This window comes from Crotalus tigris, unplaced genomic scaffold (assembly GCF_016545835.1).
Source record: "Crotalus tigris isolate CLP2741 ecotype Arizona unplaced genomic scaffold, ASM1654583v1 scf7180000018301.7375997, whole genome shotgun sequence".
Taxonomy (NCBI): domain Eukaryota; kingdom Metazoa; phylum Chordata; class Lepidosauria; order Squamata; family Viperidae; genus Crotalus; species Crotalus tigris.
This window is the reverse complement of record NW_024096931.1, coordinates 3160181-3301757: the sequence shown is the minus strand read 5'-3', so window position 1 is coordinate 3301757 and position 141577 is coordinate 3160181. Positions and strand designations below refer to the sequence as shown.

The following is a 141577-nucleotide window of genomic DNA, read 5'->3' as shown; positions in this document are numbered from 1 at the left end:
CTGACTAAGGGGACAACTCAAAGGGCAACATTAAGTTATCAGCTCTTGCATGGACTTGTGGCTACACCTGGCTGAGAGCTTTGCAGTTTGCAGTTCTCTCTCATCTTGACTTACTGGGCTGAAGTGGTTCTGATGCTAAAACATATGAAGAACCATATTCTTCTTTGTTATTGTTGTTGTTGTTAATTGCGAAGTCGTATCTGACCCATCGTGACCCCATGGACAACGTTCCTCCAGGTCTTCCTGTCCTCTACCATCTTCTGGAGTCCATTTAAGCTCACACCTACTGCTTCAGTGACTCCATCCAGCCATCTCATTCTCTGTTGTCCCATTCTTCTATTGCCCTCAATCTTTCCCAGCATCAGGCTCTTCTCCAGGGAGTCCTTCCTTCCCATTAGGTGGCCAAAGTATTTGAGTTTCAACTTCAGGATCTGGCCCTCTAAAGAGCAGTCGGGGTTGATCTCTTCTAGGACTCACCAATTTGAACGCCTTGCAGTCCAAGGGACTCGCAGGAGTCTTCTCCAGCACCATAGTTCAAAGGCCTCAATTCTTTGGCGCTCAGCCTTTCTTATGGTCCAACTTTCACCATTGGACTGTGGCAAGTATCAAGGTTGGCATCTTGCTGGCTAACGACCTGCAGTGCCAGCACACACAAAAAACTATAGCATTAGGTAGCAGAGAATTAGAAACCCAGTGCATATCTATTTCTGAATAGGTTTTATGCACAAAAGAATAGTACTTGCACTTTTTCTCTGCATGATATTCTCATTTCCAGAGAATAAAAAGATACTGTAATAGCGATATAATGTCTAAGAGACTTTGAGGGAATTTAGCAGAGGTCTTTTTTGATAAAGCCGAAGTGTCTGTGTTTTGATGGGGAAATATCCATTCAAATCTCCAAGGATCGGGAATCCCAACCTTAAAGAGAACAGTTCAAAGTTCAAAAGAAATATAATAAAGAAGGCAGTAAATAGATTGTTGGGTGAAGTAAACTTTAATTAAAGCGGAAAGTTCAGCTCGGCTGGCTTTCATCGGTCACTATCTCTGTAAAACTATAAATGGGTTTTAGAGCAAGGTGTAAATTGTAAAGATTTTATAACCTCTTGGGGTTGCTCTCTTTGGAACAGTCCCCGGGAGAAAATTGGTCTTCTGCCAGGTTACAGATAACAGATAACAATAGTCAAGGACTATTTTTTCCTATGGTAAAATAAAGGGGAAACTTGAAAAAATATCCCCATCAAAGAAAGCCCACTGATTTATAATGAGCTGCCAGCTTGAATCGCCGGGATTTTTTTCTTATCATTCATTGGGCCATTCCTTAATATAATACACATTCCAGCTGAGAACTGAGCTGACAGAACCAAAGCAACAAAAAGAACCTTGAAGGTTGAATATTAAGCTCCATGAAAATGGGAACTCAAAAGATAAGATCTCAGAATATTCTCCTGCTATTCTTCTCTATCCTCCTTCTCTGCCTTATAAAGCCCTAATAAGGCCACAATTGGAATATCGCATCCAGTTTGGGTCACCACCATATGAAAAAGGTGTTGAGACTCTGGAAAGAGGACAGCGAAGTGCAACAAAGATGATTAAGGGCCTGGAGACTCAAACATTAAAAAGAACGGTTGCGGGAATTGGGAATGTTTGGTCTAGTGAAAAGAAGGACTCGGGATGACATGTGCCAGTGTTTGAGGGGCTGCCACAAAGAAGACGTCTAGTCTGGTGAAAAGAAGGACCAGGGGCAACATGACAGCAGTGTTCCAATATTTGAAGGGCTGATGCAAAGAAGAGGGAGGTCAGCCTGTTTTCCAAAGTACCAGAAGGCAGGACAAAAAGCAATTAATGGAAACTAAACAAGGAAAGAAGCAATCCAGAACTAAGGAGAAATTTCCTGACAGTGAGAATAATTAATCAGTGGAACAGCCTGCCTCCAGAAGCAGTAAATGCTCCAACACTGGAAGTTTTTAAGAAGAGACTGGACAGCCATTTGTCTGAAATGGTGTAGGGTTTCCTGCCTGAGCAGTGGGTTGGACTAGATGACCTCCAAAATCCCTTTCAACTCTGTTATTCTGTTATTCTGAATGGCTTGCTTCCAAAACTTGTGGATGCTCCAACTAATGTGGAATATGAACAATCACTAGAATCATGATGTGTCTGCATAATTACTGGAATAGTGCTGTGTTAGTAGTATGTGACTAACCTAATGCGCATTGCACTTGGATACAACGTATGTAGCAAACTCTCCATTGTATACCCGTGAGAAACGAACCTAATGTATTACAATGAGTATTTCAATGTGTATGCCTTTGTTCCTGAGAAAAGGAAAGTATAAAACTGAAGTCTGAACCCGCCCTGGGGTTCAGAATTGCTGGTTGCTATTGCTTCTGAACCTGCGCAATAAATCTCTCTGCTAAAACCCTCTAGAATTTCGTTTTCCACAAGACAACATTAGACGTTTTTAAGAAGAGATTAGACAACAAATTGTCTGAAATGGTATAGATTCTCCTATTTGAGTGGGGGATTACTTTAGAAGACCAATCCAACTCTATTATTCTGTATTCCTCCTCCTCTCCTCATAATTGTTGAGCACTAGGTTTTTCAGGGACTTGCAAAGCTTGCTGCCTCTCTAAGCATCTTCCGAGCAGGCCATGGATGTTATTTGTCTTCCCCAAATTAGATTTCATCCTCATGCAATGCATATGGAGAAACAATTGCAGCAATAAAAGAGTGATTATGCAGACCCTTCTTTGCCGTTACTGGCACAGCCAATTTCAAAGTGCTCAGGAAGATGTGCCTGCTTTGCGGTGTAATGCCATTTGGTTCCTCGGCACTTCCTATGCGTTTGAGACAATATCACCTTTTAAATATTTGAGGAGAACAGTTGCCTGGGAAGAGCAAGGCAATCCTTCACCAATCAGATGGCGGCGTCCGTGGCTTGCTGTCATCAGCAAAATTATGAAAAGCTTCTAGGCTCTCTGGTGACACTCAAAGTTCAGTGCAAAAAGCTTGTGTTGGCTCTCTTCCTACAGAGAAAGAACTAGAATTCTAACTATGCAAAAAACATGTCCTAAGCAGGTCTTTTCCCAGTAATATTTTACAGTCAAATATAAGACCAAAGCAAAAAATAATTTTCCCTGCCTTCCCAAATCCCAATACTTAATAATTTATGTCATGCTTCTGAAGGTGTTAGGTCTGCTGCATAGATGGAATGAGTCAATGGGCATAATTGTCATTCAGGGAAGAGGAGGAGAAGGGGGGAAGAAAGGAAGGAAGGAAGGAAGGAAGGAAGGAAGGAAGGAAGGAAGGAAGGAAGGAAGGAAGGAAGGAAGGAAGGAAGGAAGGAAGGAAGGAAGGTGAGCAGAGATGGTAACTATATGACCAATAAAAACAAGTATACTTAGCTAAAATAAAATTAAAATAAAATAAAATAAAATTACAAAGTCTTGTAATTGCCTCACAGATCCAAAATCTATGTAAGGTTTTGTAGCACCATCACTGTGTTCATTTTTATTCCTCTTCTAGAAAATAGATAAAATAGATATTATTATTATTATTATGGATCATCGCACAGTCAGCCAGATGTTCAGACTGGATTTGGCATTTTGTCTACCTATCGAGTCCTTACCCAGAACCTGGGATAGGCAGATGTGGATGTTTGATGGTATTACAGATATCGTCACAGGATGGAAGCAGTTCCTAGTAAGGCTGCCTTTTGCAATTGACTAATAGCGAATTTGTCAATGCCAATGGTGTTCAAGTGGTGCTCTAGTTGTTTTGGGATTGCACCCAAGGAGCCTATTACTATTGGTACTACCCTTGCTTGCTTTTGCCACAGTCTTTCTATTTCTATTTGTAGGTCTTTGTATTTTGTTATCCTCTCCATTTCTTTCTCGTCTATTCTGCTGTCTCCAGGCACTGCAACGTCCACTATCCAGACTTTTTTGTCTTTCTTATCGACAATTGTTGTTGTTGTTGTTGTTGTTGTTATTATTATTATTATTATTATTATTATTATTATCTGGAACACAGACAAAGCTGCACTGAAATTCCTTTCGTGTATAGCAAGAGTTTTTCAGATTGTTGTTGTTATTATTGTTATGCCTCTCCCAGAGGACACTTTCAAACAAAGATAATATAAAATAAAATAAAAATGAGCAATGTACCGTACACAAAATGAAAAAGAACAAAAAACATTATTCAACAAGGAAATACGCATAAATAGCAAACGTGGCTGTTCCACGGAGAGTTCCCTCCTTGCTCTTTCTCAGCGGCCTCACAGTGCCTCACAGCTGCAATTCCAGGGGATTAAGAGATATTAGGAAAGCATGAATTTGGGGTGATTCACTCGCAAGGATTCGTGTTTCATTGTTGGTTCAGTGCCATTCTGAATTTTGGGAAGGAATCTGAAATCAAAGTATTGTCACTCCTAACGCTCGATTGTTGTAAATTAGTGTTTCTCAACTTTGGCCACTTGAAAATGTCTAGACTTCAACACCCACGCTGGCTGAGGAATTCTGGGAGTTGAGGTCCCTACATCTTGAAGCTGCCCAGGGTTGAAAAACAGTGCCGTAAATACTTTACACAGCACTATTGTTTGCTTAATGTCACCCTCCAAGTTTAGGAGAACATCTGGTTTGTTCCATTTTGTGACCAGTTCTTTTTATGCTGTAGCTACAAACCTCCAGCTTCGTTTCCTCTTCTTATATCACTAATATGCCGCCTCCAGTAGACAGCGTCCCGCAAGCAAGATTAATAGTCCTGCAGCTTTGAAACGGCTGTGCCAAGCGTGACTCAATGAGCATTTCTTATCTTGGCTATCAGCAGCATGGTTATTTAAAAAAAAACAGGCATGGCCGCAATCAGGAGAAAAATGAATTTTTGAGGAAACAGAGCCATGACATAAAACTGGAAGGGACGTGGGAGGTCCTTTAGTCCAACCCTTTGCTCAAGGCAGGAGATCTTATACCATCCCGGTCAAATGATTTTCCAGTCTATTTTTGAAAACCTCCAATGATGGAGCACCCACAACTTCTAAAAACAAGCTGCTCCATTGATTTATTGTTCTCACTGCCAGGAAATTTCTCCTTAATTCTAGATTGGATCTGTCTTTGATCTTCCATCCATTACTTCTTGCCCTGCATTGGAGAATAGGTCGATCCCTCTTCTCTGTGACAGACCCAAAATCTGGGACAGCAAAAGGCAATTGTTACATTCTCAGAACATGCCCTGTTCAAACCATCTTATCAGGGTTTGACACCACGGTCTGTTGAGACAGAATAATAACAGGGTTGGAACAGACCTCCAAGATCTTCTAGACCAGTGGTTCTCAACCTGTGGGTTGGGGTCGAACGACCATTTCACGGGGGTCGCCAAACAACACAGTCCGCCATTTTTTTCCCCTTTTCCTTAGCTGTGCTACTCCCTTTTATTCTATTGGCTTTTGAAAGCCAATAGAATAGACTCTCTTGAATAGAGTCTAATTCTATTGGCTTTCAAAAGCCAATAGGAATTGTCCAAGCTGTCTCTGCCCTGCTGAGCCTGCCAAAAGTCCCATTCTGCAAACGGTGCTGCAGCAGTTGAGTAGTCCTTGACTTACGACCGGTTGAGTAGTCCTCGACTTACGACCGGTTGGGGGTCGCGGCATTAAAAAGGTTGAGAACCACTAGTCTAGACCAATCCCCTACTCAAGATGGAAACCCTATACCATTTCAGACAAATGTTGTCCAATTAAAAACCACCGGTGATAGAGCACCCACAACTTCTGGAAGCAAGCCATTCCACTGGCTAATTGTTCTCACTGTAATGTAAGCTAAGTTTCCAGGTCAGAGAAGTCAGTCAGATAGACACTAAACTGCCAGATAGCTTCAGAGTTGTGAAGCTCAAATCAGAGTCGGAGAAAGCATGCCGGTTTATTTATTTATTTTCAAATTTATATAGCCACCATCTACTCAGGGAAGGGAGCTTGCAAGCAATGAAACTCAATATAAAAGCAACAAAAGGAACAATGCAATTTTAAAAAAAGACAAAATATTAAAGCATATTAAAAATTCATTATAAAAAGCCTAAAATTCATAAGCGAGGCAACAATAAAACACTCTTAACAATATCTCTCAATATAACTGCTGTACTGGCTCCTTCTTGGTCGCCATGCCTGTTGGCCGAACCGCATTTGCAGGATCTTTTGAAAAAGCCAGCAAGTATAAATTAATCTCTGGGGGATAATAGCAATAGCATTTAGACCAGTGGTTCTCAACCTTTTTAATGCCGCGACCCCCAACTGGTCGTAAGTCGAGGACTACTCAACCGGTCGTAAGTCGAGGACTACTCAACTGGTGCAGCTCCATTTGCAGAATGGGACTTTTGGCGGGCTCAGCAGGGCAGAGACAGCCTGGACAATTCCTATTGGCTTTTGAAAGCCAATAGAATTAGACTCTATTCAAAAGCCAATAGAATAAAAGGGAGTAGCACAGCTAAGGAAAAGGGGGGAAAAATGGCGGACTGCATTGTTTGGTGACCCCCGTGAAATGGTTGTTCGACCCCAAATGGGGTCCTGACCCACAGGTTGAGAACCACTGATTTAGACTTATATACTGCCCTGTAACATTTCACAGCATTCTCTGGGCAGCTTAGAATGTAAGCATTATTTGCATATTGCCCCCAGCAAGCTGAGTCCTCATTTTACCCACCTCGGAAGGATGGAAGGCTGAGTCAACCTTGAGCCAGTCAGGATCGAACTTCTGACTGTGGGCAGAGTCAGCCTACAATGTTGCATTGTAACCACTGGGAAGGAAGGAAGGAAGGAAGGAAGGAAGGAAGGAAGGAAGGAAGGAAGGAAGGAAGGAAGGAAGGAAGGAAGGAAGGAAGGAAGGAAGGAAGGAAGGAATAGCACTTAGACTTATATGCTGTTCCACTGTGCTTTTACAGCCCTGTCTAAGCGGTTTACAGAGTCAGCCTGTTGCCCCCAACAATCTGGGTCCTCATTTTATTGACCTCAGAAGGACAGAAAGCTGAGTCAACCTTGAGCTGGTCAGGATTGAACTCCTGGCAGTAGGCAGAGTTTGCCTGTAATACTGTATTTTAACCACGTCACCACCAGGGCTCCCTTGATAGATATTAATTGATTGATTAGTCTCACAAGCATATCAAAAATATAAAACAAAATAAAATATAGGATATTAATCCTGGGTAAAGTAGATAAAAAGAAAATCCAGTAATAAAATATATATATCTTGAATATAAAAAAAATCAACATTCAGGTAAATGCATCCCTTTCAACCCTCTGATTCTGTGTTCTACGAATAAACTTATTCTTCATTCATTTAGCTAGGCCCCTTTTAAACTGAGGCATCCCTGCATTCTGCGGTCCAAAGTTTAACGAGGTTCTGTGTCAAGAAATGTCTCTTTTATCTTTTCTGAATCTTGTACAGTTCACAATGACTCCAACTGTGCTGCGATGAATGGGTTGCACTATCCGCTTTCTTCAGGTCGTGCGTCATTTCGTACAATTCGATCGTTGTGTTCCTTTCTCTTATCGGCCTTTTCTAAGTGGAAAAAAGGCTAAAGCAGCACAACCTTTTCTCAGAGAATTGTTCTCGTTTGTTGACACTGCCTTTCCCTGGACCGTTTCTTACACAATAGGCTATATTTTCACTTCCTTTTCCAAAGTGTTTTTGTTTTGTTTTGTTTTGTTTTACATTACCAAACACAAGCTAAACACATATAATAATTCTCCCATTCTCTATTGAGAGAATATTACTGAATGATGTCACTAAAACTCCTGTTAATGCAGTTCTCAGAAGCTCTAAAGCAGGGGTCCCCAACCCTCAGGCTACAGCCCCTTGGGAATTGAGGCTCCATTTGTGCAATTCTGCCGACTGCCAGCAGTTCAATCCTGACCAGCTCAAGATTGACTCGACCTTCCATCCTTCCAAGGTCAGTAAAATGAGGACCCAGATTGTTGGGGGCAATAGGCTGACACTGTAAACCATTCAGAGAGGGCTGTAATGTACTGTGAAGCGGTACGTAAGTCTACGTGCTATTGCTAATGCTACCGTTAGTACCAGTCAACTTAATGGTCCTTCACAACTCAAATGTAATTGGCAATTTGATTGGAAGATGCAAGGGAGGGTACAGAAAAAATCCATTAGACTGAAGAAGTAACACCAATTTTATTTCAGGGAATAGTTACACATCTTGAAAGGTTAAAGAAAACATGTGGCATAAAAATGTACAAAAGGCAATTAGGAACGCTTATATAATATATAAATAGAGAGCAAACCCCACTCCCTTCTTGCACTGATGATGTTACCTAGTTGGGTAATGAAACGTCTGCAAGAAAACAACCAAGCTCAGAGAGCACCACAATTTTGATTCCTTCTGCAGGGAGTAAGAAGAGAAGGTTCATGCAAGCATCACCTTATTTCTCCATTAAGCTTACAATATTCAGTGATTTTTATGATCAATTTTTATTTTTATTATTAAATGTATATGCCACCCATCTGACTATCAAGTGACCCTGAGCGGCTTACGATATCATAAAAAGCAATGTTAACAATTAAAAATTAGAGATATTAAAAGATTAAGTATTAAAATTAAAACATTTACATGAACAATAAACCAGACACAATGATCTGAGCATGGAACCTCTTTCCACTTGGAAAAAAAATGGAATGAGAAGACGCAGCAAGGGCAGGACACACAAAGGTATTGATTCCTAGATGATAGATTATAATTTACGAAGAGAATCACATTCTTGCCTGAGGACTGGAATCCTATTAGAATTCTACTTTAGCCTGCTTTTTCCAGCGCGGACATCAAGCTCAAGAAGTTAATTCCATCTTTTGGGATCTTTTTCTCTGCACAGCTTTTTCTTCCGAGCTATTCAGTTCTCATTCTTGCCACTAGATGTCAGGAAAGACCGGAGTTTTCCCACGCAAACTTTAATTCCTCGGAAACTAAGCAGGAAAATCCACATTGCCACTTTTCTTTATAGCACTTCAGGGTGTCTTTCTTTCAGGGTTACTTCTTGGAAGGAAATCCCAGAACGTTCGCACACATGCACATTACTCCTCTCAAGAGGAGAGGTTGGTGACGAACTGAAGAATAGAATCTGCCAAAACTGCAGATGGCAACATGAACCTGAATGAAAGAAATTAAAGAAAAGAACCTACCCAGTTTGGTTTCTGTTTAGAAACTGTTTCTGGATTTTACCCTCAAAAGAGAGAGGGGAAAAAATAAAACTTTGATTTTAGGTTTTGATGATTAAATTAACTCTATTGTTACAGAACTGGCTGGCGCTTGCTAAATATGTACAACAAAAAGTTACGGTTGCAATTGTATTTTGTACTTTACTGCATTGGAAAAAAGTTGGAAGCCATTGCTTTTTCCCTTCCCTCCTTACCTTTCCCTTCTATTCCTTATTATCTTTGTTATCATTTGTATTCTATATTACAGTGGTGGCGAACCTATGGCACGCGTGCCAGAGGTGGCACTCAAAGCCCTCTCTGTTGGCACGCGCGCCACCGCTGCCAGCAGTAGGTCCATCAGGCCACCACCACTGCCCGGAGCAGGAGCCCCGCCCAGCACAAAGGTGGTGGTCGATTGGCAGACCGGAAGAAAAGGGAGGGGGCAGTATTTTACATGTGCGTGTGCACGCAGGGGGCCGTGAGTATGCACGCGCTGCAAATGAGGCGGGGCTAGTGCCTGCATGATACTCACTAGCCCTGCCCCATTCTTGCTTGGTGCAGCGCCTTGTATCTGCACCCCGCAGAGGTGCAGAGGACTTTTCTTTCCACACAAGATCTGCATATCGCACAAATACAGCCTACAAGTAGTCCTTGACTTGAAACCATTTGTTTAGTGACCATTCAAGGTAACTACGGCATTGAGAAAAGGTGATTTGTGACTCTTTTCACACTAGCAACCATGGCTGTATCCCACTGGTCATATGATCCAAATTCTGGCGCTTGGCAACTGGCATGTATTTATGACAGGTGCAATGTCCTGAGGTCATGAGGGTCACCATTTGTAACTTTCCCAGCTGGCTTCCAATAAGCAGTGGGGGAAGCCAGATTTGCCCACAATTGTGTGATTCACCAAACAAATGCAGTGATTCATTTAATAAAAAAAAAAGTTGTAGAATGGGATGCAACTCACGTAACAACCATCTTGCCTGGCAATGGAAATTAACTGTGGTCATAAGTCAAGGACTACCTGTATATATCTATCTGACCTAATTCAGTTTGTGCACTGAATACTGCCAATATTTTTCTATATTTCTTTCTAGCAGTGCAGAAACAACTACGGAATTTGTCCAGAATCTAAACTCCCAATAATCTCAGCATCTCAGATTTTTGTTTCATTTTCTGTCCTTTAAAATTGAAGGAAGGAAGAAAAGAAAGAAACCTCTAGCCCTTAGGAAAAAACTATCTACTGAAGCCTCAGAAGTTCTAGAATGGTCGACGGGCATGATTTTCAGAATGTAAGGGCGAAAGGCTGATTCTTCTTTTAACCCTCATCTGCCACTCTAGCTGGCAACACCAAAGTTACAGTGAATAATTTTAAAAGGGGGGAAGGATAAATGAGACAAAAATAAAGATATCCTATGAATTTGTTCAAGGAAGCATTGCTTTCCTATGTATTTGAAGACGCAGACTTTTTCTTTGCTTATTTTATATGCACTTGCAGCTCTGCGCAAATCCTTTGGGGGATTCTGATCGTAGTTTTGGCTTAAAATCCTCAGCTACTAGAAGCAGTGGCAAAAGCCCCTGGAGCATGACTTCAACTTAGCTCAAAGCAGTGACGAGAAACAGACAGAGGCCAGGGATGGAAGGAGCAGTAAAGAGGACCATCTCCGACTCCCTCAAATGAAATTGTCCCACCGTCGTTTCTGGCCCACCATCTTGGCCATGAGAACGAATGCCAACCCAGTGAGAAGTTCAGAAGCGATGGAGACCCAGGCAAAGGCCAAAGACCAGCCAAACTGGATGTTGAGATTTTCCAAGAGATTCTTCCTCCCCAGAAAAGATGCAACCTCCTTGAAGATGGCCGCGGAATAAGCAATGTAGATGCTGACCCCAAGGAGGGTAGCGAGAGCTAAAAAAAGGACACAAACAGAGTCAGAGGCATCCACATTCAGAACACTCTCCATAAGGGTCTAGGACAGTGGTTCTCAACCTATGTGCCTCTTCATTTCAACTTGTTATTAGAGTAAGAGGGGGGGAGAGGTGTTGCTTTAGAATGGGTTAGATGAAGAAACGAAACCTCTGCAATTCTGCTTAAGACCATGAGAGCCTGAAACCTTTCCAAGGACACTACAGCAGGTGTGGAGAGGAAGCAGACGGTTCCCATAACAAATTGGAAATTTGTTTACATAGACTATGTGAGAGAGTGAGAATGTGGCTGGAGAAATTACTGTTTAATTCTATCAACTGGTATCTGGGAACCTCAGTTTTGCTTCAACATTACCATGCTGTGTATTCAATAAACAGTAAGATTTTTGGAAACTGAATTAATTTGGAGTTTTTATTTGGATTCTTGAGCCAGATGATGACACATACCTCCTAGAAGAAAGAGCACCCCGGTGAACAGCAGAAGGCAGAAGGCTTGCGTGAAGATGCTAAGGATACCCGCCATTCCTCCAAAGACTATGAAGATGAGGCTTAGAGGCAACAGGATCACAAATGCCCCATGCAGGTCTGGAAGGAGAGAGAGGCAATCACTCACTTCTGGAGTCACTTCCCATTGCAATCCAGCCATAATACATTTAGCTGCAAATGGCACAATTTCTTCTCTTTTGCCCTTGATTCATTTTCTTTGTATTCCCCCTTGTCTGAATATTTCAACTGAAAAGCTTTGGGAAAAGCAGCTCAATTTGATTGGTAAAATTCCATACCCAGGATTGTAGAAGTAACATGGCTTCCTTACATCAAAATCCAATGGTTTATGCTGATAAAAATGTAGCCAAGACAAAGTCATGGCTCAGTGAAAATTGGAGGGGGAAGGCAGGGACACATTAGGGGCTCAGAGAAAACTTGACTAAGAATGGCATGAATCTGTTCAGAAAAGACTTTTGGGATTCACAAAACACTGAATGAAATCAGAGACTTTGTATTGGATTCACACATGTTAAATCGAATTGAACTTAATTGGGGTTGGTTGGTTAGTTGATGAGTTGGGTTTTGGGCTGTATATTGCATGAATCAAGATTGTTGAATCAATAAGCCCAGAATCCAGATGGCCCAGCTGAAGCTCACTGTTTAAACACAGCCATTATCACACAGAATGCAGAGTAGAATGATTTCTTGGTTTTTTATTTGAAAGCCAGGAAAGTCTAGAGTAGTCTGACTGCCAGCAGTTGCTAGTTTGTTTAGTTCACGCTGCCGCACTATCCAGGGTGCACCAGGAGGAGACGAACTAGCTTCACACAAACATGGAGTCTACTGGGACTCTCTGTATAAATGGGGCATAGTATCCTCCCCTCAGTGTAACCGTGGGGTCCCATGTCAAACTGTGGATCACACTGTGACCAGCTGTAAGTTGAGAGCATATACTGGTCCAATATCTGATTTTCTTGATATAAATGACACTGCGCTTCAATAGTTAGATGGCCAAGACATTGATATTCAAACATAGATCTTTTTAACATTTATACTAATCTAGTTGAAATGTTAATTTACATTGCTAGTCCATGTATGATATGCCATAGGCTAAATAAATGCACTTATAGTACACTTGACAAGGGGCTAGGGTGGCTGCCTCTTTCATTGGGTATGCATTGGTGTTGCAGACGTGCCCACATGAACTAATCCACTGATTTGGGAAACTCAGCTAATGCTCCAGAGGGGGTAGCAGCAAAGTCATCTGTGCTTCTCACAACAGGACTTTAACAACCAGCCAATTACAGGAAGAGCCTTTTCCGCAATTGCAGCCCAAATCTCAGGAGTGCAAGGCTTTTGGGCTCAAATACTGTTTAATTTCAAGATGCTAGATTGCATATCTGCACAAACAAATAAAAAGCAAAGTACGATCCCAAATCCTCTGGCTGGGTCTTTCCATCTGAGTAAACACGGGGCTGCATTTAGCCAAGCACCTTGGACAGCAGCTGCTTTTGTTTGCAAGTTCTCCTTGCTGCACCGAGATAATCATTAACCACTAATGGATAAGCTGACATTCCTGGAAGCTTTCTCCAGTGTCCTAGGAGCCCTCAACATGGTGGCTTTTATTGTTGGCTTTGTTCCCATGCAATTGCTTTTCCATTTGTCTTCTCTGACCCATCACCCCAAGGCCATTGTCCTACCAGCTGCCCAAACAGAAGGTTGCCAGGTGCCTCTCCGTAGCTTTGGGCTTCTCTTAGATGTGGTCTTCCAAGAGTGATCAGGACTTATGCTTCCAATTGCTTTATTTCCTTCTGTAACAGCCCCATCGCAGGTAGGGCAACCTACAGCAGTTCCTACTTACCTCTGAACGGGAATGAAAGGCAGCTGATGCATTCAGAATAACAGAGTTAAAGGGAACCTTGGAGTTCTTCTAGTACAATCTCCTGCTCAAGCAGGAAATCCTACACCATTTCAGACAAACGGTTGTCCAATCTCTTCTTAAAAACTTCCAATGTTGCGAGCATCCACAGCTTCTGGTGGGAAGCTATTCCCTCCAGGTTAATTGTTCTGTCAGGAAATTTCTCCTTAGTTCTAGGTTGCTTCTCTCCTTGATTAGTTTCCATCTGTTGCTTCTTGACCCCCCTCTTCTTTAGATATTAGATATCATGTCACCCTTGTCCTTCTTTTCATTAAACCAGACATACATTTTCCCAAAGACACAGAAAGTACCACTGGAGAAGGAGGAAGACACAGTCCTATTTGTGTCATGTTGAAAGAAGTACCCGGATGTTCTTCACACGTATAATCGCCCTTGTTTTTCAATGGGTTAGCCACAAAGCCCAGAAAAATACCTAATGTTCATTTATTTACAGGAAAGGAAGGGAGAGTTTTATTGTGATAAGAACAGCAAACTGATTCATGTTGGACCCCTTTTACAATTCATGTTGTACCCCTTTTATAGCATGTCTACAAGCACAAGATGTTGCCCAGAGTGTACTTATCTATCTATCTCTGTCCTGCCTGCTTTCAAATTTTATACGCTCACAATAAAACAAATGAAAGTTGTCTGGCTATAAAGCAAAGACTTTCACCAACTGATTAATGGTTGGCCTACCAAAGTAGTCATCTTGAGACTATATAACCTGCTCTTTTGGGCTGTTTGGGGAGAATGTCTATCATCTGCTTTCTGACTTTTCAAAAGACTATTTACCAGAATGATGTCACAGCTTAGGGAAAATTGAATGTGCTGTTATATAGAAGAGAAATCCCTTAGAGGCTAGTCTCTCATTTATATTTTGAAGGTTTCTACCTGAGAATTAAAAGCTGCCTTGTTAATTAAGCAGTTGAAGAATTTTCCCCCACAATTTTGAGTGGACTCGGGTTTCATAACGAATAAATTTTATAACCACGTTGTTCTTATTCAATAGAAATTGCTGATCATCATCATCAGCCAAATTCCCTTTTTTAAAATTGACTTCCAGTGGACATATTTCCATGGAGAGCAGAGACAATGACTGTAGCAAAGACTAAAAAACCAATGACTAGACTGGTTCTTCAAAGTCTCTCTGGATAAGAGAGAGGCTAAGAGATTTCCCAGATTTGCTCCAGACAAGTCCTTATAAGGAGTCCACAGGGCAGCAGTCTCTGCAGATTTGAATGGCAGGAAACAAAGGAATCAACCATTAAGCTCAGAACCAGTGGTGGGATTCAGCCATTTCTCACCAGTTCAGCAGAAGCGATAGCTAATTTTTTGTTGCCCAGGCCCAGAATGGACTTCCGGAAGCAGCATCCACACAGAGAACCGGTTGTTCCCATATTTGAATCCCACCACTGCTCAGAACCATGGAAATACCTTTAAAAGGATGCTAATGGAAGCTGACTATTTATTTTGGTTAGTTTGGAAGTTTCCTACTTAAACTGTCGTAAGGCTGTTCAAAATCTTTGGAACTTATAGAAAAAATAAAATACAAGTTTAAGAACGTAAACAATCAATATTATTTATTTATTTCACAGATAAAGGTATTATTTATTTATTTATTATGCATTAAAAATAAATAAATTTATTATTAAACAAACGTCAGAAAGACAAATAAGCTTGGGAACCAGGAAAGTTATAAACTAATTAAGGGACCAGATAACATGGAAATATTGAAACTTTTACTGTAAGAATTTGGAACTAACTATATAAAATAAATGCCTTTTGTTGGAACTAGAATTATTTGGTTTGTTGTAAATCATAACAGATTAGAAATCCCATGATTAAAATTGGACATCAGAGGGGAGTAAGATTCAAGAACAAGAAAAAAAAACCCCTGCCTTTGGTTTTGATTGGGATTTACAAACTGACGTGAAACATATAACATTTGAAATATTAAAGGAGATCTTCCAAAAAAGGGGGCCAAAAATCAGTAGCACAACATCAACAGTTGTGCTACTGGAATGGTTGCTGGACTTGGGTATGTCTAGTTTAACAAAGAGAAGGATGAGGAGGGACATGATAGCAGCGTTCCAATATCTCAGGGGCTGCCACAAAGAAGAGGGAGTCAAGCTACTTTCCCAAGCCCCTGAAGGCAGGACAAGAAGCAACGGATGGAAACTAATCAAGGAAGAAGCAACCTAGAACTAAAGAGAAACTTCCTGACAGTTAGAACAATTAACCAGTGGAACAACCTGCCTCCAGAAGCGGTGAATGCTCCAACACTGGAAGTTTTTAAGAAGAAACTGGATAGCCATTTGTCCGAAATGGTATAGGGTTACCTGCCTGAGTAGGGGATTGGACTTGATGATCTCCAAGGTCCCTTCCAACTTTATTATTATCATTATTATTATCAAGTAAGGATGTCTGCTTCTATGGGCAGACTACGTTGAAAGGATGTTAACGAAGAAATAGATGTGAAATGAATCTTGCTTGATGCAGAAATAGTGCAATCAGAATTATATTTTTTTTAAAAAGTGTAATTCACCTTCCACAAGTGTGAATCATTATTGCTGCACTTCAAGGCACTCAGATAACAGCTTTATTTCAAGAGCTGTATTGTTTGCCAATTAGCTTCCAAGTGCAATATAAGGTGCTGATTGCCGCCATTAAACCCTTTGTCTGTTCCAGACTTTTTTCCTGAGGGACTGCCTTCTTCTCTTCATCTGACCATCCAATCAGATTAAACGGGATCATCTCCTTCCAGGTTTCTCGCGTGAGACTTCCACCCAACAGAGCCTTGGAAGTGAGTGTCCTCAGTGGCTATTATATTTATATATAAAAAGGAACAGGCTTCTATTACATAATCATGGCAGCCATTTTGACTTTTTGGATCCCCGCTCATGGAGATCTTTCTTAGAGTTTTCTAACAAGTCTCAAACTGAGCAGCTTCTGCCTTCAAAAGAACTCTAAGTATTCTTCCCAGTAAATAAAACACTGGCGTTGGAGGGCAGAGTTGATAGACAGTGCTGATTTCCCTGTATGGCAATTGCTATCAGAAAATACAACTTAGAAGCTACTTACACAGGACATTCTTACGTGAGGTGGTCATGTTTGCTGTCTTAGATTTGAATGGGTTGACCATAGGGAGGCAAGTCCTGTTAACTGCAAGAAAACGGGAAACCATCAGACATCTGCTCAAAGTACGGTTTCAGTCAACAATTTCCCATAGATTAATCAACTTAACCTTCGAGTTGATTAGCCTGGCAATTAAAACAGAAGCCATGAAATGTAGCCCCAGCCACCCAAATGTTCTCTACCTCATTATTAGAAGTGTTAGCATGTCGTGTGGATGTGTATTGTCCAAAGTTCTTGCATTCGGCCACGGCATTTATAAAAGAACCTAGCTGTAATAGTTTGAGAAATGGCATAGTTGAACTTTTGCTGATTTGAACAAGAACTATAGGGTTGGGTTGGCCTGATCAGCTTATAGCGATTAGCCCATTTTCTGATATTTCACAGTCTACTGAACCATAAATAAACATGGTGATGGAAAGTGTTCAAAGGTGACTGTTTATATTGTACTAGTAAGACCACACTTGGAACACTTGAGTCCAGTTTTGGTCACCATGTTTATGTTTATTTATTGATTAGCCCTTGGGCCATATCAAAGTACAAAGTTCCAGAAACCAATTATTACTAAAATTTGATAAAAGCAATTTAAAATGAAATGGGAATAAAATAAAATGAAATTGGAATAGAATACAATAATTTAAAATATAGATAAAATATGACAAGATTCTATATGATAAAATATGATAAGATGATTAGGGGACTGGAGGCTAAAACATATAAGGAACGGCTGCTGGAATTGGGTATGTCTAGTTTAATGAAGAGAAGGATGAGGGGGGACATGATAGCAGTGTTCCAATATCTCAGGGGCTGCCACAAAGAAGAGGGAGTCAAGCTATTCTCCAAGTCGCCTGAGGATAGGACAAGAAGCAACGGGTGGAAACTAACCAAAGAGAGAAGCAACTTAGAACTAAGGAGAAACTTCCTGACAGTTAGAACAATTAACCAAGGGAACAACCTGCCTCCAGAAGTGGTGAATACTCCAACCCTGGAAGTTTTTAAGAAGAGACTGGATAGTCATTTGTCTGAAATGGTATAGGGTTTCCTGCCTGAGCAGGGGGTTGGACTCGATGACTCCAAGCTCCCTTCCAACTTTTTTATTGTTGTTGTTGTTGTTATTATTAGTATTAGTATTAGTATTATTTCGGTGTCACCCCTGCAAATCTACCCCAATCAGTCCCACATATGCAGACCTCAACTGAACCATTTTTGCTTAAATACTGTGCTGCGTTAAATGTTATTTTCAGATACTGGCTGGACAAAAAGTAAGTTGTTTTGATATGGGGATCCCAACGGGTTGTTCACCATGATACAAAAAGAAATACTGAGACTATAAAAAGTGCAGAGAAGAGCAACAAAGATGATAAGGAGTCTGGAGGCTAAACTGTACAGTGAACTGTCCCAAAGATGCTTTTTCACAAGGCAATTGGACTTACTTGTTTTTCCTTTGAAGATGTTTCTCTTCTCATCCAAGAAGCTTCTTCAGCTCTTCAGCTGAAGTCCAGTTGCCTTGTGAAAAAGCATCTTTGGGACAACTATGATCTGAATGACTGAAAATCTCCATAGATGTATATGATGAACTGTTAAAGGAGCTAGGTACATGTAGTCTAATGAAGAGAGGGATCAGGGGGGACATGATAACTGTATTCCAGTATTTGAAGGGCTGTCACAGAGAACAGGGGCTTAATCTATTCCCCAAAGCCCCTGAAGGCAGGACAAGGAGCAATGGATGGAAACTAATTAAAGAGAGAACCAACCTAGAACTAAGAAGAAATTTCCTGACAGTGAGAACAATTAATCAGTGAAATAGCTTGCCTCCAGAAGTTGTGGGTAGTCCATCACTGGATGTTCTCAAGAAAAGATTGAACAACCATTTGGGGGGATGTTATAAAGACTCCTGATTTGGGCAGGGGGTTGAACTAGAAGACCTCCAAGATCCCTTTCAGCCCTATGACTCTATGTTCTATGTTCCTACAACAAATCTAGTCATATGGACCATTTATTGTTCCGTCTTTTCAGTTTTAGTACACTATGTTATTTCAATACAGTAATAGTGCTATAATGTACTTAATATTCTATTATTGAGGTGCTGTAGAATATTGAACATAATGGATATTCTATCATTATTCATTACAGTTTTGGGTATTAATGTTTTCAAGCATTATGATGATTTCTAAATGACATACTTCGATTTAACAGACATTAAAAGAAAATAACTCTCCTTTCTCTAAAGGTAAAACTGAACTTTGCTGTGTTAAACACCTTTGAACATTTCAAAATTGGAATGCTCCTTGTCTGTACAATAATGGTAAAAATAATTCATGAAATGTACAGTATTTGCTGCCCATCCAGAGACTCTGGGCAGTTATATAACCCATTCGTATAAAATATAAGTGTTCATTTTTCTCATTCACAGTTGCTCAAAATGTCTCAGTTGAAACTTAGAAGACATGGCCTTTCAAAATCCTCAACTGAATATGTGAAGAAAATGGATCTCTGAATTCTTGCAGGGAAAATACACAGTCCTCTTTAAGTGGTGGTAGCTGCAAACAGATGCTTGGAAGAAATTTCTACCTTTAATCTCCTCTAAGGATTTGCAGAGGGTTACACAATAAAAGACAAGACATATACACACATTTCCGGGCCACCTTGTCATTAAACAGGCACCCATTCATTTTCTCTCTCCCCCAGGACAAATTCTCCAAAATTCTCTTCTCCTTCCAAATAACTTCCATGCTAACTTCTCTTTCATCAGACTAAATCATAACAGTACAGCGCGATTTTTGTTAACTAAGCCTTGACAGTATTAGAAAAGCCATGAGTTCAGATGAATCTTTTTTGAAATGAAACTATAGTCATGGAACCTGGTAACTGTTAGGCTAAAGAAGGGAATGAAATAGCGGGTTAGAAGCTTGTGTAAGTTCAGGAGAATTTACACGTTTGTGTCCTCCTGTGACAAAATGACACCGGAAGCTTTTAAAGCTTTCTCCTTATCGGAATACAAAAATTTTCTCCTTTCACATTAAAGGTATCCATTAACCACATTGTTGGACCACTTGGGAGTCTAGCCTTGGGAAAGGGTCATAGCCAATTAAATATGCTGGTTACTTGCAACCCCCCCAACACCAACTTGCCAGGAAACCCTGGATGTACTTACATTGGCAGGTCCTCCAAAGTCCTCTATGGGACTTCAAACTACCTGTATGGTTGGTTAACTTCTCCAATCCTGAAGCATCTATTTGATACCAAAAGTCTGTGGCCAGGGCAGCCACCAGGAAGGTGAAACTTAAAACACCTGCCAAGACTGCAAACACAGAAACACCATTCAGTGTAACTTTCATGGTGAGGGGTTGCTATCTGCGTTGACCCTTGAGACTGGATGATGTTCTCCACTGCTCCTTAAGAGTAAGTGAACAAAATTGCTGTGGATATGTCTTGCGAGCCCACCTTCTGGAGTTCCTCTGGATGTCCAGTGTTCCTGTCTGCAGCGTTTCCTTAGTTTTATCAGTGTGTAATCCTATTGATAGTTCGATCATCTGCTAGTAGGTGTAGTCGTGGATGTAAACTGAATTCTGCCCCTTTTTCTTTATTTACTCTTCCCTTTGTGGTAGCTGATGCCCAGTTACTTTGGGAAAAGGGGAGGGTGTTGACTAGCACCGTCCCTCACATTTCATCCAGTTGTCATGTGATTAAGTAAATACGTAAGATACTCAGTGCTAACATTTCCTCTTATTTTGTTGAAATGCCAAACAAGCTCCCTCGTAGACATCAGGTCTTCTATTTTCCCCAGGCGTAGTGACATTGAAGGAAACGCAGAGGAGAGCAGCAATTCCCAGAACCATGGACAGCTCCTTAGGAGCGAATCGTGTGGGTCTTTGGATGGTAAAAGAGCAGGTCTTCCCCCAGAAAATCCTTGCTTTTAACTCTAGGAGGCATTTAGAGAACCCAATAATTGTCCTCCCCCATACATTCTTCACCATACACGCTCAAGAGAATCTTTGGGGTAAGTCTTATAACTATCCACTTGTGTCCTGAAAAAGCCAACCCCATACACTTTGTGCATTCCAAGAAGTGGTATGCAACTCCAATTCTCTAAAGCAGTGGTTCTCAACCTGTGGGTCGGGACCCCATTTGGGGTCGAACGACCATTTCATGGGGGTCACCAAACAACGCAATCCGCCATTTTTTTCCCCTTTTCCTTAGCTGTGCTACTCCCTTTTAGTCTATTGGCTTTTGAAAGCCAATAGAATAGACTCTCTTGAATAGAGTCTAATTCTATTGGCTTTCAAAAGCCAATAGGAATTGTCCAGGCTGTCTCTGCCCTGTTGAGCCCGCCAAAAGCCCCATTCTGCAAACGGTGCTCCACCAGTTGAGTAGTCCTCGACTTACGACCGATTGGGGGTCGCGGCATTAAAAAGGTTGAGAACCACTACTCTAAAGAGAAAAATAGAAACAGTGGGTGCTGATGAGCAAGTCTTTAGAGTTCAATTAGCTTCACTAAAAGGTCAATAGATTCAAGCTGCTTCTATTGACTTCATCATCTTGAGCTAAGGAGATCCATTCTCATCTGCTGTTAAATCAGGATTGCTTCCTGATCTTTTGTTCTATTTTCTCTCTTCTTTTATGGTAGAACATACTGAAAGGTGGTTGAGCTTCTGAGGTACGGTAAATCTTTTGTGACTATGTATACAATTTGGTTGGTAGGAGGAAGCTTAATCTGGTGGAATGTTAGAGTAGCCATCTACTTTAATTCCTTGTAATATATGAAGCAAAAAAAAAAAAAACCCTTTCTGAATGGTCCAGAGTTAAAGATAGGTGTTGTGCTTGTTGTAAGTTGTAAGGAGGAAAAAAATCTACTAACTGATATCGTTTTGGAACGCTTTTCTAATTTATTACCTAAAAATGATATTTGCATGGAGTTTATAAGTTATCAACATTTCAGAGTTCTATTTCCACATATCCTGAGAACAAAGAATTGGCCAATCTGTGAGATTTAGATTCTGAGCAACCAATTTCCAGCACTTTCTCATTTTGTAAAATATGATTTATTCTTCCCACCCAACACCTTACAGGAAAACTATTCCTGATGTTACTTTTATGCTTCGCTGTAAAAGGTTCTGTTGGACTTACCCTTTCAGATTTCAAGAACCAGAATCCACAATGAAGAGAAGCATAAACACATTTTGAAGCTATATGATGTTCACTGCATTGAATAAACCATAGCTCCATTTTGGATCCTGACAAATTGGCAGCTGCTTATTTATATTCACTATTTCTATACCACCACAGCTACACATCTCCAGGTGATTCACAATAGAATCATAAAATAATAACTACAACAAACATAAATATTTTAATAATTTTCTTCGTTAGACTAGATACCGTATATCAGGTTTCCTCAGTCATTCATCATATGGTTAGCCTCCAGATCCCTTATCATTTTTCCTGGTCTTCTCTGCACTTTTTCTAGGATCTCAACATCTTTTCTGAATCATGGTGACCAGAACTGGATGCAATGTTCAACAACAGCAATCAAAATTTCATCCATGCAACCCTGTTAACAAGGGTTCTAAGAGATAAGCACTGAATTTGCAATAGTGATAGTAACAAGTGTTACAAGTCACTTTAAGAAAAAGGAGCTACTTGTGAAAAATACCCCCACAACAAGAAAACTCTACTATGTAGAAAAGAAAAATAACCACTGAAAGAAAGAAAGAGAGAGAGAGAGAGAGAGAGAGAGAAAGAAAGAAAGAAAGAAAGAAAGAAAGAAAGAAAGAAAGAAAGAAAGAAAGAAAGAAAGAAAGAAAGAAAGAAAGAAAGCAAGCAGAGTATTCACAGTTGAGTAACCAGGTAGATTAAATGTAACCGTGCTCCATGTTCTTGAGATTGGTGGTCTTTATTAGTGAAACTAATACTGGTAGCCCTCAACCTGGGACTGTTTAAAGTTATGACTTATAATCAAGTTTCAAGATTTCAATATCACACACACACACACACACACACACACACACACACACACACACGTCATATTATTGCATTTTACATGCTTAGTAACCAGACTGCATTTATGGCCATTTGCAATGGCCTTCAGAGTCATATGACCATGATTTATGATAGGTTTGCTAGGAACGTAGTTTCTGGCAAAATCTGACCTAAACCAAACTATGGGTACACTTAACAACTGCCACAAGGTCATAAAAATGGGTCCAACTACATGGTGATCCACTTTATGACTGTCACAACTTACGACTGCAATTGCCAGGCTCAATTACATCCAAAGTTGAGGACCAGTTGTAAACTAGCTGAATCCAGAGGTTCTAGATCAGGGGTGTCAAATTTGCAACATCACATGACATGTCGCAATGTATCACAACTTTTTTTCCATTGCTGGCAATGGGGTGGTCGCAGTTTCAGCATGATGCATCCGGCCTGCGGGCCAACAGTTTGACACCCCTGTTCTAGATGCTGTACAACAGAGTATAAAGGAGAATATAAAATGAATATTGCAAGCAACAAATAAATTAATCATCAGAGATCTTGCACAAAAATCAGGTTTTATCTGTTCTCAAATACCAGGGGGGTATATAACCATGGAAGGGGATAGCAGATTCTGACGAGATCCACTGATTGCCAGTAGGGCTTTATCAAATGGTTTTGTAACATTGAAGATTACAAGAGAAGACATTACAAAAAAGCAATTAAAAAAAACAGCCAGCACAAGTACAATTTATCTCAAGATAAGAAGAAAATTAAATACAATCAGTCGGTACAATATTCTAGCACTCTAAGCAAATAGAAAAAAGCATAGATAATGATATTGCACAGAACACACGAGGAAGGAAGGTGAAATAGAGATACAGCTTAATAAAAGAATGGAAAATGAGAAGATCAGGATGATAGGTTTACAAAAGAGATGAGAACATCTGAGCACAGGGCAGAATCAGACCAAGGCCTCTTTTTATCCAATCTCTTGGTTCCACAGAAGATAACAATTCTGAAAATAGAACAGGGGTGGGCAATTAATTCCCAAGAGGCCACATGCAACACTGGAAGTGTTATGGGCTGAATCAATAGGACTGCTGCCGTCACAAACCAAACAAAAGTGTGGGATGTGGCCCATAGACCATTGAATGCCCAGGTCTGATATAGAATTATAGGACTGGAAGAGGCCTCAGAGATCTTCTAGTCCAACCACCTACTTAAAGCATGAGACTTACACCAGCCCAGTCAAATGTCTATCCAGTCTATTTTTGAAAACCTCCAGGGATGGAGCACCCACAACTCCAGGAGACAAGCTATTCCACTGATTACCTGTTCTCACAGGTAAATAAGGAAATTTCTCCTTATTTCTAGATTTGATCTCACTTTAATGATGCTCCACCTGTTACTTCTTGTCCTGCTCTCTTGTACTTTGGAAAATAAATCCATCCCGTTCTCTGGGATAGCCCCTCAAGTACTAGAAGACAGTTATCATGTCTCCCCCATCAGACTAAATCATTTTCAAATCATAAGAGATGCCCCTTGTAGGCAGAATATATTACCCAGATATAAAACTTTAATATTTTTTCTGATATCTAATACATGTTTCACCCCTCAAAATATGTTTATATTCCCATCTGCTGCAGAATATGGAGTATTTCTTTTTTTAAAAAAAAAGGTCTTGCAACTTTGCAAAAACCAACACATCTCCAGCACCTGCTTTTGTGAGCCACCGTGCACCTCATCATTTGAGGAAATAAGCTAATAAATAGAATGGTGTCCTATTAAATACATTAATTTTTAAGATTCCCTAGAACTTTTTGGTTATTTTTCAGGATTCCTTCTGCAGGCCAGGACAAAGAAGTCTATGTGGTTAGTTTAGAGCAGATTAAACTACAGTGCAATTGACTAACTTCTGTATGTTGCATGGTCTGTTTCCTCTGCTATGTGAATAAGACTAGCTGGGCATATTCAGTATATTATAGCTGAGCTAGCCATGGAATTATGTATCGTGAAAAGTTTTAATAAAATAACAAAGTTGTAAGGAACCTTGAAGGTCTTCTAGTCCAGTGGTTCTTAACCTGGGTGATATCGCCCCCCAGGGGGCGATTTCGTTTTTCAGGGGGGCGAAGGAACGAAAAGGGGGCGAAATGGGGGCGATGGAGCGAGAAATTTTGGGGACACTTTTGAGACTTTTTCGTACAGTGAATTGCTGTATATCTGTCATACAAAAACATCAGATCGCTCGCTATTAGTGGATTGAATTGTGTTTTCAAATGTTGCTCCAGCTAGCTTCAGTACAGAACACCGTACATATGTGAATACGCATTGTTTATCTTCATGTGTGTTGTGCAGCAGCCTCTACCCTTTTTATATTTCTTTTTGCATCTTAAATTTCACTTGTAATTCAATCATTAAATGTTACTGTTTTTTCTTTTCGGGCATTTCACTTTCTTGCAATTGAATTTTGTTTTCAGTGGTCATTACATTTAAGCGTCTTGAATAAATAAGATAATAATGAAATATATGTATCACGAAGTTTGGGAATAAAGTGACAGGTGGCATCAAAATTTTTCACACAGTTGAGATATGGGGAAAAGATTGGAAATAAATTATTTGCATCGCTATGTCCTGATGACAGTTTTAAAGAAAACAAAACAAGTGTTTGCATAAATTGAAGAATTATTTCCTATGGTGTGATTGAGAGGTTATGTTGGGGGAGGGAGGCGATGACAACTTCATCATTGGCTCAAGGAGGGCGATTTGTTCAAAAAGGTTAAGAACCACTGTTCTAGTCCAGTGTTTCCCAAACTTGACACGCTGGCTGTGGAATTCTGGGAATTGAAGTCCACATGCCTTAAAATTGTCAAGTTTGGGAAACACTGTTCTAGTCCAACCTCCTGCTCAAACATAGGAGACCCTAAGGACAAATGGCTGCCTAGTCTCTTCTTTAAAAAAAAACCTCCAGTGTTGGAGCATCACAACTTCTGACATATTGGACTTTTAATTGCAGCTAATGTAAACTGCCACAGCAATTTAAATCCCTGAAATATCAAAAAAGGAAAATAGAGATCCTAAGTGCCGCCATTTTGTTCAAGGGGGGGGGAGAACATTCCCCTCCAGTCTAGCGCGTAGGTTGCCATAGCAACCCTAAAGCGCGGGAGGAGGACGATCCTTTCAGGGCGGAGTACAACTGCCCCGCCCTCTATGGTACCCTCGTCAACGATTGGTCAGTTCGCGCGAGGGCGGGACGCTACACGAGGCTTGAGCCGGAAGTCGGAAACAGGAAGCAGCTGGGGGAGCGTCCACGAAACAAAAATGGTGCCTGTGCGTCTCGCGTCTCCGCAGCGCGGGAGGAGGTGAGTGGAGACAGAGCGGAAAGGGAGTTCGCGAGCCGTTTGTTCCGCTCCCTCCACGCGCAGAAGTGCTGCGCTGGACTGCGGGAAGCACCCGGGAGGAGGGGAAGTAGTTGTCAAGAGTGCCTCTGCGCGCTTGCAGAGTGCCAGGCGCCCCTTCTCGTTGGGACTGAAAGGTGGAAAGGCAGGGAAAGAAAGTGGAATTCCGGGAGAACTCTTAAGAGACGCGAAGTAAGCATGAATTTGTATCAAAAGCCACGTTGGTTTAACTGTCCACCAAAGCAGTAACAATAACGGAGTTGAAAGGGACCTTTGGAGGTCATCTAGTCCAACCCCCTAATCAAGCAGGAGACCCTATACCATTTCAGACAAGTGGCTGTCCAGTCTCTTCTTGGAAACCTCCAGTGATGGAGCACCCACGATTTCTGAAGGCCAGCTGTTCCGCTGGTTGATTGTTCTCCGTGTAGGAAAGCTTCTCCTTAATTCTGGGTTGCTTCTCTCCTTGATCAGTTTCCATTTGTATAGCCCTGTGACCTTGTTGGGTTTCCTGCAAGAACTGCAGGAGTTGGATAAAACTAGTCTAGAGAAAAGAAGGACTAACGGGGACATGATAGCAGTGTTCCACTATTTGAAAGGCTGCCAATAGGAAGAGGGGGTCAACTTATTTTCCAAAGCATCAGAAAGCAAGACAAGAAACAATGGATGGAAACTAATTAAGGAGAGAAGCAATCTGGAATTAAAGAGAAATTTCCTGACAGAACAATTCACCAGTGGAACCGCTGGCCTTCAGAAGTTGTGGGTGCGTCATCACTAGAGGCTTTTAAGAAGAAACTGGATAGCCATTTATCGGAAATAGTATAGGTCTCCTGTGGGAGCAAGAGGTTGGGCTAGATGACCTCCAAGGTCCCTTGGAAATGTTGTGTTCAACTCTATTACTGTTACTGCCCTCCTTGTGTGGCGTTTCTCCCCCCCCCCCCCGCAGGTTGATGTAGAAGCGCACTACCTGATTCCCTGTACCTCATGTTGCTCCAGGTTCATCTGCCCTCTTTCATCATTGTGTTTGGCACTCATCTAAAAGAGTGTCTCTGCCCATGTGCAGATTTCTTTCTAGCTCCCCATCATATGTGAGTACATATTTGCCAAGAAAATGAGACATTTTACAATGGAGAGAAAAGCCATGGTTCTGTTATGCAAGGCTAATCTTACCCATTTATAAATGTACTTGGGAAAGACTGCATTGTAGAAATGTACTTCCAGAACAGGCTTAATTTGATTATTGAATTAACTCTGGGGTAATCTAGCAAGGCATACATCAGGGGTCTTTAAACTTGGCCTTTTTTATGATTTGTGGACTTCAGCTCCCAGAATTTCTCAGCCAGGCACGCTGGCTGAGGAATTCTGGGAGTTGAAGTCCACAAGTCATAAAAGAGCCAAGTTTGAAGACCCCTGGCATACATTGATGGAATGTATTGCAAATGGTAAGCCACAAAAACAAGGCACTGTTAAAATTTAGCTTTTGTGTGTTATATGCTTGTAGTTACTAAGTTTGTGGTTTGGTTTAGTGTTAGACTTGAGGTTATTTAAATTAAAATCTTATGCCCTAACTTGCTATAGTTGTTAGGCTGCTTTGTCTTGGGCATTGTGTAGTAAAGCTTTAAGTTATGTTCAACCTAGCAGTGGTCATTGTTGTTATAGTCTACCAATACTTGAAAGTAACATGTTACTTTCTAGTTACAAATAGTTATATTGTAAATATCTACTTCAAAACATGCATTTGGGATGCTTATATTAGAAGGAATCTTATTTTTAATCATTGTGTAAAATTTTTCCTAATATTTGATTAACTTTCTGATGCAGAAAGTAATAAAATATTTTGCTCTTCAAGTGTGAATAATAGCCCTTAAGTGTCTAAGTATGGGAAGAGAACTCAGAAATTAATAAGTTATCTTCATGTGTTTAGTCAAACTTAAAGCTGTTACTACAATTATTAGTCTTAAAAACTTCCTCTAAAGGAAAAGTGTTGTTTACATATCTAATGGAACACTGCATGAAAAGTAAGGGCCAATAAGAATCCAAGGTAAATAAAATGGATTAATAGTTGTATTCATGTAAATTTAATAGACTTCAAAAAGGACTTCAAAGGATATTTTGTGTACTGTGCTCCTTCCTAATCTATGTAGAAACTAGGGGCCGTATTACACGCTTCTTCATACACAATACCATTTCTTCTACAGCAAGACTGGCTTTGAAGTATGGCACACAAATTTTATTAATAGCATGAATAAAATAGCTAGAAATCAGTTTTAGTTTTAGTTTTTTTAACCATGCAGGCTGAATCCTATCTGCTGTTAAATAAGTTCTGCTGAACTCTTCGGAGTCTTCTCCCAGGTAAATAAGTAGAGGATTGCAATCTGAACTATGTACTTTCCACACAAGGCTGTATTACTTTGTGGAATGTATACACAAGAGTGCTGCCGTACCTTCAAAATAATATAAAGATGTGTGAATCACGGATAGGCCTCGACTTAAACCATTTGTTTAATGACCATTTGAAGTTACAGTGGCACTGAAAAATATGACACTTGACTGTTTTTCATGCTTACAACCATTGCAACATCAAGCTGATGGGATGCACACATGTTGGATTTTATAGGCAGATGTGAAATATTTCAACCTTTTTTTCTGTCAATAGGATGTTGCTTTTTGTAATTATAGATGATCCAGTCCCCAGCACATCTAAGTTGGAGAAGGTGAGAGAGGCTATGGATGAAACAATATTTCGAAGCGATACAGTACTTTCTGATATTCACCTCCACACTGCAAACAGAAGGCATTTTATGGTGAGACTGAATGCTGTTGGCCAGCCAGGTAATATAACAGTTAATGCCACCCATCAAGAGTGGATGCTGTTGATTGAGAGAAAGAGTGACTGAACTCACAGAGCTTGCACTGCTGTTGTGTAGTGCTGTGCTTTTGACTTACTCATATTGTGCAAACCCAACTAGCGACAGTTCTCAGCCATGGCTTATGGTTTAGTGTGTGTGCTTAAGAGAGGATTCAATAAGGTTAGATCCCACAGGCTGGACCTCCTTTAGGCCCCGTCGGCCAAGCAGTGCCATTTGGCGGGGCCGCGGAGGAGGGCCTTCTCTGTGATGGCGCCCACGCTTTGGAACCAGCTCCCCCCGGAGATTAGGACCGCTCCCACCCTGTTGGTCTTCCGTAAGCTACTTAAGACCTGGCTTTTCCGGCAGGCCTGGGGTTTATAAAACCTGACCCCTGGATGACTGTCTTTGCATTGTTTGTTTTGTTATGTTTTATGTGTTTTTTATTGTTAGCCGCCCAGAGTCCTTCGGGAGTGGGGCGGCTTATAAATTTTAAAAATAAAATAAATAAATAAATAAATAAATAAGGAAGAAAAGGAGAAACAAGAGGGGAACATACTAATAAAATGCATCCAAGTAAGAAAGGGGCCATGAAGGGTAGAACATTTAAGTACAAAGAAAGAGACTTCAGAGGGAGGACAGCACATGGATGGGCTTGATGGAACAGAAATGGAGTACTTCTGCGAAGCCCAAGAGAGAAGATATTTCCCTATATCTGATTTGAAACCCTCAGAATGTCTGTTGCTTGGAATAGTTGCAGAACATGAGAGGATAAGAACAAGAGCAGAAGATGATAGAAGTGAAGAAACCCGAATCGCTCAATACAGGAATTTTAAACCTCCACGTACATAATTAAGAGTTCAGTTTCACGTAGTTTCCAAAACATATGCAAGCCCCGTTAAATGAATGGATGTGTCCCGAATCACTGTAAAATAAAAATCTAGGGAAAGCAGTCCCTCTAACTTTAGCAAGTCCAATTCTCCTTTTAAGTTTCTTTAAATGTGCAGGTCGTCTGCTTGCAAAGTAATTTATCACCTGAAATTGTTGCCTCTTAGTCTTTCTCTCGCAGTTCAGACTCCTTTTGGACGATAACCAGGGGGACCCTGAGAAGGAAGGCCCAAAAGCATCCCTTGGCTGCCAGAGCAGAAGTGAGGAAGAATTAATTGCAGAGGGCAGAGCTGGTGCTGAAGATTCTCCAGACAGTCCCGAACAGGAAGGTGACTCCTGCGGAGGAATTAAAGCTTTGTTGGATGAAGATGGGGACCTGCAGGTGGTCAGGAAAGCGCCGTTCCCTCCTACAGGAGATGAGGATCATACAAGGACTAAGGCCTGTCCCATCATCTTGACTAAGGGTGGAGATGTCTTGGAAGAACAGGAGCAGGACAGCAACAGTTGCAATGTTGTTAAAATAGGTCAGTAACGTCATAATATTCATTTCTCATACAAGCAGTGCTCAGCTTACAGCCAATTGCTTAGCAACCATTCAAGGTTACAACAGATCTCCCAGGGCTACTTATGACTTGGATTCCAAGTTCTGACAATGGAGGGAGGGTAACCATGTGATCCCGTTTGTACACTTGGCAGCTGACCTGCATTTACAGTCCTAGTAACGTCCCACAGTCACATGACCACAATTTACAACATTTACAATATGGCTGGCTGGGGAATTGAATTTACAATATGGCTGGCTGGGAGTTGAAGTGCATGCATCTTAAAAGTTGCACAGTTATGGCAAAAATTTCAGCTTATTTGAAAGATCAATCACAAGAGAAATCTTTTTTGGTGTGGAAAAGATGGGTGAATTTTATACAGCACAAATATGAGATTAAAAAGTATTATTTAGCTTTTGAATAATTTATGTTTAAGGTAATGATTAGAACTATTGTTTTGTTTTGTTTTTATATATTGGAGTTAAAGTATTTAAAAATTTGTCTTTTTTTGAATGTATTTATAATTGTTTGATGTTTATTTAAGTTGTAAGGGTTTTTTTTTAGTTTTTATCAACCCTGTATTCAGCTCTGGGAAGGAGGGGGGAGGGTATGGGGGGAAGGGGGTGGGTGGGGGAGGGGGATTATTTTATTGTAAAACTGTAAAAATTTTCAATAAAAAAAAAGTTGCACAGTTGAGAAACACTGCTGTACAGGGTTGGTTTTTCACTTTTGGGCAGAAGAAGATCTGTAATTTTTTTTTTTTTATTACGATGGTGAACAGGAATTAAAAGTTCATACCTTAATTCTCTGATAGGATGTGAATTATACAGTTTTCAAACCGTATCTCAAGAAAGGAAATATTTTCCACTCCCGTTTTTTCATGTTCCTAGTTTCTGAGCTTTAGGGCAAAAGCAGTTTTGAGAAGAATACGTTTTGGGAGGGGGCAATAATGAATTTGGCGTAATGAAAAAGATTCTTTGTCTGTTTTGCTGTTCCAGAGCACACCATGGCGACGCCTTTAGAAGATGTTGGGAAGCAGGTAAGAAGCAGGCTTGTTGTCCATTTCCTATCCTTTTCAGTCCGCACCTCATGTGATCATTCTTCCCGGTTTCAAAGGTCTGGCGAGGAGCTTTTCTGCTTGCTGATTACATCCTCTCGAAGCAAGATCTGTTCAAGGGCTGCACCGTGCTGGAGCTTGGGGCAGGAATCGGGTTTGTCAGCATCATCGCGGCAAAAGCTGCCAAGACCATTTATTGCACAGGTATTTCTTTAGTTCAGCTCTTTGGGGGGTTTGGAAATCATAATATTGTGATATTTAAAAACAACACTTCCAAAAGGGGTCTCATGTTTTCAAAATGCCTCCCATCGTCCCTGATTTACAGTCGTTTATTTAGTGACCACAACGGTGCTAAAAAAAATGACTCTTTTTTATTATTATTGAAAATTTTTACAGTTTTACAATAAAATACTCCCCCCCCTCCCACCCCCTCAGCACCCACCCCCCTCCTTCCCAGAGCTGAATACAGGGTTAGAGAAAACAAGAAAAAACATACAACTTAAAGGAACATCAAGCAATTAAAAATACATTCAAAAACAAAGTTTTAAATACTTTAACTCCAATAGATAAAAACAAAACAAAAGTTCTAATCTTTACCTTTAAACATAGATTATTGAAAAGCTAAATAATACTTTCTAATCTCATATTTATTCTGTATAAAATTCACCCATCTTTTCCACACCAAAATATATTTCTCTTGCGATTGATCTTTCAGATAAGCCGAAATTTTTGCCATTTCAGATAAATAAGAAACTTTAAAAAAACCATTCTTCTAAAGTAGGCAAAGAATCCTTCTTCCAATATTGCCCTATCAGCAACCTTGCCGCTGTAATTAAATTCAACATTAAAATAATTAAAAAAATGACTGTCTTATGACTGTCACAGCATCCTTGCTGTCACAGTGTCACTATTTGGATACTCGGCAATCAGCATGTATTTGTGACACTTGCAGCATCCCAGGGTCACGTTACCGGCATTCGCAAGCTTCCTAGCCAGCTTCCAATGAGCGAAGGCAATTGGGGGAACCGGATTTGCTTAATGACCCCAACGAAAAGGTCGTAAAATCAGGCCTGACTCACTAAACGGCCACATTGCTTAGCTGTGGAAGTTCCAGTTCCAATTGTGGCCGTAGGTTGAAGACTTACTTGTGAATTAACTCGGCATGAAACTACTAGATATTTATCCTGCCTCTTATTTATTGAAACACACATATATTGGTCAACTCAAGATGGCAAATGTACATAATACCTCTGTCTCTTTATTTTCACCAAAACAACAACCCTGTGAGGTGAGTTGGGTTGAGAGAGGGACTGGCCCAAAGTCACCCAACCAGCTTTCATGCCTAAGGCGGGACTAGAATTCACCGTCTCCTGGTGATCGGCCCAAAGTCATCTAGCTGGTTTTCATGCCTAAGACAGGACTACAATTCACCGTCTCCTGGTGATTGGCCCAAAATCATCCAGCTGGTTTTCATGCCTAAGACAGGACTAGAATTCACCATCTCCTGGTGATTGGCCCAAAGTCACCCAACCAGCTTTCATGCCTAAGGCAGGACTAGAATTCACCATCTCCTGGTGATTGGCCCAAAATCATCCAGCTGGTTTTCATGCCTAAGGCGGGACTAGAATTCACCGTCTCCTGGTGATCGGCCCAAAGTCATCTAGCTGGTTTTCATGCCTAAGACAGGACTACAATTCACCGTCTCCTGGTGATTGGCCCAAAATCATCCAGCTGGTTTTCATGCCTAAGACAGGACTAGAATTCACCATCTCCTGGTGATTGGCCCAAAGTCACCCAACCAGCTTTCATGCCTAAGGCAGGACTAGAATTCACCATCTCCTGGTGATTGGCCCAAAATCATCCAGCTGGTTTTCAGGCCTAAGGCGGGACTAGAATTCACCGTCTCCTGGTGATTGGCCCAAAGTCACCCAACCAGCTTTCATGCCTAAGGCGGGACTAGAATTCACCGTCTCCTGGTGATTGGCCCAAAGTCATCCAGCTGGTTTTCATGCCTAAGGCGGGACTAGAATTCACCATCTCCTGGCTTCTAGGCCAACACCTTTCCCAAACTGGCTCTTTGGGATTCTGACATCTCTCGTCTTTTTTGTTTTTAAAGATGTTGGTGAAGACCTACTGAGCATGTGTGAACGAAATGTAGCCTTAAACAAGCACATCACTGAGCCAACAGGTAAAAGATGAGTAAGTTCCATTGAATATAAGTGTGGGGGGGAGGGGTCTGATCCTGAACAAATCCGCGTGAGATTGTGTTGAAATGTGCTTTCAAAATTGTTTCATGTTTTCATGTTCAGCAACTAAAACAAACATCAAATTTGAGATGCATTGAGTCAAACAGTGGTTATGTTTGATTGGTTCCGGGACGTGCGATGAGTACCCAACAGATTTTTCCCGTAAGAAATAATATAGCGAGGCATAAGGCAGCCGACAACGACATGTTCTGGCTTGTGCGTCAAGTACCGAACAAATGATGAGTACTGGGATAAAATCTTTCCTGTCAAATTTGATGAGTTTCAAAGGAGTTGAATACCAGGGTATCACTGCATGTACTTCATATACTTGCTTCCGGTATATTTTATGACTTACAATCTTGAGTGCTGCCTCTGGACAAGTGGCTAATATGTTTTATCATTTTAATCTGGATATAAGAAGTTCTATAGAAGAACAAGAAATTTTGAACAAAAAATGATTAGTCTCGCCTGTCTATCCTTCAATTCTCATGGTTCCAATGGATATCTAAAAAAGTATTTGTGTACTAGGTTTTCTTCTCCTCTTATTGAAGAAAAATACACTGCATTCCTCTAACTAGTACATGATCTGCAAAAGTGGTGGCTGGCTCAAGAATTCTGGGAGTTGAAATCCACGAGTCATAAAAGAGCCCCGGTTGCCTACCCCTGCTCTAAACAATTGCAGCTGGGTACACTTCAAGGTCAATTCTAGATAAAGTTTTGGTGGGCTGTAAAGTGGGGAGGAGAGCCTGTGTTTTAGATTGATTGGTGAATGTGATTTATGACAGCCTTTATGGGTGGGAATTGAAACTTGTTACATTGTATCAGGGGAGAGGGAATTTTAGTTTTGGGTTCAACTATGTAAGTGCCGATACTTTGTTTCCTGAATAAAATGTTATTTAAGGAAGAAATCTTTGCCTTTTAGTTCTTTTAATTGAATTTAATTTTAATTTTAATGAATTTAATTAATTCATCTATCGGAACCATGACATTAACCCAAGACACATTGCAACGGCATTGCCACTATATTCTTGTTTATTTTATGAATTGCTTGTATCCAGTGGTGGGATTCAGCCAGTTCGTGCCGGTTCGGTAGAACCAGTAGCTAAATTTTGTTGAGTTCGGAGAACCGGCCGAACCCATGCTGCTTCTGGAAGTCCGTTCTAGGCTTCGGAGGCCTGGAGGAGATCTGCCAGGCCTAGAACGGCCGCCGGAAGTGCATTGATGTCACTTCTGGAAGTCCGTTCTAGGCCTGGTGGAGGCCTCCAAGGCCTAGAATGGCCCGCTGGAAGTGCGTTGATGTCACTTCCGGAAGTCTGTTCTAGACTTCGGAAGCCTCCAGGCCTAGAACAGCCCATAGGAAGTGCATTGATGTCACTTCCGGAAGTCTGTTCTAGACCTCGGAGGCCTCCAGGCCTAGAACAGCCTACAGGAAGTGCGCTGATGTCTTCCGGAAGAAGCCTCCAGGCCTAGAACAGCCCATAGGAAGTGCATTGATGTCACTTCCGGAAGTCTGTTCTAGACCTCGGAGGCCTCCAGGCCTAGAACAGCCTACAGGAAGTGCGCTGATGTCATTTCCGGAAGTCCATTCTAGGCCTCCGAGGCCCAGGCCTGCATCCACGCAGAGAACCGGATGTTAAGGTATTTGAATCCCACTACTGCTTGTATCCTAATAGTCTTCCTTTCTTGCCACTTATTATTTTGCGGATTTTTTAGGAAGTGAAATTAGAGTTAAAAAGCTGGATTGGCAGCAAGATGATTTCTGCACTGGTACGTAAGCCTTCTCTATGAGGTTTGATGTTTCCTTTCCAATCTCTAAAACTCAGGATTTTATCTGAGACGACGAAACTAAAGGCTTTGCCTCTGAGCATGTGCAAAATACATTTTTGCATTTCATTGAGTAAACCATAGTGTTGCTTGGCTTAATGGGGGGGGGGTCAAAGGCACGAAGAACATAATGTAGAATTCAGCTTGTTACAGACAACCGAAAGCGTCATTTAAAGAAGAGAATGGCTATCCCATTTTTTTTTCTTTTTATTGAGATGGACAAAAGATGCCTCCTTTTAAAATCTAAAATTTGCTTGAATTTCTTCATGCCATGAAGAGCCCTGGCACTTCAAATAAATGAGGTGCAAAGCAGAACAGATTTTAAATGGAAGTGTCAGTGTATGAGTGATGAAAGAAAAAGAGACGAAATATTAGCCTGTTCCCAGCTGTGGCTGGGAACACGCTAAAAGAGGGGTCTGTTGGGCTAAACCAAAACTTCACAGAGAGGGGTGGGTTCTTCTATAAAACCCATGTGTAACAGACTCAGTCTTGAGATGGTCAGATGGTAAAAACAGAATTATGAAATGAAAATCAGCCTTAATCCCTGAGCGAGTGTTGAAGTTGCTGTTATTCGTTTAGCAACTGTGGCAAAAAAAAAAAACAGTACAATGGAGCAAAATTCACTTAACAAATGCCTTGCTTAGCAACAGACACTTTGGGCTCAATTGTAGTCGTAAGCTGAGGACTACATGTATATATCAAGGCATAAAATAACCCCAAAACTAGCTGCCTAGATGTGTTCTTCCTATCAATACCTTTTTCCTTGCACAGCATGGAATTTGCATTGTAGGCCTGCAGATAGAACCTGACTCAGTTCTCAGTTCCCCGTGGAAAATTTGAGATATGCAGTAAATAATTATTTTTATATATATATATTTTCGTTTTGCTGTAGATCCTGAAGATTGCTTCAGCTGGTCCGAAAAAGAGATTGCTGAGCTGCATGATCTCACCACTGTGATACTGGCTGCTGATGGTATGGAAACAGGTTTGGAAATGGATTGAGGCTATAAAACACGAGTATGGGTTGTATAAACAGAGGCATAGAATCAAGATCACACAAAGTATTAGTACCGCTTTATAAAACCCTAGTGAGACCACACCGCACTGAATTTTGATCACCATATCACAAAAAAGATGTTGAGAGTTTGGAAAAACATTCAGAGAAGAGCAACTAAGATGATCAAAGGCCTAGAGACTAAAACATACAAAGAACGGCTGCAGGACTTGGGTTTGGCTAGTCTAAAGAAAAGAAGAAACAGGGGAGACATGATAGCAGTATTCCAGTATTTGAGAGGTTGCCACAAAAAGGGGGTCACATTATTCTCCCAAGCACCAGAGGGCAGGACGAGAAACAATGGTTGGAAACTGACCAAAGAGAGAAGCAACCTGGAATTAAGGAGAAACTTCCTGAAAATGAGGACAATTAACCAGTGGAACAGCTTGCCACCAGAAATCGTGAGCACTCCATCCCTGGAGATTTTTAATAAGAGGCTAGACAATCACTTGTCTGAGATGGTATAGGTTCTCCTGCTTGAGTGGGGGGCTGGACTAGAAGACCTCCAAGGTCCCTTCCAACTCTATTCTAATCAGTCTTAATGAGATTGGAATGTCAGAATCAGGTTGATTCAGGGAAAGGTGATTGAAGTGACGGTTCCTTCAGGTAAAGATGTGCACAAACCTTTCAGTTCTTAGACTTGGCTCCCAATCAATTTGACAAAACCCAGTTTCATTCTGTGCTTCCGATTGGTTCAGAAATTTGAATTATTGGAGGAATAGCTACGAAATCACACTCACATATTTGTGCAGCTGTGATACGAACGTATATTTTTTAAAAAATGTTTGTTTAGTCATCTCAAAAAGTATAAAAGTATCAATTAAAATGAGGCATACTGTACAACATTAAATTTAAAATACAAAACACAACATTAAAATATGTAGAAGTTAAACAGATCTTGCCCAGTACGTTTTTTTTAATGAAGTTTGTTTCAAATGTTTCAAAAATTTTTATTAATTTATCAAAATATAAAATACAGAAATACAAAGAAAAAATGAAACAATGGGGAAATAAGGGAGGAAAAGGAGAAGAGACAAAGGTGGGGGGAGAAAAAAAGCTTTGACTTCTGATTGCTTTTGGTGCAGTAAAATAAGATAACATGGAATCATTGTTTAAAAAAATAACCCATTTTGTGATCACAAAAAACTAATGAGAGAAATGATGAAAAAGCAGATACCATTCTAAAGTAAGTAAACTATAACTGGAACCACTTTTCAGATGACAATGTTGAAATTAAACAAAAATTTAATGTAGTGGTGAGAAAGGCTCATATTAGTTCTAGGAAGATGGGTGGAAACTGATCAAGGAGAGAAGCAACCTAGAACTAAGGAGAAACTTCCTGACAGTTAGAACAATTAACCAGTGGAACAACCTGCCTCCAGAAGCGGTGAATGCTCTGACACTGAAAGTTTTTAAGAGACTGGACAGCCATTTGTCTAAAATGGTGTAGGGTTTCCTGCCTGAGCAGGGGGTTGGACTAGATGACCTCCAAGGTCCCTTCCAACTTTACTACTACTACTACTACTACTACTACTACTACTACTACTACTACTACTACTACTACTATTATTATTAGATAACATCACTGCCTGGAGTGATTTTATTATTCAGTAATGGAAATTATTAATTGCCATTTGGAGTGTTCCTTATAAAAGAGTCCTTGGAGAAAATAGGAGCAGAGCTGAGAATCTTTCTGTTTGTTAAACAAATGTATTTTATTTATTTATTTACAAATAATTCAAAACCCCAAACCCAACGACGCTTTTTTGGGTTTTTTTTTTCTTTGAAATGTTTCGCTTCTCGTCCAGGAAGCTTTTTCTGTTCTGAACTGAAGTTTGGAACTTGAAGAAGCTTCTTGGATGAGAAGCGAAATATTTTCAAAGGGAAAAAAAAACGAGAAAGTCCAGTTGCCTTTTGGGGAAAAAAATGAACCTTTGGGACAACCATGAGCTGAACGATTGAAAATCTCCCTAGACATCGAGAGAGCGAACTTTTCCACCACCCCTTCCTCCTCTTCTTCCTGCGTAAAAGACTCCCAGGGAAATTTAAAAAACCGAGTGTGTAGCTACACTGCAGATCAGTGTGTGAGTGTTGCCATGCCCGTCTCTTGCAATTGCAAAATGTCCTTTTCCTGACGACCGCAGTTCACCCAGAGTTCCAGTTAGTAAAATGTGAAATTAACTGCTTGTATTATCCTGTAATGCAGTGCATCCTGAACAGTGATTGATTGTATAAATCAGCTTTAAGATGGGAATTGTAATGCTTCTGGGTAGCCTTGAAAACCTTCACCATTTTATCTTTCATATTGCAGTATTTTATGACGATGACCTAACGGATGCTTTTTTCAAAACGCTGTCCCGAATCGCTAGCAACCTGAGGAATGATTGCACCATCATCTTCTCTACGGAAAAGAGGTTGGTGATGTGTTTTAAGTGGAAAACGCCCCATAAGATAAACAGGGTGTCTTGTGTGTCACAAACCAAGCAAAAACACAGCTTGCAACTATGGCAGTATTTGCTTCCCTTGAGTTTCCAGCACAATCGATGTACAAAACTATCAACCAGTTATTTAGACAATTTTATTTTCTAGATCAATTTAGAAAGGGCCTTTAGTGTACAGATAGTCCTCAATTTAGACCCACAATTGAGACCAGAATCTGCATTGCTAAACAAGCTGCTTGTTAAGATCACACCCAGTGTTGCAATTTGTTTGCCACAGTTAAATGAAGCAGAGTCCTTAAGACAATCCTTCTTTAAACCATTGACTTGTTTAATGGAAGCTGGCTTGGAAGGTCACAAATGGTGATCACATGATCCCCCAGGATGCTGCAACTATTGATAAGTGCAGGCTGGTTGCCAAAAAACCAAAATTTTGATCATGTGGACTCTGAGGTTACTTAGGTCAGGGGTCCCCAACCCCCAGCCTGTGGACCAGTAGCGGGCCGGGGCATGCCAGCAACCAGCCCCATCCATGGGATGCAGGCAGCACACAAAACCACACATCCTCCAGTCCATGGGAAAACCTCCCCCCCCCCCGGAACCGGTCCCTGGTGCCCAAAAGGTTGGGGATCTCTGACTTAGGTGATTGTAAGTGCAAGCCCCAGTCCTACGTCACTTCTTTCGGTGCTGTGCTTTGAATGGTTACTAAACAAATAGTTGTAAGTTGAGGACTATCTGTATTCTGGCATGACTGCTCCTGTGCTCTGAGCATGTTGTAAATTCTACAAAAAGAGTTACTTTTTTCTCCTCCTTCCCTTTGACTCCATTGTCTTGCTTTTATCTCATTCTAATTTTTGAAGCCGAATAAAACTGACAGTGTTCTCATTCTAGGGGTTTGACATGAAAAAAATTCCATACAACAATAGTCACTAACAACACAGAATTTTCTCTTTTGGCAGCGTTATCTGAGTTACAGGCAATTTGCTGGTTCTAGGTAAACACCAGCATTTGCTGTCGGGTTGATTCATCTTCTGAAGCCCTTTGCTGTCATGCTATGGCAGTGTTTCTCAACCTTGACAATTTTAAGGCATGTGGACTTCAACTCCCAGAATTCCACAGCCAGCATTGCTGGCTGTGGAATTCTGGGAGTTGAAGTCCACATGCCTTAAAATTGTCAAGGTTGAGAAACACTGTGCTATGGGAAGATGCAGCCACATTTGGAAAAATATCCTTTTGAAATTGTTCTGAGACACTTTGTTGGATGTGTTTGACCAGGTTCAACTTCACTTTAAGACAGATGGACGTTGTGTGTGAAGCCTATAATCAATTCCGAAGTACTTTGGATGAGCTGCTGAAAACCAGCGAGGGCAGGATGAAATACAGCATTCAGCCTATAGAACTGTCTTTCCCACAGCATATTGTTTACGAGCGAGTTCCACAACTGGTGGGTATCAGTTACTTATCTGGTGTAATTATACCAATGATAGAAAGTCAGGATGGTAGAACAAGCACCAGAAGGCAGGACAAGAAGCAACAGATGGAAACTAACCAAGGCGAGACGCAACCTAGAACGAAGGAAAAAAATTCCTAGCAGTGAGAACAATCAGTCAGTGGAACAAATTGCCTTTGGAAGTTGTGGACAACCGTTTATCAGAAATAGTCTAGGTCTCCTGCGGAAGCAGAGGGTTGGAGTAGATGACCTCCAAGGTCCCTTTCAACTCTGTTACTGTTTCTGAGTTCCCCTCAGCTTTTTCCTAACTGACCATTCATCTGCCTTGCTAATTCCCTTTTCTGTTTTGTGCTGAGTATCCAAAATCCTTTTTTTAATTATTATTTTAGAAGAAAGCAGATATTCTGTAGGCACGCTAGGAGGTGCCCGAGGACCATTAGTGCTCACCACGACCAAAACCCAGTCTACCATTTCTTATTCTGTGCGGGTTGTCATATGTCCGATTAATGAAACACTTCAAAGAACTTTCAGGCATTGTTTAACCTAAAAAGCCTTTATTAGCGTAAGGGAGTGTCAGCACGGCATGGAGAATGCCAAGATCTGAATTTCCCTTCCTTTGCACATAACATTCCAGGCAATTTCCCTCCCCTATTTTGGGGTCATGATTCACATCTTCCAATTAACTTGGAGGGCAAAGATTCACTTCCGTTCTCTTCCGGGCTTTTCTCTCCTCTCCCCTTCTCTGAATTAACTCTAAAAGTACCAGACAGTTCTGCATATTTTGTCAAAGCAGAATATTCAATATTAGCAGCGTTGACACGCCTACTGTTGTACTTCAGCCCCCTAACAAATGGCAGTGTAGTAGTGGGGGAGTTTCCTCCTGCTTTCCCAACCTCATAAATAATGGTAGAGTCCTGAATTGTATGAGGGCCCTAAAGACTGTTGAATATCTTTCCTTTGGTAGGAGCTGTGGAAGCTTAGTGCTCAGAAGATCCCCGATGGATCCCGTCCTCAGCCCCCAGGAGACTGAAGGAGAACGCAGAGGCTTCTCTCAATGTCAGCTGACGTATATGACCTAAAGGAGTTTCTGAATGAAACAAGGAAGCAGATAGAATTCAGGTCCCTGTCGAAAACAGATTAAATATTTACGTGGCCATTACTGTAATATGTTGGTTGTGATTTGCAAGTGGTATCAGCCTTTATGGGATTGCTGTAGAATAGTGTTTGTTGTGGGAATGCAAAAGATCGGCAGGTCAGAAAAGTGTATTCTCGGAGGGCGTTGCTGTTCAGGCTTCCAGATGTGACTCAAACCTAGCCTAGCCCATCAGGGATTACCCTTGGCAAGTTTCTGGTCAAGCGAATTTAGTCTCCAAAAGCTTTGGGGCTGAATAAACTTGTCTTGTTATTAAGACATTAACAGCCCTGGTGGCGCAGTGTTTAGAATGCATTATTACAGGCTAACTCTGCCCACAGCGAGGAGTTTGATCCTGACCGGCTCCAGGTTGACTCAACCTTCCATTCTTTCGTGGTTGGTAAAATGAGGACCCGGATTGCTGGGGGCAATAAGCTGACTCTGTAAACCACTTAGAGGGGGCTGTAAAGCAGTATGAAGAGGTATATAAGTCTAAGGGCTATTGCTATTGCCCTTCCTTCCTTCCTTCCTTCCTTCCTTCCTTCCTTCCTTCCTTCCTTCCTTCCTTCCTTCCCAGTGGTTAGAATGCAGTATTAACAGGCTAACTCTGCCCACAGCCAGGAGTTTGATCCTGACCGGCTCGAAGTTGACTCAGCCTTCCATCCTTTTGTGGTCGCTAAAATGAGGACCCAGATTGTTGGGGGCAATAAGCTGACTCTGTAAACCACTTAGAGGGGGCTGTAAAGCAGTATGAAGCGGTATATAAGTCTAAGGGCTATTGCTATTGCCCTTCCTTCCTTCCCTCCTTCCTTCCTTCCCTTCCCTTCCCTTCCTTCCTTCCTTCCTTCCTTCCTTCCTTCCTTCCTTCCTTCCTTCCTTCCTTCCTTCCTTCCTTCCTTCCTTCCTTCTCCTTCATTCTTCCTGGCAAGAAGCAGAATAAGCCACATGCTTAGAATAAGCACGATTCCTTGGCTAGCTGGGCTCTTCGCCACAATCTCTCTGCTGTCAGATCACCAAGCCTCAACTCCAGTGTTAAGGCAAGAACATCCACAGAAGCAAATTCATAGAAGAAGTAAAATATCACATAGAAGAAGAAAAATACTTTTGAGGCACTCATAGAAGCATTTCTACCGATGCTTGAAAAAGTTGGCGATGACCTGCTCTTACAATATTTAATCACCTCCTAATTTTTTTCATACAGAGTATATCTGTACAGGAAATACTTCCAGGGATTTTTGTGACTGTTAAATTTTCAACAACGTCCTTACAGCAGTATTTCTCTACCCTTCGAATATTTCTTCACTATAGTGTAGAAGTCTCAAAGATGCTTTTTCAAGAGGCCACTGGACTTTCTTATTTTTCTCTGAAGACATTTCGCTTCTCATCCAAGAAGCTTCTTCGCTTCTGACTGGACGGTGGAGAATGGAAGGATTGATGCCCCTTGCCGACAGCTGGTCCTTTGCATTCTTTTAGAGAGTCACTGAGGCTGCAGGATGTTTTCTGCCCCATGTTCCTTTACTGTTGAATGAGTCTGTGGGGAATGAGTCTGTGTTGTCTGCATCTCAAACTGAAGTGCAAATGGTTTCCTGTAGTCTACCGCATTTTCCGGTGTATAAGACGACTCGGCGTATAAGACGACCCCCGACTTTGGAGACAATTTGCATGGTTAGTCGTCTTAAACGCCGGAAATTACGGTATTTTCTGGCGTATAAGACGACTCGGTGTATAAGACGACCCCTGACTTCGGAGACGATTTGCATGGTTTAACAAGTCGTCTTATACGCCGGAAAATACGGTAATTTTTTACAGTATTGTTGTTAATTGCGAAGTCGTGTCCGACCCATCGCGATCCCATGGACAACGTTCCTCCAGGTTTTCCTGTCCTCTACCATTTTCTGGAGTCCATTTAAGTTCACACCTACTGCTTCAGTGACTCCATCCAGCCATCTCATTCTCTGTCGTCCCTTTCTTCTCTTGCCCTCCATCTTTCCCAGCATTAGGCCCTTCTCCAGTGAGTCCTTCCTTCTCATTAGGTGGCCAAAGTACTTGAGTTTCAACTTCAGGATCTGGCCTTCCAAAGAGCAGTCGGGGTTGATCTCTTCTAGGACTGACCGGTTTGAACGCCTTGCAGTCCAAGGGACTCGCAGGAGTCTTCTCCAGCCCCAGAGTTCAAAGGCCTCCATTCTTTGGCGCTCAGCCTTTCTTATGGTCCAACTTTCACATCCATACATTGCAACTGGGAAAACCATGGCCTGGACTATACGCACTTTTGTTGGCAGGGTGATGTCTCTGCTTTTTAGTATGCTGTCTAGATTTGCCATAGCTTTCCTCCCCAGGAACAAGCATCTTTTAATTTCTTGGCTGCAGTCCCCATCCAAGAAATTAAAAGACGCTTGCTCCTGGGGAGGAAAGCTATGGCAAATCTAGACAGCAGAAGCCGCAAAAAAACTGCTCAGAGAAATGAACATATCTTGCCACTAGGTGTCGCTATGACTTGGTGATGACTTTATTTGAATACAGTAGTGGCCAAAATTGCGGAAACCTTTTGGGAAAAGTGTATTTTTGAGATTTGTTGGCTAATAACACCACTTTTTTGGGGGGGTGGGAGTAGTACCATAAAATTATATATCAATGGAAAGATAATTTAATCAGGATTGTAATGCAACAAAGTTTGTTCAATTATCTGTACTGTATTCTATGCAAGGTTATAGCCAAATAACCAGAAAAAGGAAGTACAACTTGTGTAGGTTGATATCAGGTAGCTTTACTTCATTTGATTGTAGCCAATGAGCATGAGTGTTTAGAGAGCCAATCGGGTGTCCTCTTGTTTTGGCAATGAGCCAATCAGATCACAGTAGGATTCAGTTATTGATGTCCTGTATTGAAGCTGAGAGGAGGACATGTGTCAGTGTGTTCTGGGATCGCTATCAAGTTGGTTGGGATTTTTTTGTGTGTGTTCTTTCATTGAGTGAGCTTGTAAAATGTAATAAAATTAAAGTCATGCTGCAAAGAGTTGACTGGTCACCCAGAAAGCGATGTAAAATAGTATTATTAAGTGAACAAGGCTACAGTTATAAAGAAATGAGAAGAAAAATGGGTGGAAACTTAACCAAAGGTGGCATTTCTACTGTACACTTTTCCCCAAAAGGTTTCCATAATTTTGGCCACTACTGTAAACAGACAACTTCCACCCAGGTAACCCCTGGATTCTACAGTTCACCCTTACCTTTTTATCAGTATCTTAACATTTTTCCACTTATTTTTCCCTTCATCAGTAAAAGTTCTGTGTATTTGTTTGCTCGTAATTGTGCACCATCGAATGGAACTTATCATTCCCTCTTTCTCACATCAAGTATTGACCTTTGTGAGAGCAAGGGATATGATATCTAATTTCAATAAAATTGCTAATAGAGCTATGCAAATGAGGCTTGGTTAAATTTGGAAAGTCTTGTAAAGGCCTTCTGTTCATCTCTTTTTTTTTTTCTTTCCCTTGATCGAGCGTTGAGGGGGTTGGGCTGGATGCCCTCTAAGGTCCTCTCTAGTTGTCATGATTCTGTGGTTCCTTAGGGGGAAAGGTCTTATTTTCAAGAACTACTGTGGTTCCAAATCTGAAGAGTCCAGGACATCCTCTTCCCCTTGAATTGCCCCATTGTGTTCAAGAGGATTGCCAGTGTACCCCAATTTATGACCTTTGGCCGTAGTTGTTAAGTAAATCACACAGTCCTTAAACTAATCTGGCTTCCCCCATGGACTTTGCTTGTTCAGAAGCCGGCTGGGAAGGTTACAAATGGTGATTACCTGGGCCCGAGACCTGTACCATCACAGATACAAGCCAATTGCCAAGCACCCGAATTTTGAATACGCGATCGTGGGGATGCTGCGGTCTCGTCTTAAGTCATAAGTCATTTTATCAGCGCCGTTGTAATTATAAGCAGTCACTAAATGAAAAATTGTAAGACAAGGACTATCTAAAGGGAGAAGGTGGGGTGGAGGAGGGCTTGCAGAAATTCAAAGACCAGGCCAGAGAATTTAAGAAGAGGTTGTCATTTTGTCATTTGTTGTTGTTAATTGCGAAGTCATGTCCGACCCATCACGACCCCATGGACAACGTTCCTCCAGGCCTTCCTGTCCTCTGCCATCTTCTGGAGTCCATTTAAGCTCCCACCTACTGCTTCAGTGACTCCATCCAGCCATCTCATTCTCTGTCGTCCCCTTCTTCTATTGTCCTCAATCTTTCCCAGCATTAGGCTCTTCTCCAGTGAGTCCTTCCTTCTCATTAGGTGGCCAAAGTACTTGAGTTTCAGCTTCAGGATATGGCCTTCTAAAGAGCAGTCAGGGTTGATCTCCTCTAGGACTGACCGGTTTGAGTCCAGGGGACTCGCAGGAGTCTTCTCCAGCACCATAGTTCAAAGGCCTCCATCCTTTGGCGCTCAGCCTTTCTTATGGTCCAACTTTCGCAGCCATACATTACAACTGGGAAAACCATGGCCTTGACTATACATATTTTTGTTGGCAGGGTGATGTCCCTGCTTTTTAGTATGCTGTCTAGATTTGCCATAGCTTTCCTCCCCAGGAACAAATGTCTTTTAATTTCTTGGCTGCAGTCCCCATCTGAGGTGATCTTGGAGCCCAGGAAAATAAAATCTGTCACTACCTCCATTTCTTCCCCATCTATTTGCCAGGAATTGAGAGGGCCGGATGCCATGATTTTGGTTTTCTTACTGTTGAATATCAAGCCAACTTTTGCACTCTCCTCCTTCACCCGCATCAAGAGGCTCCTTAATTCCTCTTCACTTTCTGCCATTAGAGTGGTATCATCTGCATATCTTAGGTTGTTGATATTTCTCCCGGCAATCTTAATTCCAACTTTTGATTCATCTAGCCCTGCCTTTCTCATGATGTGCTCTGCATATAAGTTAAATAGACAGGGCGACAGTATATAGCCTGGCCGGATTCCTATCTCAGTGGTGGCGAACCTATGGCACGTGTGCCAGAGGCGGTACTCAGAGCCCTCTCTGTTGGCACGTGCGCCACCGCTGCCAGCAGCAAGTCCATCATGCCGCCACTGCCACCCAGAGCAGGAGCCCCATCCAGGATTAGGAGGCGAAGCAGCCAACTAGCAAGTGGAGGTGATAGAGCAGAGGTCACCAACCATTGTCGATTGGTGGACTGGAAGCAAAGGGAGGGGGAAGCATTTTACAGGTATGCATGCGCGTACGGGTTTGCGAGCACACACACACTGCAAATGGGGCAGCGCTAGTGCCTGCATGATACTCACTAGCCCTGCCCCGTTCTTGTGTGGTGCAGTGCTTTGTATCTGCACCCCATGGCGTGGTCGGCGGCCGTTTTTGCGCCTTGCAGCATGGTGGCCCATTTTTGCGCCCCTGAGTTTTGCGTGCCAGAGGCAGCACTCAGAGGCGCCTCCCTGCCCCCCCTCCTCCCCAGGGCACCACAATGCTGATGCAACCCTGGCACTTTGGGAAAAATAAGTGGGTTTTGGGTTGCGGTTTGGGCACTCGGTCTCTAAAAGGTTCGCCATCACTGCCCTATCTCATTCCAGACAAATGGCTGCCCTTAAAAGCCTCCAGGGATGGAGCATCCACAACTTCTGAAGGCAGGTAGTTCCATTGGTTGATTGTTCTCACTGTCAGGTAATTCATTTCTCCTTAGTTCCAGGTTAGTTCATTCCTTGATTAGTTTCCATCCATTGCTTCTTGTCTTGCCTTCTGGTGCTTTGGAAAACAGGTTGACCTCCCTCTTCTTTGCATCAGCCCTTCAAATATTGGAACACTGCTGTCATGTTGCCCCTGGTCCTTCTTTTCACCAGACTAGACGTCCCCAATTCCTGCATTTTTCTCACTGCTGTTAATTCTCCCCCATCAGTGTGCGCTGCTTCAAATCCTTCAGAAACGCTCACGTCTCTTTCTCCAGCTCCTGGCCAGAGGCTTCTTGCCATTTTCCTTTTCTCTTTGTACCTCTCAAGCCTGACACATGAAAATCTTAGCAGAAAAAGGCCATTTTTCCCGAGCTTTTGCTCCACTGCCTGTTGGCCTCCGATTGCCTTGGTGTACTGTAATTAAAATGCCAACTCCCTTGAGCTTTCATGACTCAGCAGAGAGATTGGAAGGATGACTTTAGAACAATAAAGATAATAACAGGGAGGAGAAGGGAATTAGAGAGGGGGGGAAATTGCTCAGTCAAAAGAGCAAAAGCAAGCTGTTACTCAATATTAAAATGGGGCTGAGGAGGAGTTCAAGCAGTTCCAGAATGGCATAAGAGTATTTTTAGCTCAAGAATTTGAGAAATTAAATCTATTCAGCGCTTGAAAGCCACTGACTGCTTTGCAGTTATTGCAAATTCTTTGAATTTTCCTTCCCCCCCCCCTCCCTTTGAAGTTTCTATCCAACATTTTATCTGGAAATGTTCACATTTTCTTTGACAGGCCTAATGCACAATCTGCTATGGTCACCAATTGAACGTCAATTGTTAAACATTAGCACAGGTCAAATGATGAGCTGCCAGCTATTAACATGGATAACAAAGAGTCCTTGGTGGATATTTGTGTGCTTCAATAATACTAGGGGAAGATTGAAGACTGGAATTCGTAGAGGAGAATTTTGAAGGTATTTCTTTATTATTATTATTAAAAAGTTTTATAAAAATTACAATATAAACCAAAATCAACCCACCCAAACCCCCCCCTCTCCCTCCCCCACTTCCTAGAGCTGAGTACAGGGTTACAAATATGATAATCATAATCTAACTAACATTAAACAACTATATAAATAACCAAGTCCATAATGCGCTTTAATTCCCCTTTAACATAAATATAAACAAATTGAAAATAAACATAATAATAATAAAACATAAACAAGTTAATATTCTAATTATTGAACAATACAATCTCCAAATTGTTAAACAATACTAATACTAAAAATAATAATAATATCATAATAATACTCTGAAATTCACTCATAGGCTAAATGAAACTTTTTAGTCCCATATTTATTCTGAATATAATTTATCCATCTTCTCCAGACCGAAATGTATCTTTCTTGTGAGTGATCCTTCAAGTAAGCAGGAATCTTAGCCATTTCTGCTAAATTTGACACTTTAAGCGTCCATTCTTCTATAGTAGGCAAGCAATCCTTGAAGGTATTTCTTGAAGCAAATTTGAGTTTGCTCTAAGCATAAACTGGCGGCGTCCCAAAGCTGCTTTTCCAAGAGGCAACTGGACCTTGTTTTTTCTTGAAGACGTTTCACTTCTGATCCAAGAAGCTTCTTCAGTTCTGAACTGAAGTTCTGAACTTCTTCTAAGCTGAATTGTAGAAGTTTCTTGGATGAGAAGCAAAACATCTTTAAGGGAAGATTAAAAAAAAAAGTCCAGTTGCCTCCAGAAAAAAACACATTTGGGACAACCATGACCTAGATGACTGAGAATCTTTCCAGACATAAACTGGGGGTATCTTCTCAAATCATCCTCTGGGTGTGTCGGCAGTTGCAAATGTTGGCCTGTAGAAATCCCAGTCAATCAGTCTTGTAACTCTCTGTCACTATGACCTGAACTTGGCCAAATCATCTCCTGCTAATTTTTAGCTACAAAGGTTTTGCTTAGGTAAGTGCATTTCAATCTGTGTCCCCACACACAGCGCCTAAGACAGGGTTAGGCAACCTTGGCTCTTTTATGACACGTGGACTTCAATGCCCAGAATTCCTGAGCCAGCATGGCTCAGTTTGGAAACCTCTCCCTTTCCCCTCAGCACGGCTGGCTCAGGAATTCTGGGAGTTGAAGTCCACGAGTCATAAAAGAGCCAAGGTTGCCTACCCCTGGCCTAAGAGAAAGCAAGCAAGGGACATCGGAATACGTTTGCTGCCCCAGAAGATGTTTGTGATGCCAAAGATCACACTACAAGATTCAGGTCCTCCTCGACTTCACAACCCTTCATTTAGCGGCCAAAGTTGCAACCACACTGAAAAAGGTAACATATGACAAGTCTTCACACTTATGACCATGACAGTCCCACCACCCACAATGGTCATGTGTTCAAAATTCGGTGCTTTTTTCCACTAGGCAACTGGATGGTGGGGAATGGAAGGACTTATGCTCATGAAAAATCGTCTTTGGGATAACTATGACCTAAGTGACTGAGAATCTCCATGGACCTTCCAAATTGTGGCAATTGGCATGTGTTTATGACAGTTGCAACATCCTGGGATCACAGGTCGTCGCCATTTGTGATCTTCCCAGCTGGCTTCCAAAACAAGCAAAGTCAATGGGGGAAATTTTGCTTAACTATGTACTTCAATGAACAACTGCTGTGATTTCCTTAACAACCGGTGGCAAAAACCAGGTGCAACTCAATAGCTTAGCAACAGAAATTCAGACCTCAATTGTAGTCCTAAGTCAAGGGCTGCCTGCACTTGAAGGGCTATGAAAGAGAGAGGATGGGGTAGGTCCTTGCAGGTAGATTGGCTGCCTTGGGCACCCTTGTTTACTCAAAGGCAACTACCAGGCCGTGCAGGAATGTGTTACGTGAAAAGGTCATGGTGAAAATGACCAGTTATGGAGCCTCTGGTTCTTCTGCAAGGTGTTCTGACCGCCTCTTGGCTCACGAACGGCTTTGCATGCTAAAAATAACCCCACAATGTCTATCTGAAAGGCTATCCCATTGGCTGAGTTTACCCTCAATTAAGCCTGTTGGTGAACTCGGCGTCACACTTGTAGGAGCTGTTTTGTCTCCCAAATAAAAACAGAGCAAGCGGAATCTGTCTGAAACATATAAGGTTTCCTGCCTAAGCAGGGGGTTGGACTAGAAGACCTCCAAGGCCCCTTCCAACTCTTCTATTCTACTCTACTCCATATTCTGTTCTATTCTATTCTATCTTGGCCCTTTGATGCTGGGCAACTGGAAACAGGCGTGAACGCAGGGCGAAAAAAAATGCAAATTCTGATTATTTGTGGCTTGCTGTAACCACATATTTACTGAACAGCTTTGTCCTCATGCTGCATAATTCCCCCCCCCCCCCGTTTCATGGATCAATGGTACTTCCAAATCCAGATGGGACACCGTTATCTATTGGAAGCATCCTTTAAGAATTAAAATTCACACACCAATCAGTTGAAGGGGGGGGGGGGAGGTTCAGCTCTTTGGAGAATGCCAGGTGATCTTGCGTGCCTCTTGGTGGCAATGGAATTATTTGAGATTGGGAATTTTAAGTGCAACTTTAACACACACACACACACACACCAGCCCTTAACAGCAGGAGCTGCAGAAGGCCAAGGTAACCTCTGAGCGAGTGAGGAGTGCCTTGCTCCAGGAGAGGGGGTAAGGGGGGGGGCTTTCCCAAGTCAGAATTCCAAGGGCGGCGCCCAGCCTCCCACCTTCCCGCAGAAGCCCCCCCCCCGCACCTCTGGCGGAGAACCCGGCTGGGAACCCTGGGAGCTGGAGTCCCGCACACCTCTGGCGGAGAAAGCAGAAGACGTCAGTCCCTCCCCCCCGCCCCTCCCTTTGGAGGAGGGGGGTGTGTCCTGGGCGGCCCCTGCCATTGGCCGGGCCCGTAGCAGGGCGGCGAGCTGTGCCCTCGGATTGGCTGCGGCGCGTTCGGCGAGCCGAGCCAGCTGTTGGCTTCGCTCTCGGGCGCTCCAGTTGCAGCAGGGAAGAGGCTGTGGCGGCGCCGGGAGACGCCGGGGGGAGGAAAGCGGTCGCAGCCGAGGACGCCGGTCGCCTGGACGCGGTGAGTGTGTGTATGTGGGGGGGGGATGGGGGCTGCACGCCCCCCGACGGAGCCGGGCCGCGGTTGCCCCCGTCCTCCTTTGGGGGGACCATCCATCCATGAAACGGGCAACGCGAAGTTCAGAGTTGGTTCTTTTCCACACACACCCCCCGCCCCTTTCTTCCTCCCGTGGCTTTCTGAGAAGCCCCCTTTCCCTCCCTCTCCTCCATTCATTCCAACCAGGGGTGGGAGATCCAAGCCGCGCGGAGGCCCTTGACTCGCTTCTTCGTCCTCGTGCTCCATAAAAGCCCTCCCAGCCCCCTCCCCGCTCCGCTTCTAGAGAGGGGAGGCAGTCTTGCTCCAACGCCGCTTCTGGGCTCCGCCCCCCCCCCCGCAGCCCCCCCCATGCCTACTTCAGCCCCCTCCCCAGTCCGCTTTAGTGTCCGTCCATCTGGGAGAACATCCCTCCAAAACCTCTGCGTGGATCGCTCTCCTTTCCTCTTGCTCTACCTTGCAAGGTTGTTGTAGACTAGTGCGTCCACGCCCTCCTTTTGATGGATCTGATCAATTCCGGCTCCCCCCCTCCCCGATCCCTCTGGGAGATTCCCATCCCCTGCGTGTCTATTTCTCTGATTTATTTATTTTTTTAAAAAAAAGAACCTAGAATCATAGGGCTGGAAGGGACTTTGGAGATCTTCCAATCCAACCCCCTACTTCCAGACAAACATCACTCTGTGCTTTTCTCCAGCCCAGAGGTTTATTTGGGCAGGGTGTCTTCCAACTCTGAACACGGCCAGTATCTTCTCCGGCTCTGCCAGGTGGCTTCTGGATAATTCTGAGCTTCTCCATCCTTCAGTTCATTTTTCACCCGCAAGCCATTCCATTAATTAATTGTTCTCACTGTCAGGAAATGTCTCCTTATTTCCAGGTTGCTTCTCTCCTTGATTAGTTTCCATCCGTTGCTTCTTGTCCTGCCTTCAGGTGCTTTAGAGAATAGCTTGACTCCCTCTTCTTTGGGGCAACCCCTGAGATATTGGAACACTGCTATCCTGTCACCCCTAGTCCTTCTTTTCATTAAATCAGTGGTTCTCAACATTTTTAATGCTGCGACCCCCAACCGGTCGTAAGTCGAGGACTAGTCAACCGGTCGTAAGTCGAGGACTACTCAACTGGTGCAGCACCGTTTGCAGAATGGGACTTTTGGCGGGCTCAGCAGAGCAGAGACAGCCTGGACCATTCCTATTGGCTTTTGAAAGCCAATAGAATTAGACTCTATTCAAGAGAGTCTATTCTATTGGCTTTCAAAAGCCAATAGAATAAAAGGGAGTAGCACAGATAAGGAAAAGGGGGGGAAAATGGCGGACTGCATTGTTTGGCGACCCCTGTGAAATGGTCATTCGACCCCAGGTGGGGTCCCGACCCACAGGTTGAGAACCGCTGCATTAAATAGACATGCCCAATTCCTGCAACTGTTCTTCCTATGTTTAATCTCCACCCTCTAATCATCTTTGTTGCTCTTCTCTGCACTCTTTCCAGAGTCTCAACATCTTTTTGTATAATATGGTGACCTGAACTGGATGCAGCATTCAGACTGTGGTCTTAGTAGCGCTTTATAAAGCGGTACTGATATTTCAGCTTCATGGGGAGTTTTGTTGGCTACAATCTGACCTGATTAACTAATAGAAGCTCCTGGAGTCTCCAAAAACAAGTGTATCATTTTTTTATATTTCCAGTGCGTTTAATTTGTCCTAAAAAAACAACCAACCACCCCAAAAAATTCAAAACAGACAAGACAAAAAGCGCATTTAGCTTTTAAGCCCAATTTGAGAAGACACATGTTTAAGAGCTGTTGGTTTTAATAAATTGGGACTTAAAGTTAAAGCAGTGTTTCTCAACCTTGACAATTATAAGGCATGTGGACTTCAACTCCCAGAATTCCACAGCCAGCATTGCTGGCTGTGGAATTCTGGGAGTTGAAGTCCACATGCCTTAAAATTGTCAAGGTTGGGAAACACTGAGTTAAAGGCTTCCCTACTTCAAGGCAGTTTTGTTTTCTTGACCCTCCCATTGAAGATGACTTTTCCACCCAATAATAATTAACAACCTGATAACAAAATAACAAGTACTTTCGGCAGTTCTGTTAATAGATCATAAAATCTCTTGTGCAAACCTACACATCGTTAAGCAATGATCTGAAAAGTCCTGAAAGTCCTTCTTATCAAATTAGAGATAAGATGGATTGGGGCTTCAGAGAGTTGAAAGGCCAGGTCATCTCTTTCTGCCCAAGCTGCAACTATCCACCATCTGATTCCAAAAACTCACTGGGCAGCACTGGGTAGAGTTTGTACCATAGCAGAATAACAGAAGGGAAGGGTAGATTGGAAGGGATCATGGAGGTCTACTAGTCTAACCTCCTGCTCAAGGCAGGAGCTTTATATCATCCTGGTCAAGTGGATGTCCAACCTCTTTTTGAACGCCTCCAGTGATGGAGCACCCCCAACTTCTGTAGACAAGCCATTGCACTGGTTAATTGTCAGGAAATTTCTCCTTCGTTCTAGGTTGCTTCTCTCCTTGATTAGTTTCCATCTGTTGCTTCTTGTCCTGCCTTCAGGCGCCTTGGAGAATAGCTCGACTCTCTCTTCTTTGGGACAGCCCTTCAAATATTGGACGACTATTCTTCTATCATTGTTGGAGATAGTAAACAAAGAAGGAAGTAAGATATTCTGAAAAGTACTGTAGTTCCAAATCAATTCAGAAGCGCACCTTCTTTGAGGAATCAATAGCCAGTCTTCTCCGGGCTTAAAGCTAAGTATGCCTAAGCTTGGATAACGCTTAGATGAGGCATTAACTAAGAAATCTGGGACTGATGGCCTGATGGGAAGTTGAAAATAGTTCCCAGAAAAAAAAGGGTTGTCAAGAAAGGCATCTACATGTCTCAAAAGGTCAAGGAGACATTGGGTTCACTTTTTTTTTTTTGACCTAGAATGGTATCTGCATGATAAGAGCTGAAGGATTCTGCTGGGTCATTCCATGTCACCCAGATTGTTTCCCCAAAACTTACAGAAATAATGCAAATCTGATTGTTTCAATCAATTTCAGGAAGGCCAGAAAAATGCAGCTTCTGCTCAATTGTTGTTATTCCCCCATTTGACTTGCTATTTATTTATTTATTTATTTATGAGACTTATATACCGCTTTAAGTGCAAGCACTCTCTAAGCGGTGTACACCAGTAAGCAATGTATATATATATTTTACATTGCCCCCAACAATCTGGGTCCTCATTTTACCTACCCTGGAAAGATGGAAGGCTGAGTCAACCTTGAGCGGTGAGATTTGAACCGCTGACCTGCTGAACACAGTCAGCTAAAGTGGCCTGCAGTACTGCACTCTAACTGCTGCGCCACCTCGGCTCTATTGTATAAAGTCTCCAGCAGGGCTAGAAGACCTCGGAGGCCCCTTCCAGGGTTATGGTTCTACTGTATGTTCCGCGTTCTCTCAGACCTAACCGGGTGATCTTGAGGACTAGGAGCTTTCTTAAGGGAAAGAGAGAGGATGCCCAATTTTGTTGCAGAGATGTAAACATCCCTCCGTCCCTGAGTGTTTCCTCCTTCTGCAGAAGTGTTACACAACCAGATCAATTCAATTTCAACCCAACATCCTCTGCTCCTTTATCATTTCCGGACCAAATGTGTACAGACAGTTCTGTTTGGCAGGAAGATCTGGATGACGGACATGGGAAGGGAGAAAGCGGCCCTTTCTAGCTGAATCCCCAAACCTCATTTACATGAGAAGGGATTCATTTTGGAATTCCAGTTGCTCTTGTCCTAAATAGCCCCAATCCATCTTGGTGACAAGATGCTATCAACTCTGGCTCTCTCTAGCCATGCAGAAGTCTCCACCTCCTTTTGCTATCCTTTTTCTAGCCTTCGGTTCTCTCCTGCCTCACACACACACACACACACACACACACACACACACACACAGTGTGTTTCCATTATCATAAATCTCACATTTACCATAAATCTCACATTCACGCATCCTCTTTTCCTGCCTTTCCACTGGAATCTCCGTTTGGTAATGGTTCCCCACGTTCTTTGGACCTCTCCACCCTGCAGTTAGGTAGAGTTATTCCCCACCTCGCCCCATCTCGCCTTCCCCAGCCTTCCAGGTTTGCAACAGGGAGCTGTCAATCTGCTGTCACCGCAAGGTTTTAAAAGGGCTTTAAAAGGGGGGATTTGTGCATTCCGGTACATGATTGAAAGAACGAGGGAAAGTTCACGGGACCTTAGGAATGTGCTGATCTTCTGGGTGAATACAGAAAAGATCACGGGTTGTCCTCCATTTTATTACCCCAGTTGGGAGTGGAACTTTGGGTGCTAAGCAAGTGTCAGAATCCAATTATTTTTCATCTCTAGTTATCGACTATGGAAAACCGCATTTCTGCCCTCTCTGGATTCTGTCATACATGAAGGGGAAGGGGGGTGAACAAAGGGTTTTTTTATGGCCCTCACTTCCTTCCGTACAACTTCAAAGGGACTGAATATGGATACCACTAAAAGGACTAAACATAACAATGGGGCCATCAGCTTTCATCTACTCCTCTCTGAGGTCTCCCTTCCGCCGGCAGTGAGGAAAAAGGGGGTGGAAATGTAACGCCTGGGATTGTCACTGGAAGGATGGTGGGGTGGGGTGGGGTTGCTGGGGACCCCTTAAAACCTTGAACCGTAGGGCTTGGGCCCCAGATCCTGTCTAGAACGCCTAAAACCATTTTCTCTTAATAAATGGCTGAGGAACTCTGGGAGTTGAAGTCCACAAGTCATAAAAGGGCCAAGTTTGAAGACCTTTAGTGTAGGGTCTCCTGCTTGAGCAGAGGGCTGGACTGGAAGACCTCCAAGATCCCTTCCAGCTCAATTCTGATTCTACCTGTACATGCTGGTTGCTGAGCTCCCCAATTTTGATCACAGGATTGCAGGGATCCTGTCAGCATCGTAAGTCCGAGGACTAGTCTTAGCTTTGTTCAGGGCCGTCTTCACTTCAAATGGTCATTCAATCGACGGTCCTAAGCTGAGGACTACTCCTACTTGCAGCTAAATCACCTTTATCTGGTTTGAACTGAACACATCCCTGTTCGCCTCCTCCCCCTTGTCTTAATTAGAAGGAGGCCTGACAGCTGGGCCTCTGATTTTTGCATGCTAAGCAATGTCTTCCATGGGATCTCTTTGTACCATGATGTAAGAAATGGAATAAACTTTGCTCTTTTTTTGCTTAGTCATGATTAAGCTGAAGATGTCAAGATTGTGCAATTGCTGCCTGAACCAATTCTGGAGATTGGCCAAAAACAATCTTGATTGCACCAGGTGCAATCCGGGAGGGGGAAGCTGGATCTGAATGAATGAGCCAAGCCAGGGGTCACAAATGGGTTGCGGCAGGCGTCGGGGGACTCACTGGGGCTGAGAAGGAAAAGGAGCCGACCGAGGTTGTAGTCTCGGAGAGGGAAAAGGGGAGAGAAGAGCAGCTAGGATGATGAAAGGCCTGGAGACAAAAACACATGAAGAACACCTGCAGGATTTGGGTTTGGCCAGTCTAGAGAAAAGAAGGAGTAGGAGGGGACAGGATAGCGGTATCCCAGTATTTGAGGGGCTGCCACAAAGAAGAGGGGGTCAAATTATTCTCCAAAGCCCCAGAGGGCAGGACAAGAAACAATGGATGGAAATCAGTCAAGGAGAGAAGCAACCTGGAATTAAGGAGAAAGTTCCTGACAGTGAGGACAATTAACCAGTGGAAGAGCTTGCCACAAGAAGTTGTGGGTGCTCCATCACTGAAGGTTTTCAAGAAAAGACTTCAGTCCCTTGTCTGAAATGATATATTATGAGCCGAGGTGGCGCAGCAGTTAGGGTGCAGTACTGCTGGCCACTTTAGCTGACTGTGTTCAGCAGGTCAGCGGTTCAAATCTCACCGGCTCAAGGTTGACTCAGCCTTCCATCCTTCCGGGGTAGGTAAAATGAGGACCCAGATTGTTGGGGGCAATGTAAATATATATATACATTGCTTACTGGTGTACACCACTTAGAGAGTGCTTGCACTTAAAAGCGGTATATAAGTCTCATAAATAAATAATAAATATAGGGCAGAGGTAGGTAACCTTGGCTCTTTTATGACTCGTGGACTTCAACTCCCAGAATTCCTGAGCCAGCCATGCTGAGGGGAAAGGGAGAGGTTTCTAAGCTGAGCCATGTTGGCTCAGGAATTCTGGGAGTTGAAGTCCAAGAGTCATAAAAGAGCCAAGGTTGCCTACCCCTGATATGGAGTCTCCTGTCTGAGCAGGGGGTTGGACTAGAAGACCTCCAAGGTCCCTTCCAGTTCTATTCTGATTGATTGATTGATTGATTGATTGATTCATTGATTGAAAAGAGCAGGTAGTGCTTCATTCGCAGAAGAGAACTCCCGAAAACACATAAATACCTTCCCCCGCCACCGCCCCCAAATGAAATTATGCAGACAGGCGGACAGGAGATTTGTTTACTGGGTTTCCACCCAAGGAAGTTTATTTTTTAGCCTTAAACCTGATCAGTGGAACTGCACGCAACTTGCTTCTTGGCTCATGCTCAGCTTGAGCTTGACTTCCATTACAGGTAGTCCTCAATTTACAACCACTCATTTAGTGACCATTCAAAGTTACAATGGCACTGAAAAAAGTGACTTAACGACCATGGTTGACATTTACGGCCGTTATGGCACCCCCTATGATCAAAATTTGGCTGCGTGGCGACTAGTTCATATTTGTGACGGCTGGCAGTGTCCCGGGGTCAGGTGGCCACCTTTTGTGACTTTCTAACGAGCAAAGTCAGTGGGGAAGCCAGATTTGCTTAACAGTTGTGTTACTAACTTAAAAACTGCTCCGATTCACTTAACACCTGCGGTAAGAAAGGTGGTCAAATCAGGCAAAATTCACTTAGCTGTCCTACTTCGCAACAGAAATATTGGGCTCAATTGTGGTGGCACGTTGAGGACTAGCTGTGTGTAAACTCATTTTGCAAGACAGGCTACCTGCTTTGGGGTCCAAGGCCTAATCCGCAGCAGAAAGGGTTGGGCTCAGACTGGAGAGATCCGGGTTCTCATCCACCGATGGACGGGAATCCGGATCTCCCCAGTGACCATAAACCCTTACTGGTGAAGTTTTTGGGATGAGAAGCGAAATGTTTTCCTTGAGGAAAAAAAAACAATCCCAATTGAGCACCTTTGAGACATCCATCGTGAGCCACAGAAAATGGCTGGGTGGCCTTAGGCCATTTCTCAGACTTTCTTAGGGAATAAAATTGGAGGAAGAAAAGGTATATAGCAATAGCACTTAGACCAGTGGTCTTGTGAGCCCCACCCAACACAAAGGAGGCAAAGCGGCCAACTAGCAAGCTCGAATAGAGGTGGTAGAGCAGAGGTCACCAACCATTGTCGATTGGTAAACTGGAAGAAAAGGGAGGGGGAAGCATTTTTTCCCCCTTGCAGTTAACATTGGGAGCAAGTGGGAGAGAAATTCATTTTAGTCTTGGGGCTTAAATCAGCAACCCAGTTCTGCTCATGACTTGGTTGCTTCGGTTTCTGCACAAAAGCCTAGAGAACTTGCTCTTGATCTTGTAGGCCAACTGCTGTAGGCGCTGTTATTCAGCACTGGCCAAGAATGGCAGCGGTGATGAAAAGAAAGCCTCTGGGCGTCTTCTGTTCCTGGTTTTATTGAGCTGTGCCCTGTTTCTGCCTGTCTTCTCTGGAAGCAAGGAAGCTAGCAAGTCAGAACAGTGAACAGATATCATCAATTAATCCATGCTTCCACACAGCTTTCCTTCTGCGAATAAAGCAATGTGGGGAAGGAGTCTCAGACCTTAACCTCAACCCACAGTCCTCTGAGGTCAGTTGGGCTGAGAGATTGCAACTGACCCCAGTGGGCTGCTTGGTTGAAGCTTCCTGCTCTAGAGCAAGGCTTTTCAACCAGTGGTACGGGTACCACCTGTGGTACATTGGCACCTGGCAGGTGGTACGCGACCATCCTAGAAAAGTGGTAGCGGGAGAGGGAAATGAGCTAAACCGGTGCAGCACTGCACAAGCCTGAGCGAGAGATGGCTAGAGCTGCAGGGCTGTCAGGGCTCAGTGGAAGTGCCAGGATCAGCGCTTCTTCGGGGCTGTCAGGGCTCAATGGAAGCACCAGGATCAGTGCCAGGCTCCAGCTGGAGCTCGGCGCTGATCCTGGCACTTCTGCTGAGCCCAGAAGAAGCACCGATCAGCTGGAATGTTGCAGCATCTCCAGGGTTTTGTGATTTACATTCAGATGCTTGGGAACTGATTCATATTTATGACGGTCACAGTGTCCCAGGGTCATGTGAAGTGACCAAAACCTGCTGCAACCACCCAGCAGACGGGGGGAATAAAAACCAAACACCCCCTACCCCACCCCCGCTGCCAATCCTCAACAGAAATGCTCACAACAATGAAAACCTCGGACAGGAGGAAGAGCGCCGCAGGGCGGGCAGGCAGGTGTCTTGCTCAGCTGTGGCTTAGGGTGCACTTTTTTCAGGGCCATTGTAACTTCAAACAGTCATTAAGCGAACTGTTGTAAGTCGAGGACTACCTGTACTTTATCACTTTTTTCCTTTTTTTTTGTCATCAAGTTTTTGACACCTTGCTAGGCGACTGGTGGTACTCGGATGTTGCCATATCCTAAAAGTGGTCAATGGGTGAAAAGGTTGAAAAGCCCTGCCCTAGAGTCCAGCTTCTTAACCACAGTGTGATATCTGAGGGTTGTGCCTAACCTACACAGCTTTCCCTGGTGCCCACCAAGCTGGCTGGTGAACACGCTTAGAGATGGAAAGATCCCAACCAGCAAGCTGGCACAATGCAAGGCAGAAGCCTTAGATCGATCACCCGGCATCTTCTCAAATATGCTATCAGGCTATTCAAAATCCTGCTAAATAAAAATGGCATTGCTTCCTATTATCCAACAGAGGGAAAAAGGAGGTTTGGAAAGAAAATAGAAAGAGAAGGCAGAAAAAGAGTGTGGTACGTGTACAATGCTTTATCTGCTTTGGGATATTTGGCCTTTGGTAGACAAAAACCTGGAGAATAGTGGAGGCAAATATTGGGGGAGAACTAGATAAATGATGTCCTCCTTATAATTTTGGCCTTTCCCCCCCACCCCGGCCCTATCTTTAATTTGTGGGTATGGATGTCTGGAGCAACAAATACCTTTTGTGTGTGTTTCTCTAACCATTCTTAAACCTCCCTATTTTTTTCCCCTGAAATGGGTATATTTGCGAGCGCAAGACGTTGATTTCATATTTCAAGCTCTGATTGGTTCTGCTTTGTGCTTCGTTCCTTGCCCAAATTTACTGGGGCAAAGCCTCATCCATGCTTTCAATGAAGACACAAGAGCAGGAACTGTGCATTGAATTATTATTATTATTATTGTTGTTGTTGTTGTTGTTGTTGTTATTATTATTACGGATCATCGCACAGTCAGCCAGATGTTCAGACTGGATTTGGCATTTTGTCTACCTATCGAGTCCTTACCCAGGACCTGGGATAGGTAGATGTGGATGTTTGATGGCATTACAGATATCGTCGCAGGATGGAAGCAGTTCCTAGTAAGGCCGCCTTTTGCAATTGACTAATAGCGAATTTGTCAATGCCAATGGTGTTCAAGTGGTGCTCCAGTTGTTGTGGGATTGCACCCAAGGCGCCTATGACTATTGGTACTACCCTTGCTTGCTTTTGCCACAGTCTTTCTATTTCTATTTGTAGGTCTTTGTATTTTGTTATCTTCTCCAGTTCTTTCTCGTCTATTCTGCTGTCTCCAGGCACCGCCACGTCCACTATCCAGACTTTTTTGTCTTTCTTATCGACAGTTGTTAAGTCTGGGGTGTTATTATTGTTGTTGTTGTTGTTGTTGTTATTATTATTATTTTTTGCTGGTTTCCGAGTTCGGGCAGTGCTTCTGCCTTGCGATCAAGTTCTTAGTCAACTTTTTACAGCCTTCCAAGTCCAGATCTAGCAGGCTTCACTAGCCTTGCTGGGAGGAGATTTTGGTCTTCTGACAGCACAATTGAGGAAAGCAGGGAGAAGCAAGCTGCTCCCCTTAAATTTTGTAGCCACAGTGCCGCGACAGCTAGGAAGTTTCTTGAGTACCGGGTGCCCCATGTTAACTAACAGCCCCCAAATAGATTTTTCTACCCAGCAGGTGTTCTGTTGCCAACAACTGCTGAGTTCTTCTGGAGTATGAAAAAGAGCAGAAAGCTGTTTTTGGCAACTGTTTCCGCAGCCATGTAAGCTGTTGTTGGCATGATCCCACAGTTCATAAGGGAGCGTGTGACAGGGCTCGTAAATTCCTGCACGGCTCTTGTTGATGGCCACAGCCTGGCGCGCTGGTCAGTAATGCGAGGATAATGGAGGCTTCTGGAACAGAGGGGCCTCCGAGGGTCTTCCTGGGGAAGCAGTGAGAGGCCAGGATTGCATGCAGATTGAGAGGCATTGCTGGGTTTATACAGTATGCTGGGTCTTGGGATCCTGGATAGCAAGTTTAATAAGCATACAGGCAGTCCTCACCACAATGGAGACCGGAAAATGAATCATTAAATGGTGTGGGAGGCGTCGCATGACCACACCCAATTTTATGACATTTGTGCCACGGCTGCTAAGTGAGACATCACAGAGTTGTGATCCGCAACCTTTCCTGCTGTCTTCTCCACTGGCTTTGCATCCCGGGAGGCAGCTGGGACAGTTGCAGGTGGTGATCATGTGACCCTGGGATTTCCTTGTGGTATCTCATCCAAGTACCAACCAGACCTAATCCTATTTAGCTTTTTTGTGGCCTGTTAAGGTCATTTATCTGCTCGTGCCTTGCTGGACCTCTCTTCTCTACGCCTCGCATTATAGCAGGCAGAAAAAAAAGATAGCAAGGAACTTCATAGGTATAGAAAAATAATAGAATTAAGTGCCAGAAAATAACGTTGGTAAAATCTGTAAGTACAGTACTAAAGTAACCTTTTTGCAAAAGATGCTTTTACGTGAGAGATCCTTAGTGCTTTCTGAGCTTGGTTCCTAGCACTGATGATGTTACCTAGTCCGGTAATGAAATGTCTGCAAGGAAACAACCAAACTCGGAGAGTACCAAGGACCCCATAGTTCTCTACCTCCTCCTCCTCTCCTTCCACTCTGCAACTCCTACTCCCTTCTAGCACTGATGATGTTACCTAGTTGGGTCATGAAATGTCTGCAAGAAAACCAAGCTCCGAGAGCACCAAGGACCTCTCATTTCAAAAATATTCTCCTTTGTTAGTGCTTTAAACTTACCAAAAAAGGGATCATTTTGTAAGCTGCCCAGAGTTACTTCAGCAGTGAGATGGGCGCCAGATAAATTTAATAAATAATCAGCCTGCAGTGGTCTCAAATGTGTGTCGAGTCAGGAAAAGCAGACACACATCCTGACCTACCTCATCCCTAGTCTTCAAGATCTGCCTTGGCCCAAAGCATAACAAAGAGCCTGGCAGATAAAGAAGGGCTTAATAAAGAGCTGGACTCGGTTTGTCTTAGAACAGAGTTTTTCAAACTTTGCAATTTCAAGAACTGTGGACTTCAACTCCCAGAATTGCCCAGCCAGCTTGCGGAGGAATTCTGGGAGTTGAAATCCACATATCTCAAAGAATACTGGCTAGGGAATTCTTTTTTTAAAAAAAAATATTATTTTATTTTCATTACAATCATAAGAAAAAAAATTCAGATACATAACAAGTTAAAATACAACACACAAATTCTGACATTGCTCACCCATTTCCCCCCAGACCGCATCCCCCTCTCATCTCTTCACTTCCCCCTTCCTTCTATTTCCTCACTCTCCTCCTCTCCTCCATGGCTAGGGAATTCTTAAGCTACTTCGATTGAGACTGGCTATAATGACAGAAACTTGCTAATCTAATTGTGCTGCACCAGCTCCCCATTCTTATAATTTAGTAAATTAAAGAGTCACTTCCGAATTTATCTAGTTCTGGACTAAAAATGCTTCAACTCCTTTTGCTCATTCAATGGTTCCTGCGTTTCTCCCACAAGATCGCTTTATTGAGCTATTTATCTTTTTTTTTTTTCTTGCATTACATATCTGTCCTTTTCATAAACACAGCGAAGACAGTTATCCAAATGAGCCTTGAATGAAAGAAATGCAAAAACAAAATGTGTATAATATGCATTTGTTCCCTTCTGGATCCTGGTAACCGTGGGTACCAAATGATGGCAGAAACAGCTCCTTTTGTGTTTCTGCCTATCAATTCCCGTGAACATCCTGAAATTTAAGCATCGTGCAAAATGGAAGGGAGAGAAATCCTTGTTCCATAATTGTCCACTGCAGCTTGAACAGGTATGGTGCAGAAAAATGATCCCACATATTTTTTTTCTCCCCTGCCTCTTTCCGTTTCTTTTAACGAAACAGAGTTATTGTAGCATGCAGAATAGGTCTCGAGGGGAAGGTGATTGGACGATGTACTTGCACATGGAGTGTGAGGTTTCTGCCTGTATTTCCTGGTGAATGCAAATGTCCTTCGTTGTGTAATCTTCGGGCATCAGCTGGCTCAAGTAGCTTCTTCAACCTGCCAGGAAATCCTAAAGGGGAACACTGAGAGGAATTTTTCAGTTTGTGCAGCAGGAAAAATTACACGGTGAAAAGCAGAACAGTGGCAGAAATCTCTGCCCAACTCCAAACAATGAATAAATTAGTACACACTGCCAAGAGAGACTCAAGACACATTCTCAAGCCTCCTGAGATTAGAGAAGAATCACAGCGTCGCTTTCACCGAAGGAGGGACATTTTTAAAACAGAGCAAACTGGTCCAGCGATAGTAGAAGACCTGGTCCTATCTTTCTTGGTGAAATTGTGGTTTGGTTTGGTATTTCATTATTTAACAGAATAATAGAGTTGGAAGGGACCTTGAAGGTCTTCTAGTCCAACTCCCTGCTCAAGCAGGAGACCCTAGACCAGTGGTTCTCAACCTTTTTAATGCTGCGACCCCCAACTGGTCGTAAGTCGAGGACTACTCAACTGGTGCAGCACCGTTTGCAGAATGGGACTTTTGGCGGGCTCAGCAGGGCAGAGACAGCCTGGACAATTCCTATTGGCTTTTGAAAGCCAATAGAATTAGACTCTATTCAAGAGAGTCTATTCTCTTGGCTTTCAAAAGCCAATAGAATAAAAGGGAGTAGCACAGCTAAGGAAAAGGGGGGGGGGAAATGGCGGACTGCGTTGTTTGGCGACCCCCGTGAAATGGTCGTTCAACCCCAAATGGGGTCCCGACCCACAGGTTGAGAACCACTGCCCTAGACCAATTCAGACAAATGGCCGTCCAATTTATTCTTAAAAAGCTCCAGGGATGGAGCACCCACAACTTCTGGAGGCGAGTCATTCCATTGTTCCCCGTCAGGAAATTCCTCCGTAGTTCTAGGTTGTTTCTCTCCTTGATTAGTTTCCATTCATTGCTTCTTGTTTCTGTCTCCCTGTTGTAGCCTCTGTTCTCTGGAACCCCCAAGGCAAGAGGCACTATATCTTTCTGGACAAGTTGGCTGTCCAATCTCTTCTTAAAAACTTCCAGTGATGGAGCACCCACAACTTCTGAAGGCAAGCTGTTTCAATGGTTAATTGTCCTCACTGTTGGGTAATTTCTCCTTAGTTCTAGGTTGCTTCTCTCCTTGATCACTTTCCATCCATTGTTTCTTGTCTTGCTTTCTGGTGCTTTGGAAAATAGGTTGAACCCGTCTTCCTTCTGGTAGCCCCTGAAATACTGGAACACTGCTATCTTACCTCCCCTAGTCCTTCTTTTCAGTAGACTAGACATACCCAATTCCTGCAGCTGTTCTTCATATGTTTTAGCCTCCAGCCCCCTAATCATTCTTCTTGCTCTTCTCTGAACTCTTTCCAGAGTCCCAACATCTTTTTTATATCATGGCGATCAAAGCTGGATGCAGTATGCCAAATGTGGTCCTACCAAGGCATTATAAAGTGGTGCTAGAACTTCATGTGATCTTGTGAATGGAAGCCTAAGACTCCATTTCTTGTAATAAAAGCAGGGAGATAGCGTCTGATTTAAGTCTGGACAAAAGTCAATGATTTTTCTTGATTCGATTATTCAATTGAACGGGAGGGGATTGTGGAATCAGGATCTGTAAGCATCCCATAATGCTTTAGCCTCTGATTAGTTCACTGTCTCTGCAAGTTTTAGAGCAGGAAAGAAGAAGCAGCTTCTTGAATTCAGCCTAATTACCTCCATTAATGGTTTAACACACACAATATTTTTGCTCTGACTTTCCCCCCAAATGCAGTTAAGGAAGATCAACCGTTCTTCCTTGGGAAAGCTCCTTACACTGGCAAAATGCCCAATGTTCATACCATGTGGGGATAATGGGAATTGTAGTTCAACATACCAGGAAGAAGAGACTAGTCTAGACTAGAGAATGCAGCAGCTTTTAATTCAGTGTTTCTCAACATCTGATAAAAGAGGATGTGTTCTTCAGTTATCAGATTGAAAACTAACATCACCCTTTGAATCATTTTGGCTGAGAGCTTTAGTGCAACTGTAAAGAAAATTGTGTGGCCCTAAATAAATTGATTTATGATACTACATGTTGACTTACTTTTAGTGAGCAAGTAAGGCAAAAGAATTGGTTGAACTTTTAAATATGTATATCACTCTCTCTCTCTCTCTCTCTCTCTCTCTCTCTCTCTCTCTATCTATCTATCTATCTATCTATCTATCTATATATATATATATATATATATATATTATAGGTCTTTGGTTATTCGGGTTTTCTCCTGCGTAAAATTGGAAGTGTCTTGGTGACGTTTTGACGAAGTCCCATTCGTCATCTTCAGGCTGGTGTTTTCAGCTTCGTGCTTTGAGGAGCTGAAAACACCCGCCTTTGCTCCTCAAAGCACGAAGCTGAAAACACCAGCCTTTGCACGCCAAGACACTTCCAATTTTACACGGGAGAAAACCCGAATAACCAAAGACCTACATACAAACACCCGCGAAAACCTCAGAATATATATATATATATATATATATATGCAGTACATATATGCAGTACATATATACTCATATATATGTACACACACACATATATAAAATACTAAAATTTCAAGATGAAGATAAAAATTAACAATAACTTTTTTTAGTGCTGTTATAACTTTGAATGTTCACTAAACAAATGATTGTAAATTGAGGTCTAGCTGTATTTAGAATAAGATAGAGACTAAATAACTAATGTTGAGTTGGGCTTTTTAAAAATATTTTTTTAAATAAATATATATATTTATATAAATAAATATTTTGGAAATACTGCTGTCATGTCTCCCCTATTTCCTCTTTTCTTTAGACTAGCCAAACCCAAGTCTTGCAGCCGTTCTTCATATATTTTAGTCTGCAGGCCTTTGATCATTTTAGTTGCTCTTCTCTGAACTTTTTCCAAAGTCTCAACATCGTTTTTGTAGTATGGTGACCAAAATTGCTTCTGTTTCTCCCTTTCAGATATAGTTCACTGCAACGCTGCAGAAGGTCTAATTTTAGCCATCTCCAAATTCTGTTTTGCCCCATTCATTTCTCTCCACCGTTATCTTAGAAATAAGAAATTGCAAATATCCTGCCTGACTTTCTTCTGGGTGGTTACTACAGCAACCGTGTAATTGCCAAGATGAAGCAGTTGCCAGGAGATTGATGGTGCACAGACCCCCCCCCCCTTCCCTTCCCCTTCATTGCTTCCACCCCCACCTCTTGCTCCCATTTATGTCCCATTATGGGTGCCATGGCAACCCACTTGGAATAAGCCGGGCTCCCGGTATGGAAGGAAGGAGGGGGGAGAGAGGCGCTGCAGAAGCTCACATTCTGTGTACAAAGGTTTGCACCCAACGTGGCTGTGTATGCTGAATGTTTGTGCAAATAAAAAAGGGTTTCCATCCGGATTTCCTGCTGGGCCCCTAAATTGACCACAACCTCCATTGGCGCATTGGTGACAAACAGTCTGAGAATCATTTCTATTGTTTGGAAAAAAAATATGTTCAAGAAAGCCAGCTCTTATGGTAAGGCTCACCCACGTGCATTCAGCCAGGCACCGTTTCAAGAGTGTCATCACGTTGCTCAGCCATATTTTGCTGCGTTGAATGTGTTTGCACAACAGACCCACATGCAGTAACAACAATGACACCCCAAAAAAGAGGTGTACTTAATGTTTCTTTGTTTACTATCATCAATACGAAAATGATCTGTAAAATCTGGCCAAATTCCTCTCCCATACTGGACAGTTTTCCACAAATGATTGGGGTTTTTTTTTTCTGATTTTCATGAGCGCTGATGCATCCAGAAGGCTGGCTTGTGAGGCTTTGCATTGATCTAATCCCGCAAGGAAACAATTATTTAGAAAGCACCCCGCAATGGACTTTGATAGAGACGATAACTATGTATTGGAGTGATATTTAAAAGGATGAAGGAAAACAATGGATAGGAGAGGGTAGATGAAAACCATAACCAAGTTAGAAAGCTTTACAAAGAAGAAGAAGAAATGGACCTCTCCCTCTAATGGATATTTTAAAAGGGTATCTTAAAATATAATAGATTAGCATGTTGAAAGAAAAATCAGGTCCAGTTATAAGCCGGGAATAAAAGGGAGGTTGCTTAAGAAAGAAGGTTTATTGATGAGCAGAACCAGCAACAGCATGCAGTTCTGGGACAGCTGACAAATTGATTTGATGAGTTCAAGGATTTTTATATAGTTTTACAGCATTTTGTAAATTGGAGGCTTGCTTTGTCTGATTTTGTTATTAGATTTGTTTAGCTTGTTTCACAAAGGCTAGCAATGGGTTTAAAACACTGGCTTCCTTGGGTTTTAATCCTATCAGACAAAGGTAATTAATTTTATCCCATTATTTTTAGTCTGTCTATTACCTCCATTCATCTGTCTTCGTGAATCAAAAGGCTTGATTCAATGTTTCCACTTTTTGCAGTAGCCAGGGTTTTTATGAGTAAAACATTGTTTCTATATTTCTTTTCCTGAGCTTTATTTTTATGATTGGGGAGGGGCATAGTAAAAAGGATTGGGGTGGGATGTTCTTAACTCAAGCACCTCCAGGATGTCTCCTCTGCTCAGAAATGGGGCAATGCTTCATTATTTTATCTCCCGCTGAATTTCACCCAACCAGTTCTCATGTTATTCGGTGGAATTTTTTCAAAGGGTTGTATCCATTCAGTCTGGAAAATATTTCCTGTGTTTGCCAAAATGTAGCATACAATGACCAATTCACTGATAATAGAATAGAATAGAATATAGAATATAGAATATAGATTAGAATAGAAAATAGAATATAGAATAGAATATAGAATAGAATAGAATAGAATAGAATAGAATAGAATAGAATAGAATAGAATAGAATAGAATAGAATATAGAATGGAATAGAATATAGAATGGAATGGAATAGAAATATGGAATAGAATAGAATAGAATAGAATAGAATAGAATAGAATAGAATAGAATAGAATAGAATAGAATAGAATAGAATAGAATGGTTGTGACACAAATGAAGGGCGAACTCTTGAGAAGCCAGCTTCATCTCAGAATACCTGAGATTTGGGGTTAAATCAGGATTCATCTGTGTGCAAACCCAGGTTTTGCAAGGATTCAAACCAGATGTGACAGGACATGCATGGCTTGACCTCTTTCCTGTCAGTTCCTTTTGAAATTTAAAAGACAAGCCTCGGAAGGAGACCAGAGAAAGGGTGGGTAAGAGAAGGACTAGACTCTGCCTCTCTCTGCCTTGCTGTTTTCAGGATCGACGTTGGTGCCAAGTGGGAAAATCCCCTTCCATTTTTTCCCCTGCAAGATCTGCTTTCCTTTGGTGGAAAAAAAAAAAAAAGACAATCCTTTTGCAATTTCTCCCAAAAAAAGAACAGGTGTGCTGAGAAATTCTCCTGGATGGGATGCTCGGTTCTTGCACTAAGCCTGTGGGAATGTTCCTTTTCTTACTGCAAATGTGGGCCTTTGGGGTCTGCAGCCTCTTTGGCTTCTCCGATTTCCCAACACACCTTCCTCTCCCTATTTCCCCCACAACAATAAGCCAAAGGACCTTTTAATCCCTGGGGATACCTTCTCAAGCAGCAGCTGTGAATCCGGGAGGACCCTGAAGTTATGAACTATTTCAGTGATGGCGAACCTTTGAGAGACCGAGTGCCCAAACTGCAACCCAACACCCACTTATTTATCGCTGGGTGCCAGTTGGGCATGGCCCACTGGGTGGGCGTGGCCCACTGGGTGGGTGTGGCCCATGGGTGGGCGTGGCTATGGTGGTCATGGCAGATTGGGTGGGTATGGCCAAGGTGGGCGTGGTCACCTCAATGTTGCTTGTGCGGAGGGACATCTGGGGGGGGCCGGGCAGGGTTGGGGGAGATCCAGGGGGTCTCTGGCAGGTGGGGTGGTGGGCAAGAGGCTCGTCCTGCGGGGTGAGGAGAGGCAAGGCGAGGCAGGGCGGAGGTGCCATTGTCACAGGGCAAGGTGAGGCAGGGGCCGGGGTGGCTGCTGCCTGACACCATCGGCCCCTGCACACAGAGGCCAGCGAGCGCATGGGTGCTGGGATGCATCCAGCCATGTGGGACCTCGACGAGTTAGCGGGCGGCTGGTTGAAGAGGGACGGTTGCCATCTCTGGGGCATAGCATGGTTCTGACTTTCTGAGCTGAGAAATTGGAAATTTGGAGTATCTCATTGAGGGGTCCCCAACCTGTGGGCCACGACCCACTACCGGTCCATGGCCTATTCGCAACTGGGCCGCGTGAGTGGCTGGCTGGTGTGCGTGTGTGTGCACGTGTGCACCGCTCCATTCATGTGAGCATTGCAAGCACCCGGAGCCCCACTCACGGGAGCGTTGTGGGCAGTGGTGCAATTCAAACACCCGAATAACCAGTTCTCTTATTCGATGCAGGCCTGGGGCTCCGAGGCCTAGAACGGATTTCCGGAAGTGGCATCCACACACTTCCGGTGGGCCATTCTAGGCCTGGGAGTCCTCTGACTTCTGGAAGCCAGCTGGTTCTCCGAATGCAGTGAAATTTGGCTACCGGTTCTCCCAAACCGGTGCAAACCGGCTGAATCCCACCACTGGTCGCGGGTGTTGTTGGCCTCAATCGTCCGAGCAACAGGTGCTCATGCGCATGCCATCCCCTCTTTTCCCTTCCCCCCCCCCCAGGCCACCAACCCAGAAACCTAACGGAACCGTTCAGAGTTACAATGGCACTGAAAAAAAATGGCTTATGACCATTTTTCACACTTAACAATCATTTCAGCATTCCCATGGTCACGTGATCAAAGTTCAGATGCTTGGCCACTGGTTCATATTTATGAGGGTTGCAGTTTCCTGGAGTCAGCTTTTGTGACTTTCTGTCAAGCAAAGTCAATGAGTCCAGATTGATTTAACAACCATGTTGTTAACTTAAGAAATGCAGTGATTCAATTAGCTGCGGCAAGGAAAGTCATAAAATGGGGCAAAATTCACTTAAATGTTTCTCTTAACAACATAAATGATGGGCTCCATTATGGTCATAACTTGAGGACTACCTGTATTGGGTCACCCTGCTGGAATTAACCCTGAGGAAGAATCCTAATGATGTAGCATCAGCCAGTTGAGTCTGTGAGTCAGCATATGTGAAAATCTGATTTCCAGCAGTTGACCTGCCTCTGACTCACACCAAGATTTAGTTAGGCAAGAAAAGGGATATGGTAAAAATAAATGCATGCTGCTTGCAAACTGGAGAGACTCTGGTTTTTCAAGATTTGTTAGAGGAATGTCTTCAGCACAGAACTGTGGTTTATGATGCTGTTGCAGTTCTTCAACCAGAAAATGTGCTTTGAAAGTATTGCGTTTCCAATATAGCTGTAACAGTTTGAAGGAAGCTACATTTTCGTAGGAGATAAAAAGCAAAGAAACAACCAAAACTAGCATTTAAATTTGTGTGCTTGTTTGTAAAATTAACCTGACCAGCTGCAACCCCCCCCCCCAAAAAAAAACCCACTAGTTTTTATTTAAAGAAGATGTTTTGAACTTGCTATCTGTCAAGAGAGTCCATGGGAAGGATTTGAATCTGGATCTGGACTTGTTGACTAAATTTTGCCTGTGGTTGCTTTTTAAAAAAGGAAACAGGCAGAGAGAAACACCAGGGGATGTTTCTAGCATTTTAATTAAGGGTTTTATATTCACTGCTTTGTATTGATGTTCATCCAAGCCTAAGTGGTTTTAAACAGCAGCAGCCAAAGGATTTACAAATGATGAAAATTGCCTGTATCTGAGCAACGGATTTAAATTCAGGGATTTTGAGAACATGAGGTAATGTTGCAGCCGGAAGTTAGAATTGCCTAACCATCTAAACTCTGGATAAAGACTCTAGCAAAGTAGAATCATAAAAACAACATTAAAAGCACCAGAAGCTCCCTACTGGAAAGCTAGATTTGAAATCCTTTTGCATTGTCTCATCCTGGAGATTCTTGGCCAACCAATTCAGGATCTCCGTTTGCTTATTTGTGCTGTGTATTTATTTTGGTTGCCTTTTTTTCCAAGAATCCCCGGGACAGTTGTTTGAATACCGAACATAGAATCATAGGGATAGAAGGAACTTCAGAGGTCTTCTAGACCAGCCACCTGCTCAAGGCTGGAGACCTTATACCATCCCAGTCAAATGGTGGTCCAGCCTGTTCTTGAAAACCTCCAGTGATGGAGCACCCACAACTCCAGGAGTCAAGCTGTCCCATTGATTGATTGTTCTCCCAGTCAGAAACTTTTTTCTTTAGTTCTTGGTTGGACAGAATAGAACAGAACAGCAGAGTTGAAAAGGACCTTGGAGGTCTTCTAGTCCAACCCCCTGCTCAAGCAGAAATGGTTGTCCAACCTCTTCTTAAAAACTTTCAGTGTTGGAACATTCACAACTTCTGGAGGCAAGTTGTTCCATTGATTAATTATTCTAACTGTCAGGAAATTCTTTCTTTCTTTCTTTCTTTCTTTCTTTCTTTCTTTCTTTCTTTCTTTCTTTCTTTCTTTCTTTCTTTCTCTATTATCTTCCACCCAATGCTTCTTGTCTTGCCCTTTGCACTTTGGAGAATAAGTCAGAAGGAGATAAATGGTCCTGCTGTGCTGAATATTTTCCATTGCTTCTGTTCATTCTCATTCAGCCGGATGAGTTAGTTTTGGAAATATATTCGCAATGAGAAAAGGATTTTGGGAAGTTCAATTTAGGGTCATGTGGCATTTCCGCCCTTGGGGGTCAAGAAGCTTTTGAGGCAGGGTCTTCTCTGCAACCATCTTAGACTCCTGGCTTTCCATCTTCCATTCAATCCCAGGGGAAGACTTCAGCCAGGAACTTTTTGAGGAATTTTTTTTAAAATTTGGAGAGCGGGAGAGACTTCAGAAGACAGTAACAGAAAGCTTATCACACAAATCAGCCATGTGTCACTTTCAGCACATTGGAAAGTCAGCCTCAAAAAGGCCTCCAAGAGAAAAAAAAATCAAAATATTTTTTTTTCAAGCAACCAAAAACATGGGGCTAAACCGGGAGAGTGGGGAGGGGTTGGGGGGGAGGAAAGATATATTTCTTTTTTATTTGTTTTTGCAAAGGAAGAATGGAGGACTGGTATAATCTTCAACCAGATAGCATGATAGGCATTGGAAGAGAAAAACTGAATTAGTCTCTGGTAGCCAAAACTTAGAGAGCGCCTGATAGCACCTTTTCTGACTCAAAATTGTATTGAAAGGTGTACATTTGCCTCAATGTCAGCCCTACCAGGGAGACCAGATCAAAAAAATCAATCTGACTGGAAAACAAGACACAGTGGGTGGAACATAACAGAATAAATCTTTTGGTTAGACCAGTGGTTCTCAACCTGTGGGTTGGGACCCCATTTGGGGTCGAACAACCATTTCACGGGAGTCACCAAACAACGCAGTTTGCCATTTTTTCCCCCCTTTTCCTTAGCTGTGCTACTCCCTTTTATTCTATTGGCTTTTGAAAGCCAATAGAGTAGACTCTCTTGAATAGAGTCTAATTCTATTGGCTTTCAAAAGCCAATAGGAATTGTCCAGGCTGTCTCTGCCCTGCTGAGCCCACCAAAAGTCCCATTCTGCAAACGGTGCTGCACCAGTTGAGTAGTCCTCGACTTACGACCGGTTGGGGGTCGCGGCATTAAAAAGGTTGAGAACCACTGGGTTAGACCTACATTTTGTCCCAGTTTAATGCCTGGTGATCATTATGGCCAACAGTCTCTATATCTGAGTCACAGGTTTCCTAATGCAGTGGTTTAATGTTTTGAACAAATACAGGTGATCCTCAATTAATGACCTCCCCCCAAAAGGTACTTACAACCTGATTTCAAAGTTCTGATGTTGCCCCCCCCCACAGTCACATGATCACATTTTGGTCGCTTGGCAACCGAGTCACTTTTAAACCATTTGCAGAATCTCACAGTCACGTGACCACGATTTTCGATATTTTCTTGACAATTTCCAGTGTTTACTTCCAGTTTCCAACAAAAAAATAATAATAACGCCGATTGGATAAAATGGATTCGTTTAACAACTGCGGTGTTCTTTTTAACGATTGCTGAAAAAATTGTAAAATCAGGGTCCCATGGCGACCCAATTAACCGCCACAATGATTTATGACTGTAATTCTAGGCTCAATATGTCATAAGTCAAGGACTACCTGTAAATCACAACCCACAGAGCAAAAATTTAAAAAAAAAAATCATGGTTTACAAACATTAGTGATTGAGGTTACTCAAATGTTGAGTGAAAGCCAAGTAAAGTATCTTGTTCACACGACAAAACAGGCTAAGCTCAGGATCAGTTTTGGGGTAGGTTTTATGTGGTTTACTGTGATACATTAACCTTCTGGGTGGATTAATTTGTAGTTCAAGATAATGGCCAAACCCAGAAACATTTCAATTACCAGCTGAAGCTTAGGAATCCAACTTGAGAGGAATCCAACTTTGCTTGTTTGTGGGTTTTGCAAACCAGACTCTTAAGATCTAGATAGAAGTTTCCTGATTTTTTTTTTAAGAGAAGACTCCTGTTTTGCTGATCTTCCATGGTAAAATTATTGGGGAGGTTTCCAGTGGTAATTTTGCCTACTTCTCTTTACAGCTAATTAGCAGGAAGCGAGAAGAGAAATTCATTTTGCGGCTGAAGAAAAATCCCATTGAATAAAATGGGCCTGATGCTGCTCAATCGGCACGTAACATGGTCACTGCAACAGAGTTCCAGGATATTGGCAGTAGGTAAGTGGGATAGAAAAAAAGTTTGTTGTTAGTTGCGAAGTCGTATCCAATCCATCGTGACCCCATGGACAACGTTCCTCCAGGCCTTCCTGTCCTCTACCATCTTCTGGAGTCCATTTAAGCTCACGTCTACTGCTTCAGTGACTCCATCCAGCCACCTCATTCTCTTTTGCCCTCCATCTTTCCCAACATTAGGCCCTTCTCCAGTGAGTCCTTCCTTCTCATTAGGTGGCCAAAGTACTTGAATTTCAACTTCAGGATCTGGCCTTCTAAAGAGCAGTCAGGGTTGATCTCCTCTAGGACTGACCAGTTTGATTGCTTTGCAGTCCAGGGGACTCGCAGGAGTCTTCTCCAGCCCCAGAGTTCAAAGGCCTCAATTTTTTGGCGCTTAGCCTTTCTCATGGTCCAACTTTCACAGCCATACATTGCAACTGGGAAAACCATGGCCTGGACTATACACACTTTTGTTCGCAGGATGATGTCTCTGCTTTTTAGTATGCTGTCTAGATTTGCCATAGCTTTCCTCCTCAGGAGCAAACAAAGTTTATATACCTATATATCAATACAGATAGTCTTCAACTTACAGGTCCAAAATTTCTGTTGTTAAGTGAGACAGTTATTAAGTGAGTTTTGCCCCATTTTATGACCTTTCTTGCCACAGTTGTTAAGTGAATCACTGCAGTTGTTAGTAACACGGTTGTTAAGTTAATGTGACTTCCCCATTGACTTTGTTTGTCAGAAGGTCGCAAAAGAGCAGATTAGAATAGAATATTGGCCAACTGTGGTTGGATACACAAGGAATTTGTCTCCGATGCAGAAGCTCTCAGTGTACATACAAGTAATAGTGATAAATCATGATCATAAAGAACATAAAATTACATTCACTATAAATCATAAGATGTAACACTTAGTGATAGTCATAGGATGTTCCTAACCAAACAACATCAGTCATACTAGGGTACTAAATAAAACAATATAAATCGTAAGAGACAAGCAACAAAGTTATAGTCATAAGAAGATAAGGATAGGTAATAGGAAAGATGAGGAGAATAGTAATACAGCTTTACTAAGTAGTTTGACGTTGTTGTTGGAATAAGTTGTTAAGCAGAGTAACGGCGTTGAGGAAAAAACTGTTATTCTGGTGTCCGATGCCCTATGGCGTCGTGTTGATGGAAGAAGTTGAAACAGTTTATGTCCAGGATGTGAGGGGTCTGTAGATAAAGGTGAACACATGATGCCGAGACATGATCATGGGAATGCTGCAATGGTCATAAGTGTGAAAACCAATCATAAGCCACTTTTTCAGTGCCATTGATCAGTCACTAAAGGAACTGTAAGTCGAGAATTATCTGTATATCCATATATATATCCATGTAGCTCTTTGGTTATTCGGGTTTTCTCCCGCGTAAAATTGGAAGTGTCTTGGCGACATTTCGACGGAGTCTCATTCGTCATCTTCAGGCTGGTGTTTTCAGCTTCGTGCTTCTAGGAGCAATGTGCCTAGAAGCACGAAGTGCTCCTAGAAGCACGAAGCCGAAAACACCAGCCTGAAGATGACGAATGAGACTTCGTCGAAACGTCGCCAAGACACTTCCAATTTTACGCGGGAGAAAACCCAAATAACCAAAGACCTACATACAAACACCCGCGAAAACCGCAGAAAACATATATATCCATACACACACACACACACACACACACACATATATACACATATACACATATATATACACACATATACATGTATATATATACACATATATATGTTTTCTGAGGTTTTCGCGGGTGTTTGTATGTAGGTCTTTGGTTGTTCGGGTTTTCTCCCGCGTAAAATTGGAAGTGTCTTGGCGACGTTTCGACGAAGTCCCATTCGTCATCTTCAGGCTGGTGCTTTCAGCTTCGTGCTTCGAGGAGCAATGAGTCAGCTGTGCTGGCTCAGGAATTCTGGGAGTTGAAGTTCACGAGTCATAAAAGAGCCAAGGTTGCCTACCCCTGGACTAGTGTTTCTTAATCTTAGTAACTTGAAAATGTGTGGACTTTAACAAATGCTGGCTAAGGAATTCTAGGAGTTGAAGTCCATATACCTTAAAGTTGCCATAGTTGGGAAAGACTGCCTTAGGCTCTAAATCACGGTGGGACATCTGGACTCTGAATATATGAGTAGCTATATTGGCAGAGTATTTAGGTCAACATGAAATAAAAGCCCTCTGATGTTGCAATTCGTGAGTCATGAAGAGAAATTTTCACATGTGATTCTAAAAAACATATAGCAGCAGCTAGAAATACTGGAGTCCATGGAACACCCACCGTGCCTTCAGATCCCCAGAATGAAATGAAAATAAATCAGATTAATTTATTTTTATACCACTCAAAGAAGCCCTGCACATAATTTTCCATAAGAACCTGACACAATCAGCAATAAAACCATCTGGCATCAAAATGATTCAAATACAGGATTAAAATAAAGTATATGCACAGATAATATTTTGGGAGATTCCAGGTGAGATAGATAAAAGACAGAATAACAGAGCTGGGAGGGACCTTGGAGGTCATCTAGTCCAACCCCCTGCTCAAACAGGAGACCCTATACAATTCCACACAAATGATTGTTCAATCTCTTCTTAAAAATGTCCAGTGATGGAGCACTCAAAACCTCTGAAGGTAAACTGCTCTGTGTGGTGGATTGTTCCCACTGTCAGGAATTTTCTCCTCAGTTCTAGGTTGCTTCTCTCCTTGGTTAGTTACCATCCATTGCTTCTTGTCCTGCCTTCTGGTGCTTTGGAAAGATTCTCTGTCTGTCTGTCTGTCTGTCTATCTATCTATCTATCTATCTATCTATCTATCTATCTATCTATCTATCACAGTGGTGGCGAACCTATGGCACGAGTGCCAGAGGCGGCACTCAGAGCCCTCTCTGTGGGCATGCGCGCTGTCGCCCCAGTCCTAGGCCGTCAGCTGGGTATTATAAAACCTTTTCGCTTTAGGCCTCTGCCACCGTGTGCAAAAAAAAAGGTTCAATCAATCAGTCAATTTCAACTTCTTGCGGGAAAAAAAAAGATCTTGCAAAGTTGGAATTGATTGATTGAACTTTTTAGTCCCACCCAGTCTGCCGTTACCACCATAGCCATGCCCACCCAATGGGCCACATCCACCCAATTGGCCACACCCACCCGGCACCCAACGATGCATAAGTGGGTTTTGGATTGCAGTTTGGGCACTCAGTCTCTAAATGGTTCGCCATCACTGATCTATCATCTCTCTATCCATCATCTATCATCTATGTATCTGTCTGTCTATCTATCTAACTAACTATCTAACTATCTAATCTATCTATCATCTATCATCTCTCTATCTATCATCTATCTATCTATCTGTCATTTATCTATCTATCTATCTTGTCTGGGCTGCTTAACAATTCAAAAATTGTAGATTATGAAATACGGTTTCTGTACATCCATTGTCTGCCTACTTTAGGGGCCTTCAGACAAGGTTTTTGAGCCCAGTTCTGATCTTTCTAACAGAAACTGCAGAAGATATAACAATAATTATGTTATTTCTTTTAGGTGACCCCCCCCCAAACATGCCTTGCTTGCCCCAGATCCTTTGCATTTGAAAATCCTTCAAGGAGACCCAACCCCAGTTTACTCTTCCCCTTGGCAGCCAGCCAGCCAGCTAGCCTTCTCTGCACCTCTGAATCATTTGGTAGCTTCTCTCTGTGGTGCAGGATCTTCGTTCAGCTTCTGTAGCTTTTCCGCCTTGCGCCCAAGGAATGTGTGCAGCACTGTGTAAGCAGCCTTGGTTCGGTTCCCATGGGAAGATTATGGTTGGCTGCACAGCTTAGATAATTATTATTATTTTGGTATTAGTATCCCCATGCTAGGGAAAGCATAACTCTGAGTGGGCACAAACTCCAGCGCCCAGTTTGTCCTCAGTCACATCTGAAGTTATCCTGGAAGCATTTTATAAATAAAGCCCACGCTCCCAGGCCGCGTGTTAAGAGCTGTTTACTTGCTGAGAGGCTCCTGACCGTTGGTTGCTCTTTTAGCTGTTCAAATGACACAACTAGCCAAGCATTTTTGGCTGAGGATTGTGATTTCCTGGAAAAGTCCACAACTTTTCTCCCCTTCTCTATTTTCCTGTGGGGGAAGGGCACATTTCGCCTTCTTTTATTTGAAGGGTATTCCGTTTGATATCCATAAAATGTACACAAAAGAATTGTGTATGTAATATTTTTAAAAAAACCTTATCTACAGGCAGTCCTTGACTCATGACCACAATCAGCCCAAAATGTCTGTTGCTCAGTGAAACATTTGTTGAGTTTTGCCCCATTTTATAACCTTTTGTGACCTTTGCTACAGTTAAGTGAATCACACTACAGTTGTTAAGTTAATAACATGGTTGTTAAGTGAATCTGGCTTCCCCCATTGATTCTGCTTGTGGGAGGGTTGCAAAAGGGGATCACGTGACCCTGGGCCACAGCAACCGTCATAAATACAAATCCGTTGCCAAGCGTCCAAATTTTGACCACGTGTCCATGAAAATGCTGCAATGGTCATAAGTATGAAAAAGGGTCATAAATCACTTTTTCCAGTGCTGTTGTAGCTTTGAATGGTCGTTAAATGAACTGTTGTAACTCGAGGACTATCTATACATTACAATACATTATTGTATATAATTGCATGTTACTAGACATAATTAAATTATAGCATCCTTTGTTCAAGAACTTTGTGTGGCATCATAGAATGTCTTCTTTGATCTCACTATAAGGCTAGGCTGAGAGACATATCTGATTCAAAAAACCCCAGTGCTCTTCATTGATACCACATACAAATATTCAGAATATTCCTTGGAGGCAAATGACCTCACTTTTTATTTTTTTTGGGGGGGGGGCAGGTGGTTATAAGTTGAGTTGCGATCACTCCCTGTTCCGCCAATAACTGCAATGTTTGCAAACATTCCGTGCCAATTTACTGGGTTCGTTGCTGGCAGAGTCACAAGTTGGTGCTTAAAGGCTTTAATCCGAGATGAATTAATTAAAATGTCATCGATCGATCGAAGGGGAAAACTGGTTGGAGTGCCACGCTCGTTAAGCACCGTTTTGCTTTGGGAACAAAATGGATTTAGGGCCTTCCTAGGAGCACCACTGGCCAGCAGGACGCTGTTTGCCGGAAATATAGTAATTGGATGCGGGATCTGGAGAGATGATTGAGATTGTCCTTGTGATTCTGGACAGCTGCTCCTCAAGAGTAGACCACAGAAACCATCATTTTGCAGTCAGCTTAGGGATGGAATGGCTGGGAATTGGTAATTTCATCAAGTCTCCACTCACAAAGCAGACTTTTATGGGCATTAAGCTCAGCTTGTTTCTTGATCTGTCTTTTGGATTATTATTATTTGCATTTTGAAATGATTAAAACTCTTTTGATTAGCAAGAATCTTATTATATTAACCATGTGAGTCTTCTGCTAATAGAGGATGATGGTATAAATTTGATCTTAAAAGTATTGAAAATATCTGTCTATGGAGATTCTCAGTTATCCAAGTCATAGTTGTCCAGTTGCCTCGTGAAAAAAGCATCTTTGGGACATTGAAAATACATTATTTCTTTGGACTGTGCAGCCAAATCGTGCTGAGTATATATCGACTTTGGAAAATTAACAGATTAAGGCAGGGGTCTTCAAACCTGGCCCTTTTATGACTTGTGGACTTCTACTTCCAGAATTCGTGCCTGGATTCTGGAAGTAGTCATAAAAGGACCACTTTTGAAGACCTCTGGATTAAGGGACCAGCAGGATTTAGAATTTACAGCTTTGACTTAATTACAAGAAATCTTCTCATGGGAAAGTGAATTGTTTTGGTACTTTTGTGACAAGGAGATTTTGGATGAAGAAGAACAAGCTAGATAATAAAGTAAGCAGAGCAGAAATCTATAATACCATTTTTTCCAATTTTTTTAAACTAAGCTTCTTTTTAGGATGGGTAAACTTCCTGACTTCCTACACAGCATGTTGCAACAAAGTTAAAAAAAAAAAAAAAGAACAAGTTGCAACGGATGTTTATGAAATAACTCTGAAATGTAACACAAATGGAACTGGTGGCTGACTTAACCAAGAAACTGATTGGTTTATTATTATTATTATTTTACTGAATATACAAAAGAGCTTTGTTAAGGTTTTGAAGGACTTCATTAGAAGTCACAAGCCAAAGGATAAACTTACTGGATTTGCAAAATAACTCTGTTAAAGCGTTGAAAGATTTTTTACCTTGAAAGAGATGAACAGAAAATTTGGTCTGGGACCCTTTTTTTGAGAGGATTAAAGAATATTTGTAAAAATTCAGGAAAGGAATACAAGGTTGGCTTATTCGATCGGGGCTAAACAAAGAAAATAGTTATATCTGGTTGCCTTCACTAGACTTTTGCTAACAAAAATGATTGATAAAGCATTTGGACAGTTTTTTAGACAAGAGATGAGTTTTGGAGAGAAGAGAGACTATGTTATATTTAGAAATCATGATATTAAAATACTAAAATAGTTTATACTTCCTGGGATTAATGGAAAAATTGCTTCTTTTTTATTTTTTCTCTTTTCTTTTTCTTTGTTTTTTTTTGTATTTTTCTTATTTTTGTAGTCTGTATTAGCCTTTATTTTCATGTATAATTCTTCATAAAATTATTTGGAAAAAAAGGGAACAAATGGGGCTTCAAATTGTAGTCATGTCTTAAATATCAGAAGCAACTAGTTTGAGGGGATGTGTTAATATCTGAAGTTATATTTGTATACTATTCATCAAATATATACCTTCCAATGCTGTACTCTCCATATATATATGGATGTCCCTTCTTAAATATACTTCCTAGAGTCCCTTCTTTAATTCGTTTTTGTTTTTGTTTTTTGTAGGATTCCGAGGAATCAGCCAAGTGGCAGCTAAAATTGACATGGAATTTGGCTACGATGGGCCACTGATGAAGACCGAAGTCCCTGGGCCAAGATCCAGGGTAAGTCAAGATGGGGACGATCAAAAAAGTCAAGATGGATACAAGCAAAAAGGCCAACGCAGTGCTAGGCTGCATTAACAGAGGGAGAGAATCAAGATCACGTGAAGTGTTAATACCACTTTACAATGCCGTGGTAAGGCCACTCTTAGAATCCTGCATTCAGTTTTGATCACCAGGATGGGAGTTGAAGTCCACATGTCTTAAAGTTCCAAGGTTGAGGACCCTTGCTCTATAATATACGCTGTGCTGGCTGGGGAATTCTGGGTGTTGAAGTCCAGACATCTTAAAGTGGTCAAGGTTGAGAAACACTTAACTAAGCTGTATTGGGCCTTTGGATTAATGGGACACACAGCCTCAGCTATTACAGAAGAGCATTATGTGTGTCACACAAGCAGGACTTATTTTTAAAATGCTAACGTAATATCATCAATTTTAGATTTCAGAGATGCCAGTAAGCCTAAGCACAACTTCAGACAAAACTTGAGAATAAAGCCCAAATGTCATAATATTTCAGCTATATCAGTTGGTTGATGTTCTTGCTTTGACAGAATGAATGAATCATTTATACAAAGGGGTTTTGGTGTACCTTGATGACATCCTGATATACAGCACGAATATGGCTGACCAAGTAAAACTAGTGAGAGAAGTGCTAAAGAAACTGTTGAACGCCAAACTTTATGTTAAGCTATCAAAGTGTGAGTTTCACCAGATCCGACTAGATTATCTTGGCTGCAGAATTTCCAGCAAGGGCATTGAAATGGACCCGACCAAAGTGAAAGCCGTAACTGAATGGCAGCCCCCAAAGACTCGCAAACAGCTCCAAATCACTAGATTTCACCCAGGTGGCCTCAAACAACGAACCCGGGTTCAAATAGGGAAATAGGTTGGACTTTTGCAACTGGGGGGTCTAAGAAAATTAGGATCTTGGGTTTCCTTTGGAGCTGCCACTTCTCCGTTTCATTTGAAAGAACAAAGCTGCCCATGCAGACACCATCATGATCCCTTCTCTGTTTGGTGCAATGCACACCTGGGGCCTGAAGGCTTGTCCAGAAATTCAGTGTCTGCACTCTTTTGGCAGCTCTGCCAAGTTTCACGGGCATCTTTCTTAACCCAGGCTGGAGATGAATCTTCTGTCTTTAGCGCAGGAACGTTAACATCTCCTGAGTTTTTGTTTGCTCAATCTGTATCATATCCTTTCTTTTTTTCTTCTTCTTCTTTTAGGAACTAATGAAACAGTTGAACGGAATTCAGGTAATTTCTCAAAATTCCACTTGAAAACGATCCCAGGTCTTCTACCCTTCAAATATCGGCCGCCGAGTCGCAAAAGTGCATGAATGGCAGACTGCCTATCGACTTACGTACATGCCTGTTTTGTGACAGCAAGGCCACTCTCCTGAAACTGAACAGAACAAAAACGGGGTGGTCTAATTGCACACTCAATTGTGTGACCACAAAGTTCTTCTGGGACTCCTTTCCAATTGCTTTGTTCTAACAGAGCCTTTTTTTTCTGTAAACTGGGCTCTTCCCAACACTGTTGGTGAAAAGGCAAAATGTTACTAGGTTTCTAGTAGTGGGTTTTTCTCCCTTCTGCAAAGACTGAAGAAATGGTGGGAGGAACTCAAGAGGACTTCAAAAGTGAAAAGGCTGCTTTGTTCAGACATCTTTAAAAATTCTGCAAATGAGGCTCACATAACAATAAACCTGGAGTCCCCTTACCTTTCCTGTATAATTTTTCATTATAATAAAATATACAAAGCAAACAAAAACCACGATAAAAACTAAGACACAGAAAAACAAGAGAGAACTTGGAAAAAACAGAAAGCAGAGACATTCTTTCTGTTGAGTAGTTGTTATCGTAAAAGTTTTCCCCAGACTGTTTTCCCCTTTTTAATCCCCAAACCATCAGAATTCCCTTACCTTTCCTTGACAAACATGACTATAGAGGTATGAAAAATGGTTTACAGAAATGGGAAACCATCCAGGGGTTCCTATTTTCCTTCGTGTTCAGCCTAAATCGTGGCTCATTTGGTTTGATTCTCAACTGCTTTTGTCTGTTTCTCTCAGAATGCAGAAGCGGTCCACTTTTTCTGCAACTACGAAGAAAGCCGAGGAAATTATCTCGTGGATGTCGATGGGAACCGGATGTTAGATCTCTACTCTCAGATTTCATCCATCCCAATTGGTAAGAATTCTTTTTTTATTATTATTTTTTATTATTATTTTTCACCATACACCATACACCCAAACAAACTTAAAATACATAAACATAAATCTTTTCTTTTAACAGAATAGTACTATACATTTTAAGCATTCTTTACATCTTATTTACATTTTATGTACATCAATAATTATGTCTTTTCCTTTCTCTGTTCTAGCCAATTATAGCATTTATTCCAAATTTCATAAAATTCTGTCGCCTCCTTGTCTTTTAATTCTAATGTAAGTGTATTCATTTCTGCGCATTCCAAGATTTTGTACATAATCATATTGTTTGTGGGAATATTTTCACTCTTCCAACATTGAGCATATGCTATACGAGCTGCAGTCGATATGCGTATAATGATATGTTGGAGTTGTTTTTCCATCTTTAAATTTATTATGCCCAAAAGAAATAATTCTGTTTTAAAATCCATTTGTATCTCCGTTATCTCCTGTATCCAATCTCTTATTCGTTCCCAATAATTTTTTGCTTTGGGGCACAGCCACCACATGTGATAAAATGTTCCTGCTCTGATTTTACATTTCCAACACTTCGGGTCTATGTTTTTATACATTTTAGCCAATCTCGCCGGTGTTAAATGCCATCTGTAAATCATTTTATATTGATTCTCTCTGTATGCAGTTGATAGCGTCAGCCGATTGGTAAGAATTCTTTTTGAGTCTTTGCAAGAGTTCAGATCTCAGCTGGAGCAACCGTGGGCAACCATGAGCTCAAACCTCTCCTTTTCAGCCTCAAGATCCCCCACCAATGATGCGAGTGGCAAGTTGGAAGCGCAGGCAGGAAAAGGGGACAGGTAGTCCTTGACTTTAAAGACATCTGTTTAGCGACCGTTCGAAGTTACGACGGTGCTGAAAAGTCTTAAAGTTGCCAGGTTTGGAGTCCCTGATTCTAAGGGGAAAAGCTGAATCTGAGCTGCTGGGAAAAGGAAGTGATGCAGGGGAAGCTACAGTAAATGGGGTGATTTTGGATCTACCAGATTTTTTACGAGTAAGTTTTCAATTTTAGGCAGCTTTATTTTTTATCTCTTCTAAGAAGAGGATGGTTCTGGAAGGGTGCCAGGTGTCCTTTTCAGCTACCATTGACCTGCCACTCAAGAAAAATATTAGAGCGCATCATACTTCAGTCCTGCTGCAAATTCGACTTTACAGAACCGAAGAGCCCTGGTGGTGCAGTGCTTAGAATGCAGCAGTGCAGGTTGACTCTGCCCACAGCCAGGAGTTCGATCCTGACCGGCTCCAGGTTGACCCAGCCTTTCATCCTTCAGAAGTCAGTAAAATGAGAACCCAAATTGTTGGGGGCCATAGGCTGACTTAGGGCTGTAAACCACTTAGAGAGGACTGTAAAGCACTGTGAAGCTGTAATATAAGTCTTATTGCTATTGCTATTCTATTCTATTCTATTCTATTCTATTCTATTCTATTCTATTCTATTCTACTCTACTCTACTCTATTCTAGTCCATTCCATTCCATTCTACTCTATTCTATTCTATTCTATTCTATTCTATTCTATTCTATTCTATTCTATTCCCTATTGTATTCCCATTCCTATTCCCATTCTCATTCCCATCCCCTATTCTATTCTATTCTTATTCTATTCTATTCCCTCTTCTATTCCCCATTCCTATTCCCATTCCCTATTCTATTCTATTCTATTCTATTCTATTCTATTCTATTCTATTCTATTCTATTCTATTCTATTCTATTCTATTCTAATTCTTATTCTATTTCATTCCATTCCATTCTGTACTATACTATTCTATTCTATTGCCATGATGGGCAGTGGATGGAATGCAGTATTGCAGGCGGAGTCTGCCCACTGCCAGAAAGTTCGATCCTGACTGGCTCAAGGTTCACTCAGCCTTCCATCTTTCCGAGGTCATAAAATGAGGACTCAGATTGTTGGGGGCTCATATGCTGACTCTTTAAACCACTTAGAGAAGGCTATAAAACACTGTGAGGCATTATATAAGTCTAAGTGCTGTTGCTATTGCTATGGTTTTGCCACAGTGCAGTGATCATGTTCAACACATCCAAACATCTCAGAGTAAAAGGACAGTGGATAGAGCAGCAGGACAGAAATCAAATAACTACAGATAGTCCTCAAGTTGTGACCATTTATATGATGGTCATTCAAAGCTACAATGGCACTGAAACTTAACTCATGACTGGTCCTCCCTATTAAGACCATTGCAGTATCTCCACGGACACATGATCAAAATGTGGGTGCTTAGCAACCAGCATATATTTACAGCATCCAGGATCATATGATCGTCCTTTGCAACCTTTCCAGCTGGCTTCTGACTAATAAATTCAACAGGAGAATCCGAATTCACTTAATCATGTGTCACTTAAAAATTGCAGAGCCGCTTAACCAACCATATCCCAAAAGGTCATAAAATAGGGCTCTAGACAAATGGTTGTAAGTCAAGGACCTCCTGTATGGCCTTCTTTCAAGGTGATTGTTGGACTCTTCTTAATCAGAACTGATCTTGCTTAGATAGCCAAGTGGTATGACCTGCTAAAGCTTTTGTTAGGCTATAAAGCCAAATGCATCCTAAGTAGTGAAGATCCTCCTTATTTTGTTTACATTCTTTATTTTTAATTAGCTTTATTCGTTTATATATAAAATGTGAAAATACAAAAGCAAATAATAACAGTAGAAAAAGGGAAAAACAAAAAAAGTGTGAAGAAAGGGAGGGAGAGAAACAAAAGGCATTGACTTCCAACTTTCTCTGTTGCAGTAAAATCAGACATTAAAATCAAATCTCAACTTTTTACATTTCTATAGTCGTATGCACTAGCCCAGGGGTAGGCAACCTTGGCTGTTTTATACTCGTGGACTTCAACTCCCAGAATTCCTGAGCCAGCCATGCTAGCTCAGGAATTCTGGGAGTTGAAGTCCATGAGTTATGAAGGGGCCACAGTTCCCCCGTGCTGGCTCAGGAATTCTGGGAGTTGAAGTCCACGAGTCATAAAAGAGCCAAGGTTGCCTACCCCTGAACTAGCCATTTCTATATTGGCAAATCAGTCAAATCGGTAAAACCCAAAATCATGATATCATTTTTTTTTCCCCACCTCAAGCACAAAGTCCGGAAGTGGTTTCCAAGTAGAAACAAAAGAACTTGTGTTCTTTTCTTTTATCAGCACAGTCAATTTGGCCATCTCTGCTCATTCCATCAGCTTTTGTAACCCTTTGTCCGTGGTGGGAATCGAGGTGTCCTTCCACTTTTGAATCTAGAGCAATCTTGCTGCTGTCACCATATATAAAATCAGAGTTCCAAATATTTTTTTCCACTTCTCTTTCCTTACATTCATAAAACAAAGCAAATTCAGAAGGGGCTGAGTCTGCTTCTTAGCACTGCTTTAAAAAGGTTACCGTATTTAATTTGAAATGTGCATTTGCAAGACAAAGGCCGCTCCTTTGAAGACAGTGGATAGAGAGGATCATTGGTTTGAAAGAGGGATCAAAGAGGCCATCTACATTAAAACTGAACCCCCCCTCTCTCAACAGAGGGGGAGGGAATACGACACCAGCTGTTCCTGTTTACAACACAGCTCTTGCAGTAGTTCCAAGAAAGTTCCACACCCATTTGCACTATTCAGGTGACCCTGAGGGCAGAGACAACTCTAAGTGCCCTCAATGATTCTCAGAAAGAGTACTAATGACCAGATGACTTCAAGGAATATAAATCCTTCCATTCTCCACCATTCAGTTAGAACTGAAGAAGCTTGTTGGATGAGAAGCGAAACGTCTTCAAGGAAAAACAAAATCCAGTTGCCTTTTTTTTTTAAAAAAAAAAAAAGCATCTTTGGGACAATTTAATTTGAAAGCACCTGAAATTTCTTAAAAGCAGATGATAAAGATCCCTGTGTTTCATTCTAGGCTACAGTCACCCATCTCTGATCAAAGTTTTGCAGCAGCCCCAGAATCTGGTAAGTGACTTCTTGCGTAAGGTACCAGATTGCCAAAACGGTGCATAAATTGCCTGTTTGTGAAGCTTCCCTTCTTCTCCTCAAGATGCCACCTGTCCTTTCCCAGAGCTGCTTACCCACTGCTCAGGGTCTCTGAGGCTGGAACCAGGAGCCTCCCCAACTGCTTGGGGGTGAGTCTTCAAAATAAGCCATTTCCAGGGGAATGGCTGAGAATTACAGGAGCTGGCATGGACCATTTGAATTGCCTTGAGCAAAGAGACCCCAAAGGAACTCATTTCCTGATTGGTTCTGGGTTGGTTATCACCTCAGGCAGCTGGAGGGGAGAGAAAGAACAAGTTTGAAGAGGTACCCCAAGATTTGCTGAGGCTGCTAATCTCCATCATCTTTCAAATTCTCTGTGTAATCACAACTCCTCTTCATTGCAAAGCGAATGTGTGTGTAGGGCAGTGTTTCCCAAACTTGACAATTTTAAGGAATGAGGACTTCAACTCCCAGAATTCCACAGCCAGCAACACTGGCTGTGGAATTCTGGGAGTTGAAGTCCACATGCCTTAAAATTGTCAAGTTTGGGAAACACTGGTGTAGGGCAAAGCTTCCCACAAGGCATCAGAAATGGAAGGAGGACGCTCGCAGCATGCTCGATTAGGCTAAAAAGGGGTCGGTAGCTTGTAGTTCAGTGTTTGGGAACCCCAAGTGCTGGTCTGGCATGTAATGTGAACCAAACCACATGCCCTCTGGACATAGAAACTGTATGTTTTTAACCTGAATGGTTTCAGCCTGTTATGTGAACGCCTCATACGTGTATCAAAGAGGGGTTGGATCTCTTATAAGCTTCTCTGGGTGTCCAGAAAGGTGGATCTTTCTCGACCAATGAGGCATGGATGGATCCAAAGGAATAGTTTTGAAGGCCCAGCACAGGGGTAGGCAACCTTGGCTCTTTTATGACTCGTGGACTTCAGGTACCAGAATTCCTGAGCCAGCCATGCTGAGGGGAAAGGGAGAGGTTTCCAAGCTGAGTCATGCTGGCTCAGGAATTCTGGGAGTTGAAGTCCACGAGTCATAAAAGAGCCAAGGTTGCCTACCCCTGGCCCAGCAAAACCTGATCATTTGCTTAGAATTTTAGACATAAGTTAAACCTAAGCAATGTTTTAGAGCAGTGCTTCTCAGCTTTGGCTGGCTGGGGAATCTGGGAGTTGAAGTCCATATATCTCCAAGCTGCCAAGGTCGAGAAACACTGATTTAGAGCAGGGGTCCCCAACGTTGGCAACTTTAAGATTTGTGGACTTCAACTCCCAGAATTCCCCAGCCAGCCAAAGCTGAGAAGCTGAAGTCCACAAATCTTAAAGTTGCTAACGTTGGGGACACCTGATGTAGAGGGCACAAAGAAATCTGTTCAAAATCTAGAGCAGTGGTTCTCCACCTGTGGGTCGGGACCCCATTTGGGGTCGAACGACCATTTCACGGGGGTCGCCAAACAACGCAGTCCGCCATTTTTTTCCCCTTTTCCTTAGCTGTGCTACTCCCTTTTATTCTATTGGCTTTTGAAAGCCAATAGAATAGACTCTCTTGAATAGAGTCTAATTCTATTGGCTTTCAAAAGCCAATAGGAATTGTCCAGGCTGTCTCTGCCCTGCTGAGCCCGCCAAAAGTCCCATTCTGCAAACGGTGCTGCACCAGTTGAGTAGTCCTCGACTTACGACCGGTTGAGTAGTCCTTGACTTACGACCGGTTGGGGGACGCGGCATTAAAAAGGTTGAGAACCACTGATCTAGAGGATTCCAAGACATCTCAGTAATCAGTAGCATTTCCCATCGGCAGATTCTCCCAAATGCTTTCCACTCCAGCTTAAATTCGGATACCAGAAACAGCTTGGTCAGCTTACACGTTTGGGGGAAGGGTGGATGCAAGTGTCCAAATTGGGGGTGTTATTTGTTTTAAGGCAATCAAGGTCAAGCCATGCACTGTTTTGGGTTGACTCTTAGATAACAAGTTTGTATTCCCTTTAGGATAAAGTCCTTTTCTTTTCTTTTTTCTTTTTTTTCTTTTTTCTCAGAGTGCTTTTGTCAACAGACCTGCCCTAGGAATTTTGCCTCCAGAAAATTTTGCTGAAAAGCTAAAAGAATCGTTGCTTTCGGTAAGTTTTATCTAGCACTCGAAGGAGCAGTGAAACTGACATCCAACATTGGCAGGTCTCCGTCTTGCCAAGAATTCCACGACCAGCAACTACAAGGAGAGGCTAGCATTTAAAAAGGACAATGGGAACAGGGGAATGATAGCCCTCTTTCAAACACCTGAAAAGATGCCACACAGAAGAAGATCATTATGAGTTATCTATTATCTCAGATTGCAGGATATGGGATAATGGATTAAGTTTTAGAATAAGAAAAGTTTCTTAAGGACGAGAGCACTTCAGCAATAACCTTTGAGATGATGGACTGTTGTTCTCGGGATCAAAGAGAAGTTGGATTGACATCAGTTGATGTCAGTCAACTGGAGACTAAAACATACGAAGAACCGGCTGCAGGACTTGGGTTAATCTAAAGAAAAGAAGAAACAGGGGTGACATAGCAGCGTTCCAGTATTTGACAGGCTACCACAGAGAAGAGGGGGTCAAATTATTCTCCAAAGCACCAGAGGGCAGGACAAGAAACAATAGTTGGAAACTGATCAAAGAGAGAAGCAACCTGGAATTAAGGAGAAACTTCCTGACAGGAAGGACAATTAACCAGTGGAACAGCTTGCCTCCAGAAATTATGGACGTTCCATCACTGGAGGTTTTTAAGAAGAGACTAGACAGTCACTTGTCTGAGATGGCATAGGTTCTCCTGCTTGAGCAGGGGGATGGACTAGAAGACCTCCAAGATCCCTTCCAGCTCTATTCTATTCTATTCCATTCTATTCTATTCTATTCTATTCTATTCTATTCTATTCTATTCTATTCTATTCTATTCTATTCTATTCTAATTATATTATATTATATTATATTATATTATATTATATTATATTATATTATATTCAGTTGAAGAGTCTTTATTTTGAATTCTTGCCTTGGGTAGCTAGTTGCAGTCCATGGGCTAAATGGCACTTCCAACCCTAAGTTTCCATAATTTTATCCTTAGGCAATAGAGCAGTGGTTCTCAACCTATGGGTCGGGACCCCATTTGGGGTCGAACGACCATTTCACGGGGGTCGCCAAACAACGCAATCCGCCATTTTTTCCCCCTTTTCCTTAGCTGTGCTACTCCCTTTTATTCTATTGGCTTTTGAAAGCCAATAGAATAGACTCTCTTGAATAGAGTCTAATTCTATTGGCTTTCAAAAGCCAATAGGAATTGTCCAGGCTATCTCTGCCCTGTTGAGCCCGCCAAAAGTCCCATTCTGCAAACGGTGCTGCACCAGTTGAGTAGTCCTCGACTTACGACCGGTTGGGGGTCGCGGCATTAAAAAGGTTGAGAACCACTGCAATAGAGACTAGTTTTAAAAAAAATTGGGGGGGGAGGTAAAATAAGCATCATTTTGTTGTGATGCTCAGTTATGATGAAAGTATTCCTTACAAACTCTTTGGATTGAAAGGTCCGTGTCTCTTCTCCACTGCCAGGTTGCTCCTAAAGGTCTCTCTCAAGTCGTAACCATGTCCTGTGGATCTTGCTCCAATGAAAATGCCTTTAAAACCATATTTATGTGGTACAGGGTGAGTAAAAGCTATGATATGGATGCTCTGCCTTGTACAGATGCTCTCCAGATGCTTCAGGAAAACTGGGAGGGCTGTCTGCTCAAAGTGGGATAGGGGGTGAGGGGGCTTCAGTTAAATTTGTAGATGTAGGAGAAGAGCAGGCAGAGCTGGAAGGTGGAGTTAAACATTTCATAAGCTTAGAATCTTTTAAGTTGCTGCAAATGATCCAGTCTCTCTCCCCCCTCCCCTGGATTTCTTTGACCCTTCTCTAGCACCAATTTAGTGTTGACCGTTAGATTCTTATGCATAGCCTTGACTAAATCTTCTGTGCTTCAACTTAATGCATGGTCCTGATCTTTTGTGCCTGACAGTAAGTCAGCACCTAAGCCTTTTTATCAACAATCAGTTTGTTGACTTGACCTGCTTGACCGATCTGCTGAGCAGACAAGGGAAAGGAAGGTGCAGAAACCTGGAGGAGATTCTTATCCCCCTCTCCATCTCCGAATTGGAACCCTACTACTAATCCTCATTTAGGGTTCTGCCACTTTAGGATTAGATCTTGCCCGTTCTCAGCCATGGACCCTCGATAGATTCTGTGGGACGAGGGCCCCCAAAAGAAAAGAAATGTCTCCATTCCAGAATTAAAAGGCTCTCATTTCAGAGAAATGAGAAGGTCATAGAAGAATTGCTTGCCCAGCGGAGAATAGTCATAAAATTGAGCCGAGGTGGCGCAGCAGTTAAGAGTGCAAGTACTGCAGGCCACTTTAGCTGACTGTGTTCAGCAGGTCAGCGGTTCAAATCTCACCGGCTCAAGGTTGACTCAGCTTCCATCCTTCCGAGGTAGGTAAAATGAGGACCCAGATTGGTGGGGGCAATGTAAATATATATATACATTGCTTACTGGTGTACACCGCTTAGAGAGTGCTTGCACTTAAAGCGGTATATAAGTCTCATAAATAAATAAATAAATAAAATCCCATGAGAGGATGGTTGAGATGGTCTGGCTTTTTCAGTCTTGGAAGCTCCTTTTTAGTCATGCTTCCCATCTCCAGTAATCCTGGAGAACGATCGTCTCCTAGAAGCTGGTCAAGGAGAAGAACCCAGTCTAGGTCTTCTCTGATGTATTAAGTATTTAAACTACGTAAACCTGTCAGGTGTGATGGACTTCTGGGATGGAGCTGAGTATCTCTCGTTTTCTTTTAGTTCAGTGTTTCTCAACCTTGACCATTTTAAGGCATGTGGACTTCAACTCCCAGAATTCCACAGCCAGCGTTGCTGGCTGTGGAATTCTGGGAGTTGAAGTCCACATGCCTTAAAATGGTCAAGGTTGAGAAACACTGTGTCTAGTGCAGTGTCGAACGATCATTTCACGGGGGTCGCCAAACAAGGCTGTCCGCAATTTTTTCCCCTTTTCTTTGGCCACGCCCCTGGCACCCAGTAATGTATAAGTGGTTGGGGGTCACAACAACATGGGGAATTGTATTATGGGGTCGCGGCATTAGAAAGATTGAGAACCACAGGTCTAGTGTCTGTTCCCCTTGGGGTATTGCCATTGGGAGACTCTTGAATGCCATAGCCATTGATATACTGTTTTCCGTCCCCAAATGATGTCCATGCAGATGGGTTGAAAGGCAACTCTTGGCTGGGAAGATGATGGGAAACTTCTTTCTTTTCCAGAACAAAGAACGAGGCGACAACAGTGTTACCAAAGAAGAGTTGGAGACCTGCATGATTAACCAGGTAAGGTCCATTCCTTCATTCAGCAGAGCAAAAAGCCAGGCCAAATCTACATTCTTGACCTTGGCTTCAGTGTCCACCTGCCCAGCAAGACAGCATAAGACCTACAGGTAGTCCTCGACTTAAACAAGAGCTCACTTAGTGACTGCTCGAAGTTACAACGGCACTGAAAAAAAAGTGACTTGGGACCATCTTTCACACTTTTGATCTACAGCCATGTGGTTTACATTCGGATGCTTGGCAACTGATTCATATTTATGACGGTCGCAGTGTCCCCCCTGGGGTCACGTGATTCCTCCTTTGCGACCTTCTGATCAGCAAAGTCAACGGGGAAGTCAGATTCACTTAACAACCCCGTGTTGCTAATTTAACAGCCGCAGGGATTCACTTAACGCATGTGGCAAGAAAAGTCGTAAAATGGGGCAAAACTCACAAATTTCTCACTTAGCAACATACATTTTGAGCTCGATTGTGCTCATAAGTTAGAAAGTGGGCACACGCTTTGCAACGGCAGAGAACTGGAAGCTAAGAGGGCAACAGGTACTGACCAGTAGTTAGCACAATGCTTGGCACGTTTTGCTGTTTTTACTCTTAATTTTCCAACTATAAACATGTGTAAGGACCCACCCCACTTTGCATCTTAAGAAGACAGAACTCTTGGAATATTTCTTCCAACAGGCATCCTTTATTAAGAGGAAATGGTTGCAGGCGTTCTAGACAGGACCTGGGGCCCAAGCCCTACGGTTCAAGGTTTTAAGGGGTTCTCAGCAGCCCCACCCCACCCCACCATCTTTCCAGCGACAATCCCAGGCGTTACATTTCCACCCCCTTTTTCCTCACTGCCGGCGGAAGGGAGACTTCAGAGGAGAGTAGATGAAAGCTGATGGCCCCATTGTTATGGTTAGTCCTTTTGGTGGTATCCACATTCAGTCCTTTTGAAGTTGTACCGAAGGAAGTGAGGGCCATAAAACCCCCTTGTTCACTCCCTTCCCCTTCATCGTATGACAGAATCCAGAGAGGGCAGAAATGGGGTTTTCCATAGTCGATAACTAGAGATGAAATATAATTGGATTCTGACAACATGTCTGTATTCCAACCCTCACTCCTACATTCCTGTGGATTGGATATCACTTATTTTAAAAATGAACCCCTTTTTAATCCAACAAACCCTTTCCTGACATCATTCTCTTGGGACTTTGTTCATTCTCTAATCTCTTTCACAACTCAGTTTCATCGTAGAATCTGATGTAGTCCGTTTCATAATCAGTTTTGCAAAATGAAGTAAATACTGCCACTCGGTGTTTCGCTGCTCATGCAAGTAATGCCCATTTTCCCCCACAGTGTTTTACAAATAGCAATAGCATTTAGACTTGTGTATTGCTCCACTGTGCTTTTACAGCCCTCTCTGAGTGGTTTACAGAGTCAGCCTCTTGCCCCCAACAACCTGGGTCCTCATTTTACTGACCTTGGAATGATGGAAAGCTGAGTCAACCCTGAACCAGTCAGGATCAAACTCCTTTCTGTGGGCAGAGTTACTCTGCAATACTGCATTCTAGCCAGTGCACCACCATGGACTGAAGACCCTATAATATTTCAGACAAATAGTTGTCCAATCTCTTCTTAAAAACCTCCAGTGATGGAGCACCTTCTGGAGGCAAGCCGTTTCACTGGTTTATTGTTCTCACCGTTAGGAAATGTCTCCTTAGTGCTAGGTTGCTTCTCTTCTTGATTAGTTTCCATCCATTGTTTCTTTTCTTAATTTCTGGTGCTTTGGAAAATAGGTTGACCCCCTCTTCTTTGTGGCAGCCCTTCAAATGCTGGAGCACTGCTATCCTGTCACCCCTAGTCCTTCTTTTCACTAGACTAGACAAAACCAATTTTTACATGTTTTAGCCTCCAGCCCCCTAAAGAGCTTTATTGCTCTTCTCTTCTTACTCTTTCCAGAGTCTCAACATCCTTTTTATATTGGGGTGCAATATTCCAAGTGTGGTCTTACCAAGGCTTTGTAGAGCGATCCTAGAACTTTGCGGGATGTTGATTCTTTCCCTTTGTTGATGCATTTGGCTTTTTTGGCTGCTGCCGTACAATGTTGGCTCATATTTAAGCAGTTGTCCACTAGGATTCCAAGATCCGTCTCACAGTTACTGCTGTTGAGCCACGTTTCACCTAATCCAGTGATGGCGAACCTTTTACAGACCGAGTGCCCAAATCGCAACCCCAAACCCACTTATATATCACAAAGTGCTAGGGCCGCATCAGCATTGTAGTGCCCTCGGGGGGGGGGCAGGGAGGTGCGTCTCTGTGCCGCCTCTGGCACGCAAAAATCAGGGGCGCAAAAATGGGCCACCATGCTGCAAGGTGCAAAAATGGCCACCACCATGCCGCGGAGTACAGATACAAGGCACTGCACCACGCAAGAACGGGGCATGGCTAGTAAGTATCACGCAGGCACGAGCCCTGCCCCATTTGCAGCACGTGTGTGCTTGCGGCCCCCTGCGCACATGCATTCATTCCCCCTCCTTTTTCTTCCAGTCCACCAATCGATAATGGTTGGTGATTCTGCTCTACCCCCTCTATTCAAACTTGCTAATCAGCTTTTGTGCTGGGTGGGGCTCCTGCTCCAGGCAGCGGTGGCAGTCTAGTGGACCTGCTGCTGGTGACGGTGGCACACGTTCCAACAGAGAGGGTTTTGAGTGCCGTCTCTGGCACGCATGCCATAGGTTCACCACCACTGACCTAATCTGTCCCTGCATGTTTGGTTTTTCTTGGCTGGTGCCATCAAAAGGGCTAACGATCAAGGTCAACCTAGGACTAGGGAGGTCTATGCCTCATCTTTTGCTCAGCCATAAAGTCTTTGGACTTTGGACCAGTAACCCAACTAGCCTAACACAAGATGGTGTCTGTGAGGATAACACTTCAAGAAGAGGGGGAAAAAAATAAGACTGCATCTTGATGGATAACTTTTTGGGGTTTTTTAAAATCTGCTTTGCTTGAGTTTGAAAGCCAGCCCTCTGAATTAATATTCATAATAGAGGAGGGCTTTCTCCTAATAACACAGCAGAATTGGAAAAATAAAATAAGTTATCCTCCACCCTGCTATCATTCAGTTGGTCGTTCCAGCTAGCATTGCAGTGGGGAAGAGGCTATTACTTAGTGGCTAAATTGAAATGTTAATTAACTAATTAATAAGCATAAATGTCCTCTTTGCCTTTCAGCCCCCAGGTTGCCCGGAATACAGTATGCTTTCCTTCATGGGTGCCTTTCACGGAAGAACCATGGGTAAGGAAGAGCTATTGCTTTGGTTGGGAATAGCATTATATGCAAAGATCAGTGAGATGGCTTGATGGATTACAGGCCATCAGATTGGCGTCAAATAAAGCCTAATCTTTCAAGAGCTTCCATCCTTAGCTCAGCACCATTTAGATGAGGGGTGTCAAACTCGCAACATCACATGACGTGTCGTGACGTATCACGACTTTTTTTCCATTGCCGGCAATGGGATGGGTCGGTTTTGCCATGACGCATCCGGCCCGCGGGCTGGTAGTTTGACACCCCTGATTTAGATGATCCATGATGCTGTGTTACAGGTACTGGGGATAAATAACATACAGACAGAAGTCTGCCAAAGAATTTTTGTGCAGAAAGGAGATAGCTTCAATCGTCCAACTATAAAAAAGTAGGATTTGATTTGAGTGAAAGCAACTTCCCACAACCTGAGCAAGCATTTTTCTGCAGGATATTATCTGGCCAGGAGGAGGCGCTATCTTTGAAGGCTTTGTCTGGTTTTCATGGTTTTCGATCTGAATAGAGCTGGGAGGGATCTTAGAGGTCTTCTTTCCAACCTCCTGCTCCAGCAGGAGACCCAATGGTGGGATTCAGCCGGTTTGCACCAGTTCGGCAGAACTGTAGCTACTTTTTTGTTGCCAAAGCCCAGAATGGACTTCCGGAAGCGGCATCCAACACAGAGAACCGGTTGTTCCTGTATTTGAATCCCACCACTGAGGAGGCCCTATACCAGGGGTAGGCAACCTTGGCTCTTTTATGACTCGTGGACTTCAACTCCCAGAATTCCTGAGCCAGCCATGCTGAGGGGAAAGGGAGAGGTTTCCAAGCTGAGCCATGCTGGCTCAGGAATTCTGGGAGTTGAAGTCCACCAGTCATAAAGCGGCCTATGCCTAGGCCAGGGGTAGGCAAACTTGGCTCTTTTATGACTGGTGGACTCCAACTCCCAGAATTCCTGAGCCAGCCACACTGAGGGGAAAGGGAGAGGTTTCCAAGCTGAGCCATGCTGGCTCAGGAATTCTAGGAGTTGAAGTCCACGAGTCATGAAAGAGCCAAGGTTGCTTACCCCTGCCCTAGAGCCATTTCAGACAAGTGACTGTCCAGTCTCTTCTTTAAAACCTCCGGTGTTTTTAAGAAAAGCACTCTAAACATTCTAAAAATGTTCTTCCATTGTTTAGGCTGCTTGGCCACGACGCACTCCAAGGCTATTCACAAGCTGGACATCCCGTCTTTTGACTGGCCCATCGCTCCCTTCCCAAGGCTGCAGTACCCCTTGGAAGACTTCGTGCGAGAAAACCAGCAAGAGGAAGCACGCTGCTTAGAGGAGGTGAGGACAGCCCAGCTCCAGAGTGCAGAAGGTGCCTGGGGCAGCTGAGGTTGGGCTCAGGGAAAGCGCATTTGTTTTGCTCGATTAACCCAGCACAGAAAGATCAAGCAGAAGATGGAGGACAAGGACCGCAAGGGACACCCAGCCTTTGTCTTTCCTGGAAGAGAGAATGAGGCTCGCAAAACATCTTCCTCCTGACTTAGTTCAGCCCTGAGCGTCCCTGTAAGGACCCACCCCACGTTACATCTTAAGAAGACAGGACTCTTGGAATATCTCTTCCAACAGGCATCCTTTATTAAGAGAAGATGGTTGCAGGTGTTCTGGACAGGATCTCAGGAGTTCTCTCCCATCCTTCAACATTTTAAGTGTTCCCAAGCAGCCTCCCCCCATAGTTCTTCCTCTTTTCCCAGATTCCAGGCGTTGCCTTGTTTCTCCCCCCCTCTTTTCTCTTTCTGCCGGCAAAAGGAAGACTTCACAGAGATGAGTAGATGAAAGGCAATGGCCATATTGTTATGGTCAGTCCTCTTGATGGGAATGAACATCCAGTCCTTTTGTAGTTTACTGAAGGACGTGCGAGCCATAAAACCCCCCTGCTCATCCTCCTTCCCCTTCATAGTATGACAGAATCCAGAGAGAGCAGAAATGGTTTTTTTTTCCATAGTAGATAACTAGAAATGAAATATAATTGGATTGTCCCAAAGGTTTTTTTCAGGAGGCAACTGGACTTGGTTGTTTTTTCTTTGAAGACGTTTTGCTTCCCATCCAAGAAGCTTCTTCACGTCTGACTGGACGATGGGGAATGGAAGCATTTATATTCCTTGCAGACAGCTGGTTGTTTGCATCCTTTTAGAGCAGGGGTGTCAAACTCAATTTCACTGAGGGCCGCATCAGCATTGCGGTTGTTCTGGAGGGGGGGCGGGTGGGTGTGTCCAGAGTGGGTGCAGCCTACTGGGTGGGCATGGACAGAGTGGGTGTGGCCTACTGGGTGGGCGTGGACAGTTCTACATCATTCACGTCAAGGGTGCCTATTGGGACCTGGGCAGGAGTGGGACAGGTCTGAGGGTCTCTGGCAGAAGGGGGTGGGACCAGGGCAAGTGCCAAGGCATAGTCCACTGGGGCAAGTGCCAAGATGGCCACCACAAAATTGTACATTTGCTCCCGGATGGCCTGGGCCAGGGCCAAGGCAGCGGGGGCCGTTCCCTCACTGTTATAAGATGGCTTCGCGGGCCACATGAAACCACTTCACGGGCCGCATCTGGGCCCCGGGCCTTGTGTTTGACATGTCTGTTTTAGAGAATCGTTGAGGCCACTTGGAGGTTTATCTGTGTTTCCAGGGTCCCCTGAGTAGTGCAAATGGGTGTGAAGCCTTCTTACCTACTGGATGTTTTCTGCCCTGGGTCCCTTCACAGGCACAGGCTGTTGGGGTATGAGTCTGTGTGGTCTGCATCTCAAATTGAAGTGCAAATGGTTCTTGTAATCTGCAATGTTTTCTGGAAATCCATTCACACTCCTGCACCATTCGAAGGGTGCTCATCATAAAGTGTTCATCCCATAGACATGCAGCCCCTGAGCAAACCCAGTTAATTTTAATCAGCCTCACGAATGAAAGCAAATATATGTGTCCCAGGATAATGTTGCAAGATCCAATTTGGGTCGTTCACTGGGACCAGAGGTTTAATTTTCTAAATTCTAGATGCATCATGGACATCTGCTCTGAAGCCCTTCAGGATTCCAGATGCAACTACTACAGGGCCTGCCAATTGGAGGCAGTGATTGGGTTCACCAACCATGCCAAGCTAAGTTTAGTTTTGAATGCATTAAAATGGACATCACAGACCACTGTAAGAAGCCGCCTTCTTGCAGAGGCTAACTTAGAGAAACTAGATTATGGACCTTCTTGATTTTGATGTGTTTTGGGTTTAGGGCAGGGGTAGGCAAGCTTGGCTCTTTTATGACTCGTGGACTTCAACTCCCAGAATTCCTGAGCCAGCCATGCTGAGGGGAAAGGGAGAGGTTTCTAAGCTGAGCCATGCTGGCTCAGGAATTCTGGGAGTTGAAGTCCACGAGTCATAAAAGAGCCAAGGTGGCCTACCCCTGGTTTAGGGCAAAACATAGCAGAGTAGCATAGGAAGCTCATCAGAGAATGGAAAACAAGGTTACAGAAACACCATAAACACTTTGCAGCCGCTGAAAGGCCACGTTGATGTGGTGTCCTAATTCTCCAGGTTAGCCTTGGTTTTTGAGGGATTTAAGTCCTCCAAGTAGGACTTGATTTTTCAGAGCTGTGTGGAGACTGGAGAGATTCTTCCATTGGATTGGAAGCTGGAACTCAAGCTGAAGATCACCTTTTCAAATGCACCACGGTTCATACTCTTTTAAAGAAGGCGAAAGGAGAAATAAATCGGTCAGATTAAAATTTGGGGGAGGTCTACCAAAAAATGGGCATTTCTCAGTTAGGATTGGTTTGGTTTCTGTTTCTGGAGCAGTTGCTTTGGATAAAACACTACTCATAAATCACATGTTTGCCCTTTATTAATATCAACTGCATTTCTTCTTAATTTGTTTATTTCATGTACTCTTTGTCATTAAGTTTAAGCAGCAGGTCTCTTCAATGGGATTCTTTTATTTAACACCAGATTATAGCAGGTTTTATTAACAAATTGGCCCATGGGTCATCATCCTCTAGCCTGGGATCCCTTCCGGATGGGTGGGATCCCAACTCCCATAATTGCCAGCCCTAAATGGAAAAGATTTAATTCATCTGGAGGTTTCTTCTTTGAAGAAGGTTGTTCTATGGTGCAAAAACATCACCAATCCTTCTTGATTGCTCCCTGAAATGTAATAAATTGTCCGCAATGAACTCGAACAAGATAAAATGTATATTAGGGATTTGTACCTTTAAAAAAAAAAAACTTTGCTATGTTCTAACATGCAGGTGGAAGATTTGATTGTTAAATACAGGAAAAAGAATAAAGTGGTTGCAGGAATTGTTGTGGAACCCATTCAGTCCGAAGGGGGCGACAATCACGCATCAGATGATTTTTTTAGGAAATTGAGAAACATCGCAAGAAAGGTGAGCTTTGATATAAAATGACCCATTCTCTAAGCATAAGTTTTGTCTCCTGAGCAATAAGTCTATCTGATCTTCGAGTAGTAGCTTCCAAGCTGATCTGGGGAAACCCAACAGGAGTCCTATGAAATTGAACATCTGGATTTAATTCCAATTGTCATGGAATGTACACTGGATTCCCGGGAGGGAGACTCTACCTCCCAGAGAGCAAAGAGTTTGCACTGTCTGGTAGGCAGGAAGACAGCTAATACAGCCCTTGTCTCGCAGCTCACAGAGTAGATCTATAGTTACACAAATAGTTGCTTGAGTCTGGCAAGGCTGATTCAGGAACGACACATGGAATTACTTTGGAAGAGTTCCTTTATTGTTATTTGCCTGCAGACAGAATCTTGCTAGACTCAAGGAACTATCTGCATAACTATAGATATACTACTACATTCTGCCATACTATTCTGTATGAAAACAAAATGTAGGCCTGAGGAACAAGAACCAGATGTTTTGGTAATTTCAAATTCAACAGGATCCTGCTTAGCCTGCTAATTAAGGCTTTTGGGGTCTTTTTTTTATGTGAGATTTCACAAGTTCAGATGAGCAGCGGATGGATTTGGGAGATGAAAATATTTTCCCACTAATTTCCAATTGTTGCCTTTTAGACTACGGGTCTTCAAACTTGGCAACTTTAAGACTTGTGGACTTCAACTCCCAGAATTCCTCAGCCAGCCCTAGCTGGCTGAGGAATTCTGGGAATTGAAATCCACAAGTCTTAAAGTTGCCAAGGTTGAAGACTCCTGTTTTAGACTCGGATCTGGATCTGATAGAAAATGTGTTTTATTATATGTCAGGTAGAACAAACTGTCTGACTCCACGCTCCACGCTGAACTGTAGCATGACTTGCACAGTTTCAGTTTGCATAGTGAACCACCCCAAACATGGTCACTTGCAAAATAGTGTTTGTGGCATAACACAACTTTACACAACCAGAGTGATTTCCTGGTTTCCAATAATCAACCATGGTTTTGCAGGCTGGAGAATTCTGTAGATCCAGAAATCTAGATGACTTCTCTGTTTGCAGAAAGAAGCCTGGCTTAACTTTCAGTTGCGAGTTGCCCAGGGTTTGGTTTAAAATGACTGGCCATTCAATTCAATTCAATTCATTAGCCTGCTGCCCAATTTAAATAAATGAATACAAAACAAGGCTTAGTGAAGGTGTGCAGTGACTTTCCTAAGGTGAGACCAGTGGAGCAACTGAACTCTTCAGATCCTTGAGGTCTCTACCTCTGACAATGAGAATAGAATAGAGCCGGAAGGGACCTTGGAGGTCTTCTAGTCCAGCCCCTTGCTGAAGCAGGAGAACCTATACCATTTCAGATAAGTTACTGTCTAGCCTCTTCTTAAATTATCTGCTGATGTATTCCTTAAAGAGGGGGGTCTCCAACCTTGGCAACTTGAAGACTTGTGGACTTCAGTTCCCAGAATTTCTCAGCGAGTTGTCAAGGTTGGGGAATTCTGGGAGTTGAAGTCCGCAAGTCTTAAAAGTTGCCAAGGTTGGAGACCCCTGCCTTCAAGCAAGCAAGCAAGCAGAGTTATGTTTGCCTCCTCCTTAAATTGGTCCCAGCCCCTTTCTTAAAGGGACTGACTTCAGGTGTGTTTTTTTAACAGCATGGCTGCGGGTTCTTAATAGACGAGGTCCAAACGGGAGGCGGATGTACTGGCAAGTTCTGGGCCCACGAACACTGGGGTCTTGAGGACCCAGCGGACGTCCTGACTTTCAGCAAGAAGATGATGACCGGAGGGTTTTTCCACAAGGAAGAATTCAGGGCGAATGCGGTAAGTTCCGTTTTGAAAGCTGTAGTATGTGCGTGGTCATCATGGCACCATACCGGCACTCCCCAGCTTACGGACCACAATTGCAACCGAGACTTCCATTGCTAAGCAATGTGGCTGGTATGAAAATTGCACCCAGTTTTAGAACCTTTTTGCTGGGATTGGTAAACAACTCACATTTAGCAAATCCTGGTATTAAGGAGAAACTTCCTAACTGTGAGGACAATTAACCAATAGAACGGTTTGCCTTCAGAAGTCATCGGCAGTTCATGACTGGAGATTTTTTAAAAAAGACCAGACAGTTACTTGTCTGAGATAGGAGAGGTTCTCCTGCTCAAGCAGGGGGCTGGACTAGAAGACCTCCAAGGTCCCTTCCAGCTCTTCTATTCTATTCCATTCTATTCTATTCCATTCCATTCCATTCTCACTCTACATTCTATTCTATTCTGTTCTATTCTATTCTATTCTTATTCTATTCTATTCTATTCTATTCTATTCATTCCATCTATTCAATTCTAATTCTATTCTATTCTATTCCATTCCATTCCATTCTATTAATTCCATTCCATCTATTCCATTCTATCCATTCCATTCCACTCTTATTCTATTCTATTCTATTCATTCCATCTATTCCATTCTAATTCTAATTCTATTCTGTTCTGTTCTATTCATTCCATCTATTCCATTCTAATTCTAATTCTATTCTATTCATTCCATCTATTCCATTCTAATTCTGATTCTAATTCTATTCTATTCTATTCATTCCATCTATTCCATTCTAATTCTGATTCTAATTCTAATTCTATTCTATTCTATTCTATTCTATTCTATTCATTCCATCCATTCCATTCTAATTCTAATTCTATCCTATCCTATCCTATCCTATTCTATTCTATTCTATTCTATTCTATTCTATTCTATTCTATTCTATTCCAGTTTCCCACTTTGACTCTGCATGTTGGAAGCTGGCTGGGAAAGTGGCAAATGGCGGTCACATAACTCTGGGATCATAAATACCGGAAGTCCTTGACTTACGACCACAATTGAGCCCAAAATTTCTCTTGTTAAGTGAGACATTTGTTCAGCAGGTTTTGGACCATTTTACGATCTTTCTTGCCACACAGTTGTTAAGTGAATCACCGCAGCTGATAAGTTAGTAACCTGGTGGTTAAGTGAATTTCGCTTCCCCATGGACTTTTGCTTGTCAGAAGGTCACAAAAGGTGATCACCTGACCGTGGGAAATAGCAACGGTCCTAAATATGAATCAATTGCCAGGCATCTGAATTTTGATCACACAACCACGGGAAGGCTGCAACGGTCGTGAGTGTGGAAAACGGTCATAAGTCCCTTTTTTCAGTGACATCATAACTTTTTTTTTAATAATTTTTTTTTATTTTCCATTTATCCAACATAGTTACACAACAAAATTCACTTTACAAAATAAAATATATTCATAATCATAACCATAACCATAGGTGCCGCTTGCTCCTTCCCCCCAAGCTGCATCCACCCTCCCTAATACCTTCCTTACTTCCCTCCTCTTTCTCTCCTCCCCTCACTACTCGCTTCCCCTCCCCTTCTCCTCTTACCATCCTACTTCCTCCCTTCACCTTCCTCCCCTCTCATCCCTCTCAAATACAGGGTAGGGGAAATGCCCAAGCAGCACCTCTCTCATAAATTACCATATCTATATTATCCTATTCTACCTATTTACCCACCCACCCACCCACCCACCCTCAACCCCCCCCCACTTCCCAGAGCAGAGTACAGGGTTATTAATAACAAAATTAACAATATACAATAAAAAAGAAAAAAGAAAGGGAGAAAAAAAAATCATACTTAGCCCTTAAATTAGATCATCATAAACAAATCTCTTATACAACATTTACTATAAAAATTTACTCATAAAATAAATGAAACTTTATAGTCCCATGCTTCTTCTGAATATAATCTATCCATCTTCTCCATACAGTAATATATCTTTCTAGAAAGAGAGTGGCGTCGTAACTTTGAACGGTCACTAAACGAACTGTTAAGTGGAGGACTGCCTGTGCATGCCGGTTGTCAAAACGCCCAAATTTTAACATGTGATCAGTCATAGGTCACTTTTTCACATCGCAAAATGAATGGTTCTAAGTCAAAGCAAAAGAGACTAATTGTTTCCCCCCCTTGTTTCCTTTGGCTTGTCCACCCTGCAGCCATATCGGATATTTAACACATGGCTTGGGGACCCTTCCAAGAATCTCCTGCTAGCAGAGGTCATTAACGTCATCAAAAGGGAGGACCTCCTGGGGAACGTCACCCATGCCGGGAAGGTCCTATTGATGGGGCTGCTGGAATTACAGGTAAAGTCACCTTAAACGACAAGTGGTCAAAGTGGTTCTTGCTGTCTGATGTGAGGCGGGAAATCTGCAATCTCAGGATGATGCGGTGCCGTTTTACAAAATTGCCCTTCTGCTCAATTGGGATTCACGAAATAAATTTGGTTTACACTGTGGATTCGATATACATACAATGTAAATTTGATATGCAAACGAATTTACATTGTATGTGTATCGAATCTAGATGTTTCCTTTATGTTTCAGCATGCCTTGCCTGGTTTTCCAAGATGACAAACTGTGATGAATCTTTCCCTTTTTTTGTAGAGTCGCTATCCCCATCTCATCAGCCGAGCCCGGGGACGAGGGACGTTCTGCTCCTTTGACACTCCAAATGACGCAATTCGGAACAAGCTCATTGAAATAGCAAGAAACAAAGGTGAGGCATTGTGCTTTGTGAACCAGGGCTGAGTCTCTATATCCTACACCTGTAGCTCAAAGGCTGGGGAGTATCTAATGTATATTTAATGTTTTAAAAAATAAAACTACCTCCAAGTTGAGTTGAACCTCAAGCTGGGGTGGGCAAAAATAGGAACAGCAATTTGCTGCTGCTTTCTTTAGGGACCTTTTTTTAACTTCACAGTCTATTATACAACTGCTTGCACAATACATATGTAATATTAATAATAAAATGGTAACAGACTCCATTTTGAATGAAGGAGGGAGGAAAGCAAGAAAAAAAAGCCATGCTTTCATGAAAAATTGATATTTTACAAATCATGGGTTCAAACAGAAGAAAAGATCTGTAGCACAAGGGTGACGGTGCTTTCTGAGTTTGGCTGTTTTCCTGCAGACATTTTTTTTTTAAAAGATTTTATTGAATTTTATAGGGTTGGGGATAGAATAGAATTGGGATAGGAATTAAGGTTTAGGGTGGGGTTGGGATCAGGATTGAGGTTGGGAAGGGGTTGGGATCAACATTAGGGTTATCCCGCAATAACATTTTCAATCTTTAGCAAACAGACTATTGTCCGGGTGTATATGTTCAGTTAACAATAGTTATAGTTAACAATAGTTGATAAGTAACTATAATAAGTGTAATAAACAGTAATTACAAACGGTATCAGTTAGTTAATGCGTATCATTCTTCTTACTAATATCTATTCAAAATAACATATCACATTCATTTCTCACTAGTTCGTTTTCCTAACCATTGGTTAAAATTATCCCATGTTCTAAAGTGAACTGAATCTTCTTTCTCTTTAATCTCTAAGGTCAATCTATCTATTTGTTCTTGCAGACATTTCATTACCAAACTAGGTAACATCATTGGGCACTCATTGGGTAATGAAATATAAAAATCACAGGGACAAAGAAGCAAGCTTTTGATCTCCCTAGCAGAAGAAATAGATCTGCCTATTCCATTTCCAGCTTTCACTGAAAATCTTAGCAGTGGCATCTAGTGAAAGCCGTGACACTGGGTGGTAGAGCCTTCTAAGTTTTTTCTCCTCATTTATCCTGCTTATCTAAGATTCTCACAATTCATAAGAGCAGATGAAAATTTCCCCTTGTGGGTCAAACTCGGAAGCTAAGTGTCGCCTGCCACTTCAGCCAAGGGCAGGGCCTTTGATTTTCTAACTCAAGTCCTTTCTCCATTATGCCTCCAACTCCCCAATATTTTCCTGTTCCAATGAATTCCACATACAGGTAGTCCTTGATTTACAACCATTTATTTAGTGCAGTGGTTCTCTACCTTTTTAATGCCACGACCCCCAACCAGTCGTAAGTCGAGGACTACTCAACTGGTGCAGCACCGTTTGCAGAATGGGACTTTTGGCGGGCTCAGCAGGGCAGAGACAGCCTGGACAATTCCTATTGGCTTTTGAAAGCCAATAGAATTAGACTCTATTCAAGAGAGTCTATTCTATTGGCTTTCAAAAGCCAATAGAATAAAAGGGAGTAGCACAGCTAAGGAAAAGGGGGGAAAAAATGGCGGACTGCGTGGTTTGGCGACCCCCGTGAAATGGTCGTTCGACCCCAAATGGGGTCCTGACCCACAGGTTGAGAGCCACTGATTTAGTGACTGAAGTTACAACGTCATTGAAAAAAGTGACTTAGGACCGTTTTCCACACTTAGAACCATGGGATACATTTGGATGCTTGGCAGTTGGCCTGTATTCATGATGGTTGCATGTCCCGGGGTCATGGGGTCACTTCCCAGGCAGTTTCCAACCAAGTCAAGAGGCAAAGCCAGATTCAGTTAACAGCTGCGTTACTAAACTGTGGCAAGAAGAGTCATAAAATGGGGCAAAACTCGGTCAAAAACTGCTAATTTAGGGCTCAATTGTGGCTGTAAGGCAAAGATTACCTGTACTTAGCTCTAAGGCTGCCCTCTTAGATGGTCTTCAAGAAATCTCTGGTTCCTCCACCCCACACTCATGAGGATTGTGGGGAGGCCAGGAAAGGAAGGGAAGGCATCAAGAGATAGAAGGTGAGTCTATCAGCAGCTCATCTCATAAATAGCAACTCAACCTGTAAAGAAACATTTCATTGCGGGCAAATGAACTCCGTAGGAAGGAGGCTGGGAAATTGTTCTTGCAGTTTCCAAGATTCTGTATTTGCCCCACCATAGCTTTAAAGCATTCCTGAAATCTGATGACCTTGCTTCCATGATCTTCTCCATCTATGTGGGGCTTATTCTTGAGGGTGAGGGGTGCAACCTATTCCTCCAAGCTGATACCTCCAGCATCTTAGTTGCCTTGTTTTGACTCTCGGTATCCATCACCTAAGCCCACTTTTGCCAAAAGGATTGGTAGAGATTAACTAAATTAAGCAGTGGAAGGGCTTGCCTTCAGAAGTTGTGGGTGCTTCATCACTGGAGGTTTTTAAGAAGAGATTGGACAGCCATTTCCCCACAATGGCAGAGGGTCTCCTGCTTCAGCAGGGGGTTGGACTAGAAGCCCTTCCAACTCTGTTCTGATTTTCTTATTTAGTTAGCTGTTTATAACATAACGCCCTGCCAGTATCTAGGAGATCTTGGGATCAAAAGCCCTCATGATGTCCTGTGTGATTAAAGAGAGCTGAATCTGCAACTTCCTTCTTTTTTTCTCTACCTTCAGGTGTGGTATTAGGCGGCAGTGGGAACCGATCAATCCGTTTCCGACCCACTCTGGTTTTCCGAGACCACCATGCGCATCTTTTCCTGAACATCTTCAGCGATATTCTGGCAGACTTCAAGTAGCCGAATCCCACCTTGCACTGAGAGAAGCCAAATATCTTCCCAGAATCGGAGAATAGTTTATTTAAGATCATAAATATATATGTATATACATATATATATATATATATATATATATATATATATATATATATATATATATATATATATATATATATATATATTCACTAATAGGAAAGATGGAATTCATAAAGTGCTTCTTCTTTTTTTTTTAATATTGGTTTGATCATGCTCATCCTCCAGCACAAACTGCTTCCGACTTAAAAAAAAATCTGGACAGGCCTTTGAGGTTCCCAGCCGTTTCCTTTGACCTAGCAAAGGTGAAATGATTGGTTTCGGGTTTCAAAGTTTGACCGGGAATTTGAATTCCTGGGTATGTTTTCTTGCAACGGGTTTTTAGCACTCAAGTCTGTTGTGAGGCCTTGGAAAATGCGTTTCCACTGCACGGATCCAGACCGCTGTTGATAGAGATGATGGTGCACTTCCAAGGAGAAAGCAGCAGTTGGACCCACCCATGTTTGTCTCCGGAATCCCTTTGTCCAGTTTCGTCTCTCCTGAAGGACACACTGAAATTCAAAATGCAAAATCCCTCCAAGTCACGTGTCTGCTAATGTCCGACTATTATTTGCACCACCCTTGAGGGTCTACAGGCTTCTCCAAAAGGAGGTTATGGATCTTGGAAGATTCACAGCATCTTTTCCAAGCCTTGATTCTTTTTTTTTCTTTTCTTTTCTTTTTGCCTAAATAGATTGGGGACTTTTCAGGTGCCAACTTCCTTCCCTGCTTTGTTGCTTGTAAACCTATCACTGGCATTGCTTTTATTTTACATTTTTCAGCCATCTTTGCTTGGGACATGCTGATGGCACTTCCTTTGGCGACAAAACAGGGTTTTTTAAAAAAAAAATCAGAAGGCCAATCCCAGGTGCTGGAAGGACTCTTTGGCAGAAACAGGGTAGAATTTTTGCAATTGTGGGGGTCAAAGGAACCAGAAAAATGAGTAAACCCACCACCTACTACACCTGTGGTGCATCATCTGGGGCTCTATAATGGCATCCAGCCCTCCCCATCCATGACTGCAGCCTCCAGAACCCTAAAAGAGCTGTGGTTTTACTGCATTTTTTTAACATGCCAGAAGGGGAATTTGCATTGGGGAACAATTGTATGAATTCTAATGTAGTTTTAATTCAGCTTGGCTTAGCTTCTGTTCTAGCTTCGTACTTCATTTTCACGCGGAATCCAAAACTCACACATGGTCCTTGTGAGCAGTGATGCCTCCTTCCTAAGCTCCATGGAGCTTTTGGAGGGAATAATCCCAGTCAGGTTGCACAATGAGGGCATTTATACCCTTGGCAATCTGTGATTTGGCCCCAATGTTTGCTGTTTCTGCAGCCCTCCCATTCATGAACTGAGATTTTGTCCATCTCGGTTTATGAGGAAGAAGTTTATGAGTCTGAGTTTTGAAGTCTTTCCAACAGGAAAGCTGTCTCTTGAAGGGATTGCAATTGAAGCAGACATCTTCCTGTTCCAAACGAAGCCCTCATGACAACATTTCTACCATTTCAAACTTTCTCTTGTGCTTTTTAAAAAGAATCCCAACCTGCAAGATAGTTTATGAAGAGGTGGGTGTGTGGATAATTAAAAAAAAAAGGTATTGTGATACACTTGAAGTGACCTGGTTGTCCTCGACTTATGAAAACTGAGCCCCAAATGTCTGTTGGTAAACAAGACAGTTAATTTTGCCCTACTTTATGACTTTTCTTGCCACAGTTGTTAAGTTAGTAATACGATTGTTAAGGGCATCTGACTTTGCTTGTCAAAAGGTCGCAAAAGTGGATCATGTGACCCCCATCATAAATTCAGGCCAGTTGCCAAATGTCTGAATTTTGATCATCTGACCATGGGGATGCTGCCACGGTCATGTGAAAAATGGTCATAAGGCACTTTTTCCAGTGCTGTTGTAACTGTGGTCACTAAATGAACTGTTGTAAGTTCATTTACTTCACCACCACCCTCTGCAAATGTCATTGGGGCAGAATATCTCCCTCTTCCCTACTTTCTGTCTTCCCAGGACAAACTCTGAAATAGGATGGGAAGTCTGATGTCCTTTGGGAATATAGAAGATGAGAAAAGGACGAAAGACCAGAAGCTAACAATATTCAATCTCTCCAATCCCTCATCCCCACCAATAACAACAACTCGGAAGGCCAAGGGGCTGTCGCCCATTTGTAGCAATAGTAGTTGGAGAATGCCAACCCCCCACCCCAAAAAAAAACTGGCAAGGGGCCACTTGGGGTTCAAAAGACTACAGAAGTTCAGGTTTCATTCTTGTAAGAGGTGGATCTAGTGAGACAGAAATGAGCGATTCTCAGGCTAGACAGAACCATTTTGCAAACCTAGAGCAGATAAGTCCCATTCTTGAGGCTGAAAAGAAAATAACCAAATTTCCGCAGAGTGTTGGAAAGGGACTAAAATTTAAACTATGTAAAGTAAGGGATATGGAGAAATAATTGACTTTTTTGTCTTCTGCAGTAGGCAAATCTACATATATATGGCTTCTTTCTTGTCTACAATAAAATAACTAATTTAGCTGTGTCAGATCTCTGAGCTTCTGCTGTGAACATGGTTGTGAACATCAAGTGAAGTACCTAGAAGTCGGTTGGGTGTGAAAAAGTACAAGATCTACCTACTTATATTCCCAGCATTTCAGCAGGAGAATCTACAGTTTAACACCAATATTAAACATTGCAGGTCACACATACAGATCATACTGGTAATCACCGGTTATCCATTTGCCTTCAATGTTACCCATGCTTTCCGTGCCCTAGGGTGGTGATGGCGAACCTTTTAGAGACCGAGTGCCCAAACTGCAACCCAAAACCCACTTATGTATCATCAGGTGCCGGGAGGGCATGGCCCATTGGGTGGGCGTGGCTGCAGTGGTAATGGCAGACTAGGTGGGACTAAAAAGTTCAATCAATTCCAACTTTGCAAGATCTTTTTTTTTTTCCCTGTGAAAAGTTGAAATTGATTGAACTTTTTTGTTTTGTTTGCACACAGCGGTGGAGGCCTAAAACGAAAAGGTTTTATAAAACCCAGCTGAAGGCCTAGGACTGGGGTGACGATGTGTGTGCCCACAGAGAGGGTTCTGCGGGCCACCTGTGGCACGCATGCCATAGGTTCGCCACCATGGCCCTAGGGTAGAGCCCAAAGACTACCAAGGTGGTAACCCTTTGATGCCCAAGACATTTTTTTAAGTTGGCACTGGATGGCCACACAAGTTTATGGTGTTCCATTTCTGAAAGAGAAAAGGGGTGGAGAAAGAACAAACTTTCTGGTTTTAGTGGTTGGTGGTTCCCCTCCAAGGCCAAATAACCATCCCAAGGTCAAACTCAAGTGAAGAAACCAAGTGCTGCTCATCTACAGAAATGTCTCTTCTTATATCAACAAATCTCCTCTCTGCCCCTCAACCAAGACTTGATCTTTGTGGTTGTTAGTTGCGAAGCGATCCCATGGACAACGTTCCTCCAGGCCTTCCTGTCCTCTACCATCTTCTGGAATCCATTTAAGTTCACACCTCCTGCTTCAGTGACTCCATCCAGCCACCTCATTCTCTGTCGTCCCCTTCTTCTGTTGCCCTCCACCTTCCCCAGCATCAGGCTCTTCTCCAGTGAGCCCTTCCCTCTCATTAGGTGGCCAAAGTACTTGAGTTTCAACTTCAGGATCTGGCCTTCTAAAGAGCAGTCAGGGTTGATCTCTTCTAGGACTGACCGGTTTGAACGCCTTGCAGTCCAGGGGACTCGCAGGAGTCTTCTCCAGCCCCAGAGTTCAAAGGCCTCAATTCTTTGGCGCTCAGCCTTTCTTATGGTCCAACTTTCACAGCCATACATTGCAACTGGGAAAACCATGGCCTGGACTATACACACTTTTGTTGGCAGGGTGATGTCTCTGCTTTTTAGTATGCTGTCTAGATTTGCCATAGCTTTCCTCCCCAGGAGCAAGCGTCTTTTAATTTCTTGGCTGCAGTCCCCATCTGCAGTGATCTTGGAGCCCAGAAAAATAAAATCTGTCACTACCTCCATTTCTTCCCCATCTATTTGTCAGGAATTGAGAGGGCCGGATGCCATGATTTTGGTTTTCTTAATGTTGAGTTTCAAGCCAACTTTTGCACTCTCCTCCTTCACCCGCATCAAGAGCCATCAAGAGCCTCCTTTGCTCCTTACAAAAGTCCAACTCAGGCTGCAAAAGCCGATGTGGTTGGCCCTCTCGGCGAAAGGCCCACGGACCTCCAACCGCCCCCCCTCCGGAGGAGTGGGCGGGGCCTCGTGCGCCCGGCTATTCTCCCTACGTAGGTTCCATCAAACCGCCCCCTCCGAGAGAATGGGCGGAGCCTCGTGTGCCCGGCTCTTCTCCCTACGTAGGTCTCTCGAACCGCCCCCCAGGAGGAGTGGGCGGAGCCTCGTGTGCCCGGCTCTTCTCTCTACGTAGGTCTCTCGAACCCCGCCCAGGAGGAGTGGGCGGGGCCTCGTGTGCCCGGCTATTCTCCCTACGTAGGTTCCATCAAACCGCCCCCTCGAGAGAATGGGCGGAGCCTCGTGTGCCCGGCTCTTCTCCCTACGTAGGTCTCTCGAACCGCCCTTTCAGGCGGAGAGTGGGCGGAGCCTCGTGCGCCTGCTTCGCGGCGGCTTTTACGACAGGAGGCCCTGCGGCCTCGCCGCCTTTTGCGGAAGCGCGGCTCGCGCTTTACGGCGCTTTACGGCAAGGCGGGCGCAAGATGGCGGTGGCGTCGCCTTTCAGCGGCGCTCTGCAGCTGACCGACCTGGACGATTTCATCGGGCCCTCGCAGGTGAGCGTCAGGCCGGGGTCCGCGTCGCTTGACCGAAGCGACGTTTGCAGGCCTTATCGGTAGCCCTGTCCTGGCAGAGGCCGAAGGGGACTGAGCCGGTCTGGAGGCCGGCTTGGCAGGAGCTGCCTTCTCCGCTTGCCTCAGCATCGCCGTGCCACAAGCGCAGCCGTGAGGAGGGGCCTTCTATCGCCCTCACTGGGTTCGGGTTTCCCCCTCTAGGAGGAGAGGAAGCGGCCTTGGTTTAAATGGCTCCATTCACTGCCAGTTGGGAAAGCGGGAGTCGGTTTAAGTCAGGGGTCTTCCAACTTGGCCCTTTGATGACTTGTGGACTTCAGCTCCCAGAATTCCTCAGCCAGGTGCCTGGCTGAGGAATTCTGGGAGTTGAAGTCCACAAGCAGGGGTCTTCAAACTTGGCCCTTTGAGGACTTGTGGATTTCAACTCCCAGCCACGTGTGCCTGGCTGAGGAATTCTGGAGTTGGCTGAGGAATTCTGGGAGTTGAAGTCCACAAGTCATCAAAGGGCCAAGTTTGAAGACCCTTGCCTTAAGGATATTTATTTATTTATGAGACTTATATACCGCTTTAAGTGTGAACACTCTCTAAGCGGTGTACCCCAGTAAGCAATGTGTATATATATATTTACATTGCCCCCAACAATCTGGGTCCTCATTTTACCTACCTTGGAAGGATGGAAGGCTGAGTCAACCTTGAGCCGGTGAGATTTGAACTGCTGACCTGCTGAACACAGTCAGCTAAAGTGGCCTGCAGTACTGCACTCTTGACTGCTGCGCCACCTCGGCTCATAATGGATAAAGGCCAGGAGGGAGAGGCACACTCAGACTTGCAAGATTCTGGCACTGTAATAATATTTTAATAGTGTTGTCTTGGGACCAGATTGTCTGAAGGACCGTCTCTTCCCAGTCGGATCTACCTGACCCACAGAGCAGGGAGGAGGGGAATGTCAAGAGTCCTTTTTCCTAAGAAGGAATATCTGGCAGGGTCTTCAAAGAAGGGCCCTCTCCGTGGTGGCTCCCTCCCTTTGGAACTCATCCCTGCGGAGATTATATTTATTTATTTTCAAAATTTATTGGCTGCTCTTCTTACCATAGAGCAGGGATCGTCAGACTTGGCCCTTTTATGACTTGTTTGATTTCTCTTTCAGGAATGCATAAAGCCAATCAAGGTTGAGAAGTCTGGGAAAGTAGCAGCTAAGATCCGTATTGAAGACGATGGAAGTTATTTCCAAGTTGGCCAGGTAAAGTTTTCCTTTCCCCTGTTTGAGTGTATTTTGGAGACTATAGAACAAACTTTTTTTTCAACATGTTTAACCATGATTAGTAACTATGCAACACAAACCAACTTTAATATGACTTTTTGTTGGGCTGGAAATAGCTCTAGATTGGAGGACTAGCAATTGATGTGGTTCATTTTTGTCATAATCAGAAACTTATCTAGTTTTTGCTGTGAAACCCAAACTCTTGACAACAAATTAAGTGTTCTCAAGGGTATGTTGTTGTTGTTAATTGCGAAGTCGTGTCCGACCCATCGCGACCCCATGGACAACGTTCCTCCAGGTCTTCCTGTCCTCCACCATCTTCTGGAGTCCATTTAAGTTCACACCTCCTGCTTCAGTGACTCCATCCAGCCTCCTGCTTCAGTGACTCCATCTCTGTCGTCCCCTTCTTCTATTGCCCTCAATCTTTCCCAGCATCAGGCCCTTCTCCAGTGATTCCTTCCTTCTCATTAGGTGGCCAAAGTATTTGAGTTTCAACTTCAGGATCTGGCCTTCTAAAGAGCAGTCGGGGTTGATCTCTTCTAGGACTGACCGGTTTGAACGCCTTGCAGTCTCAAGGGTATAGCCTAGCACAAATCTCTGTGGAACAGAGCAAAAGAAATCTGTAAGACTTCTAGTGTCTTTGATAGTAGGAACCCTGTAATAAAAGTGGGAAGTGAACAGAAGTACAAGTAGTCCTGCACTTTTGACCACAATTGACCCCACATTTCTCTTGCTAAGTGAGACATTTGTTAAGCGAGTTTTGCCCCATTTTACAACCTTTCTTGCCACCATTGTTAAGTGAATCACTGCAGTTGTTAAATTGCCAGCATGGTTGTTAAGTGAATCTGGCTTCCCCCATGGACTTTGCTTGTCAGAAGGTCACAAAAGGGGATCATGTGATCCCGGGACACTGCCACCGTCATAAATACGAGTCAGATGCCAAGCAGCTGAATTTCAATCACGTGATCATGGGGGTGCCGCAACGGTCGTAAGTGTAAAAAAACAGTCGTACATCACTTTTCCAGCGCTGTCGTAACTTTGAACAGTCACTAAATGTACTGTTGTAAGTCGAGGACTACCTGTACCTGGAATGTGTATGCTTGTCAAAAAGGTCAAGACCAGGAGTCTTCAAACTTGGCCCTTTTCTGACTTGTGGACTTCGAGTCCCAGAATTCCTCAGCCAGCAACGCTGGCTGAGGAATTCTGGGAGTCGAAGTCCACAAGTCAGAAAAGGGCCAAGTTTGAAGACCCCTGGTCAAGATGGTAGTCACAGCCATGTGGCGTGTACAAAGAGTGGTGGGGCTTCGCTTGTGTGGTTGCAGCTCCCCTCCTGACTTTTTAACCTTCCCTGTGGATGCCCCTCGTAATTACTTTTTCCAGGGTGCTGACAGCAGCCCATTCGATGGCTTCCTTCCTAGGACGGCGGGTCCCAAAGACTAGAAAGGGCCAAGATTACCCTGAATGACTGCTTGGCCTGCAGCGGTTGCATCACCTCGGCGGAGAGTGTCCTAATCACTCAGCAGAGCCACGAAGAGCTGTCCAAAGTGCTGAACGCCAATAAGGTGTGTGACTTAGCATTGGAACAAGACGGACTAACTAGGGCGGAGGGAACACATTGGAACCAAGGATCTAGCGATGAGGTCCTTGTGTTTAATTTTGAATCTTGCACTAAACAAGGAGCTATACTTCAATGGCCTTCAACTTTCTCTTTTTCTATTACCGTTTTTAATTATTTTCTACATTCAGTATGGGCAGGGGGGGAGGGAGAGAGCGAAAGGGGATATGTTCATCAATTCACCAAGAGTCAACTTAATATTAATTTTATCTCCTCTAGCGAAGAGGTATATTTCATGTATTAGATAATAAACATATGGAAATAGTTTGCTTGCCTTATGTTATACAAATATAAGTGTGGTAGGTCAGTGGAGTTACGGTTTTTTTTCTTCCTTTGGTGTTTTTTTTTTTTTAACTAAAAGGCATCCAATTCATCCAAGAAATTGGTGGTGGTGTCTGTATCTCCACAGTCCAGAGCTTCTTTAGCTGCGAGATTTGGAATGACTCCTTTAGATGCAGCTAAGAAGCTGACGGCCTTCTTTAAGAATTTAGGTGAGTAATTTTGATTTGAAAATGGTGCTAAGAGATTTGTATATAAAGGCTGCGCTGTCCTCTCTCAGCCAGTTTGCTCCTTGAAATTCTCAAAAGGGATGCTGAGCAGTTAGAACAATTAACCAGTGGAACAACCTGCCTCCAGAAGCAGTGAATGCTCCAACACTGGAAGTTTTGAAGAAGAGACTGAACAGCCATTTGTTTCCTGCCTGAGCAGGGGGTTGGACTAGATGGCCTCCAAGGTCCCTTCCAACTTATTATTATTATTATTATTATTATTATTATTATCATCATCATCATCGATGGCTGCGGCCTCTTTCTGCAGCCGAGTTGACCAAATGTCACCCTGAATTGCGCTTCCTCTTTAGTATCTGTTCAACACTTCTCTTCCTTCTCCTTTGTCAGGTGTCCATTTTGTCTTTGACACAACTTTCGCCAGGAACTTCAGTTTGCTGGAGAGCCAGTGGGAATTTGTGCAGCGTTTCCAGAGACGAGCAGAAGATAAGAAGGCTTTGCCCATGTTAGCCGCTGCTTGCCCTGGTAAGTAAACGTAAGTAAGCGATGGTGTGGAAGGCATGGAAAACATAGGAGCCATAACAGTGCGAGAGACAGAAGGGCCGTCTGTTGGCAGCTTTTCCCATAATTGGCAATTCAACCTGGGGGGAGACAATAACCACAAAGTGTTTCAGGTCATGCAACGGGATTGTGCCTTTGTGAACTCACTGTGAAGGAGATTCAAAAATACCTTTTGCAATTACCACATTTCTTTATTTACCATCAACTGTGCAATTTCTGTTGTCGTCTTGCCCAAAAGTGTGGGCCTTGATACATATTTAGGTGTCTGGTTATATTTAGTTTAATGGGTGGGAAAAAGAACTCCTTGTTCAGCCCTTCTTAAATTGGGTCATGGTCCATCTTTGTATGTAGCTTTCAGTGACCCAGAGATAGGTTTAATTCTTTTTTTTTTTTAATTAAAAAGTTTTATAAAGAATTACACCCCAACCCCCCCCACACCCTAACCTCCCTCCCCCTCCCCCACTTCCCAGAGCTGAATACAGGGTTATTACAAATATAATAATCAAACTCTAAATAACATTAACCAACTATAAAATAAGCAAATTCATAGTATACTTTAACCCCCCCTTTAACATAAATACAGACAAATAAAATAAACATAATAATATAAACAATTCCATATTATTAAACAATATCCAAGTTATTAAACTATACTAATACTAAAAACAATATTAAAACTAATAATAATTTCACTATAATATGCTGTTAATAAAAATAATACTCTAAAATTTACTCATAAAATAAATGGAACTTTTTAGTCCCATATTTATTCTGAATATAATCTATCCATCTTCTCCATATTGAAATATACGTTTCTTGTGTATGATTGAGATAGGTTTAATTCTTTGAAATGTTTCTCTTTCAGGTTGGATCTGCTATGCTGAAAAAACCCACGGGAATTTTATCATCCCATACATCAGCACTACCAGATCACCTCAGCAGATCATGGGCTCCCTGATTAAGGACCACTTTGCCAAACACCAGGTGTTGCTCAAACTTTTCTCACAGATGTAATAGGAAGTTTGGAAGCCACTGGAGGCAAAGGACAAACTGGGAATATGCTACGAATACCGTGTTTCTCACAAAATAAGACCCAGCCGGAAAATAAACCCTAGCATGATTTTTCAGGACACGCTTAATATAAGCCCCAGCCCCAAAATGAGCCCCAGTTAAGAGTGTCAGCAAGAGGGATGCATTTAAAACCTTATTTCCCCAAATATAAATCTTAACGAGAAAATAAGCCCCAATGCATCTTTTGGAGCAAAAATTAATATAAGACCCGGTCTTAATTTGGGGGGAAACACAGTATCTGCTATAGCTGTAGCTCAGAGCTTTTGCTCCCTCTGTAAAGACAGCGTGTGTGTGTGTGTGTGTGTGTGTGTGTGTGTTTCCCAAAGAGGCAGCCAACTCTTTCTTTCCTATTAAATTTCCTACCCATAAGGAGCACGATGGGTTGGAGGTTAGCACCCCCCTGGGTTGGAGGTTAGCAAGTCCACGTTCAAGCCCAAGTGCTACCGTGGGGTGGGTGAGCTCCCGTCCTTCGCTCCAGCTCCTGAAAGGAGAGCCTAACTGGGCACCTCCTGGGTAACGGTGATGTCACCGGCTAATCCTTTCAACCCAGAAGCGCCATGGGGCTTCTGTCATGAGTGCGATGGGATTTACCCATGATGTGACTGCCCCCCAGTGGGGCACTTTTATCAACTCTTCTGTGTATGTTACTTTTCAGATGTATAACTATACAATTCCCAGAATCCCCTGGCCATCACTTGAAGAGCAGGAGAGGGGGAAGTGATATAAACGCTTTGGGGAAGGAATAAGGCTGAGTTCAGTGGTCAGTTTCTAATTGGCCGACAGCTCAGGCCCCAGACTGGGATCTGGTCCTGTTCTTTGTGCTCTGCTATTCAGTTGCATCCGCTCTTGGGACGTTAGGGGCCAAGTAGTCTTTTGGCATTTTTTGCAATTTCGACACTCTTTTGTTCCAGTGCCTGACACCAGATCAAATCTATCACGTAACAGTGATGCCTTGCTATGACAAAAAGCTAGAAGCTTCCAGGCCAGATTTCTTCATTCAAAAGCACCAAACCCGTGAGGTTGACTGTGTGATTACAACAGGTAAAGATCTAAACCAGGGGTAGGCCACCTTGGCTCTTTGATGACTCGTGGACTTCAACTCCCAGAATTCCTGAGCCAGCATGGCTCAATTTGGAAACCTCTCCCTGTCCCCTCAGCATGGCTGGCTCAGGAATTCTGGGAGTTGAAGTCCACGAGTCATAAAAGAGCCAAGGTTGCCTATCTCTGATCTAAACCATCTTTGAGAGGGAAGGGCCCTGCTTCTCCTTTGCCAGCCCCTTCCTTGAGTTGAACCTGCTCTGACAGGAATCTTGATGGAGGCCGGGGCCTCATTTGTCATAAGGAGAAAGCTCCAAATAAGTACTTCAGCCACGCAGTTGGGGACAAAGAGACAGTGGAGATTATTCTCCTGGTGTATTTACGAGGGATGTGCAAATAACGTAAAATGGGAAACACTTCATTTTGAATTAGAGCTGGTTTTTCTTACATTTCTAGATTTCTTGAACTCAAAATGAGATGGGGTTTCGTTGCTCCAAGCGTGACAGATTTGGGACATTTTATACAATCCTAGTATTTACCATAAGAAGGAATGAGTTCTGTATTTTTGTACATTACCTGATCCCAGAGACCTAAGGCAGATCCAAGAAACATGATTCTTTCTGCCGCTGGCAAGCTTGCAAGCTGAGTAATGGGTTGAACATAGTTTCAAGATAGAAAGAGTTTGGCGACTGAAGGAGAGAGTTGTATTGTCCTCAGTAGCCACAGCAAACTCAGGGCAAGGAAGTCAACTGGTTAAATACCTGACACTATTTTTTCCAGCCATAGCAAACCCCCCCCCCCCCCAAATTCCAATTCCTATCATTTGAGGGCACGGAGCATAAATCGAACACTTTCTTTTTCAAAAACAGGCTGGTGCCTAGTAAGAAAAATAAACATAAATCAAATATTGGACTCCTTTGCTTTCATTTAATTTTCTTCCTAGAAGCTGCCCTGAGGCTCACACCGGATTACCTTGGAATCCTGTGAAACTTCTTGTCTTTGTTCTGAGCCAAGGCGTGGTCTCTTTGGTCTGCTTGAGTTCATTGTCACATCTCTTTGCTCTGTTTCAGGAGAAGTCTTAAAGTTGCTGGACCAGGAAGGAGTATCCCTTCTTGAAGTGGATCCTATGCCTTTGGATAACATGTAAGACCATCCCACCACCCCGCCCCCGAGAATTGCTTTACTTGCCAAGCTGCAGTCTGTTTTCTCCAGTTGCTTCTGCAACGTACTGTATTCAGCTAAAGGAGAGTCTCCATGGCCAAGAGACGCCTCATGCGCCCTTCTTCTTGCCATTACAGCTCACTAACAAATATATCCTAGATCAGGGGTAGGCAATCTCGGCTCTTTTATGACTCACGGACTTCAGCTCCCAGAATAGCTGACTCAGGAATGCTGGGAGTTGGAGTCCATGAGTCATAAAAGCCGAGGTTGCCTACCCCTGTCCTAGATGATCTAACCAAGTGAGCTGGTTTTAGTTTTGTTCTGGCTGGACCCACTTTGATTTACAGTTGCACGTTGTTTAAAGGCCAAGTTAGGCTGGAGGAAAGTTGTTCAACTCAATTCACGAGTGTGGCCAAAGTGATCTGTCCCAATTACAACTCACAGCATCTCCCACTAATGACAACTCACAGCATCTCCCACTGTTATGGTTCCAACATATGAAACTCTTCAAAGAACTTCGAGGCATTGTTTACCTTAAAGAATCTTTATTTGAGCGGCAACACATCGGCACATACACAGTCCAAGCCCAAATCTGAGTTCCCCTCCCCTCAGCACAAAGATCAAAGCACAATTCCCTCCTACAACTAACAGTCATAAATCACATTCTCCAATTAGTTTGAAATGCTGGCTTCCCCACCAGTTCTTCATCCCGCCATGCCTTATCATCTCTTATTACCATCTCTTATTACAAGCGCCCTGAATTCACACACTATTACAATATTGTTATGTCTAACTAACTCCCATCACATTCCTCCCCCTCCCCCAGTACCATCTAATTCTAAGAGTAAAGCATAAGAAAGAAAAAGGCTGCATCTCCATATATTGTCAAAGCAAGAACATCCAATGTTAGCAGCATTGAAAGAGACATGCTGGAGTTAAAGATCAGCCAGATCGCAAAAGCGTTCAAGTTTACCTCCTGTCTAGCAATCAGCATTTCAACACGTCTGCTGCCATTGTAGCAGAGAGAGTAAGGGTGCTGGGCTGATACCCTCTCCTGTATCCTTACATTGGACTTTGGTTTTACTAAAACACTGCTGGGCATTTGGTGGTAGGTAACCTTTAATGGCAACACCTAGTTAGCTTGGGATGCTGTTGAAAAGTTGAAAAAGGATTGGACCGAGTTAGCACATATATGGGAGACTAGCAGGAAGGCCTTCAAAGGCTGGAGATTAAACTGAGAAGTGAAAATATATATATATCCTGAAAGAAGGCAGCAGAAATCAGTTCTCATTTTGTGTCCAAGAATATGTGAAGTAACTAGGGCCTCGTGGACGGTAGCCCTTAGCCAATCTTTGCTGGTCTTGGGAAAGCTAACCACATGATTGTTGGCTAGATAGGGAAGTCAGAAAGGGAAACTGCATGGATGTATTATCCATAGAGTCACCAGGAATTGAGCTTGACTGTAAGGACCCACCCCCACTTTACATCTTAAGAAGACAGAACTCTTGGAATATCCCTTCCAACAGGCATCTTTATTAAGAGAAGATGGTTGCAGGCGTTCTAGACAGGCTCTCAGGAGTTCTCTCCCATCCTTCAACGTTTTAAGTGTTCCCAAGCAGCCCCCACTCCATAATTCTTCCGGTGACGATCACTCATCCTCTTTTCCCAGATTCCAGGCGTTGCCTTGTTTCTCTCCCCCCCCCCTTTTCTCTCTCTGCCGGCAAAAGGAAGACTTCAGAGAGCTGAGTAGATGGTTATGGTCAGTCCTCTTGATGGGAATCAACATCCAGTCCTTTTGTAGTTTACTGAAGGACGTGCGAGCCATAAAACCCCCCTGCTCATCCTCCTTCCCCTTTGTAGTATGTGTAAGGACCCACCCCACTTTGCATCTTAAGAAGACAGAACTCTTGGAATAGTTCTTCCAACAGGCATCCTTTATTAAGAGAAAATGGTTGCAGGCGTTCTAGACAGGACTTGGGGTCCAAGCTCTCCGATTCAAGGTTTTAAGGGGTTCCCCAGTAGCCCCACCCAATCACCCCCTTCTTCCAGCGACAGTCTCAGGCATTACACTCCCACCCCCTTTTCCTTACTGCCGGCTGGAGGGAGACTTCAGAGAGGAGTACATGAAAGGTAATAGCCCCATTGTTACGGTTAGTCCTTTTGGTGATACACACATCCAGTTCCTTTGAAGTGTACTGAAGGAAGTGAAGGCCATAAAGCCCCTTTGTTCACCCCCTTCAGAATCCATAGAAGGCAGAAGTGGGGTTTTTCATAATTGATAACTAGAGATGAAATATAATTGGATTCTGACAGTATGACAGAATCCAGAGAGGGCAGAAATGGGTTTTTTTTTTCCATAGTCGATAACTTAGAAATGAAATATAATTGGATTCTGACATTGACTTTGTGGCCTGTTTTCCCCTGCTGTAGGTTTGGCAACCTTTTGGAAGAAAAGCTCTTCGGCCATTCTGGAGGCGGCTCTGGGGGGTACTTGGAGCACATATTCAAACATGCAGCAAAGGAGCTCTTTGGCATACCAGTGAAGGAGCTTCACTACAAGACCCTGAAGTAAGGCGTTCGACTTCCTTCCTAGCCCTTTCGCCCCAGCCTCCCCTTGCCTTCACCCTCCTCCTGTCTCCCTCCAGTCCCAGAAGGGAGCAGGAAAGGGGCGTTCAGTCAGATCAGTCATAGTGTAAGGACCCACCCCACTTTGCACCTTAAGAAGACAGAACTCTTGGAATAATTCCTCCAACAGGCATCCTTTATTAAGAGAAAATGGTTGCAGGCATTCTAGACAGGACTTGGGGTCCAAGCTCTCCCATTCAAGGTTTTAAGGGGTTCCCCAGTAAGGGGGCCTGTGGGCAGGAGTGGGACAGGTCTGAGGGTCTCTGGCAGAAGGGGGTCCGACCAGGGCAAGTGCCAAGGCATGGTCCACTGGAGAAGCCTCACTGTTCCTCTCAAGCTATGTGGGTGGTGGTGCAGGCTGCCCAGAGCCCTGGGCAGCAGAGGTCAAATGCCCAGCCTGGCCCTTGAGCACCAAGCCCAGCCCCACTTCCCCAAGGGGGTGCCCAGCTGCACTGACCTTCTCCTCAAGGCTGCTGCTGCTGTGCTTGCTCTCCTTAGCCAGGTTGTTCATGATGGGTACCAGGGCAAAGTCAGAGAGAGACCGAATGCATTTCAGCATAGATGGCCACCACAAAATTGTACATTGGCTCCAGGTCGGCCAGCCTGGGCCAGGGCCAAGGCAGTGGGGGCCGTTCCCTCACTGTTTCCAGAATGGCTTCGCGGGCCACATGAAACCACTTCATGGGCCGCATCCGGCCCCCGGGCCTTGTGTTTGACATGTCTGCTATAGACTTTGGAGGATACATATCTTCCGTTTCTCCCCAGTCCATAGTGCTGCTAAAGCCCAGCTTGCTTTCTCCTCATGAGCCCTGGAGGAAAAGCAACTACTTGTTTTACGAAGAGAAGGACAAGGGGGGGGACATGATAGCAGTCTTCCAATATCTCAGGGGCTGCCACAAAGAAGAGGGAGTCAAGCTATTCTCCAAAGCGCCTGAAGGCAGGACAAGAAGCAACAGATGGAAACTCATCAAGGAGAGAAGCAACCTAGAACTAAGGAGAAACTTCCTGACAGTTAGAACAATTAACCAGTGGAACAACCTGCCTCCAGAAGCAATAAATGCTCCAACACTGGAAGTTTTTAAGAAGAGACTGGACAGTCATTTGTCCGAAATGGTGTAGGGTTTCCTGCCTGAGCAGGGGGTTGGACTAGACGACCTCCAAGGTCCCTTCCAACTTTACTATTATTATTATTATATTATTATTGTCTGTCATCCCCGATGCTCTTTCACGTTCCTCCATTCAGAAACAAGGATTTTCAAGAGGTGACGCTGGAGAAAGATGGCCAGACTCTCCTGCACTTTGCCCTGGCATACGGATTTCGGAACATCCAAAACTTTGTGCAGAAACTGAAGCGTGGAAAGCTGCCCTACCACTACATCGAGGTGATGGCTTGTCCCTCAGGTGAGGATGGCGGCTGCAGGTTTTCTGCGGCAGATGGCAGGAAGGGAAGAGACAAATGCCTGATGTGGTGATTCTAGAGCTCTCTGGGACCATTTCTGGAATTCTTTTAAGAGAGTCAATGGTACCTTCATAGTGAGGGATTCCTAGGTGCCATCGTGGCCTGCAGCATTTCCCTTGCGTCGTCCCTAAAATGATGCAAAACAAAATGCAGGCTACCCGTGTTTTGCTTCCAAGAATTCCTTTGGTTTACAAATAGGCCTTGGAAAATTACTTAGAAAATGAAATTGATGGACATTGGCAATTTAGGGCTTGGTTTAGACCAGGGGTGGGCAACCTTGGCTCTTTTATGACTCGTGGACTTCAACTCCCAGAATTCCTGAGCCAGCATGGCTCAGCTTAGAAACATCTCCCTTTCTCCTCAGCGTGGCTGGCTCAGGAATTCTGGGAGTTGAAGTCCACGAGTCATAAAAGAGCCAAGGTTGCCTACCCCTGGTTTAGACCATGAGTGTCAAACTCGCGGCGCGACATATTGCAACTTTTTTCCCATTGCCAGCAATGGGGTGGACACGGTCTTGGTACGATGCATCCGGTCCGTGGGCTGGCAGTTTGACACCCCTGGTTTAGATGGTAACTTCCCATCAACCCAGACAAGTAGGGGTCATAGGGAACATCCTGCATATCCACATTTTGTGAGGTAGTTCCCCCCCCCTTTTGCACTATATACCTAGAACAGCTCCTTATTTCCAACTTAATGACACACTGCCAAAAGTCCAACCTCCTCCAGCCCTCCCCTTGAGTTAGCAACCCCCAATTTAAGCCAAATGCGACTTTGCTTTTCTTGCCTTCAGCTGTGAACCCTTATTTTCCAGGGTGCTTAAATGGAGGGGGACAGATCAGAGCAGAGGGAGAATCCAGCAAGGATCTGCTCCATCATGTGGAGAGACTGTATGAAATGGTCCAGCCAGAAGACCCTGAGATGAACAAAACCATCAGGGACCTGTATGAGCAGTGGCTCGGTGGTCCCACTTCCGAACAGGCTCAAACTCACCTCCATACACAATACCATGCGGTGGAGAAAGCCAGCACAGGCTTTAATATTAAGTGGTAAATTTGCTCAGCTCGTGTAATCTAGTATAGGGGTCCCCTGTAGTGGTCTGTGGCCTGTTTGCAATTGGGCCCCACACACACACCCCACTCGACTCATACGAGCAGCAGGCATGCACATGTGTGTGCAGTTCACAGTCAAACTGTGTGCATGCCGGCCCATCGCTTAGGTGGCCCGCTTCCCCTTTCCTCAGCTGGGCCGCCAAGTTGCAAAGGTTGGTGACCGCTGATCTAATGGATCCCTTTTTGCTGCCGATGAAGCGGAAAGTTTCGTTTTTAAGCAAATAGTCCTATCAAAGATTTATATTTGAATTTTTAAAAGTGTAAGGTGAAGAATTGGCTTCACAATAGACAGCAGTGCTCTCCACTCGATTTCTCGTCTCACCAGATCTTTGAGGCAGAAAATTGGACTGTTGTTAGTTTACTCTTTCTACAGCTTCACCCCTTTTTTCCTACTCCCACAGGAAGTTAGAATTTATGAAAGGAGCTTTTCTGAATAACTGCATGAAAGCAAAACGATCCGGGTTAAATTTGGCATTTAGGGAGAAGGGACCAAAATAAAATAAAGAAAAATGTGAATGGTTTGGATGTCTATGGAGGAAAAATAGTCCTGAAACTTTCCTCATAATGAATCTGGATCGCTGAGGCTGTTGAGTAGCAGCACCAGTCCACGTCTCTCTCCGGTCATGTGGCACAAAGTGGAACATTTGCAGACTACCCTGTTCAAGTCCACATGCGACATAAGGGGAGGACAGAAACATAACTCCCACCCTGTGTATCGCAAAGGCTGTGTATACGAACACTCACAACCATCAATAAAATAGAGATTGATCAGAGAACATAGAATCAGGTTTCCATGTTGTCTCATTTCTATAAGGGCTGCTCAGAACTTGCCTACCATGTGGGTGGGAGGCTTTTGTATCTGAAAGTACAGCTTTGCATCTGCCTGGGTGCTGGAGCAGCAGGCACAGCGTACTAGTTTTTTCCAAATCTCTCAAGTGAGAAAGGTGCAGTACAGTGGAATTGTTGCACTGTTTCAGCCTGCCCCAAAACTTTAACTGGGGAGGAAACAACCTCAATGAAGGGAATTTTAGACCCTACAAGAACAAAAGGGAGAACAGGAAGACCTAAACAGTTCTTCCATCCGAAAGTGAAGGCAATTTAGGTTTGCTGGCTTGGAGATGCGTTGCGCAATCTGCTCTTACAGGATTCTCTTGACTTTTCTCATTTTTACACACATTAGCAAGCTTCCTATCATCCCAATTTTAGATTGCTTACATTTGCCTTTGGGGATCAACCTGAATTAGCCCATTCTCATCTGTTAAGGATAAAAAAAAAAAAAGAGAAGACACATTAAAGTACTTTCCTCATTTCTACAAAGTATTGAATTGATGCCCAGCGAGGGACTTGGGCTGCAGAATGTGCAGAAGACAACAAATCTGCCTTACTCAGCTGCTTAATCACAGCAAGGTTTTCCTTTCTAACTCACGAGATTCCACCCCACCCAACAGCTTCTGGCCAGGATGGTGCAGCTTCAGCCTGCCCTTTGAGCCTCATGCTCAAAGCTATCAGCCATGGAGGTCAGTCTCACCAACTGTCTTAATGATTCAGTCTCAATCATCGGACAGGGCTATGGAGGGAAAATTAGGAGGAACGAATGCTATGCACACTTGCTTTGAGCACCTGAAGGATTTAAACCCCAACAAAACAATTCTTAATTTTTTTTTTAATTACAAGTGAACAAATAGCTGTCATTCAATTCATCGTAAATTGGGAGGCAGGCAACCATGTACTTCCCTCCTCCGTTTTGCACGGCTCCATGGCGCCTGCCTTCTGCACAGAACGAAGGTGTTACTTCGGCGCTCATCGTCATATTTTTCAGCAAGAACTGGAAGTAAAGGATGCCGCTTTCCTCCTCCGTGAAATAGGGGAAGGCAACTTTGCAGCATTTGATTCTACGGGCACGGGGAGGAGGGAGTCAGCCCTTCCTCGACAGCGCCCGTGTCCTCACCACGGCAGGAAGGGGTTCACTTTTGCAGGAGGGGATCAAAAAGCCCCCACTCAAATGCCAGCATAGCCTGAGGATTGAGCTGCTCTTTGGGTTTCCGGAAACTCTCTTTGGCCTTGCAGAGAGCAGCGAAGACCTCGACAGGAACCGACTTGCCCGTGAACTTCTGGACTGGTTCTTCCCTGGAACAGCAAAGGGCCCACTTAGCAAACCCAAGAGAGGTTTCCGCCAAAACTTCAGATGCTATCACACTACTACACAGATGTACAGGAGGGAGCAAGGAGCTGGGGGCCTTTTTGCAAAAACCAACTGGTTCCCCAGCAGGGATAGGAGGTGCCTGAATTGTCCTTAGAATCTGAAGGCAACCATCACCGTCTTGAATTATAATTGGTTTTGTGGTCTATTTTGCAGAGCAGGGGTGTTAGAATGCAGTATTGCAGAATGCAGTGGTTAGAATGCAGTATTGCAGGCTAACTGCTCACTGCCAGGAGTTCGATCCTGATCCGCTCAAGATTGACTCAGCCTTCTGTCCTTCCAAGGTCGATAAAATGAGGACCCAGATGGTTGGGGGCAGTATGATGACTCTGTAAACCATTTGGAGAGGGCTGCAAAGCACTATGATAAGCATGTGATTGAAGCCCTTTCCCTTTTTATGCTTAAACACAAAAGGGGCAGGCCTTCAATCACATGATCAAGTCCAGAACTGTGGTCTCTCCGATGCTGTCGTTGCAAATATCCTGGAATAAACCACAAAGGCTGATTCTGGCATGAGGCTTTGTTGTAAATGAGGTTAGTTTATCCTGCCTTAGCTCGATAAATAATCCAGCCAATGGCCAATCTCATTGCCTACCTATTCCCGATTGTCTTAGGTACCCAGCATCTTTTCTCAAGACTGTGCTCTGGCTGTGGAGTGTTTCTCTATGATCCCAGAAAAGATGCATCGGATGAGCACTCTGTGGCCCCACTTTGTGCTTCTAAATCCAAGATGCTGCACATTCTAATTCAAGATAAAAGTAAGCCTTGGCTGGATTTGCACCAAACAGTAAAACTGTTGTGAGAACCCAACTCTTTGGCATCTTGTTAGAACATGTTCCACCCTATTGAAATCGAAAGGGATAATTTGTGTTTTGGCATTCAGCGTATTGTGTGAACCCAGACAAAACAAGACCCTTATAGCCTGAGGGACAGGATTCAGAAGTTGGATGATCTGGGGAACCCCAAGTTCAGATCCACTCCGGACGTGTTCTGAAGTGCAGCAATACCCAGAAGCCCACTCTCAGCCATGAAAGTTGGGTTGGTCCAGTGGTTCTCAACCTGTGGGTCGGGACCCCATTTGGGATCGAACGACCATTTCACGGGGGTCGCCAAACAACGCAGTCCGCCATTTTTTCCCCCTTTTCCTTAGCTGTGCTGCTCCCTTTTATTCTATTGGCTTTGGAAAGCCAACAGAATAGACTCTCTTGAATAGAGTCTAATTCTATTGGCTTTCAAAAGCCAATAGAAATTGTCCAGGCTGTCTCTGCCCTGCTGAGCCCGCCAAAAGTCCCATTCTGCAAACGGTGCTGCACCAGTTGAGTAGTCCTCGACTTACGACCGGTTGAGTAGTCCTCGACTTACGGTCGGTTGGGGGTCGTGGCATTAAAAAGGTTGAGAACCACTGGGTTAGTCAGTCCCTTAGCCCACCAACCTGACGGGTGGCTGGGGTGAGTGGTGGGCACTGAACACATGGCCCTGAGTTCCTGGAGGAAAGCTGGGACAGAAACCAAAGAAAAAAACGCGCCCCCCCTCCTCTAAAGAAAGGTGGGCTCACAAGATGCGAAGAAACGGGTTGTAGAGGAACTCCTCAGCCAAAGTAGAAGGCACTGTTGGGAGGTCTTCATCTTCTCGGAGCTGTGAAAGAATAAATCAATGATTTCATTTAATTCAGAACAGAGCTGGAAAGGACCTTGGAGATCTTCTAGTCCAGGCATCCTCAACCGTGGCAACTTTAAGACTTGTGGACCAACTCCCAGATTCTGGGAGTTGAAGTCCACAAGTCTTAAAAGTTGCCAAGGTTGAGGACCCCTGTTCTAGTCCAACCCCTTGCACAAGAAGAAGACCCTATTACCATTCCGGACAAATGATTGTCCAGTCTCTTCTTGAAAACCTCCAGCGATGGAGCCCCCACAACTTCTGAAGGCAAGCCCTTCCACTCGTTAATTGTTCTCACTGTTAGGAAGTTTCTCCTTAATTATTAAAAAAAATAACGAGACCTTTTCCACATCCTAGTGGTTGATCCTGAGGATCAACAAAAGGCTTAGATGAGGAGGCCCACTCTGGCCTCTGACTGAGCAAACGGGGGTATTTCCAAATACTTTGTGGTTGTTTTTTTGAAAAAAAAATCTAAATGAACAATGGAAGCATAAAAGGGAGGCTTTCAACCATCCAGAGTTGGTTTTTTTAAGTTTTTTTACCCCCACAAACACCCCTGCCAGCAATCAAGACTTGTATTCCATTGTTCAGTAGTTTAGAATGATGGCTTCTGCCACCAATGTTGGCTTATACCGGAAGCCAGGATTTAAACAATCCAGAGTCCAACAGGATTTTTGAAGCAACCACTAAGCTAATTAGAGACTGAGGTTACTGGTCTATAATTATGCTTTTCTGGTTATAAAGGGTCAACTTTCCATCTTGTTCTCATTTCAGAAAGATGAAAAAGTGGGAGAACAGTATAGATAGAACCACTCACTTTAGCCCAAAGGAGCTTTTCTTTCACAAATTCATTCTCTGGTTCCACCTTTAAGGCAAACTTCAAATTCTGGGTTGTGTACTCATGTCCACAGAAGATTTTCTGAAAAGGAATTTTTTTTTTTCAGGCTACCATGTTAGGAGTAATTCACTTTGGAATCCCTTCCATCCCCAAACTTCTTTGCTGTGATCGCCAAGGTCCCGAGTGACATTTGTCAAAAACCAGAAATGTGGTTTCTCACACTTCTGAGGAAATGAAAACACAAAAAGACAAAGCGATTCATAAAATACGGCTAATTTTTTAAAATTAAGAACTGACCCTCTTCTGAGTTCTCCTCTATCTGGGATGGGGCAATCAAAAAATATATATTATGTGATATTACCCACCATTTATTGGGGATGTTTTAATTTGTATTCTTGTCCTCGCGGGTTGTTTTGCCAACTATCCGCTTTACCTTCTCCGAAACTGCTACCCAGGCACTGTATAACTTTCAATATTTTTAATCAAATAAAAATCGCTATCAAATCATGGTATAAAATGGAACCGCAGCCCTTCCCATTACAATCCCAGATTAAAATTTAGGCTACCAGAACTAAACTAACAGAGCTTGAATATTTAAACACCACACAACAGTTAGAAGCATGGAAAACTGGAAAAGGCTTCTGGAATGGGTGGTAGCAAGGTGACCGCAGTGGGTTTGCTGTGGTCAGCTGGGTATTGCTGACCACAGGTGGGACAGTTGCAGCCAAGGCAGCTAGGGCCGAGGGGTTGAGTGGAGGTCCTGGACCCCCAGACCCCTCAGCCTGCCTTCTGGCAGCAAGTTTTGCCTAAACCACGGGTCGGCAACCCACGGCTCCGGAGCTGCAGATGGCTCTTTGAGCCTTCTCCTGTGACTCCCAGCCTCCTCCGCCATTTGTAGAGAGAGAGACAGAGAGGCACTTGCGCTTCCCTTCTCTCTCTCTCTCTCTCTCTCTCTCTCTCTCTCTCTCTCTCTCTCTCTCTCTCAAAAAGAGAGTGGCCTCACACTGTTCTCGGACAAGTTTATTGGGCGGGGCTCCTGCCTTTGCTGCATCTCAGCAGGAAACAGGAAGCAGCAGCTCTCTCTGTCTCTCTCTCTCTCTCTCTCTCTCTCTCTCACACACACACACACACACAAACACACATACACTGAGTGGGGGAAGAGGACTGGCAGACCAAGGGCAGGAGAGAGCCAGCCCAATAAAAATGTGTGTCAGCTTGTCGGAGAACAGTGTGAAGCCAGCTTGTCAGGTGAACAGAAGATCAGAGAGAAGGAGGGGGGAGAGAGAGGGAGGGAGACAAAGAGAAGGAGAAGGAGGGAGGGGAGAGAGAAAAAGAGAGAGAGAGAGAACTCATGCACAGCAGCCTCTATTTCTTTTTAATTAAACTCTTCAATCAAGCTCCTGCTCCTTGCGTGCGTGTGCGCAACTTTTGCAGCCCCCGTTTTTCTTTTCTCTGGGAAACGGATCCAAGTGGCTCTTTGAGTGTTTAAGGTTGCTGACCCCTGGCCTAAACCTTCTATGCTCCTCTATCCCCACTGCTGGCCCTCAAGTGGGAATGTCTATAGAGATTCCAAGTCATCCAGATCATGGTTGTCCCAAAGGTGCTTTTTCAGGAGTCAACTGGACCTCCTTGTTTTTCTTTGAAGACATTTCTGAACCATTTGTGTTTCAGTTTGAGATGCAGACCACACAGACTCATCCCAACAGCCTGTGCCTGTCTTCAACAGTGAAGGGACCCAGGGCAGAAAAAATCCAGCAGCCAAGAAGGCTCCACGCCCATTTGTACCAGCCAAGAAGGCTCCACGCCCATTAAACCTCCAGGTGGCCTCAACGACTCTTAAAAGGATGCAAATGACCAGCTGTCGGCAAGGAGTATAAATCCTTCCACTCTCCACCGTCCAGTCAGAGCTGAAGAAGCTTCTTGGATGAGAAGTGAAACATCTTCAAAGAAAAACAAGAAAGTCCCATTGTCTCATAAAAAAGCACCTTGGGGACTTCAAGTGGGAACCACAAGAGGGCAGGGCTCTTTCCTCGGATTTGGGACCTGGCACATCAGCGGCGTCAGAAGCAACTCAAACCTACAGTCTCCTTTGGCAACCCGCCCAGGACCTCCATCAGGCTGTTGTGCAGCTGTTCAGGTGGGCATTCCAGGAGTCTCCCACAACCACCGACAAATAAGGTGTCGCCTAAGAACAAAGGGAAAACGTACAATCGAGCCAGAATCCCCCATGGGATTACCATGCAAACGGAAGGAATAGATGGGCATATGGCCAGTCTAAAATGGCAGCTTTTCCCGCTGAAATTCTGATGATGATTTAACTTGGTGTTCAAGTTAAAAGCTTATTATGTGAATAGATAATCAGTCAGGCCAGTTTTGTGCAAAGTACAGACTTTACTGATAAGCAATGGTTCTTTTCCTTGACACTTACACTGTTGCTTTCAGTTAAGGATGCCGGGAAATAGGCGATGCAAAGAAGCACAAAAGGGCTGGAACTATTCACACAACATGCTGCTTAGAAGATCATTTATATACCCAGCAGATGCATTCTGCTAAGCTTGGTCACCTAATCTTGTTGACGTTATTAATTTGGGCGTCTTGCCGTGGTGCACATACCCTACTGTGTGAACCTAGAAAGCGAGTTAACCCAAAAGCTGCTTCAACAGCTTTGTGCGTATGAGCAATTTCCCCGTTTCCTAGGCTCCAGCATGTCATCAACTGGGAGCATAACTGCCATTCATTTCTCAGGACCGACCTGTGAAAGCTGCAGGAGCATTCAGAGAATCGTTTTCCCACATGAAGTAGCAGACGTGTCCAGCGGTGTGGCCTGGCGTGAGAAGGCACCGCACATTGATGCTGCCAAACTGTCCAAGAGAAAGGAGGGTGGGTTTCTATGTCAAAGTCCAAGACAGCTGCCAACCATGCTCCCGTACACTTGCTGAGTTCCCACAACATTCCAGGCTAGGCCAAAATAGGCTGGGCTCCTTCATGGTTCTGTGCACAATGGGAAGGCAGCCTTTGCCTTAGCGAGGGGGGTGACCGATCCTGGGAAAGCATCAGTTCAATAGTGGCAAATATCTGTAGCTCAGGTATCGGATAAGAGTGGAGGTCCATTCTCCAAGCTTGTGGGTTTGTTTCTGAATGTTTCACCAACATCTTCAGCAGAATTTAGAGGTTGTCAGTGTCAGTGTGCTGGAGGAGACTCCTGCGAGTCCCCCGGACTGCAAGGTGATCAAACCGGTCAGTCCTAGAGGAGATCAACCCTGACTGCTCTTTAGAAGGCCAGATCCTTCTAAACTCAAATACTTTGGCCACCTAAGGAGAAGGAAGGATTCACTGGAGAAGAGCCTAATGCTGGAAAAGATTGAGGGCAATAGAAGAAGGTGACGACAGAGAATGAGGTGGCTAGATGGAATCACTGAAGCAGGAGGCGTGAGCTTAAATGGACTCCAGAAGATGGTAGAGGACAGGAAGGTCTGGAGGAACGTTGTCTATGGGATCGCGATGGATCGGACACGACTTTGCAACTAACAACAACAGTGTCAGTGTTCTTCTGATTATAAGAGCTTTGTGTGGTCAGTTGGTCTTGTGATGGGGAGGTCACCTCCCAAAGATCCACACCTGACGTGACCTCCCCATCACAAGACTCTCACCTGACGTGACCCACACCTGACGTGACCTCCCCATCACAAGGACCTACTGAACACACGAAGTTCTTATAAGCACAAGAACATGGATACTGACATCTCCTCAATTCGCTGAAGATATTACCTAGACTGGTATCAAAACATTTGGAAACCAACCCACGAGCTCGGAGAACGACCCTCCACCTTCAAACGTCAATTCCTCCAAGGTGATGGTGGAGGAAAACACCCTGCGGAGAAGTCAAGTCACAAGGAAAACCATGCAGCCGCCAGCAGCACAGCAGGCTGAGCATGGACCTGCTGTCACAAAGGGCAGGCAAAAGGTGGACAGGAAAAGGCCAGGACGTTGCAAACTTCAGCTGCACCCTAAATGCCTACCCCGGCCAATTGCTGAAAAGGATCAACAGAGTGAGCCGAAGGAGATACACTAACCCTAACGCATGAAGGAAAGTGCAAACAGTGTGAATTGCATCACCTGGGCACGTCCTGGGAGGGAAAGAAGAAATCAATTTGTGTCATGGGTGTCATGGTGTCACATACGAATGAAATCCCTGTGGGTAGTTTTGGACTTTTCTGTAATTCAGGCATACTATGATACCCCAATAATACTGAAGAAAGGAGTGGTCCATTCCACGCTTACCTTTAATTCCTCCTCATGAGTCACCTGGTGTGTGAGAGCTCCCACCCGTGTGTCCCCACCATATACCTGCAGGCCGGGGTAAACTTTGGCCAGTTCTTCATTGTCTCTTGCATGATCCCTTGGGAAAGAGAAGAGGAAATAGTTTTTCTCTCCAAATGTCCAGCTTGGAAGAGAGACACGAGGCTTGTCAAAAAGAAAGCACAACTCTTCTAGTTTTTCAAAACGTGTCCACCCCATTGACAGGCAGAGAAGCTCTTTGATTTTTTTTTTTTGTCCCCAGTTTTAACAAATTTAAAAATTATTCTTCAATAATTTCTCCAGAATTTCTGGAATTGAAAAAATGTTCAGTTATGAGAATGGAATTTTGAAGTGCTTAAATTGATTAGGTGATTTTTGTGTATAACAATATGATCTGATAAGGTATGATAATTAATTGGATGGAATTTGAAGTTTGTGTAATGAATTGAAAGGAATTAAGGTTTAACATTTTTTTTTCTTCTTTTCTTAAGTCAGTTATTATTGGAAGAAGAAATGAATGAGATTGGTGATAAAAAGAGGGATGAGAGAGATTGAGAACTTTAATATATCTGGTAGAGATATTCGAAGTAATAATTTGTTGATGTAAAATAATATTTGATTATGGCAATTGTAAATTGATAAAGTTTTCAAAACAGGTTGAGTAGTAATAGAAATCTAAGCTAGAAATGGAATATATTAAATTTATTATGTTATCTGTGGGAAATAGAGAGATGACAGTGAATGTATTAAGTTGAGCGGTTTATCTATGTTTGTTTGTTTTTTGGAATGTTTGTTTACCCAAACACCACGGTGTGCCTTAAGTACCTTTTGTTAAAATTAAAAAACCAATAAAATATATATTTTTAAAAAATAATAATAATAATTTCTCCAGAATTGGGCTACCTCTTAACTACTGAAAAATTCCTCCCCTTGGATTTGAAGGGGGGCTGCAGTTGTTTCATTTGTGCCCCACGAACTCAGCCCACCTTGAACCTGAAGAGGGAGGAAAGTTGTGGTTCTCTTGTCCCAAACAACCAGGACAAGAGCCACACAAACACACTTACCAGTGGCAATGGGTAGTCAGGATGGCTTTTAGAATAACGACCTCTTTCCGGATGATCTCCAGGAGCTGGGGGGAAAAAGAAACCCACAAAGAGCATAGTGCATCTAGATTTATTCCAAATGATTTTTTTTAAGTCCTTCCATTTGTATTCATGGGCCGTAGTGGCGCAATAATTAGAATGCAGTATTGCAGGCTAATTATGCCGACTGCCAGCAGTCCGGTCCTGATGGGGCTCAAGGTTGACTCAGGCTTCCTGTCAGAATCCAATTATATTTCATTTCTAGTTATCAACTATAGAAAACCCCATTTCTGCCTTCTCTGGATTCTGTCATATGATGAAGGGGAAGGGGTAAACAAAGGGGCTTTATGGCCCTCACTTCCTTCGGTACACTTTAAAGGGATTGAATGTGGATACCACCAAAAAGGCCTAATCATAACAAAGGGGGCTATTACCTTTCATGTAGTTTTCTTTGAAGTCTCCCTCCAACCGGCAGTAATGAAAAGAGGGTGGGAGTGTAATGCCTGAGACTGTCGCTGGAAGGGGGTGATTGGGTGGGGCTACTGGGGAACCCCTTAAAACTTTGAATCGGAGAGCTTGGACCCCAAGTCCTGTCTAGAACGCCTGCAACCATTTTCTCTTAATAAAGGATGCCTGTTGGAAGAACTATTCCAAGAGTTCTGTCTTCTTAAGATGCAAAGTGGGGTGGGTCCTTACATTTCCATTCTTCTGAGGCTGGTAAAATGAGGACCCAGATTGTTGGGGGACGTGCCCACTCTGTAAACCGCCTAGAGTTTTGTAAAGCACTATGGGGCGGTATATAAGTCTAAGTGCTGTTGCTATTTAACATTTCTTTCACTAAGAATCAAAGGAAACTCACGCAGGGATTTGTTGATCCGAAGACTTCCAATAGTTGAAAATCAGTTATTAATTAATTTCTGAAAGCAATTAGGAAAGGAAGTATGCAAGCCCACTGTCGAAAGTACTGATGGCTATTCCATCTCCTAGAGCAAGGGTCTTCAAACGTGTCCCTTTTATGACTTGTGGACTTCAATTCCCAGAATTCGTTGCTGGCTGAGGAATTCTGGGAGTTGAAGTCCACAAGTCATAAAAGGGACAAGTTTGAAGACTCCTGTCCTAGAGTCTAAACTCGCCGGAAACCACTGTCTTATGGTCTCCTTGCTAGGAGCAACTGAATAGAGCATTTGTAGGAAATCTCAAAACGTCCCAAATTCCATTCCAAAGAGCCAGTCTAATCATCGTCTCTTCATTTTGCTGCAGTCATTGGCTACACCTTCAGCGGTTGCTGGTGGGTGTGGCCCATTGGGTGGGCCTGGTCCATTGGGTGGGCTTTAGTGGTAACGACAGACTGGGTGGGACTAAAAAGTTCAATCGATCAATTCCAACTTTGCAAGACCTTTTTTTTTCCCCGTGAAAAGTTGAAATTGACTGATTGATTGAACCTTTTTTTTTGCACACAGCGGCAGAGGCCTAAGGCGAAAAGGTTTTATAAAACCCAGCTGAAGGCCTAGGACTGGGGCGATGGCACGCGTGCCCACAGAGAAGGTTCTGCGTGCCACCTGTGGCACGCGTGCCATAGGTTCGCCACCACGGCCCTAAGGGCCTTGAAAGCTGCTCCAAAGGAAACCAACATCTGCCACCGGCCCCTATTTTATAATTTCTTCCAAGCCTCTTTCTGACCCCATTTACCCGCTTGGAAACAGCAGCATCCACTGCAACGGCCTGTCGAGTGGTTTCTTCAATGATCAGGTACATGTAATTGTCTTCCAGAATTGAAATCACTTTGACCTTCATGCTCCAGAGATTCAAGGGTCATTGGAAGCAAACTGCCCAAAGGAAAACCACATTGATTAAAAACAACGCCAAACCACCTTGCCTATTTTAATTACCTTGTCTTGCACACTTCCGTACACTCTGTAGTTGCAGCAGCATGATTCTAATTGATTCCAAGTCTTTCTTATCTATCCTTTGTTGTGCTTAAGATCTGGAAACCCCTTTCAAATTCTTAATTATGCAACCACAAGGGCTGGAAATATAGAATACCTTTAGATCCATTGGTCTAAACATTCAGTGCAGGAGTTGCACAAGCTTTTCCTTCAGTTTTTTACTCACTGAACAAGCAACTGGGGAGAGTAACAGTAGTTTGTGAGGGTTGTTTAGTGGGGGAATTCCTAACCATTTTGGCAAGATCCTACTGCAAGACCCTGGGATGGAAATAGGGAGTGGGGGGGACTTTACAAGGGGATACATTACACGGCAAAAGGGAAAATGGGTTTTGTGTCTGCCATTGTGCAAAGGTAGGTTTGTCTTCTTATATGAAACCCCCCCACCCCCGTCCCGATATATATTTGTAGTAATCTTACAGCGGAAGAATTCCAGCAGGAAACAACTGCTTTGGTTTAGCTCAGTGGTTCTCAACCTGTGGGTCGGGACCCCATTTGGGGTCGAACGACCATTTCACGGGGGCGCCAAACAAGGCTGTCCGCCATTTTTTCCCCCATTTTCTTTGGCCACGCCCCTGGCACCCAGTGATGTATAAGTGGTTGGGGGTCACCACAACATCGGGAACTGTATTATGGGGTCACGGCATTAGAAAGGTTGAGAACCACTGGTTTAGCTAGTGAGAAAGAAGGCAATGTTAGAGAAATAAAACCTTACAAGAGAAAGCTGAAGCAGCCCCCCCCCCCTACTTTCCCAACACAGGAAGAAACCAGCAGAATCAAGTTAGCCAAGCTGCTGTGGGACCACTCCCAATGGACATAAACCTTTAGTAAAGCCACACTTGGAATACTGCATCCAGTTTTGGTCAACATATTACAAAAAAAGATGTTGAGACTTTGGAAAAAGTGTAGAGAAGAGCAACTCAGATGATTAAAAGGTCTGGAGACAAAAACATACGAAGAACAACGGTTGCAGGATTTGGGTATGTTCCAATTTAGAGAAAAGAAGGACTAAGGCCGACGTGATAGCAGAATTCCAGTATTTGAAGGGCTGCCATAAAGAACAGGGGGAAGGGGGGGGGTCAACCTATTTTCCAAAGTCGCTGAAGGCAAGACAGGAAACAATGGGTGGAAACTAATCAAGCAGCCTAGAAATAAGCTTTGCTGGCTGAGGAATTCTGGGAGTTGAAGTCCACAAGTCTTAAAGTTGCCACGGTTGAGGACCCCTGGCCCAGGGTCTCCTGCCTGAGCAGGGGGTTCGACTAGAAGACCTCCAAGGTCCCTTCCAGCTGAACTGAACTGATTCCAGCTGGGGAAGGCTGCCTGAGGCCCCTTTGGCAAGGGGGGATGATTCCTCAAGAAGCTGAAATTGGGGCACTGCCAGTCACCCCACTCTGGGAAGCTTCTCCATTCCAGGCCCAACTTCACACAATCCAGGGTTTCTCCATCGCGGCCACTTTGAAGATGGCTGGACTTGCACTCCCAGCATTCCTCCGCCTAGGCAGGCTATGGGCAGGGGGAATTCTGGGAGTTGAAGTCCACCCACCTTGAAAGCAGCCGAGGTTGAGAAACATCACTCTAGAGCAGTGTTTCTTAACCGTGACCATTTTAAGGCATGTGGACTTCAACTCCCAGAATTCCACAGCCAGCAATGCTGGCTGTGGAATTCTGGGAGTTGAAGTCCACATGCCTTAAAATGGTCACGGTTAAGAAACGTCACTCTAGAGCAGGGCTCTTCAAACTTGGTCCTTTTATGACTCGTGGACTTCAGCTCCCAGAATTCCTCGGCCAGGCATGCTGGCTGAGGAATTCTGGGAGTTGAAGTCCAGAAGTCATAAAAGGGCCAAGAAGACCCCTCTGATTGTGGACTTCAACTCCCAAAATTCCCCAGCCAGGCATGCTGGCTGAGGAATTCTGGGAGTTGTAGTCCACGAATCATAAAAGGGCCAAGTTTGAAGCCCCCTGCTCTAGTCTAGAGCAGGGGTTCTCAACCTTGGCAACTTTAAGACTTGTGGACTTCAACTCCCAGAATTCCTCAGCCAGCTCTAGAGGAAGCTGCGGGTTCAGGTGCGAGTCTAAATCCCAACAACAACCATTTGGGAGGCCAAGCTGGCCCCTCAAGCCTCCCGGCCTGGAGCGAGCGGCGGCTCCCCCTGCGCCCCCCGCCCTTCCCCGGAGCCCCCCCTCCTCCCTCCCCGCCCCGCCCCCCACCTGCCTTGAGACCGGCCGCAGCCAGCGAAAAGCCCCGCCTTCCTGGGGGAGGGTGAGAGTTGTGTGGAACCGCCGCCCCCGCCCCCTCCCTCCCGCCTTCCGGGCACGCGCAGAACGCCTCTCCCTAACTAAGCGAAGTGGCTCCGCGGAAAAGGGAGGGGGACCTACGCTCGGAAGAGCCGCAGGCGGGGGACAGCAACCAGAGGGCGGGGATCAAACCCCGGGCTGTCCCTGGGCTCCTCCCCCCGCGGCTTCCGGCTGGCCAAGGCTCGCGGCGCGTCTACGCATGCGCAGCTCTTCCGCTTAACGGGGTAGGCAGTTTTGGCTCTTTTATGACTCGTGGACTTCAACTCCCAGAATTCCTGAGCCGGCCACGCTGAGGGGAAAGGGAGAGGTTTCCATGCCGAGCCCTGCTGACTCAGGAATTCTGGGAGTTGAAGTCCACGAGTGATAAGAGCCAAGGTTGCCTACCCCTGGACTAGATCACTAGACATACTTTGTTTGGTTAACCGTTCTTTATCCTGCTGATGGTCTGTCTGTCAAAACAAAGCAAGTTTATGGCATACACTTGAAAGAAGACCAGGAAGTCTGTAATTAGGGAAGTTTGTCTGGCAAGAACCAAGAATGTGTGCAGGGAATATGCAGGTGTAAAGCTTGTAACAATTCTGCGTGGTCAAAAAGCTGATAAAAATAACAAAAGACTTAGGCATCTTGCAAGCTCAGCTAGAAGCTAGGAATAGAGATGGCCTGGAGCAAATAGTATGTGTATTAGATAACTCCTGAAGCATTCATTAGCCAAGCCTTAGGAATAGGGAATGCTAGAGACCAATAGAATAACTGTTAAGATTATTATTGAAATGTTTATTAGATATTTCTTACATATCCCACCTTATCCCGCCTTCTGCTTCAGAGAAAATGTATAAAGCTTTATTAATTCTGTGGTTCGAGGTTCCCTGGCATTTTGGCCAGGATCCCTTTTCTTGGAGCGCTTCAATAAAAGACAACAAAACCTGCACCTCGTGTCTGGTGTTCTTCATCGGCCCCAGCACCAGGCTCAGACCCGAATTGGGGACAACATGCAGACCCCTTATCTTTGTTGCTCTTCTCTGCACTCTTTCTGGGGTCTCGGTTCATCTCCTTGCTTCATGGAGTGTTTGCAGTCACATGGAGATAGCTGACCGCTGCTTGCTTCTGGGATATTTTTTACATCTCAGTGTGGTTTTCTTGTTGATCTTCTGTCCACGTATTATAAAACAGAATCATAGAAACATACCCCCTTCCCAACCCAGCCTAGCTTTCAAATCCAACCCTACTGTGAAAATTCCCCAAGACTGTTTTCATTTCGCAAAGTTAAAAGAGATGCTCTTTTGTCATTATTTAGTACAAGTCAAATGGCAAATCTGGACAGCCTGCTAAAAAGCAGAGTCATCACCCTGGCAACAAAAGTACGTATAGTCCAGGCCATGGTTTTCCCAGTTGCAATGTATGGCTGTGAAAGTTGGACCATAAGAAAGGCTGAGCGCCAAAGAATGGAGGCCTTTGAACTATGGTGCTAGAGAAGACTCCTGCGAGCCCCCTGGACTGCAAGGCGTTCAAACCGGTCAGTCCTAGAGGAGATCAACCCCGACTGCTCTTTAGAAGGCCAGATCCTGAAGTTGAAACTCAAGGACTTTGGCCACCTAATGAGAAGGAAGGACTCACTGGAGAAGAGCCTAATGCTGGGAAAGATTGAGGGCAAGAGAAGAATGGGACGACAGAGAAAGAGGTGGCTGGATGGAGTCCCTGAAGCAGGAGGCGTGAGCTTAAAGGGACTCCAGAAGATGGCAGAGGACAGGAAGGCCTGGAGGAACGTTGTCCATGGGGTCACAATGGGTCAGACACGACTTTGCAACTAACAACAAATATAAGTCACTGGTGATTTCAGGATGGGTTAGAAAACAT

The 141577-nt window shown here is 43.4% G+C and overlaps 5 protein-coding genes and 1 long non-coding RNA gene across 14 annotated transcripts in view; 4 read left to right on the top strand and 2 right to left on the bottom strand.

The window, feature by feature from the left end:
* Positions 1–19280, top strand: part of LOC120310886 — a 26286-nt gene extending 7006 nt beyond the window's left edge. Inside the window, exon 2 of the long non-coding RNA XR_005557482.1 lies at positions 19061–19280. This is a non-coding gene — a long non-coding RNA (uncharacterized LOC120310886). The remainder of the gene's footprint in view (positions 1–19060) is intronic.
* TMEM114 (transmembrane protein 114) lies at positions 8010–20736 on the bottom strand. Its single transcript, XM_039349786.1, has 4 exons — positions 19802–20736; positions 16597–16677; positions 11559–11696; positions 8010–11094 (listed from the first exon to the last, which is right to left on the bottom strand). The coding sequence occupies exons 1-4, from the start codon at positions 19983–19985 to the stop codon at positions 10862–10864; spliced, it is 636 nt and encodes a 211-aa protein (XP_039205720.1). The 5' UTR covers positions 19986–20736; the 3' UTR covers positions 8010–10861.
* Positions 20737–25869: 5133 nt separating this feature from the next.
* Positions 25870–41525, top strand: METTL22 (methyltransferase like 22). 6 transcript variants are annotated; one of them, XM_039349784.1, is made up of 11 exons: positions 25870–25982; positions 28695–28847; positions 29917–30273; positions 31290–31330; positions 31408–31552; positions 33465–33536; positions 35308–35361; positions 36311–36391; positions 38784–38886; positions 40204–40354; positions 41325–41525. In XM_039349784.1, the coding sequence occupies exons 2-11, from the start codon at positions 28742–28744 to the stop codon at positions 41388–41390; spliced, it is 1176 nt and encodes a 391-aa protein (XP_039205718.1). In that variant the 5' UTR covers positions 25870–25982; positions 28695–28741; the 3' UTR covers positions 41391–41525. The 6 variants fall into 6 exon arrangements, with proteins under 6 accessions (XP_039205718.1, XP_039205715.1, XP_039205717.1 ...); XM_039349781.1 differs by having other exon boundaries at positions 40186–40354; XM_039349783.1 differs by having other exon boundaries at positions 36311–36403.
* Positions 41526–51077: 9552 nt separating this feature from the next.
* ABAT (4-aminobutyrate aminotransferase) lies at positions 51078–108230 on the top strand. Of its 2 annotated transcripts, XM_039349778.1 has the most exons (17): positions 51087–51227; positions 64738–64849; positions 74392–74525; positions 81425–81522; positions 82744–82773; positions 83587–83704; positions 87627–87676; positions 89730–89810; positions 91275–91367; positions 93027–93089; positions 96302–96365; positions 97547–97695; positions 100631–100768; positions 102425–102592; positions 104789–104935; positions 105236–105347; positions 108028–108230. In XM_039349778.1, exons 3-17 carry the CDS (start codon positions 74456–74458, stop codon positions 108147–108149), a joined length of 1503 nt encoding a protein of 500 aa, XP_039205712.1. In that variant the 5' UTR covers positions 51087–51227; positions 64738–64849; positions 74392–74455; the 3' UTR covers positions 108150–108230. The 2 variants fall into 2 exon arrangements, with proteins under 2 accessions (XP_039205711.1, XP_039205712.1); XM_039349777.1 differs by lacking the exon at positions 64738–64849 and having other exon boundaries at positions 51078–51227.
* A 4604-nt stretch (positions 108231–112834) lies between these two features.
* CIAO3 (cytosolic iron-sulfur assembly component 3) lies at positions 112835–126193 on the top strand. Its single transcript, XM_039349772.1, has 11 exons — positions 112835–112989; positions 114152–114244; positions 115684–115827; positions 116242–116371; positions 116777–116911; positions 117813–117931; positions 118930–119059; positions 120127–120199; positions 122648–122785; positions 124086–124243; positions 125113–126193. Exons 1-11 carry the CDS (start codon positions 112918–112920, stop codon positions 125349–125351), a joined length of 1431 nt encoding a protein of 476 aa, XP_039205706.1. The 5' UTR covers positions 112835–112917; the 3' UTR covers positions 125352–126193.
* Positions 126194–127054: 861 nt separating this feature from the next.
* Positions 127055–139905, bottom strand: HAGHL (hydroxyacylglutathione hydrolase like). 3 transcript variants are annotated; one of them, XM_039349775.1, is made up of 9 exons: positions 139805–139905; positions 137175–137311; positions 135468–135532; positions 134386–134503; positions 132857–132965; positions 132186–132289; positions 130084–130185; positions 129166–129245; positions 127055–127537 (listed from the first exon to the last, which is right to left on the bottom strand). In XM_039349775.1, the coding sequence occupies exons 2-9, from the start codon at positions 137277–137279 to the stop codon at positions 127375–127377; spliced, it is 846 nt and encodes a 281-aa protein (XP_039205709.1). In that variant the 5' UTR covers positions 137280–137311; positions 139805–139905; the 3' UTR covers positions 127055–127374. The 3 variants fall into 3 exon arrangements, with proteins under 3 accessions (XP_039205709.1, XP_039205708.1, XP_039205710.1); XM_039349774.1 differs by lacking the exon at positions 139805–139905 and adding an exon at positions 139641–139722; XM_039349776.1 differs by lacking the exon at positions 139805–139905 and adding an exon at positions 139641–139722 and having other exon boundaries at positions 134452–134503.
* Between the last annotated feature and the right edge of the window lie 1672 nt (positions 139906–141577).

Bases quoted from the DNA above. Each gene is read 5' to 3' on its own strand.
- TMEM114 (XM_039349786.1), bottom strand. From the start codon at position 19,985: ATGAAAGTTACACTGAATGGTGTTTCTGTGTTTGCAGTCTTGGCAGGT. The intron at 16,678-19,801 runs GTAAGTACATCC...GTTTTCTTGCAG, and splicing joins ACTTTGGAGGACCTGCCAAT to TTAACAGGACTTGCCTCCCT. The intron at 11,095-11,558 runs GTATGTGTCATC...TCCTTTTTTTAG, and splicing joins GGTGCTCTTTCTTCTAGGAG to CTCTCGCTACCCTCCTTGGG.
- METTL22 (XM_039349779.1), top strand. From the start codon at position 28,742: ATGGATGAAACAATATTTCGAAGCGATACAGTACTTTCTGATATTCAC. The intron at 31,331-31,407 runs GTAAGAAGCAGG...CCGGTTTCAAAG, and splicing joins TAGAAGATGTTGGGAAGCAG to GTCTGGCGAGGAGCTTTTCT. The intron at 35,362-36,310 runs GTACGTAAGCCT...GTTTTGCTGTAG, and splicing joins GCAAGATGATTTCTGCACTG to ATCCTGAAGATTGCTTCAGC.
- ABAT (XM_039349777.1), top strand. From the start codon at position 74,456: ATGGGCCTGATGCTGCTCAATCGGCACGTAACATGGTCACTGCAACAG. The intron at 102,593-104,788 runs GTAAGTTCCGTT...TCCACCCTGCAG, and splicing joins AAGAATTCAGGGCGAATGCG to CCATATCGGATATTTAACAC. The intron at 104,936-105,235 runs GTAAAGTCACCT...CTTTTTTTGTAG, and splicing joins TGGGGCTGCTGGAATTACAG to AGTCGCTATCCCCATCTCAT.
- CIAO3 (XM_039349772.1), top strand. From the start codon at position 112,918: ATGGCGGTGGCGTCGCCTTTCAGCGGCGCTCTGCAGCTGACCGACCTG. The intron at 117,932-118,929 runs GTGTTGCTCAAA...CTTTTGTTCCAG, and splicing joins ACCACTTTGCCAAACACCAG to TGCCTGACACCAGATCAAAT. The intron at 120,200-122,647 runs GTAAGACCATCC...CCCCTGCTGTAG, and splicing joins CCTATGCCTTTGGATAACAT to GTTTGGCAACCTTTTGGAAG.
- HAGHL (XM_039349775.1), bottom strand. From the start codon at position 137,279: ATGAAGGTCAAAGTGATTTCAATTCTGGAAGACAATTACATGTACCTG. The intron at 134,504-135,467 runs GTAAGTGTGTTT...CTCTTTCCCAAG, and splicing joins CTGACTACCCATTGCCACTG to GGATCATGCAAGAGACAATG. The intron at 132,290-132,856 runs GTCGGTCCTGAG...CTTTGTTCTTAG, and splicing joins TGCTCCTGCAGCTTTCACAG to GCGACACCTTATTTGTCGGT.